The 144,179-nt window shown below is 47.5% G+C and overlaps 1 protein-coding gene across 8 annotated transcripts; it reads left to right on the top strand.

Moving 5' to 3' along the window:
* Positions 1-48,107: 48,107 nt before the first annotated feature.
* On the top strand, positions 48,108-122,246 carry LOC139265974 (ubiquitin carboxyl-terminal hydrolase 47-like). Of its 8 annotated transcripts, XM_070883632.1 has the most exons (24): positions 48,108-48,431; positions 48,607-48,636; positions 53,198-53,300; positions 55,021-55,136; positions 59,472-59,560; positions 60,955-61,086; positions 79,465-79,560; positions 79,962-80,105; positions 81,026-81,067; positions 88,449-88,557; positions 95,424-95,545; positions 97,792-97,906; positions 98,093-98,181; positions 100,487-100,634; positions 100,788-100,894; positions 103,203-103,350; positions 103,501-103,607; positions 110,173-110,320; positions 110,474-110,505; positions 112,482-112,610; positions 114,724-114,746; positions 115,834-115,889; positions 120,652-120,704; positions 122,014-122,246. In XM_070883632.1, the coding sequence occupies exons 1-23, from the start codon at positions 48,299-48,301 to the stop codon at positions 120,663-120,665; spliced, it is 2,232 nt and encodes a 743-aa protein (XP_070739733.1). In that variant the 5' UTR covers positions 48,108-48,298; the 3' UTR covers positions 120,666-120,704; positions 122,014-122,246. The 8 variants fall into 8 exon arrangements, with proteins under 8 accessions (XP_070739733.1, XP_070739737.1, XP_070739734.1 ...); XM_070883636.1 differs by lacking the exon at positions 120,652-120,704 and having other exon boundaries at positions 95,424-95,455; XM_070883633.1 differs by lacking the exon at positions 120,652-120,704 and having other exon boundaries at positions 98,093-98,124.
* Positions 122,247-144,179: the final 21,933 nt, after the last annotated feature.

Below are 144,179 nucleotides of genomic sequence, written 5' to 3'. Positions count from 1 at the left end.
CTAGGACACTTGGACACTGAGACACAGAGACACAGATACACTAGGACACTGGGGCACAGAGACACAGAGACACTAGGACACTTGGACACTGGGACACGGAGACACTAGGACACTGGGACACTGGGACACAGATACACTAGGACACTGGGACACTGGGACACAGAGACACTAGGACACTTGGACACTGAGACACAGAGACACAGATACACTAGGACACTGGGGCACTGAGACACAGAGACACAGAGGCACAGAGACACTAGGACACTTGGACACTGGGTCACAGAGACACAGAAACACAGAGACACAGAGGCACGAGGACACTGGGACACTGGGACACTGGGACACAGAGACACAGAGACACTAGGACACTTGGACACTGAGACACAGAGAAACAGATACAATAGGACACTGGGGCACTGAGACACAGAGACACTAGGACACTTGGACACTGGGACACGGAGACACTAGGACACTGGGACACTGGGACACAGATACACTAGGACACTAGGACACTGAGACACAGAGACACTAGGACACTTGGACACTGAGACACAGAGACACAGATACACTAGGACACTGAGACACAGAGACACAGAGACACTCGGACACTTGGACACTGGGTCACAGAGACACAGAAACACAGAGACACAGAGACACTAGGACACTGGGACACTGGGACACAAAGACACAGAGACACTAGGACACTGGGGCACTGAAACACAGAGACACTAGGACACTTGGACACTGGGACACGGAGACACTAGGACACTGGGACACTGGGACACTGGGGCACTAGGACACTGGGACACTGGGACACAGAGACACTAGGACACTGGGGCACTGAAACACAGAGACACTAGGACACTTGGACACTGGGACACGGAGACACTAGGACACTGGGACACTGGGACACTAGGACACTGGGACACAGAGACACGAGGACACTTGGACACTGAGACACAGAGACACAGAGACACTAGGATACTTGGACACTGAGACACAGAGACACAGGTACACTAGGACACTGGGACACAGAGACACAGAGACACAGAGACACTTGGACACTGAGACACAGAGACACAGAGACACTAGGACACTTGGACACTGGGTCACAGAGACACAGAAACACAGAGACACTAGGACACTGGGACACTGGGACACTGGGACACAGAGACACAGAGATACTAGGACACTAGGACACTAGGACACTGGGGCACTGAAACACAGAGACACAGAGACACAGAGACACGAGGACACTTGGTCACTGGGACACGGAGACACTAGGACACTGGGACACTGGGACACAGATACACTAGGACACTAGGAAACTGGGACACTGAGACACAGAGACACTAGGACACTTGGACACTGAGACACAGAGACACAGAGACACAGATACACTAGGACACTGGGGCACTGAGACACAGAGACACAGAGACACAGAGACACTAGGACACTTGGACACTGGGACACGGAGACACTAGGACACTGGGACACTGGGACACAGATACAATAGGACACTGGGACACTGAGACACAGAGACACTAGGACACTTGGACACTGAGACACAGAGACACAGATACACTAGGACACTGGGGCACTGAGACACAGAGACACAGAGACACAGAGACACTAGGACACTTGGACACTGGGTCACAGAGACACAGAAACACAGAGACACAGAGACACTAGGACACTGGGACACTGGGACACTGGGACACTGGGACACAGAGACACAGAGACACTAGGACACTTGGACACTGAGACACAGAGAAACAGATACACTAGGACACTGGGGCACTGAGACACAGAGACACTGAGACACTAGGACACTTGGACACTGGGACACAGATACACTAGGACACTGGGACACTGAGACACAGAGACACTAGGACACTTGGACACTGGGTCACAGAGACACAGAAACACAGAGACACAGAGACACTAGGACACTGGGACACTGGGACACAAAGACACAGAGACACTAGGACACTGGGGCACTGAAACACAGAGACACAGAGACACTAGGACACTTGGACACTGGGACACGGAGACACTAGGACACTGGGACACTGGGACACTAGGACACTGGGATACTGGGACACTGGGACACAGAGACACTAGGACACTGGGGCACTGAAACACAGAGACACTAGGACACTTGGACACTGGGACACGGAGACACTAGGACACTGGGACACTGGGACACTGAGACACAGAGACACTAGGACACTGGGACACTGGGACACAAAGACACAGAGACACTAGGACACTGGGGCACTGAAACACAGAGACACAGAGACACTAGGACACTTGGACACTGGGACACGGAGACACTAGGACACTGGGACACTGGGACACTGGGACACTGGGACACTAGGACACTGGGATACTGGGACACTGGGACACTGGGACACAGAGACACTAGGACACTGGGGCACTGAAACACAGAGACACTAGGACACTTGGACACTGGGACACGGAGACACTAGGACACTGGGACACTGGGACACTGAGACACAGAGACACTAGGACACTTAGACACTGAGACACAGAGACACAGAGACACTAGGACACAGAGACACAGAGACACTTGGACACTGGGACACTGAGTCACAGATACACTAGGACACTGGGGCACTGAGACACAGAGACACTAGGACACTTGGACACTGGGACACGGAGACACTAGGACACTGGGACACTGGGACACAGATACACTAGGACATTGGGACACTGAGACACAGAGACAATAGGACACTTGGACACTGAGACACAGAGACACAGATACACTAGGACACTGGGGCACTGAGACACAGAGACACAGAGACACTAGGACACTGGGACACGGAGACACTAGGACACTGGGACACAGATACACTAGGACACTAGGACACTGGGACACTGAGACACAGAGACACTAGGACACAGAGACACAGATACACTAGGACACTGGGGCACTGAAACACAGAGACACAGAGACACGAGGACACTTGGACACTGGGACACGGAGACACTAGGACACTGGGACACTGGGACACTGGGACACTAGGACACTGGGACACTGGGACACTGGGACACAGAGACATGAGGACACTGGGGCACTGAAACACAGAGACACTAGGACACTGAGACACAGAGACACTAGGACACTTGGACACTGAGACACAGAGACACAGATACACTAGGACACAGAGACACAGAGACACAGAGACACTTGGACACTGAGACACAGAGACACAGAGACACTAGGACACTTGGACACTGGGTCACAGAGACACAGAAACACAGAGACACAGAGACACTAGGACACTGGGACACTGGGACACTGGGACACAGAGACACAGAGACACTAGGACACTGGGGCACTGAAACACAGAGACACAGAGACACTAGGACGCTGAGACACAGATACACTAGGACACTGGGGCACTGAGACACAGAGACACAGAGACACAGAGACACTAGGACACTTGGACACTGGGACACGGAGACACTAGGACACTGGGACACTGGGACACAGATACACTAGGACACTTGGACACTGAGACACAGAGACACAGATACACTAGGACACTGGGGCACTGAGACACAGAGACACTAGGACACTTGGACACTGGGACACGGAGACACTAGGACACTGGGACACTGGGACACAGATACACTAGGACACTGGGACACTGAGACACAGAGACACTAGGACACTTGGACACTGAGACACAGAGACACAGATACACTAGGACACTGGGGCTCTGAGACACAGAGACACAGAGACACTAGGACACTTGGACACTGAGACACAGAGACACAGATACACTAGGACACAGAGACACAGAGACACAGAGACACAGAGATACTTGGACACTGAGACACAGAGACACAGATACACTAGGACACAGAGACACAGAGACACAGAGACACTTGGACACTGAGACACAGAGACACTAGGACACTTGGACACTGGGTCACAGAGACACAGAAACACAGAGACACAGAGACACTAGGACACTGGGACACTGGGACACTGGGACACAGAGACACAGAGACACTAGGACACTGGGGCACTGAAACACAGAGACACAGAGACACTAGGACACTGAGACACAGATACACTAGGACACTGGGGCACTGAGACACAGAAACACAGAGACACAGAGGCACTAGGACACTGGGACACTGGGACACTGGGACACAGAGACACAGAGACACTAGGACACTTGGACACTGAGACACAGAGAAACAGATACAATAGGACACTGGGGCACTGAGACACAGAGACACAGAGACACTAGGACACTAGGACACTGGGACACGGAGACACTAGGACACTGGGACACTGAGACACAGAGACACTAGGACACTTGGACACTGAGACACAGAGACACAGATACACTAGGACACAGAGACACAGAGACACAGAGACACTTGGACACTGAGACACAGAGACACAGAGACACTAGGACACTTGGACACTGGGTCACAGAGACACAGAAACACAGAGAGACAGAGACACTAGGACACTGGGACACTGGGACACAGAGACACAGAGACACTAGGACACTGGGGCACTGAAACACAGAGACACAGAGACACTAGGACGCTGAGACATAGATACACTAGGACACTGGGGCACTGAGACACAGAGACACAGAGACACAGAGACACTAGGACACTTGGACACTGGGACACGGAGACACTAGGACACTGGGACACTGGGACACAGATACACTAGGACACTTGGACACTGAGACACAGAGACACAGATACACTAGGACACTGGGGCACTGAGACACAGAGACACTAGGACACTTGGACACTGGGACACGGAGACACTAGGACACTGGGACACTGGGACACAGATACACTAGGACACTGGGACACTGAGACACAGAGACACTAGGACACTTGGACACTGAGACACAGAGACACAGATACACTAGGACACTGGGGCTCTGAGACACAGAGACACAGAGACACTAGGACACTTGGACACTGAGACACAGAGACACAGATACACTAGGACACAGAGACACAGAGACACAGAGATACTTGGACACTGAGACACAGAGACACAGATACACTAGGACACAGAGACACAGAGACACAGAGACACTTGGACACTGAGACACAGAGACACTAGGACACTTGGACACTGGGTCACAGAGACACAGAAACACAGAGACACAGAGACACTAGGACACTGGGACACTGGGACACTGGGACACAGAGACACAGAGACACTAGGACACTGGGGCACTGAAACACAGAGACACAGAGACACTAGGACACTGAGACACAGATACACTAGGACACTGGGGCACTGAGACACAGAAACACAGAGACACAGAGGCACTAGGACACTGGGACACTGGGACACTGGGACACAGAGACACAGAGACACTAGGACACTTGGACACTGAGACACAGAGAAACAGATACAATAGGACACTGGGGCACTGAGACACAGAGACACAGAGACACTAGGACACTTGGACACTGGGACACGGAGACACTAGGACACTGGGACACTGGGACACAGATACACTAGGACACTAGGACACTGAGACACAGAGACACTATGACACTTGGACACTGAGACACAGAGACACAGATACACTAGGACACTGAGACACAGAGACACAGAGACACTCGGACACTTGGACACTGGGTCACAGAGACACAGAAACACAGAGACACAGAGACACTAGGACACTGGGACACTGGGACACAAAGACACAGAGACACTAGGACACTGGGGCACTGAAACACAGAGACACTAGGACACTTGGACACTGGGACACGGAGACACTAGGACACTGGGACACTGGGACACTGGGGCACTAGGACACTGGGACACTGGGACACAGAGACACTAGGACACTGGGGCACTGAAACACAGAGACACTAGGACACTTGGACACTGGGACACGGAGACACTAGGACACTGGGACACTGGGACACTGGGACACTAGGACACTGGGACACTGAGACACAGAGACACTAGGACACTTGGACACTGAGACACAGAGACACAGAGACACTAGGACACTTGGACACTGAGACACAGAGACACAGGTACACTAGGACACTGGGACACAGAGACACAGAGACACAGAGACACTTGGACACTGAGACACAGAGACACAGAGACACTAGGACACTTGGACACTGGGTCACAGAGACACAGAAACACAGAGACACTAGGACACTGGGACACTGGGACACTGGGACACAGAGACACAGAGATACTAGGACACTAGGACACTAGGACACTGGGGCACTGAAACACAGAGACACAGAGACACAGAGACACGAGGACACTTGGTCACTGGGACACGGAGACACTAGGACACTGGGACACTGGGACACAGATACACTAGGACACTAGGAAACTGGGACACTGAGACACAGAGACACTAGGACACTTGGACACTGAGACACAGAGACACAGAGACACAGATACACTAGGACACTGGGGCACTGAGACACAGAGACACAGAGACACAGAGACACTAGGACACTTGGACACTGGGACACGGAGACACTAGGACACTGGGACACTGGGACACAGATACAATAGGACACTAGGACACTGGGACACTGAGACACAGAGACACTAGGACACTTGGACACTGAGACACAGAGACACAGATACACTAGGACACTGGGGCACTGAGACACAGAGACACAGAGACACAGAGACACTAGGACACTTGGACACTGGGTCACAGAGACACAGAAACACAGAGACACAGAGACACTAGGACACTGGGACACTGGGACACTGGGACACTGGGACACAGAGACACAGAGACACTAGGACACTTGGACACTGAGACACAGAGAAACAGATACACTAGGACACTGGGGCACTGAGACACAGAGACACTGAGACACTAGGACACTTGGACACTGGGACACAGATACACTAGGACACTGGGACACTGAGACACAGAGACACTAGGACACTTGGACACTGGGTCACAGAGACACAGAAACACAGAGACACAGAGACACTAGGACACTGGGACACTGGGACACAAAGACACAGAGACACTAGGACACTGGGGCACTGAAACACAGAGACACAGAGACACTAGGACACTTGGACACTGGGACACGGAGACACTAGGACACTGGGACACTGGGACACTAGGACACTGGGATACTGGGACACTGGGACACAGAGACACTAGGACACTGGGGCACTGAAACACAGAGACACTAGGACACTTGGACACTGGGACACGGAGACACTAGGACACTGGGACACTGGGACACTGAGACACAGAGACACTAGGACACTGGGACACTGGGACACAAAGACACAGAGACACTAGGACACTGGGGCACTGAAACACAGAGACACAGAGACACTAGGACACTTGGACACTGGGACACGGAGACACTAGGACACTGGGACACTGGGACACTGGGACACTAGGACACTGGGATACTGGGACACTGGGACACAGAGACACTAGGACACTGGGGCACTGAAACACAGAGACACTAGGACACTTGGACACTGGGACACGGAGACACTAGGACACTGGGACACTGGGACACTGAGACACAGAGACACTAGGACACTGGGACACTGGGACACAAAGACACAGAGACACTAGGACACTGGGGCACTGAAACACAGAGACACAGAGACACTAGGACACTTGGACACTGGGACACGGAGACACTAGGACACTGGGACACTGGGACACTGGGACACTAGGACACTGGGATACTGGGACACTGGGACACAGAGACACTAGGACACTGGGGCACTGAAACACAGAGACACTAGGACACTTGGACACTGAGACACAGAGACACAGATACACTAGGACACTGGGGCACTGAGACACAGAGACACAGAGACACAGAGACACTAGGACACTTGGACACTGGGTCACAGAGACACAGAAACACAGAGACACAGAGACACTAGGACACTGGGACACTGGGACACTGGGACACTGGGACACAGAGACACAGAGACACTAGGACACTTGGACACTGAGACACAGAGAAACAGATACACTAGGACACTGGGGCACTGAGACACAGAGACACTGAGACACTAGGACACTTGGACACTGGGACACAGATACACTAGGACACTGGGACACTGAGACACAGAGACACTAGGACACTTGGACACTGGGTCACAGAGACACAGAAACACAGAGACACAGAGACACTAGGACACTGGGACACTGGGACACAAAGACACAGAGACACTAGGACACTGGGGCACTGAAACACAGAGACACAGAGACACTAGGACACTTGGACACTGGGACACGGAGACACTAGGACACTGGGACACTGGGACACTAGGACACTGGGATACTGGGACACTGGGACACAGAGACACTAGGACACTGGGGCACTGAAACACAGAGACACTAGGACACTTGGACACTGGGACACGGAGACACTAGGACACTGGGACACTGGGACACTGAGACACAGAGACACTGAGACACTAGGACACTTGGACACTGGGACACAGATACACTAGGACACTGGGACACTGAGACACAGAGACACTAGGACACTTGGACACTGGGTCACAGAGACACAGAAACACAGAGACACAGAGACACTAGGACACTGGGACACTGGGACACAAAGACACAGAGACACTAGGACACTGGGGCACTGAAACACAGAGACACAGAGACACTAGGACACTTGGACACTGGGACACGGAGACACTAGGACACTGGGACACTGGGACACTAGGACACTGGGATACTGGGACACTGGGACACAGAGACACTAGGACACTGGGGCACTGAAACACAGAGACACTAGGACACTTGGACACTGGGACACGGAGACACTAGGACACTGGGACACTGGGACACTGAGACACAGAGACACTAGGACACTGGGACACTGGGACACAAAGACACAGAGACACTAGGACACTGGGGCACTGAAACACAGAGACACAGAGACACTAGGACACTTGGACACTGGGACACGGAGACACTAGGACACTGGGACACTGGGACACTGGGACACTGGGACACTAGGACACTGGGATACTGGGACACTGGGACACTGGGACACAGAGACACTAGGACACTGGGGCACTGAAACACAGAGACACTAGGACACTTGGACACTGGGACACGGAGACACTAGGACACTGGGACACTGGGACACTGAGACACAGAGACACTAGGACACTTAGACACTGAGACACAGAGACACAGAGACACTAGGACACAGAGACACAGAGACACTTGGACACTGGGACACTGAGACACAGATACACTAGGACACTGGGGCACTGAGACACAGAGACACTAGGACACTTGGACACTGGGACACGGAGACACTAGGACACTGGGACACTGGGACACAGATACACTAGGACATTGGGACACTGAGACACAGAGACAATAGGACACTTGGACACTGAGACACAGAGACACAGATACACTAGGACACTGGGGCACTGAGACACAGAGACACAGAGACACTAGGACACTGGGACACGGAGACACTAGGACACTGGGACACAGAGACACAGAGACACAGAGATACTTGGACACTGAGACACAGAGACACAGATACACTAGGACACAGAGACACAGAGACACAGAGACACTTGGACACTGAGACACAGAGACACTAGGACACTTGGACACTGGGTCACAGAGACACAGAAACACAGAGACACAGAGACACTAGGACACTGGGACACTGGGACACTGGGACACAGAGACACAGAGACACTAGGACACTGGGGCACTGAAACACAGAGACACAGAGACACTAGGACACTGAGACACAGATACACTAGGACACTGGGGCACTGAGACACAGAAACACAGAGACACAGAGGCACTAGGACACTGGGACACTGGGACACTGGGACACAGAGACACAGAGACACTAGGACACTTGGACACTGAGACACAGAGAAACAGATACAATAGGACACTGGGGCACTGAGACACAGAGACACAGAGACACTAGGACACTTGGACACTGGGACACGGAGACACTAGGACACTGGGACACTGGGACACAGATACACTAGGACACTAGGACACTGAGACACAGAGACACTAGGACACTTGGACACTGAGACACAGAGACACAGATACACTAGGACACTGAGACACAGAGACACAGAGACACTCGGACACTTGGACACTGGGTCACAGAGACACAGAAACACAGAGACACAGAGACACTAGGACACTGGGACACTGGGACACAAAGACACAGAGACACTAGGACACTGGGGCACTGAAACACAGAGACACTAGGACACTTGGACACTGGGACACGGAGACACTAGGACACTGGGACACTGGGACACTGGGGCACTAGGACACTGGGACACTGGGACACAGAGACACTAGGACACTGGGGCACTGAAACACAGAGACACTAGGACACTTGGACACTGGGACACGGAGACACTAGGACACTGGGACACTGGGACACTGGGACACTAGGACACTGGGACACTGAGACACAGAGACACTAGGACACTTGGACACTGAGACACAGAGACACAGAGACACTAGGACACTTGGACACTGAGACACAGAGACACAGGTACACTAGGACACTGGGACACAGAGACACAGAGACACAGAGACACTTGGACACTGAGACACAGAGACACAGAGACACTAGGACACTTGGACACTGGGTCACAGAGACACAGAAACACAGAGACACTAGGACACTGGGACACTGGGACACTGGGACACAGAGACACAGAGATACTAGGACACTAGGACACTAGGACACTGGGGCACTGAAACACAGAGACACAGAGACACAGAGACACGAGGACACTTGGTCACTGGGACACGGAGACACTAGGACACTGGGACACTGGGACACAGATACACTAGGACACTAGGAAACTGGGACACTGAGACACAGAGACACTAGGACACTTGGACACTGAGACACAGAGACACAGAGACACAGATACACTAGGACACTGGGGCACTGAGACACAGAGACACAGAGACACAGAGACACTAGGACACTTGGACACTGGGACACGGAGACACTAGGACACTGGGACACTGGGACACAGATACAATAGGACACTGGGACACTGAGACACAGAGACACTAGGACACTTGGACACTGAGACACAGAGACACAGATACACTAGGACACTGGGGCACTGAGACACAGAGACACAGAGACACAGAGACACTAGGACACTTGGACACTGGGTCACAGAGACACAGAAACACAGAGACACAGAGACACTAGGACACTGGGACACTGGGACACTGGGACACTGGGACACAGAGACACAGAGACACTAGGACACTTGGACACTGAGACACAGAGAAACAGATACACTAGGACACTGGGGCACTGAGACACAGAGACACTGAGACACTAGGACACTTGGACACTGGGACACAGATACACTAGGACACTGGGACACTGAGACACAGAGACACTAGGACACTTGGACACTGGGTCACAGAGACACAGAAACACAGAGACACAGAGACACTAGGACACTGGGACACTGGGACACAAAGACACAGAGACACTAGGACACTGGGGCACTGAAACACAGAGACACTAGGACACTTGGACACTGGGACACGGAGACACTAGGACACTGGGACACTGGGACACTGGGGCACTAGGACACTGGGACACTGGGACACAGAGACACTAGGACACTGGGGCACTGAAACACAGAGACACTAGGACACTTGGACACTGGGACACGGAGACACTAGGACACTGGGACACTGGGACACTGGGACACTAGGACACTGGGACACTGAGACACAGAGACACTAGGACACTTGGACACTGAGACACAGAGACACAGAGACACTAGGACACTTGGACACTGAGACACAGAGACACAGGTACACTAGGACACTGGGACACAGAGACACAGAGACACAGAGACACTTGGACACTGAGACACAGAGACACAGAGACACTAGGACACTTGGACACTGGGTCACAGAGACACAGAAACACAGAGACACTAGGACACTGGGACACTGGGACACTGGGACACAGAGACACAGAGATACTAGGACACTAGGACACTAGGACACTGGGGCACTGAAACACAGAGACACAGAGACACAGAGACACGAGGACACTTGGTCACTGGGACACGGAGACACTAGGACACTGGGACACTGGGACACAGATACACTAGGACACTAGGAAACTGGGACACTGAGACACAGAGACACTAGGACACTTGGACACTGAGACACAGAGACACAGAGACACAGATACACTAGGACACTGGGGCACTGAGACACAGAGACACAGAGACACAGAGACACTAGGACACTTGGACACTGGGACACGGAGACACTAGGACACTGGGACACTGGGACACAGATACAATAGGACACTAGGACACTGGGACACTGAGACACAGAGACACTAGGACACTTGGACACTGAGACACAGAGACACAGATACACTAGGACACTGGGGCACTGAGACACAGAGACACAGAGACACAGAGACACTAGGACACTTGGACACTGGGTCACAGAGACACAGAAACACAGAGACACAGAGACACTAGGACACTGGGACACTGGGACACTGGGACACTGGGACACAGAGACACAGAGACACTAGGACACTTGGACACTGAGACACAGAGAAACAGATACACTAGGACACTGGGGCACTGAGACACAGAGACACTGAGACACTAGGACACTTGGACACTGGGACACAGATACACTAGGACACTGGGACACTGAGACACAGAGACACTAGGACACTTGGACACTGGGTCACAGAGACACAGAAACACAGAGACACAGAGACACTAGGACACTGGGACACTGGGACACAAAGACACAGAGACACTAGGACACTGGGGCACTGAAACACAGAGACACAGAGACACTAGGACACTTGGACACTGGGACACGGAGACACTAGGACACTGGGACACTGGGACACTAGGACACTGGGATACTGGGACACTGGGACACAGAGACACTAGGACACTGGGGCACTGAAACACAGAGACACTAGGACACTTGGACACTGGGACACGGAGACACTAGGACACTGGGACACTGGGACACTGAGACACAGAGACACTAGGACACTGGGACACTGGGACACAAAGACACAGAGACACTAGGACACTGGGGCACTGAAACACAGAGACACAGAGACACTAGGACACTTGGACACTGGGACACGGAGACACTAGGACACTGGGACACTGGGACACTGGGACACTAGGACACTGGGATACTGGGACACTGGGACACAGAGACACTAGGACACTGGGGCACTGAAACACAGAGACACTAGGACACTTGGACACTGGGACACGGAGACACTAGGACACTGGGACACTGGGACACTGAGACACAGAGACACTAGGACACTGGGACACTGGGACACAAAGACACAGAGACACTAGGACACTGGGGCACTGAAACACAGAGACACAGAGACACTAGGACACTTGGACACTGGGACACGGAGACACTAGGACACTGGGACACTGGGACACTGGGACACTAGGACACTGGGATACTGGGACACTGGGACACAGAGACACTAGGACACTGGGGCACTGAAACACAGAGACACTAGGACACTTGGACACTGAGACACAGAGACACAGATACACTAGGACACTGGGGCACTGAGACACAGAGACACAGAGACACAGAGACACTAGGACACTTGGACACTGGGTCACAGAGACACAGAAACACAGAGACACAGAGACACTAGGACACTGGGACACTGGGACACTGGGACACTGGGACACAGAGACACAGAGACACTAGGACACTTGGACACTGAGACACAGAGAAACAGATACACTAGGACACTGGGGCACTGAGACACAGAGACACTGAGACACTAGGACACTTGGACACTGGGACACAGATACACTAGGACACTGGGACACTGAGACACAGAGACACTAGGACACTTAGACACTGGGTCACAGAGACACAGAAACACAGAGACACAGAGACACTAGGACACTGGGACACTGGGACACAAAGACACAGAGACACTAGGACACTGGGGCACTGAAACACAGAGACACAGAGACACTAGGACACTTGGACACTGGGACACGGAGACACTAGGACACTGGGACACTGGGACACTAGGACACTGGGATACTGGGACACTGGGACACAGAGACACTAGGACACTGGGGCACTGAAACACAGAGACACTAGGACACTTGGACACTGGGACACGGAGACACTAGGACACTGGGACACTGGGACACTGAGACACAGAGACACTGAGACACTAGGACACTTGGACACTGGGACACAGATACACTAGGACACTGGGACACTGAGACACAGAGACACTAGGACACTTGGACACTGGGTCACAGAGACACAGAAACACAGAGACACAGAGACACTAGGACACTGGGACACTGGGACACAAAGACACAGAGACACTAGGACACTGGGGCACTGAAACACAGAGACACAGAGACACTAGGACACTTGGACACTGGGACACGGAGACACTAGGACACTGGGACACTGGGACACTAGGACACTGGGATACTGGGACACTGGGACACAGAGACACTAGGACACTGGGGCACTGAAACACAGAGACACTAGGACACTTGGACACTGGGACACGGAGACACTAGGACACTGGGACACTGGGACACTGAGACACAGAGACACTAGGACACTGGGACACTGGGACACAAAGACACAGAGACACTAGGACACTGGGGCACTGAAACACAGAGACACAGAGACACTAGGACACTTGGACACTGGGACACGGAGACACTAGGACACTGGGACACTGGGACACTGGGACACTGGGACACTAGGACACTGGGATACTGGGACACTGGGACACTGGGACACAGAGACACTAGGACACTGGGGCACTGAAACACAGAGACACTAGGACACTTGGACACTGGGACACGGAGACACTAGGACACTGGGACACTGGGACACTGAGACACAGAGACACTAGGACACTTAGACACTGAGACACAGAGACACAGAGACACTAGGACACAGAGACACAGAGACACTTGGACACTGGGACACTGAGACACAGATACACTAGGACACTGGGGCACTGAGACACAGAGACACTAGGACACTTGGACACTGGGACACGGAGACACTAGGACACTGGGACACTGGGACACAGATACACTAGGACATTGGGACACTGAGACACAGAGACAATAGGACACTTGGACACTGAGACACAGAGACACAGATACACTAGGACACTGGGGCACTGAGACACAGAGACACAGAGACACTAGGACACTGGGACACGGAGACACTAGGACACTGGGACACAGAGACACAGAGACACAGAGATACTTGGACACTGAGACACAGAGACACAGATACACTAGGACACAGAGACACAGAGACACAGAGACACTTGGACACTGAGACACAGAGACACTAGGACACTTGGACACTGGGTCACAGAGACACAGAAACACAGAGACACAGAGACACTAGGACACTGGGACACTGGGACACTGGGACACAGAGACACAGAGACACTAGGACACTGGGGCACTGAAACACAGAGACACAGAGACACTAGGACACTGAGACACAGATACACTAGGACACTGGGGCACTGAGACACAGAAACACAGAGACACAGAGGCACTAGGACACTGGGACACTGGGACACTGGGACACAGAGACACAGAGACACTAGGACACTTGGACACTGAGACACAGAGAAACAGATACAATAGGACACTGGGGCACTGAGACACAGAGACACAGAGACACTAGGACACTTGGACACTGGGACACGGAGACACTAGGACACTGGGACACTGGGACACAGATACACTAGGACACTAGGACACTGAGACACAGAGACACTAGGACACTTGGACACTGAGACACAGAGACACAGATACACTAGGACACTGAGACACAGAGACACAGAGACACTCGGACACTTGGACACTGGGTCACAGAGACACAGAAACACAGAGACACAGAGACACTAGGACACTGGGACACTGGGACACAAAGACACAGAGACACTAGGACACTGGGGCACTGAAACACAGAGACACTAGGACACTTGGACACTGGGACACGGAGACACTAGGACACTGGGACACTGGGACACTGGGGCACTAGGACACTGGGACACTGGGACACAGAGACACTAGGACACTGGGGCACTGAAACACAGAGACACTAGGACACTTGGACACTGGGACACGGAGACACTAGGACACTGGGACACTGGGACACTGGGACACTAGGACACTGGGACACTGAGACACAGAGACACTAGGACACTTGGACACTGAGACACAGAGACACAGAGACACTAGGACACTTGGACACTGAGACACAGAGACACAGGTACACTAGGACACTGGGACACAGAGACACAGAGACACAGAGACACTTGGACACTGAGACACAGAGACACAGAGACACTAGGACACTTGGACACTGGGTCACAGAGACACAGAAACACAGAGACACTAGGACACTGGGACACTGGGACACTGGGACACAGAGACACAGAGATACTAGGACACTAGGACACTAGGACACTGGGGCACTGAAACACAGAGACACAGAGACACAGAGACACGAGGACACTTGGTCACTGGGACACGGAGACACTAGGACACTGGGACACTGGGACACAGATACACTAGGACACTAGGAAACTGGGACACTGAGACACAGAGACACTAGGACACTTGGACACTGAGACACAGAGACACAGAGACACAGATACACTAGGACACTGGGGCACTGAGACACAGAGACACAGAGACACAGAGACACTAGGACACTTGGACACTGGGACACGGAGACACTAGGACACTGGGACACTGGGACACAGATACAATAGGACACTGGGACACTGAGACACAGAGACACTAGGACACTTGGACACTGAGACACAGAGACACAGATACACTAGGACACTGGGGCACTGAGACACAGAGACACAGAGACACAGAGACACTAGGACACTTGGACACTGGGTCACAGAGACACAGAAACACAGAGACACAGAGACACTAGGACACTGGGACACTGGGACACTGGGACACTGGGACACAGAGACACAGAGACACTAGGACACTTGGACACTGAGACACAGAGAAACAGATACACTAGGACACTGGGGCACTGAGACACAGAGACACTGAGACACTAGGACACTTGGACACTGGGACACAGATACACTAGGACACTGGGACACTGAGACACAGAGACACTAGGACACTTGGACACTGGGTCACAGAGACACAGAAACACAGAGACACAGAGACACTAGGACACTGGGACACTGGGACACAAAGACACAGAGACACTAGGACACTGGGGCACTGAAACACAGAGACACAGAGACACTAGGACACTTGGACACTGGGACACGGAGACACTAGGACACTGGGACACTGGGACACTAGGACACTGGGATACTGGGACACTGGGACACAGAGACACTAGGACACTGGGGCACTGAAACACAGAGACACTAGGACACTTGGACACTGGGACACGGAGACACTAGGACACTGGGACACTGGGACACTGAGACACAGAGACACTAGGACACTGGGACACTGGGACACAAAGACACAGAGACACTAGGACACTGGGGCACTGAAACACAGAGACACAGAGACACTAGGACACTTGGACACTGGGACACGGAGACACTAGGACACTGGGACACTGGGACACTGGGACACTAGGACACTGGGATACTGGGACACTGGGACACAGAGACACTAGGACACTGGGGCACTGAAACACAGAGACACTAGGACACTTGGACACTGGGACACGGAGACACTAGGACACTGGGACACTGGGACACTGAGACACAGAGACACTAGGACACTGGGACACTGGGACACAAAGACACAGAGACACTAGGACACTGGGGCACTGAAACACAGAGACACAGAGACACTAGGACACTTGGACACTGGGACACGGAGACACTAGGACACTGGGACACTGGGACACTGGGACACTAGGACACTGGGATACTGGGACACTGGGACACAGAGACACTAGGACACTGGGGCACTGAAACACAGAGACACTAGGACACTTGGACACTGAGACACAGAGACACAGATACACTAGGACACTGGGGCACTGAGACACAGAGACACAGAGACACAGAGACACTAGGACACTTGGACACTGGGTCACAGAGACACAGAAACACAGAGACACAGAGACACTAGGACACTGGGACACTGGGACACTGGGACACTGGGACACAGAGACACAGAGACACTAGGACACTTGGACACTGAGACACAGAGAAACAGATACACTAGGACACTGGGGCACTGAGACACAGAGACACTGAGACACTAGGACACTTGGACACTGGGACACAGATACACTAGGACACTGGGACACTGAGACACAGAGACACTAGGACACTTGGACACTGGGTCACAGAGACACAGAAACACAGAGACACAGAGACACTAGGACACTGGGACACTGGGACACAAAGACACAGAGACACTAGGACACTGGGGCACTGAAACACAGAGACACAGAGACACTAGGACACTTGGACACTGGGACACGGAGACACTAGGACACTGGGACACTGGGACACTAGGACACTGGGATACTGGGACACTGGGACACAGAGACACTAGGACACTGGGGCACTGAAACACAGAGACACTAGGACACTTGGACACTGGGACACGGAGACACTAGGACACTGGGACACTGGGACACTGAGACACAGAGACACTGAGACACTAGGACACTTGGACACTGGGACACAGATACACTAGGACACTGGGACACTGAGACACAGAGACACTAGGACACTTGGACACTGGGTCACAGAGACACAGAAACACAGAGACACAGAGACACTAGGACACTGGGACACTGGGACACAAAGACACAGAGACACTAGGACACTGGGGCACTGAAACACAGAGACACAGAGACACTAGGACACTTGGACACTGGGACACGGAGACACTAGGACACTGGGACACTGGGACACTAGGACACTGGGATACTGGGACACTGGGACACAGAGACACTAGGACACTGGGGCACTGAAACACAGAGACACTAGGACACTTGGACACTGGGACACGGAGACACTAGGACACTGGGACACTGGGACACTGAGACACAGAGACACTAGGACACTGGGACACTGGGACACAAAGACACAGAGACACTAGGACACTGGGGCACTGAAACACAGAGACACAGAGACACTAGGACACTTGGACACTGGGACACGGAGACACTAGGACACTGGGACACTGGGACACTGGGACACTGGGACACTAGGACACTGGGATACTGGGACACTGGGACACTGGGACACAGAGACACTAGGACACTGGGGCACTGAAACACAGAGACACTAGGACACTTGGACACTGGGACACGGAGACACTAGGACACTGGGACACTGGGACACTGAGACACAGAGACACTAGGACACTTAGACACTGAGACACAGAGACACAGAGACACTAGGACACAGAGACACAGAGACACTTGGACACTGGGACACTGAGACACAGATACACTAGGACACTGGGGCACTGAGACACAGAGACACTAGGACACTTGGACACTGGGACACGGAGACACTAGGACACTGGGACACTGGGACACAGATACACTAGGACATTGGGACACTGAGACACAGAGACAATAGGACACTTGGACACTGAGACACAGAGACACAGATACACTAGGACACTGGGGCACTGAGACACAGAGACACAGAGACACTAGGACACTGGGACACGGAGACACTAGGACACTGGGACACAGATACACTAGGACACTAGGACACTGGGACACTGAGACACAGAGACACTAGGACACAGAGACACAGATACACTAGGACACTGGGGCACTGAAACACAGAGACACAGAGACACGAGGACACTTGGACACTGGGACACGGAGACACTAGGACACTGGGACACTGGGACACTGGGACACTAGGACACTGGGACACTGGGACACTGGGACACAGAGACATGAGGACACTGGGGCACTGAAACACAGAGACACTAGGACACTGAGACACAGAGACACTAGGACACTTGGACACTGAGACACAGAGACACAGAGACACTAGGACACTTGGACACTGGGTCACAGAGACACAGAAACACAGAGACACAGAGACACTAGGACACTGGGACACTGGGACACTGGGACACAGAGACACAGAGACACTAGGACACTGGGGCACTGAAACACAGAGACACAGAGACACTAGGACGCTGAGACACAGATACACTAGGACACTGGGGCACTGAGACACAGAGACACAGAGACACAGAGACACTAGGACACTTGGACACTGGGACACGGAGACACTAGGACACTGGGACACTGGGACACAGATACACTAGGACACTTGGACACTGAGACACAGAGACACAGATACACTAGGACACTGGGGCACTGAGACACAGAGACACTAGGACACTTGGACACTGGGACACGGAGACACTAGGACACTGGGACACTGGGACACAGATACACTAGGACACTGGGACACTGAGACACAGAGACACTAGGACACTTGGACACTGAGACACAGAGACACAGATACACTAGGACACTGGGGCTCTGAGACACAGAGACACAGAGACACTAGGACACTTGGACACTGAGACACAGAGACACAGATACACTAGGACACAGAGACACAGAGACACAGAGATACTTGGACACTGAGACACAGAGACACAGATACACTAGGACACAGAGACACAGAGACACAGAGACACTTGGACACTGAGACACAGAGACACTAGGACACTTGGACACTGGGTCACAGAGACACAGAAACACAGAGACACAGAGACACTAGGACACTGGGACACTGGGACACTGGGACACAGAGACACAGAGACACTAGGACACTGGGGCACTGAAACACAGAGACACAGAGACACTAGGACACTGAGACACAGATACACTAGGACACTGGGGCACTGAGACACAGAAACACAGAGACACAGAGGCACTAGGACACTGGGACACTGGGACACTGGGACACAGAGACACAGAGACACTAGGACACTTGGACACTGAGACACAGAGAAACAGATACAATAGGACACTGGGGCACTGAGACACAGAGACACAGAGACACTAGGACACTTGGACACTGGGACACGGAGACACTAGGACACTGGGACACTGGGACACAGATACACTAGGACACTAGGACACTGAGACACAGAGACACTAGGACACTTGGACACTGAGACACAGAGACACAGATACACTAGGACACTGAGACACAGAGACACAGAGACACTCGGACACTTGGACACTGGGTCACAGAGACACAGAAACACAGAGACACAGAGACACTAGGACACTGGGACACTGGGACACAAAGACACAGAGACACTAGGACACTGGGGCACTGAAACACAGAGACACTAGGACACTTGGACACTGGGACACGGAGACACTAGGACACTGGGACACTGGGACACTGGGGCACTAGGACACTGGGACACTGGGACACAGAGACACTAGGACACTGGGGCACTGAAACACAGAGACACTAGGACACTTGGACACTGGGACACGGAGACACTAGGACACTGGGACACTGGGACACTGGGACACTAGGACACTGGGACACTGAGACACAGAGACACTAGGACACTTGGACACTGAGACACAGAGACACAGAGACACTAGGACACTTGGACACTGAGACACAGAGACACAGGTACACTAGGACACTGGGACACAGAGACACAGAGACACAGAGACACTTGGACACTGAGACACAGAGACACAGAGACACTAGGACACTTGGACACTGGGTCACAGAGACACAGAAACACAGAGACACTAGGACACTGGGACACTGGGACACTGGGACACAGAGACACAGAGATACTAGGACACTAGGACACTAGGACACTGGGGCACTGAAACACAGAGACACAGAGACACAGAGACACGAGGACACTTGGTCACTGGGACACGGAGACACTAGGACACTGGGACACTGGGACACAGATACACTAGGACACTAGGAAACTGGGACACTGAGACACAGAGACACTAGGACACTTGGACACTGAGACACAGAGACACAGAGACACAGATACACTAGGACACTGGGGCACTGAGACACAGAGACACAGAGACACAGAGACACTAGGACACTTGGACACTGGGACACGGAGACACTAGGACACTGGGACACTGGGACACAGATACAATAGGACACTGGGACACTGAGACACAGAGACACTAGGACACTTGGACACTGAGACACAGAGACACAGATACACTAGGACACTGGGGCACTGAGACACAGAGACACAGAGACACAGAGACACTAGGACACTTGGACACTGGGTCACAGAGACACAGAAACACAGAGACACAGAGACACTAGGACACTGGGACACTGGGACACTGGGACACTGGGACACAGAGACACAGAGACACTAGGACACTTGGACACTGAGACACAGAGAAACAGATACACTAGGACACTGGGGCACTGAGACACAGAGACACTGAGACACTAGGACACTTGGACACTGGGACACAGATACACTAGGACACTGGGACACTGAGACACAGAGACACTAGGACACTTGGACACTGGGTCACAGAGACACAGAAACACAGAGACACAGAGACACTAGGACACTGGGACACTGGGACACAAAGACACAGAGACACTAGGACACTGGGGCACTGAAACACAGAGACACAGAGACACTAGGACACTTGGACACTGGGACACGGAGACACTAGGACACTGGGACACTGGGACACTAGGACACTGGGATACTGGGACACTGGGACACAGAGACACTAGGACACTGGGGCACTGAAACACAGAGACACTAGGACACTTGGACACTGGGACACGGAGACACTAGGACACTGGGACACTGGGACACTGAGACACAGAGACACTAGGACACTGGGACACTGGGACACAAAGACACAGAGACACTAGGACACTGGGGCACTGAAACACAGAGACACAGAGACACTAGGACACTTGGACACTGGGACACGGAGACACTAGGACACTGGGACACTGGGACACTGGGACACTAGGACACTGGGATACTGGGACACTGGGACACAGAGACACTAGGACACTGGGGCACTGAAACACAGAGACACTAGGACACTTGGACACTGGGACACGGAGACACTAGGACACTGGGACACTGGGACACTGAGACACAGAGACACTAGGACACTGGGACACTGGGACACAAAGACACAGAGACACTAGGACACTGGGGCACTGAAACACAGAGACACAGAGACACTAGGACACTTGGACACTGGGACACGGAGACACTAGGACACTGGGACACTGGGACACTGGGACACTAGGACACTGGGATACTGGGACACTGGGACACAGAGACACTAGGACACTGGGGCACTGAAACACAGAGACACTACGACACTTGGACACTGGGACACGGAGACACTAGGACACTGGGACACTGGGACACTGAGACACAGAGACACTAGGACACTTAGACACTGAGACACAGAGACACAGAGACACTAGGACACAGAGACACAGAGACACTTGGACACTGGGACACTGAGACACAGATACACTAGGACACTGGGGCACTGAGACACAGAGACACTAGGACACTTGGACACTGGGACACGGAGACACTAGGACACTGGGACACTGGGACACAGATACACTAGGACATTGGGACACTGAGACACAGAGACAATAGGACACTTGGACACTGAGACACAGATACACTAGGACACTGGGGCACTGAGACACAGAGACACAGAGACACTAGGACACTGGGACACGGAGACACTAGGACACTGGGACACAGATACACTAGGACACTAGGACACTGGGACACTGAGACACAGAGACACTAGGACACAGAGACACAGATACACTAGGACACTGGGGCACTGAGACACTGGGACACAAAGACACAGAGACACTAGGACACTGGGGCACTGAAACACAGAGACACAGAGACACGAGGACACTTGGACACTGGGACACGGAGACACTAGGACACTGGGACACTGGGACACTGGGACACTAGGACACTGGGACACTGGGACACTGGGACACAGAGACACGAGGACACTGGGGCACTGAAACACAGAGACACTAGGACACTGAGACACAGAGACACTAGGACACTTGGACACTGAGACACAGAGACACAGATACACTAGGACACAGAGACACAGAGACACAGAGACACTTGGACACTGAGACACAGAGACACAGAGACACTAGGACACTTGGACACTGGGTCACAGAGACACAGAAACACAGAGACACAGAGACACTAGGACACTGGGACACTGGGACACTGGGACACAGAGACACAGAGACACTAGGACACTGGGGCACTGAAACACAGAGACACAGAGACACTAGGACGCTGAGACACAGATACACTAGGACACTGGGGCACTGAGACACAGAGACACAGAGACACAGAGACACTAGGACACTTGGACACTGGGACACGGAGACACTAGGACACTGGGACACTGGGACACAGATACACTAGGACACTTGGACACTGAGACACAGAGACACAGATACACTAGGACACTGGGGCACTGAGACACAGAGACACTAGGACACTTGGACACTGGGACACAGATACACTAGGACACTGGGACACTGAGACACAGAGACACTAGGACACTTGGACACTGGGACACGGAGACACTAGGACACTGGGACACTGGGACACTGAGACACAGAGACACTAGGACACTTGGACACTGAGACACAGAGACACAGAGACACTAGGACACTTGGACACTTGGACACTGAGACACAGAGACACAGATACACTAGGACACAGAGACACAGAGACACAGAGACACTTGGACACTGAGACACAGAGACACAGAGACACTAGGACACTTGGACACTGGGTCACAGAGACACAGAAACACAGAGACACAGAGACACTAGGACACTGGGACACTGGGACACTGGGACACAGAGACACAGAGACACTAGGACACTGGGGCACTGAAACACAGAGACACAGAGACACTAGGACACTGAGACACAGATACACTAGGACACTGGGGCACTGAGACACAGAGACACAGAGACACAGAGACACAGAGACACTAGGACACTTGGACACTGGGACATGGAGACACTAGGACACTGGGACACTGGGACACAGATACACTAGGACACTTGGACACTGAGACACAGAGACACAGAGACACAGATACACTAGGACACTGGGACACTGAGACACAGAGACACAGATACACTAGGACACAGAGACACAGAGACACAGAGATACTTGGACACTGAGACACAGAGACACAGATACACTAGGACACAGAGACACAGAGACACAGAGACACTTGGACACTGAGACACAGAGACACTAGGACACTTGGACACTGGGTCACAGAGACACAGAAACACAGAGACACAGAGACACTAGGACACTGGGACACTGGGACACTGGGACACAGAGACACAGAGACACTAGGACACTGGGGCACTGAAACACAGAGACACAGAGACACTAGGACACTGAGACACAGATACACTAGGACACTGGGGCACTGAGACACAGAAACACAGAGACACAGAGGCACTAGGACACTGGGACACTGGGACACTGGGACACAGAGACACAGAGACACTAGGACACTTGGACACTGAGACACAGAGAAACAGATACAATAGGACACTGGGGCACTGAGACACAGAGACACAGAGACACTAGGACACTTGGACACTGGGACACGGAGACACTAGGACACTGGGACACTGGGACACAGATACACTAGGACACTAGGACACTGAGACACAGAGACACTAGGACACTTGGACACTGAGACACAGAGACACAGATACACTAGGACACTGAGACACAGAGACACAGAGACACTCGGACACTTGGACACTGGGTCACAGAGACACAGAAACACAGAGACACAGAGACACTAGGACACTGGGACACTGGGACACAAAGACACAGAGACACTAGGACACTGGGGCACTGAAACACAGAGACACTAGGACACTTGGACACTGGGACACGGAGACACTAGGACACTGGGACACTGGGACACTGGGGCACTAGGACACTGGGACACTGGGACACAGAGACACTAGGACACTGGGGCACTGAAACACAGAGACACTAGGACACTTGGACACTGGGACACGGAGACACTAGGACACTGGGACACTGGGACACTGGGACACTAGGACACTGGGACACTGAGACACAGAGACACTAGGACACTTGGACACTGAGACACAGAGACACAGAGACACTAGGACACTTGGACACTGAGACACAGAGACACAGGTACACTAGGACACTGGGACACAGAGACACAGAGACACAGAGACACTTGGACACTGAGACACAGAGACACAGAGACACTAGGACACTTGGACACTGGGTCACAGAGACACAGAAACACAGAGACACTAGGACACTGGGACACTGGGACACTGGGACACAGAGACACAGAGATACTAGGACACTAGGACACTAGGACACTGGGGCACTGAAACACAGAGACACAGAGACACAGAGACACGAGGACACTTGGTCACTGGGACACGGAGACACTAGGACACTGGGACACTGGGACACAGATACACTAGGACACTAGGAAACTGGGACACTGAGACACAGAGACACTAGGACACTTGGACACTGAGACACAGAGACACAGAGACACAGATACACTAGGACACTGGGGCACTGAGACACAGAGACACAGAGACACAGAGACACTAGGACACTTGGACACTGGGACACGGAGACACTAGGACACTGGGACACTGGGACACAGATACAATAGGACACTGGGACACTGAGACACAGAGACACTAGGACACTTGGACACTGAGACACAGAGACACAGATACACTAGGACACTGGGGCACTGAGACACAGAGACACAGAGACACAGAGACACTAGGACACTTGGACACTGGGTCACAGTGACACAGAAACACAGAGACACAGAGACACTAGGACACTGGGACACTGGGACACTGGGACACAGAGACACAGAGACACTAGGACACTTGGACACTGAGACACAGAGAAACAGATACACTAGGACACTGGGGCACTGAGACACAGAGACACTGAGACACTAGGACACTTGGACACTGGGACACAGATACACTAGGACACTGGGACACTGAGACACAGAGACACTAGGACACTTGGACACTGGGTCACAGAGACACAGAAACACAGAGACACAGAGACACTAGGACACTGGGACACTGGGACACAAAGACACAGAGACACTAGGACACTGGGGCACTGAAACACAGAGACACAGAGACACTAGGACACTTGGACACTGGGACACGGAGACACTAGGACACTGGGACACTGGGACACTAGGACACTGGGATACTGGGACACTGGGACACAGAGACACTAGGACACTGGGGCACTGAAACACAGAGACACTAGGACACTTGGACACTGGGACACGGAGACACTAGGACACTGGGACACTGGGACACTGAGACACAGAGACACTAGGACACTGGGACACTGGGACACAAAGACACAGAGACACTAGGACACTGGGGCACTGAAACACAGAGACACAGAGACACTAGGACACTTGGACACTGGGACACGGAGACACTAGGACACTGGGACACTGGGACACTGGGACACTAGGACACTGGGATACTGGGACACTGGGACACAGAGACACTAGGACACTGGGGCACTGAAACACAGAGACACTAGGACACTTGGACACTGGGACACGGAGACACTAGGACACTGGGACACTGGGACACTGAGACACAGAGACACTAGGACACTGGGACACTGGGACACAAAGACACAGAGACACTAGGACACTGGGGCACTGAAACACAGAGACACAGAGACACTAGGACACTTGGACACTGGGACACGGAGACACTAGGACACTGGGACACTGGGACACTGGGACACTAGGACACTGGGATACTGGGACACTGGGACACAGAGACACTAGGACACTGGGGCACTGAAACACAGAGACACTACGACACTTGGACACTGGGACACGGAGACACTAGGACACTGGGACACTGGGACACTGAGACACAGAGACACTAGGACACTTAGACACTGAGACACAGAGACACAGAGACACTAGGACACAGAGACACAGAGACACTTGGACACTGGGACACTGAGACACAGATACACTAGGACACTGGGGCACTGAGACACAGAGACACTAGGACACTTGGACACTGGGACACGGAGACACTAGGACACTGGGACACTGGGACACAGATACACTAGGACATTGGGACACTGAGACACAGAGACAATAGGACACTTGGACACTGAGACACAGAGACACAGATACACTAGGACACTGGGGCACTGAGACACAGAGACACAGAGACACTAGGACACTGGGGCACTGAGACACTGGGACACAAAGACACAGAGACACTAGGACACTGGGGCACTGAAACACAGAGACACAGAGACACGAGGACACTTGGACACTGGGACACGGAGACACTAGGACACTGGGACACTGGGACACTGGGACACTAGGACACTGGGACACTGGGACACTGGGACACAGAGACACGAGGACACTGGGGCACTGAAACACAGAGACACTAGGACACTGAGACACAGAGACACTAGGACACTTGGACACTGAGACACAGAGACACAGATACACTAGGACACAGAGACACAGAGACACAGAGACACTTGGACACTGAGACACAGAGACACAGAGACACTAGGACACTTGGACACTGGGTCACAGAGACACAGAAACACAGAGACACAGAGACACTAGGACACTGGGACACTGGGACACTGGGACACAGAGACACAGAGACACTAGGACACTGGGGCACTGAAACACAGAGACACAGAGACACTAGGACGCTGAGACACAGATACACTAGGACACTGGGGCACTGAGACACAGAGACACAGAGACACAGAGACACTAGGACACTTGGACACTGGGACACGGAGACACTAGGACACTGGGACACTGGGACACAGATACACTAGGACACTTGGACACTGAGACACAGAGACACAGATACACTAGGACACTGGGGCACTGAGACACAGAGACACTAGGACACTTGGACACTGGGACACGGAGACACTAGGACACTGGGACACTTGGACACAGATACACTAGGACACTGGGACACTGAGACACAGAGACACTAGGACACTTGGACACTGGGACACGGAGACACTAGGACACTGGGACACTGGGACACTGGGACACTGAGACACAGAGACACTAGGACACTTGGACACTGAGACACAGAGACACAGAGACACTAGGACACTTGGACACTGAGACACAGAGACACAGATACACTAGGACACAGAGACACAGAGACACAGAGACACTTGGACACTGAGACACAGAGACACAGAGACACTAGGACACTTGGACACTGGGTCACAGAGACACAGAAACACAGAGACACAGAGACACTAGGACACTGGGACACTGGGACACTGGGACACAGAGACACAGAGACACTAGGACACTGGGGCACTGAAACACAGAGACACAGAGACACTAGGACACTGAGACACAGATACACTAGGACACTGGGGCACTGAGACACAGAGACACAGAGACACAGAGACACTAGGACACTTGGACACTGGGACATGGAGACACTAGGACACTGGGACACTGGGACACAGATACACTAGGACACTTGGACACTGAGACACAGAGACACAGAGACACAGATACACTAGGACACTGGGACACTGAGACACAGAGACACAGAGACACTAGGACACTTGGACACTGGGACACGGAGACACTAGGACACTGGGACACTGGGACACAGATACACTAGGACACTAGGACACTGGGACACTGAGACACAGAGACACAGAGACACTAGGACACTTGGACACTTGGACACTGGGACACGGAGACACTAGGACACTGGGACACTGGGACACAGATACACTAGGACACTAGGACACTGGGACACTGAGACACAGAGACACAGAGACACAGAGCACAGAGACACTGGGACACTTGGACACTGGGTCACAGAGACACAGAAACACAGAGACACAGAGACACTAGGACACTGGGACACTGGGACACAAAGACACAGAGACAGTAGGACACTGGGGCACTGAAACACAGAGACACAGAGACACTAGGACACTTGGACACTGGGACACGGAGACACTAGGACACTGGGGCACTGGGACACTGGGACACTAGGACACTGGGACACTGGGACTCAGAGACACTAGGACACTGGGGCACTGAAACACAGAGACACTAGGACACTTGGACACTGGGACACGGAGACACTAGGACACTGGGACACTGGGACACTGAGACACAGAGACACTAGGACACTTGGACACTGAGACACAGAGACACAGAGACACTAGGACACTTGGACACTTGGACACTGAGACACAGAGACACAGATACACTAGGACACAGAGACACAGAGACACAGAGACACTTGGACACTGAGACACAGAGACACAGAGACACTAGGACACTTGGACACTGGGTCACAGAGACACAGAAACACAGAGACACAGAGACACTAGGACACTGGGACACTGGGACACTGGGACACAGAGACACAGAGACACTAGGACACTGGGGCACTGAAACACAGAGACACAGAGACACTAGGACACTGAGACACAGATACACTAGGACACTGGGGCACTGAGACACAGAGACACAGAGACACAGAGACACTAGGACACTTGGACACTGGGACACGGAGACACTAGGACACTGGGACACTGGGACACAGAGACACAGATACACTAGGACACTGGGGCACTGAGACACAGAGACACTAGGACACTTGGACACTGGGACACGGAGACACTAGGACACTGGGACACTGGGACACAGATACACTAGGACACTGGGACACTGAGACACAGAGACACTAGGACACTTGGACACTGAGACACAGAGACACAGATACACTAGGACACTGGGGCACTGAGACACAGAGACACAGAGACACTAGGACACTTGGACACTGGGACACGGAGACACTAGGACACTGGGACACTGGGACACTGAGACACAGAGACACTAGGACACAGATACACTAGGACACTGGGGCACTGAGACACAGAGACACAGAGACACAGAGATTGGGCACTGATGCACAGAGACACAGAGACACTTGGACACTTGGACACTGGGTCACAGAGACACAGAGACACAGAGACACTAGGACACTGGGACACTGGGACACAGAGACACTAGGACACTGGGACACAGAGACACTGAGACACTAGGACACTGGGACACAGAGACACTGAGACACTGGGACACAGAGACACAGAGACACTGAGACACACAGACACTAGGACACTGGGGCACTGAGACACAGAGACACAGAGACACTAGGACACTTGGACACTGGGACACTGAGACACAGAGACACAGAGACACTAGGACACTTGGACACTGGGACAGAGAGACACAGAGGCACAGAGACACTAGGACACTGGGACTCTGGGACACTGGGACACAGAGACACTGAGACACTGAGACACTAGGACACTGGGACACAGAGACACTGAGACACTGGGACACAGAGACACAGAGACACTGAGACACACAGACACTAGGACACTGGGGCACTGAGACACAGAGACACAGAGACACTAGGACACTTGGACACTGGGACACTGAGACACAGAGACACAGAGACACTAGGACACTTGGACACTGGGTCACAGAGACACAGAAACACAGAGACACTAGGACACTGGGACACTGGGACACTGGGACACAGAGACACAGAGATACTAGGACACTAGGACACTAGGACACTGGGGCACTGAAACACAGAGACACAGAGACACAGAGACACGAGGACACTTGGTCACTGGGACACGGAGACACTAGGACACTGGGACACTGGGACACAGATACACTAGGACACTAGGAAACTGGGACACTGAGACACAGAGACACTAGGACACTTGGACACTGAGACACAGAGACACAGAGACACAGATACACTAGGACACTGGGGCACTGAGACACAGAGACACAGAGACACAGAGACACTAGGACACTTGGACACTGGGACACGGAGACACTAGGACACTGGGACACTGGGACACAGATACAATAGGACACTGGGACACTGAGACACAGAGACACTAGGACACTTGGACACTGAGACACAGAGACACAGATACACTAGGACACTGGGGCACTGAGACACAGAGACACAGAGACACAGAGACACTAGGACACTTGGACACTGGGTCACAGAGACACAGAAACACAGAGACACAGAGACACTAGGACACTGGGACACTGGGACACTGGGACACAGAGACACAGAGACACTAGGACACTTGGACACTGAGACACAGAGAAACAGATACACTAGGACACTGGGGCACTGAGACACAGAGACACTGAGACACTAGGACACTTGGACACTGGGACACAGATACACTAGGACACTGGGACACTGAGACACAGAGACACTAGGACACTTGGACACTGGGTCACAGAGACACAGAAACACAGAGACACAGAGACACTAGGACACTGGGACACTGGGACACAAAGACACAGAGACACTAGGACACTGGGGCACTGAAACACAGAGACACAGAGACACTAGGACACTTGGACACTGGGACACGGAGACACTAGGACACTGGGACACTGGGACACTAGGACACTGGGATACTGGGACACTGGGACACAGAGACACTAGGACACTGGGGCACTGAAACACAGAGACACTAGGACACTTGGACACTGGGACACGGAGACACTAGGACACTGGGACACTGGGACACTGAGACACAGAGACACTAGGACACTGGGACACTGGGACACAAAGACACAGAGACACTAGGACACTGGGGCACTGAAACACAGAGACACAGAGACACTAGGACACTTGGACACTGGGACACGGAGACACTAGGACACTGGGACACTGGGACACTGGGACACTAGGACACTGGGATACTGGGACACTGGGACACAGAGACACTAGGACACTGGGGCACTGAAACACAGAGACACTACGACACTTGGACACTGGGACACGGAGACACTAGGACACTGGGACACTGGGACACTGAGACACAGAGACACTAGGACACTTAGACACTGAGACACAGAGACACAGAGACACTAGGACACAGAGACACAGAGACACTTGGACACTGGGACACTGAGACACAGATACACTAGGACACTGGGGCACTGAGACACAGAGACACTAGGACACTTGGACACTGGGACACGGAGACACTAGGACACTGGGACACTGGGACACGGAGACACTAGGACACTGGGACACTGGGACACTGGGACACTAGGACACTGGGACACTGGGACACTGGGACACAGAGACACGAGGACACTGGGGCACTGAAACACAGAGACACTAGGACACTGAGACACAGAGACACTAGGACACTTGGACACTGAGACACAGAGACACAGATACACTAGGACACAGAGACACAGAGACACAGAGACACTTGGACACTGAGACACAGAGACACAGAGACACTAGGACACTTGGACACTGGGTCACAGAGACACAGAAACACAGAGACACAGAGACACTAGGACACTGGGACACTGGGACACTGGGACACAGAGACACAGAGACACTAGGACACTGGGGCACTGAAACACAGAGACACAGAGACACTAGGACGCTGAGACACAGATACACTAGGACACTGGGGCACTGAGACACAGAGACACAGAGACACAGAGACACTAGGACACTTGGACACTGGGACACGGAGACACTAGGACACTGGGACACTGGGACACAGATACACTAGGACACTTGGACACTGAGACACAGAGACACAGATACACTAGGACACTGGGGCACTGAGACACAGAGACACTAGGACACTTGGACACTGGGACACAGATACACTAGGACACTGGGACACTGAGACACAGAGACACTAGGACACTTGGACACTGGGACACGGAGACACTAGGACACTGGGACACTGGGACACTGGGACACTGAGACACAGAGACACTAGGACACTTGGACACTGAGACACAGAGACACAGAGACACTAGGACACTTGGACACTTGGACACTGAGACACAGAGACACAGATACACTAGGACACAGAGACACAGAGACACAGAGACACTTGGACACTGAGACACAGAGACACAGAGACACTAGGACACTTGGACACTGGGTCACAGAGACACAGAAACACAGAGACACAGAGACACTAGGACACTGGGACACTGGGACACTGGGACACAGAGACACAGAGACACTAGGACACTGGGGCACTGAAACACAGAGACACAGAGACACTAGGACACTGAGACACAGATACACTAGGACACTGGGGCACTGAGACACAGAGACACAGAGACACAGAGACACAGAGACACTAGGACACTTGGACACTGGGACATGGAGACACTAGGACACTGGGACACTGGGACACAGATACACTAGGACACTTGGACACTGAGACACAGAGACACAGAGACACAGATACACTAGGACACTGGGACACTGAGACACAGAGACACAGATACACTAGGACACAGAGACACAGAGACACAGAGATACTTGGACACTGAGACACAGAGACACAGATACACTAGGACACAGAGACACAGAGACACAGAGACACTTGGACACTGAGACACAGAGACACTAGGACACTTGGACACTGGGTCACAGAGACACAGAAACACAGAGACACAGAGACACTAGGACACTGGGACACTGGGACACTGGGACACAGAGACACAGAGACACTAGGACACTGGGGCACTGAAACACAGAGACACAGAGACACTAGGACACTGAGACACAGATACACTAGGACACTGGGGCACTGAGACACAGAAACACAGAGACACAGAGGCACTAGGACACTGGGACACTGGGACACTGGGACACAGAGACACAGAGACACTAGGACACTTGGACACTGAGACACAGAGAAACAGATACAATAGGACACTGGGGCACTGAGACACAGAGACACAGAGACACTAGGACACTTGGACACTGGGACACGGAGACACTAGGACACTGGGACACTGGGACACAGATACACTAGGACACTAGGACACTGAGACACAGAGACACTAGGACACTTGGACACTGAGACACAGAGACACAGATACACTAGGACACTGAGACACAGAGACACAGAGACACTCGGACACTTGGACACTGGGTCACAGAGACACAGAAACACAGAGACACAGAGACACTAGGACACTGGGACACTGGGACACAAAGACACAGAGACACTAGGACACTGGGGCACTGAAACACAGAGACACTAGGACACTTGGACACTGGGACACGGAGACACTAGGACACTGGGACACTGGGACACTGGGGCACTAGGACACTGGGACACTGGGACACAGAGACACTAGGACACTGGGGCACTGAAACACAGAGACACTAGGACACTTGGACACTGGGACACGGAGACACTAGGACACTGGGACACTGGGACACTGGGACACTAGGACACTGGGACACTGAGACACAGAGACACTAGGACACTTGGACACTGAGACACAGAGACACAGAGACACTAGGACACTTGGACACTGAGACACAGAGACACAGGTACACTAGGACACTGGGACACAGAGACACAGAGACACAGAGACACTTGGACACTGAGACACAGAGACACAGAGACACTAGGACACTTGGACACTGGGTCACAGAGACACAGAAACACAGAGACACTAGGACACTGGGACACTGGGACACTGGGACACAGAGACACAGAGATACTAGGACACTAGGACACTAGGACACTGGGGCACTGAAACACAGAGACACAGAGACACAGAGACACGAGGACACTTGGTCACTGGGACACGGAGACACTAGGACACTGGGACACTGGGACACAGATACACTAGGACACTAGGAAACTGGGACACTGAGACACAGAGACACTAGGACACTTGGACACTGAGACACAGAGACACAGAGACACAGATACACTAGGACACTGGGGCACTGAGACACAGAGACACAGAGACACAGAGACACTAGGACACTTGGACACTGGGACACGGAGACACTAGGACACTGGGACACTGGGACACAGATACAATAGGACACTGGGACACTGAGACACAGAGACACTAGGACACTTGGACACTGAGACACAGAGACACAGATACACTAGGACACTGGGGCACTGAGACACAGAGACACAGAGACACAGAGACACTAGGACACTTGGACACTGGGTCACAGAGACACAGAAACACAGAGACACAGAGACACTAGGACACTGGGACACTGGGACACTGGGACACTGGGACACAGAGACACAGAGACACTAGGACACTTGGACACTGAGACACAGAGAAACAGATACACTAGGACACTGGGGCACTGAGACACAGAGACACTGAGACACTAGGACACTTGGACACTGGGACACAGATACACTAGGACACTGGGACACTGAGACACAGAGACACTAGGACACTTGGACACTGGGTCACAGAGACACAGAAACACAGAGACACAGAGACACTAGGACACTGGGACACTGGGACACAAAGACACAGAGACACTAGGACACTGGGGCACTGAAACACAGAGACACAGAGACACTAGGACACTTGGACACTGGGACACGGAGACACTAGGACACTGGGACACTGGGACACTAGGACACTGGGATACTGGGACACTGGGACACAGAGACACTAGGACACTGGGGCACTGAAACACAGAGACACTAGGACACTTGGACACTGGGACACGGAGACACTAGGACACTGGGACACTGGGACACTGAGACACAGAGACACTAGGACACTGGGACACTGGGACACAAAGACACAGAGACACTAGGACACTGGGGCACTGAAACACAGAGACACAGAGACACTAGGACACTTGGACACTGGGACACGGAGACACTAGGACACTGGGACACTGGGACACTGGGACACTAGGACACTGGGATACTGGGACACTGGGACACAGAGACACTAGGACACTGGGGCACTGAAACACAGAGACACTAGGACACTTGGACACTGGGACACGGAGACACTAGGACACTGGGACACTGGGACACTGAGACACAGAGACACTAGGACACTGGGACACTGGGACACAAAGACACAGAGACACTAGGACACTGGGGCACTGAAACACAGAGACACAGAGACACTAGGACACTTGGACACTGGGACACGGAGACACTAGGACACTGGGACACTGGGACACTGGGACACTAGGACACTGGGATACTGGGACACTGGGACACAGAGACACTAGGACACTGGGGCACTGAAACACAGAGACACTACGACACTTGGACACTGGGACACGGAGACACTAGGACACTGGGACACTGGGACACTGAGACACAGAGACACTAGGACACTTAGACACTGAGACACAGAGACACAGAGACACTAGGACACAGAGACACAGAGACACTTGGACACTGGGACACTGAGACACAGATACACTAGGACACTGGGGCACTGAGACACAGAGACACTAGGACACTTGGACACTGGGACACGGAGACACTAGGACACTGGGACACTGGGACACAGATACACTAGGACATTGGGACACTGAGACACAGAGACAATAGGACACTTGGACACTGAGACACAGAGACACAGATACACTAGGACACTGGGGCACTGAGACACAGAGACACAGAGACACTAGGACACTGGGGCACTGAGACACTGGGACACAAAGACACAGAGACACTAGGACACTGGGGCACTGAAACACAGAGACACAGAGACACGAGGACACTTGGACACTGGGACACGGAGACACTAGGACACTGGGACACTGGGACACTGGGACACTAGGACACTGGGACACTGGGACACTGGGACACAGAGACACGAGGACACTGGGGCACTGAAACACAGAGACACTAGGACACTGAGACACAGAGACACTAGGACACTTGGACACTGAGACACAGAGACACAGATACACTAGGACACAGAGACACAGAGACACAGAGACACTTGGACACTGAGACACAGAGACACAGAGACACTAGGACACTTGGACACTGGGTCACAGAGACACAGAAACACAGAGACACAGAGACACTAGGACACTGGGACACTGGGACACTGGGACACAGAGACACAGAGACACTAGGACACTGGGGCACTGAAACACAGAGACACAGAGACACTAGGACGCTGAGACACAGATACACTAGGACACTGGGGCACTGAGACACAGAGACACAGAGACACAGAGACACTAGGACACTTGGACACTGGGACACGGAGACACTAGGACACTGGGACACTGGGACACAGATACACTAGGACACTTGGACACTGAGACACAGAGACACAGATACACTAGGACACTGGGGCACTGAGACACAGAGACACTAGGACACTTGGACACTGGGACACGGAGACACTAGGACACTGGGACACTTGGACACAGATACACTAGGACACTGGGACACTGAGACACAGAGACACTAGGACACTTGGACACTGGGACACGGAGACACTAGGACACTGGGACACTGGGACACTGGGACACTGAGACACAGAGACACTAGGACACTTGGACACTGAGACACAGAGACACAGAGACACTAGGACACTTGGACACTGAGACACAGAGACACAGATACACTAGGACACAGAGACACAGAGACACAGAGACACTTGGACACTGAGACACAGAGACACAGAGACACTAGGACACTTGGACACTGGGTCACAGAGACACAGAAACACAGAGACACAGAGACACTAGGACACTGGGACACTGGGACACTGGGACACAGAGACACAGAGACACTAGGACACTGGGGCACTGAAACACAGAGACACAGAGACACTAGGACACTGAGACACAGATACACTAGGACACTGGGGCACTGAGACACAGAGACACAGAGACACAGAGACACTAGGACACTTGGACACTGGGACATGGAGACACTAGGACACTGGGACACTGGGACACAGATACACTAGGACACTTGGACACTGAGACACAGAGACACAGAGACACAGATACACTAGGACACTGGGACACTGAGACACAGAGACACAGAGACACTAGGACACTTGGACACTGGGACACGGAGACACTAGGACACTGGGACACTGGGACACAGATACACTAGGACACTAGGACACTGGGACACTGAGACACAGAGACACAGAGACACTAGGACACTTGGACACTTGGACACTGGGACACGGAGACACTAGGACACTGGGACACTGGGACACAGATACACTAGGACACTAGGACACTGGGACACTGAGACACAGAGACACAGAGACACAGAGCACAGAGACACTGGGACACTTGGACACTGGGTCACAGAGACACAGAAACACAGAGACACAGAGACACTAGGACACTGGGACACTGGGACACTGGGACACAAAGACACAGAGACAGTAGGACACTGGGGCACTGAAACACAGAGACACAGAGACACTAGGACACTTGGACACTGGGACACGGAGACACTAGGACACTGGGGCACTGGGACACTGGGACACTAGGACACTGGGACACTGGGACTCAGAGACACTAGGACACTGGGGCACTGAAACACAGAGACACTAGGACACTTGGACACTGGGACACGGAGACACTAGGACACTGGGACACTGGGACACTGGGACACTGAGACACAGAGACACTAGGACACTTGGACACTGAGACACAGAGACACAGAGACACTAGGACACTTGGACACTTGGACACTGAGACACAGAGACACAGATACACTAGGACACAGAGACACAGAGACACAGAGACACTTGGACACTGAGACACAGAGACACAGAGACACTAGGACACTTGGACACTGGGTCACAGAGACACAGAAACACAGAGACACAGAGACACTAGGACACTGGGACACTGGGACACTGGGACACAGAGACACAGAGACACTAGGACACTGGGGCACTGAAACACAGAGACACAGAGACACTAGGACACTGAGACACAGATACACTAGGACACTGGGGCACTGAGACACAGAGACACAGAGACACAGAGACACTAGGACACTTGGACACTGGGACACGGAGACACTAGGACACTGGGACACTGGGACACAGAGACACAGATACACTAGGACACTGGGGCACTGAGATACAGAGACACTAGGACACTTGGACACTGGGACACGGAGACACTAGGACACTGGGACACTGGGACACAGATACACTAGGACACTGGGACACTGAGACACAGAGACACTAGGACACTTGGACACTGAGACACAGAGACACAGATACACTAGGACACTGGGGCACTGAGACACAGAGACACAGAGACACTAGGACACTTGGACACTGGGACACGGAGACACTAGGACACTGGGACACTGGGACACTGAGACACAGAGACACTAGGACACAGATACACTAGGACACTGGGGCACTGAGACACAGAGACACAGAGACACAGAGATTGGGCACTGATGCACAGAGACACAGAGACACTTGGACACTTGGACACTGGGTCACAGAGACACAGAGACACAGAGACACTAGGATACTGGGACACTGGGACACAGAGACACTAGGACACTGGGACACAGAGACACTGAGACACTAGGACACTGGGACACAGAGACACTGAGACACTGGGACACAGAGACACAGAGACACTGAGACACACAGACACTAGGACACTGGGGCACTGAGACACAGAGACACAGAGACACTAGGACACTTGGACACTGGGACACTGAGACACAGAGACACAGAGACACTAGGACACTTGGACACTGGGACAGAGAGACACAGAGGCACAGAGACACTAGGACACTGGGACTCTGGGACACTGGGACACAGAGACACTGAGACACTGAGACACTAGGACACTGGGACACAGAGACACTGAGACACTGGGACACAGAGACACAGAGACACTGAGACACACAGACACTAGGACACTGGGGCACTGAGACACAGAGACACAGAGACACTAGGACACTTGGACACTGGGACACTGAGACACAGAGACACAGAGACACTAGGACACTTGGACACTGGGACAGAGAGACACAGAGGCACAGAGACACTAGGACACTGGGACTCTGGGACACTGGGACACAGAGACACTGAGACACTGAGACACTAGGACACTGGGACACAGAGACACTAGGACACTTTGGCACTGGGACACATTCCTCTCTTTGTCAATTACAGTACCGTAAAGCCAGTTGGGCCCCATGGCGTGATTGAGGATGAATACAGGATCATTGATTTCGATACATCTCCCCGTCGAATTACGGTGATGGTACTTGTTTTGTGACTTGCGCTTGCTCTCAACTATGTCGGTCACGACTGGGTGAAGGAGGGACAACCGAGTTTTGAGTGTCAGTTTCATTAGTAGCTCCGCGGGTGGGACCCCCGTGAGCGAGTGCGGTTGGGATCTATAGGCCAGCAGGAGGCGCGATAGGCGGCATTGTAGGGAGTGTCCTTGAATCCTGAGCATACCTTGCTTTATGATTTGGACCGCACATTCCGCCTGGCCATTGGAGGCCGGCTTGAACGGCGTAATCCTGACGTGGTTGACGCCATTGCCCGACATAAACTCCCGGAATTAGTAGCTTGTGAAACATGGGTCATTATCACTAACCAGGATGTCCGGCAAGCCATGGGTTGCAAAGATCGCACGTAGGCTTTCCACGGTGGTGGATGACGTGCATGAATTCAGAATGATGCACTCGATCCATTTCGAGTACGCATCAACCACAATAAGGAATATCTTTCCCATGAATGGGCCCATGTAGTCAACATGAATGCGTGACCATGGCCTGGTGGGCCAGGGCCACGGGCTGAGCGGGGCCTCCCTGGGGGCATTACCCAGCTGGGCACACGTCGTGCACCTGCGAACACAGTGTTCCAGGTCTGAATCAATTCCAGGCCACCAAACATGTGACCGGGCAATGGCCTTCATCAGCACAATGCCTGGGTGCTCGCTGTGGAGTTCCCTGATGAATGCCTCCCTGCCCTTCTGGGGCATAACTACCCGGCTGCCCCATAGTAGGCAGTCGGTTTGGATGGAGAGCTCATCCATCCGTCTGTGGAACGGTCTGACCTCCTCAGGGCATGCTCCGTGTGCGGGCTCCCAATCCCCAGTCAGGACACATTTCATAATCAGGGATAAGAGGAGATCTCTGTTGGACCAGATTTTGATCTGGCGGGCTGTGATGGGGGAGCCTGCGCTGTCAAAGGCATCGCCAGCCATGATCATCTCACGCTTTGCTCTGCTGCTCCCTCAGTGGTGGCCAGAGGAAGCCTGCTGAGTGCGTCAGCGCAATTTTCATTGCCGGGCTGGTGCCGGATGGAGTAGTCATAAGCAGCCAGCGTGAGAGCCCATCGCTGTATGCGAGCTGATGTGTTGGCATTGACAGCCTTGCTGTCTGACAACAGGGATGTTAATGGCTTGTGGTCTGTCTCTAATTCAAACTTCCTACCGAAGAGGTACTGATGCATTTTTTTTTACACCATAGACGCATGCAAGCGCTTCCTTCTCGACTTTCCGATATCCCCGTTCTGCTTGAGAGAGCGACCTGGAGGCATAAGCCACAGATTATAGTTGACCCTCAGCATTGCCCTGCTGCAACATGCACCCAACCCCATAGGACGATACATCACATGTCAGAACCAATTTTTTACAGGGGTCATACAGGGTCAGCAACTTGTTTGAACAAAGTAGATTTCATGCCAGATCAAAAGCCCGCTCCTGACAGTACCCCGAAAACCAATCGCAACCCTTACGCAGGAACACATGTAGCAGCTCCAACAATGTGCTCAAGTTCGGCAGAAAGTTCCCAAAATAGTTCAACAGTCCCAGGAATGAATGCAACTCCGATGCGTCGCAGAGCCAGGGTGTTCGTCGAATTGCCTCTGTTTTGGACCGAATCCCATCTGCAGCAACCCTCCTGCCCAGAAACTCAACCTCAGGAGCTAAGAACACACATTTAGACTTCTTGAATCGCAGGCCTACCCGGTCCAGTTGGTGTAGCACCTCCCCCAGGTTGTGGAGGTGTTCCTCAGTGTCTCAACCCGTGATGGGGATGTCGTCCTGAAATACGATCATTCCAGGAATGGATTTAAGCAGGCTTTCCATGTTTCATTGAAAGATCGCGGCCGCTGATCGAATGTCAAACGGGCACCTGTTATAAATGAACAGTCCCTGGTGATGGTGGTCAGTTGTTTAAATTCGTCGGCCAGTTCATGGGTCATATAGGCTGAAGTGAGGTCCAACTTGGTGAACAGCTTGCCGCCTGCCAGCATGGTGAAGAGGTCCTCCGCTCTCGGGAGCAGGTATTGATCTTTTAGGGACACCCGATTGATGGTGGCCTTGTACTCGCCACAGATCCTGACAGAGCCATCCGCTTTTAGGACGGGAACGATGGGGCTCGCCCAGTCGCTGAATTCAAAGGCGAGATGATGCCCTCTCTCAATAGCCGGTCCAATTCGCTCTCGATTTTTTTCCCGCATCACATACGGCACCCCTCTGGCTTTGTGGTGCACTGGCCTGGAATCCGGGGTGATGTGCATCACTACTTTAGTGCCTTTGAAAGTCCCAACACCAGTTTGGAATAGTGAATCGAATTGTTGGAGGACTTATGAGCACGAACTTCGCTCCACAGATGACATTACATGAACGTCCCCCCATTTCCATTTCATCTCGGCCAACCAGCTCCTCCCCAACAGTGCGGACCATTGCCCGGGACAATCCAGAGCGGCAGTCGATTCACTAACCCATTGTGTGTGACAGCCAACATTGCACTGCCTAGCACCGGAATGATTTCTTTTGTGTAAGTCCGTAATTGTGTCTCAATACGTGCTAATTTGGGTCTACTGGCTTTAAGTGGCCATAGCTTCTCAAATTGCTGAACACCCATGAGTGACTGGCAGGCCCCAGTGTCCAGCTCCATGCGTACTGGGATACCGTTTAATAAAACCCTCATCATCATTGGTGGCGTTTTGGTGTATGAACTGTGAATATTCGCCGCATGGACCCGCTGAACCTCGCCGTCCATCGATTCGCCCCAAAAATCATCCTGCCTCAAAGAACCCTCTTCTGGTCCATCCACCTCATATATTAGTCTGGTTGCAGGCTTCCTGCACATTTGAGCTAAGTGGCCACTGAGATTGCAGTTCCTACAGACAAACTGTTGAAATCTGCAAGATCTAGCTGAGTGTTTTCCCTCACACCTCCAGGATGAGTTAAAGTTTCCATTGTTGGGGACAGAGGGACTATGGCCAGGCATTCTGCACTGACTGTCCCTTTGACTGTTCTTAAATACCCTATTAGTGGGTGTCAATGGCCCCATTCCGGGCCACATTGTCCACTGTGATGGCGTGAATGTCCGTTCAGCCTGCCATTGTCTCTGTTGAAGTCCTACTCTGGGGTTCATTGCTGCCTGGGGGGTGTTGGACTGCCCCTGCCTGCCTGCGGGGCTCTGAGTCGCATTGATGATGTTGACTCCCTGATCCATCGCCACGTTAGAGGCAGAATTGCGCGTGTATATTATTTTCGTCTCTTCCTCCCACGCCATGAAAGTTTGAGCCATCAGCGCCGCCGCTTCCAAGGTCAGATCCTTGGCCTCAATTAATTTGCGGAAAATTCCCGCATGACTGATGCCCTCGATAAAGAAGTCCCTTAGCATCTCCCCCCTGCAGGCGTCTGTGAACTTACAGAGGCTGGCCAAACGCCGGAGGTTCGCTACGAAATCCGGTATGCTTTGTCCTTCACCACGTTGGTGGGTGTAGAATCTGTTTGCTACTCGCCGGTATGAGGTGCTCCCCGATCAATTTGCTAAGTTCTTCAAAGGTTTTGTCCACGGGCTTTTCGGGTGCTAGTAAGTCCTTCATGAGCGCGTAAGTCTTCAGTCCGCAGCTGGTCAAAAGATGAGCCCTTCGCTTGTCGGCTGCTGCATCCCCCAGCCATTCTTTCGTAACGAAGCTTTGCTGAAGCATCTCGACAAAATCATCGCAGTCTTCCCCGACACAGTACCGTTCCTCTGTGCTACCGGTGGCCATTCTCGTGGGTCGTGAATTCGAATTTCTCTTCGCCAATGTAAAGTCCTTACTCTACAGCATGAAACCACACGAGGCACATTCTGGGTACAAGGTCACTCTGTGACCTTAACTCTTTATTTATAGGATTCGAAAAACGATGACCCTGCGTGGGACCTCCCTTTTATATACCTGGGTGATCAGGTAAGGAGTGTCTCCCACAAGTTCACCCCTAGTGGTCAAGGTGTGCATCTAGGTTGAGTGTATACAGTAATACAGTGGTGTTATATTGTGGTTACATACATGACAAACTAGGCTTATATTCACTGGAGTTTAGAAGAATGAGAGGGGATCTCATAGAAACATATAAAATTATGACAGGACTGGACAGGTTAGATGCAGGGAGAATGTTCTTGATGTTGAGGAAGTTCAGAACCAGGGGTCACAGTCTAAGGATTAGAAGTAAGCAATTTAAGACCGAGATGAGGAGAAACTTCTTCACTCAGACGGTTGTTCACCTGTGAAATTCTCCACCGTAGAGAGTTGTTGATGCCAGTTTGTTGGATATATTCAAGAGGGAGTTGGATATGGCCCTTATGGCTAAAGGAATCCAGGTCTATGGAGAGAAAGCAGGAAAGGGGTACTGAGTTGAATGTTCAGCCATGATCTTATTGAATGGTGGTGCAGGCTCGAATGGCCTACACCTACACCTATTTTCTATGTTTGAAACTGTCTATCTCCGTCTTAAATGTATTCAATGAATCAGCCTAGATGTTTTTGTGCTCAAGTCCCTGGATGGGAATTGAACCCACAACCTTCTGACTCCGAGGCGAGAGTGCTACCCATTGAGCCACAGCTTACACTTAACTACGTTTATTCCCATAAATGAAAGTTTTAAAAACAAACTGATACAAGAAAGCATATTTGTAAATAGGAAGTTCGGAACCTGATATATTTCACTGTAGAAGACTTCAACCTCGATTTTCCTATGCTACAACCTAGATTTTCTAAGCCATGATCTTGTTGAATGGCGGAGCAGGCTCGAGGGGCTAGATGGACTACTTCTGTTCCTAATCCTTATGTTCTTATGTTCTATCCTGCCCACCTCAGGTGGGATTGGTTGGAAATGATGGAAAATTGGGTGTGGAGATCTACTGCTGCCTACCTGCTTTGACCAGCACGTTGCTCCCCTACCCCCTCCCTGCCTGCTGTATCCAAATGCTAGTAGGGAGGCAGGGCCTGCGTTACAGGCTGAGCTCCATTCTGTCCGGCCTTCTACTGCTGTTCCTTCAGGACATCCTGGGGAAAGGTGATGGTAGATTGTAATGGTCCCAAAGTCTCCTGCAGGAGAAGGCCTAATGGAGGCTTCCTGCCTTCTCCCTCCCCGCTCCTCCCAATGGGCCCAGCATTTACAGTTGTCGAGTACCACCGTGGCTTAGGCCTACAAAATCTGCAGCCGTTTTTGTCTTTTATCCAGAGCCTATCTGGTGCAACACTGTCTGATTTCCCTTCCTTGTGATGGCAAGCTCACTCTTAACAGAGGAAATCTGTCCTCTGCATGACTCAGTAACCGAGACCCAGGAAAATGGGTTGGGGTTCTGCCAGGGTCAGAGGGGTGGGTGCTGTTATTTTATATACCTGTAACACATTGTCAATTTGTCCATATATGCACAAGTAGCTTTGTGTGTCCATTTAGTACAGAAATATTACAACAATCAAGTAACATCAGTCCAAAAGCAAGACTTGCATTTATATAGCGCCTCTTACGACCACCGGACATCTCAAAGCACTTCACAATGATGTACATTTGTAGTCACTGTTGTAATGTGTGAAACGCGGTAGCCAATTTGCACACAACAAGCTCCCACAAACAGCAATGTTATAACAGCTGTTTTAATGATGTTGATTGAGGGATATTGGCCAGGACACTGGGAATAACTCCCCTGCTCTTCTTCGTAATAGTGCCATGGGATCTTTTATGTCCACCTGAGAGACCAGACGGGTCCTCGGTTTAACGTCTCATCCGAAAGACGGCACCTCCAACAGTGCAGCACTCCCTCAGCACTGCACTGGAGTGTCAGCCTAGATTTATGTGCTTAAGTCCTTGGAGTAGGACTTAAACCCACAACCTTCTGACTTCAAGGAGAATGTGCTGCCCACTGAGCCATAGCTGACATATATTTTACTGTTTTTTTATGTTAAAGACTTTAAGAAAAACAATGCAGAGGTATCACAGCATGTGTATAACTAGACAGGGCAGTTCCACATAGCTTCTACTGAACAGACTTTAGATGTGCAGTTTTAATTATCACGATGCAGATCAAGACAAATGGCAGAGCGCCCCGCTTATTTCCCCACCAGGAAGAGGTGGGGAAGCAACTTTTCCAGCTCTTCACATCACACTGACAATGGATCATTTCTTTTTGTTTATCCAACTTTAGGTTAACTTCTGTCTTGGGATGGGGGTGGGGGGCGGAAGCAATTAACTGCTAGGTAGCACGGTATTTGAGGAAAAGCAACTTCCTGAAGTCTGAAACAATCAATTGGTTTATTTCTTCCTGTTTTTCAGACACAGCGGTTCTTCCGGGACAGCGCCGTCCCCCAAACCCCCCAACCACCCTCCGGCGCAATTTCCCGGGAGGCGGTAGCGCCCCCATGCCCCGGGCAAAAACGCCCTTTCGAGCCCCCCGGAGACGCTAACTGGGCTATAAAAAGGGGCAATTTCACCCCTTCCCGGAATCTGAGTTGAAAGAAGTATAGAAATAAAAAGACAATTAAAACCCTCCCAAAAGGTAATTTCTCATTACCCCATAAAGTCCGTTTCTGCTAATTCGTATTATTTCCAACTCTGGCACACGTGGGTCTCACTGTCATATTACGGTAAACTCCTCCTTTGTTTCCCTTCTGTATCGTTGCCAAAACAAACTCTCAAGTCACAATGCACTGGGGAAATCGAAACGGAAAGTTGAAGGTTTCGTTTTATTGTAACCGAGAAATAACGAATATTACAAATAAATAAATATCTTTAGTACAAAAAGAGTAATGAGGCACCGTTTCTGTGATGCAAGACGGCGACTGGTCCGTACGTTTTGGAACTAGACTGCTTAACGATGTGGCTGGTCATTAAAGTTAAGCGAGTGGCGAGGCTCTTGTTCCCAGTCGTTTTGTTTGGCCGATGCTACTGGTATGACTTGTTCTACGTGTTCCAGAAGATGTGTGCAATTGTCACCAAGAGAAGTATCGGTAAGGAGTTCAACTGGAGCTTAATCATATGTGTGTTCGTGTAAGCAAATGATTCGTTCCAGCGATTGAAGGTCGTTTGATAAACAACAGTACGGCCGCTTGCGCCTGCTGTGTTTCAGAGCTCTCTTTCGAGTGCATGGACAAATATTACAACTCTTTCGGTAATGTTTTACAGGTGCCGTGAATAGGATGGGCAATAAACCAGGTAAGCCTTCAAAGGCAACAGGTTCAAATGCTGAAATAAAAACAGAAAATGCTGGATACACTTAGCATGTCAGGCAGCGTCTGGAGAGAGAGAACAGAGCTGAAAAGTGATCGACCTGAAACAACAACAACTACTTGCATTTATATAACAGGGCAGAATTTCCGACATCCCGAGCCCGCACGAAGTTTCTACGAACTCGGGAAGGCATCGGAAAAGCCCGTTTTCGGCGCGCAATGCGCATGCGCTGAAAAGTGACTTTTCCGATCTGTCAACAGATTGGGAGCGCGGATGCCTGATCGGGAGCAAGGACATCTGTACGGGCAAGATTGGGCTATTTACCCATATCTTGCCCAGCAAAAATCTTAAGTCTGAAAAAGCAGGCGCATAGCCTACTTTTACAGGCTCAAGTGTTTTAAAACGTACAAAAAGAATTGTAAAATAAAATTATAAACACATAGTTTATTGTTTAAAAACCCTCCCCACTATGGTAAGTTTATTTTTAACCATAATTAAAAAAACTTTTTTTAAAAATCGGGAAAATATTTTCTTTTTATAAGGCATGATAACTTTAATTTCAATTAATTTTAAATATGTGTGGTCTTTTTTTATTTTTTATTATTTTGTGTGATTGCTTTTGTTCCCATTAATAGCACTCAGAACTCAGTTACACGAGTCTCAGTGCTATTAATGGGAACCTGTGAACTACCTACCTGATTGGTTGAGCAGTCACACATGACTGCATCTTCTGCGTTGGGACCCTCTGCACGGGAGCGCGCTTCGCAGCGCGGGAGGAGAAGGTCTCCCCATCGGAAATAAGGGCGCCTCCTAGACCACCAGGTAAATTCATAAAAAATATTCAGCGAGGGGGCAATTGCCCGCGGGAAGACCCCCAGAGGAATTTCTGGGCCATTGTCTTTAACATAGTAAAACGTCTCAAGATGCTTCACAGGAGTATAACACTAAATTTAACACCAAGCCACATAAGGAGATAATGGCCCTGAATTCGTGGTTGGTATGATGGCGTACTGTCAGCGAGCGGTGTGCTAAATCCCAAACTTGCGATTTGTCAAGTTCCAACTCTGCATCGGCTTCGCTGCATGTTTCACCCACCCATTGAAACCAACGTGGTGCTGAAAGGTTGGGCTAATTGCCCACAATTACACTGGGAATTTCTATGGCTGATACAGACAGGCGCAGGAGTCTGTTGCACAGTGTAAAAGGGGGGCAGGGGAGGCTTGAGAAAATTATATTAATCTTGAGCTAGGTTTAAGCTACAGCCCATAAAAAGCATCCTAATCGAGTTTATGGTTTTAAGGACACCTTCAGTAAAAAGTATCACAAGATGTTTCAGTGTTGATTGAATTCTGTTAGTGTTGAAATCTTGATTTGTGTATTAAATACTATTGCAATAATATTAATTTATTAATAAAATAGTATTTCTGGCTGCTAAATTATTTAAAATTAGTTTTTTTTAATAGTCAGCAATTTAAAAGCCGAAGTCTGACATCAAATCATTTATCAAAATGAATGAGAATTGAAGAAAATGCTTATGCAATCTTTTGGAAAGTGCAGTGGGAATAGTAAAAATAAAACAAGGTCAACTGCTTCGATGGACTTTCTGCAAAGCTTAATGCTGTCACCATTGGCGTATTCAATGTTTCCTGATGGGCTAAGAGTCAGGAACTGAAAGGAGCACTGCCCCACATTATCCCAGGTTCACATACACACAACGGTGCGCCCCTGGGATCCATGGTCCAATACAACTCTGCAGCGGCTGAAAGCACGTTTTCGCTTGGGGCTTTACACGAGGTTAGTGCAGATTTTGTTCGGATGTTGGCAGCGTGCTCCTTAGTTACGCTGCTGACTGTAAATTCAGATCACTTGGGCAGAGGTAGGTTTTAGGAGCATCTTAATGAAGGAAAGAGAGGTAGAGAGACAGAGAGGTTTAGGGAGAGAATTACAGAGCTTAGGGCCTTGGCAGATGAAAGCACAGCTGCCATTGGAGGAGCGATTAAAATCGGGGCTGCTCAAAAGGCCAGAATTGGAGGGTCGCAGAGATCTCAGAGGGTTGTAAGGCTGGAGGAGATTATAGAGATAGGGAGGGGCAAGGCCATGGAGGGATTTGAAAATAAGGTTGAGAATTTTAAAGTTGAGACGTTTCTTAACCAGGAGCTAATCTAGGTCAACGAGCACAAGGGTGATGGGTGAATGGGACCTAAGAATATAAGAACATAAGAAATAGGAGCAGGATTAGACCATTTGGCCCATCGAGCCTGCTCCACCATTCAATAAGATCATGGCTGATCGGATCATGGACTCAGTTCCACTTCCCTGCCCACTCCCCATAACTCTTTACTCCCTTATCGCTCAAAATGTCTATCTCCGCCTTAAATATATTCAATGACCCAGCCTCCACAGCTCTCTGGAGCAGAGAATTCCATAGATTTACAACCCTCTGAGAGAAGAAATTCCGACTCATCTCAGTTTTAAATGGGCGGTCCCTTATTCTGAGACTATGTCCCCTAGCTTTAGTTTCCCCTCTGAGTGGAAATATCCTTTCTGCATCCACCCTGTCAAGCCCCGTCATTACCTTATATGTTTTGATAAGATCACCTCTCATTCTTCTGAACTCCAATGAGTATAGGCCCAACCTCTCTTCATTATTCAACCCCCTCATCTCCGGAATCAACCTAGTGAACCTTCTCTGAACTGCCTCCAATGCAAGAATGTCCTTCCTTAAATACAGAGACCAAAACTGGATGCAGTACTCCAGATGTGGCCTCACTAAAACCATGTACAGTTGTAGCAGGACTTCTCTGCTTTTATACTCTATCCCCCATGCAATAAAGGCCAACATTCCATTTGCCTTCCTGATTACTTGCTGTACCTGCATACTAACTTTGTGTTTCATGCACAAGGACCCCCAGGTCCCTCTGTACTACAACACTTTGCAATTTTGCACTTTTTCTCCATTTAAATTGTAATTTGCTTTTCTATTTTTTCTTGATGTGAGTTAGGACACAAGCTGAGTTTTGGATGACCTCAAGTTTATGGAGGGTAGAAAGTGGGAGGCCAGCCAGGTGGGCATTGGAATACTTAAATCTAGAGGTAACAAAGGCATAGATGAGGGTGGAAATAGACGGTCTTAGTGATGGCCCGGATATGTGGTCAGAAGCTCATCTCACGAACAATCTGGTTCAACCTCAGACAGTTGTCAGGGAGAGGGATGGAGCCAGTGGCTAGAGAATGGAGTTTATGGAGGGGACCTTGAAAAGGGAAATAGTAGAACTGTAGAATTGTAAATTCATCCTCCAGTGTACTGTGCATGCTGAAAGTGGACCTCCACCCAAGTTGACATCTTCAGCATACTACCTGGCACAGTCCTCAAAGTCTGCACCAAATCTGGATACTCCACACGAATCATACTTTCAGAAAAATTAAGATCCCCAGACTTTTTAGCCAAAGTGCTCTGTAACCTGCTACTTTGGCCAGCAGTGTATTTCCACTCCAGGGGGTGCTCTATGTGACTCCTGCTGCACTCCCTTCTGGCTCACTCTCTAACTCCCCCCTTGAATTAGTGTTTAGGAGGGATAAAGGAAATTATTGTGTGTGGTACCAGGGACTAAATGTTCTTCACCCAACATATATAGAAGAGGAATACAGTTCACAATTGTTCCTTGATGAGCAGAGTTCACATGTAACTTGCAGTCGGAGGAGGAACACGAAAATTTCATGATATGTTTTGGTGACAGTTAATGTGGGATAAAATAGATTAAGAAGAAGAATTTCTTTGTGAATCTGCAGCTGGCACGTGGCCTCAAAGTCCCCGATCTCTGACCCCTTCTATGGTTTCCCTCCCAGAGTTTGAAATGCTTTTTTCTCATCGGGGCTGGGAAGTCAAAAAAGATTTTGGAGGCACCACCTGCCACAGTTCTCTCGAGTGTTATAGGCTGCCTTGTCTTTTTGAAAATTAATTCAAAAGTGAGAAGTTAACATGCAATGCAGTAAAACCCATGTCATGCATTCAGGCAGTAATGGGGGTGGAGGTAACCAGTGCATGTGATAAGCAGTTATACGCTATTTCTTGTTGTGGAGCATTTCATTTTCAAAATGTATGTTCTTGTTTCTAAATCTCTTCATGACCTGGTTCCAACCATCCTTTAATGCTCTCTTGCTGCCTTGTGTTCCTGCATGTATTCTCTGACACTTCTTTATGCCCCTCACCTTCTCTGTTCTACCATTGGTGGCCATTCATTTAAACAATAGGCTCTTCCCCCTGGAATTCTCTTCATATGTCACCTCGCTTCCTGCTTACCAAAACTTCAAAACCTTCCTCTTCAACTGTGCCTTCAGTTCCCCAGTGCAGAATCTCCATTCCTCGTTCTCTTGTCCATACTCCGTGTCTATTGTAGCCCTTTCCTCCTTAACGGACTCTGATATGCCTCCCTACATGTGAGGAGCACTATATAAATGCAGGTTGTTGCAAAGAAAGACTCTAAGCAGAATGGCTACTGTTTTGCTTCTAATCATAATTTCCTTTTATGTCCATTTTTTATTACAGGCAAAGTTTTTGTTGGATTGATCAATCAAGGAGCCACTTGTTATCTGAACACATTGCTTCAAACATGGTTCATGACCCCAGAAGTTAAATGTCACATTGGCAGGTAAGCATTAGGATTACTTCATACTGCTAGAAGAGTGGTCATTTTTAAATGGAAGTAAGGGTTCTGTAAATGTAAAGGTCCAGATTTAGAAAAATCTAGAACTGAAGACGTTTAGTGAACTTTTATTTGGAAATTGAGAAGCAATTGTATGATGCAGTCAGAGCACAAAAGGCTAGAAATTACTGCAGCAATGTTAAAAGATTTTACACTGAACACCCACATGATCCTGCTTTATAATATTGCCCTGGGATCTTGCACAGATCGTTTGCTCTCCCTGTCGGATAACTGAAGCTTGAAGAGGCGCAGTGCATTTTGGGCACACTATCCCCTTCTAGTACCCAGGCAATGGGAGGGGGGGGGGGGGGGGGGAGGAGGAATATGACTGCGATAAGTCTATAACACAAAACGACCTATTACTTAGTACTGATTGGCTAATTAAACACAGAACGGCTTATATAGGAAATAGAAAAATAAAAACGTTAGGTGGGTGCAGAGTTGTTCTGAAATTAAAGTACATTATGGTTTGGGTAGAGAAACTATACTATGCATCTAATTAGTCTAATTATCCCATTATTGAGCTGTAAAATTGCGGCGGCGGGGTGGAAATTAATGGTCTTCAACATTTACATTGCTCACTTTGAAAAGTGCAAATAATATCCAAAACAAATCGGGCTAAAAATTAGTTATAGCCCGGTTTGAGGCGGTATCAGCCCCATGGCGTTAATTTTAGCGCCGGGCGATGTTTACTGCCTCTAACTGGGATATTTACTATTTGCACCTCAATAGGGGAGTGGAGCGCTAAGTGAAGCGTTCCACGATACTCCTGGGACGCGATGGTGCGGTCATGCTGCAGGGATAATGAAGGTTGGCGCTCAGAAACTAAACTGGCATCCAAGCGCCTAAAGGGGAGGTCAGCTGGACCACCCGAAAAATGAGAGAAAGTTGAAGGGAGCATTGGGAACATCAGCGGCAATATGTCAAGACCTCACAGAATCACAGCAATGTTAAAAGATTTTACACTGAACACCCACCTGATCCTGATTTATAATATCGCCGTGCGAGCTTCCATGGAATGTCTGCTCTCCCTGTCGGTGACGGCACCAGGCGCTACGGCAGGCGAAAGGAGTGAAGTTCGGGTTCGTGGCGCTAACGTGGCATTGCACACTCATGACATCATCAAGTGGGTGGTGATAGAGTGCACAACGCTAACAGATAGCGCTAACGCTAACAGATAGCGCTGCCGCTAAACCACCAATGAAGTTCGCAGCAGGCACTAACAGCGCGGTGCTCGGGCGGTAAACGCTTAGCGGCCTGCTAGCGCCACTCTCGGTATAGCAGCATATCCGTTATCCCCAAGGTTAGCTAGGACTGCGAGCTTACCATATTGTAAGTTGCATGAACAGAACCATTGTACCGTACCATCCCATGGCAAAAAGTGTTGTTGTGCTTTTTTGAATAAATATGTTTGAGGGTGAAAGTCTTTTTTTTAAGTTTGATTTTTAGGATTTCCCATTTTCTACTTGCATGACTTTTTTAACTAAAATTATCACCCCCCCCCCCTTTGTTTATGTGCCCAAGTACTTATTTCTATTCCAAAGGTAATTGTTAATCATTCAGCGACTAAAGAATTTCTCCATTGGGAAATTCAAGATTATTCTGTTCCAAAATTGCAAACATAATTTGTTTTTTTTATATATAAAAATTCCATATTTTTTTCCAGCTTAAAATCAGATATGATTTTTGTACTCGAATTGCAAAGCCTGTACGAAAAATTAGAAAGCAGTGAGGAAATGTTCTTGGGGACAAATGCATTGACCTCAAGCTTGAGCCTGAATGGTAAGCATTGGACAGATTTATCAATTTATCTTCTCTGTATCTATATATCTGCCGATCTATCCATCAATCAGAAAAAATGTTTTTCTAATTCTCAGTATTCTGCTGCCTGATCCATTTGTCACTTTTCTACAATTTAGTTGGTCCATTAAGTGAAGCCAACATTGAAGACTCATTAGGGGAAGCTAACATTATGTTCCTTAAGATATTATTTGTTATGAAAGCCTGAGAATATATTCAAAAATTGCGAAGGCCACGCTGTGAGTCTGTGGTATCTGCCAGAAGGGAGAGCGAGGCAAAGTCAGACTTTATTTCTGCAACGCTATGGGCGTTTAGTCCAATAATAGTTTATCTCGGTGTGTTGTGACTACATCCCTGACTTTATCACAAGTTGTAGAGGTTCTTCTGGAATCCATTTTTTATTTTCATTTCAAGAGAATTGCTACCATTTCCTGAAATTCTGGTGTCAACCAGCACAAAGAAAAGTAATGGTTTTGTAAGAGTGCCCAGTACATTGTCCTTTATAAGAACATAAGAATTAGGAGCAGGAGTAGGCCATTCGGCCTCTTGAGCCTGCTCCACCACTCAATGAGATCAACTCCACTTTCCTGCACTATCCCAATATCCCATGTTCCCTTAATATTCAAAAATCTATCGATCTCTGTCTTGAATATACTCAAAGACTGGGCCTCCAGAGCCCTCTGGGGTAGAGAATTCAAAAGATTCACCATCCTCTGAAGAAGTTTCTCCTCATCTCAGTCCTAAATGGCCAACCCCTTTTTTCTGAGAATGTTACCCCTGGTTGTAGACTCCTCAGCCAGAGGAAACATCCTTCTTGCATCTGCCTTGTCAAGCCCTTTAAGAATTTTGTATGTTTCAATGAGATCACCTCTCATTCTTCTAAACTCGAGAGAATATAGGCCTAGTTTACTCAATCTCTCCTCATAGGACAATCCCCCCATCCCAGGAATCAGTCTGGTGAATCTTCGTTGCACTCCCTTTAGGTAAGGAGACCAAAAAACTGTACACAGGTGCGGTCTTATCAGGGCCCTATATAATTGAACAGCGTGGATGCCCTGACCTGTGGGAGAACACCAGCGGCAGGTCGGGGCCATAAAAGGAGCGGCGTGTAGAGGCCCTGGGAGCAGCATGGAGGCATGCCACCTCAAGGAGCAGCACGAGCTGCAGCGAAGAGTGACGTCATCAAGGTCCAGGTCGGTGATTGGAGCGTGGGCAAATACAGCAGGAGCGGCGAGGTCAGGGTGAAGGAGCGGCGAGAGACTGTGGAGGGATGTGATCGGGGCCCAGGGGTGGCGTGAGTTTGGGGCCAGGGGCCCTGGGGCAGCACGGGCTAGCCCACACTGCGATATGTGTGTGTGCTAGATCCATGCAGCAGAGCAGGTCTCCAGTCGTCTTGGATAATCCTTGCCACTGGACCAAGACCTGGCTCTGTCAAGTCCATGGCTGGTGTGCGACGGCCACCACACATTAAAAAAAATCCACGCACAGGCATCTTCCACACTTCAGGATGTAGTTCAGGACCTGGAATTTTAGGTCCTTCATTGGAACACCTTTGAATTTATCCTTTTTTGACGTGGAAGCAAGCCATCCTCGTTTCGAGGGACCGCCTTTATGATGATGATATAATTGCAGTAAGACGGCTCTACTCTTGTACTCAAATCTTCTAGTAATAAAGGCCAACATACCATTTGCTTTCTTAATTGTTTGCTGTACCTGCATGTTAACTTTCAGTGATTCCTGTACAAGGACTCCCAGGTCCCTTTGAACATTAACACTTCCCAATCTTTTCTATTTTTCCTAACAAAGTGGATAACTTCCCATTTCTCCACATTATATTCCATTTGCCATATTCTTGCTCACTCACTTAGCCTGTCTGTATCCCCTTGACGTCTCTTTGCAGCCTCCTCACAACTTACATTCCCACCTAGCTTTCTATCAGCAAAGTTGGATATATTCCATTTGGTCCCCTCATCCAAATCATTGATATAAATTGTGAATAGCTGGGGCCCAAGCACCGATCCTTGCGGCACCCCACTAGTTACAGCCTGCCAACCCGAAAGTGACCCGTTTATTCCTACTCTCTGTTTTCTGTCCGTTAACCAATCCTCAATCCATGCTAGTATATTATCCCCAATCCCATGAGCCCTAATTTTGTTCAATGACCTCTTGTGTGGCACCTTATCGAATACCTTCTGAAAATCCAAATACACCACATTTACTGCCCTCCCCCCCCCCCCCCCCCCCTTATCTATTCTGCTAGTTACAACCACAAAAACCTCTTAACAGATTTGTCAAACATGATTTCTCTTTCATAAATTTGTGTTGACTCTGCCCAATCCTATTATTCTTTTCTAAGTGCCCTGTTACCACATCCTTAATAATAGATTCTATCATTTTTCCTGCCAATGATGTTACACGGACTGGTCTGTAGTTCCCCGTTTTCTTTCTCCCTCCTTTCTTAAATAACGGGGTTACATTTGCTACCTTCCAATCTGCGGGAACTGTATAGAATCTATGAAATTTTGCGAGATGACGACCAATGCATCCACTATCTCTATCACGACCTCTTTCAAAACCCTAGGATGTAGGCCATCAGGTCCAGGGGATTTATTGGTTTTCAGTCCCATTAATTTCTCCAGTACTATTTTTTTACTAATACAGTATTATTTTCTTTCAGTTCTTCATTCTCGCTAGACCCCTGATAATCCAGTTTTTCCGTGAAGACAGACACAATGTATTTGTTTAATTTCTCTGCCATTTTCTTATTCCCCATTATAATTTCTCCTGTCTCAATCTGTAGGGGGCCCACATTTACTTTCGTTAATATTTTCCTTTTTACATACCTATAGAAACTTTTACAGTCTGCTTTTATGTCTCTCGCTAGTTTACTCTCCGATTCTATTTTCCCATTCTTTATCAATTTCTTGGGGGCCGAAATTGATGGCCTTCCGCCGACTGCTGCCGAGATCCACCGACCTTCCTCTGCGGGTTCCGCTCAGTGCCAGTTTCGATTTGGTCTGGAGCGGGCGGGAGGGGAGAACCGTTGGGAACCGCCCGCTGATGTCAGCGGACAGCCAAGTGGCGCAAGTGACCTCGCCCGCCGAGATGCCAAATTGGTGCGGGCGGGAGTCAGCGCCAGAACATGGAAGGACCGTTGCATTGGAGGCTGGTTCCCAACAGTAGGTATGAAGACCTTCAAAAAAAGGTTATTGAACTTAAAAAAAAACATTTCTTACAGCGACTTACCTGAATGGGGTCCCCTGAAGGTGTCTGGGTTTTTTTGCATTGATTTTTCTTTTCGGCTCTTCGACCCTCCATGGGCCCGACTCCATCCTCGGCGGCACTTGGGCGGCAAGAGCCTTTGCTGACGAGATTGGGAGCTCCCGCCCGCTGCTGCCAAGATTGACGGCGTAAGTTCCTCTTTTGCCGCAGGGTACCCTTTCAAGGACCTTTTTACCGAAACTCTCGCCCAAAGTACCTTCGGGTATCTCGGCGGCCATCGGCAGTCCTTTGGGCGGGCCTGTTCTTCACCAATTTCAGCTCCTAGATCCTCCTTTGCTGAATTATAATATCCTCTCAATCCTCAGGCTTACTGCTCTTTTTGGCAATATTATAAGTCTCATAAGGACGCAGATGAACAAAATGGCAAGCAAATGTCAGGGAATGTCTGAGAGTCTGTTCAGAGACTTTTGAATGCCTCCCCTCCTCTCAAAAAACCCCACAGAAAATAGAATATATTGAGTGCAATTGAAACAGACAAAAAGAGAGGGATTGCAGTATGGAGAGAGCTATATAGTTGAGCCTGTGTGCTATGGTGATGATAGCATTAACTTTTTGGCTTTCATGAGATATTTTTGTCATGCTTAGCATCAAGGACCACTCCTGTAAACAAGCTCTCCATGAGCAAAATTATACACCTCAAAACACACAATATTTAGTACAGTATTGTATCAGTGCTTGAACAGAAAACTTTGCTTTTATATTTTGCTTACTGGATATTACACAAGGCCTAGTCTTCACATTGTAGACAAATAAGCATTCAGTTTAGCTCAGTGGTAGCGCAATCACCTCTGAATCAAGGTTTGTTGGTTCAAGCCCACTGCAGGTCAAGTACATAATCTAGCCGAACACTTCAGTGCAGTACCCTAGAGAGCCTGCCAGGGTTAGCAGTAGAGTTAATGGTTAGGCAGAAGTGCATGTCTGCTACTTTCCGTTGATGCCAGCACGTATCGAAAAATCGAGGCCAAGATTTTTAATGTATTGTGTAGACTTGTGTGTTCACTTAAACATCATTTCTAACAATTTTTCTGTTTTAAGTTTTTAAACAGTGTGATATAGAAGAATGTTTCCGCGATCTGATTAACAAACTGAATGTTGAAGTGGATCAGGGGCATAAGATTCTCAAGGTAAAGTTGATCTATGGTAGAGCTCATAGACATTTCTTTTTAAATTGTGTCTTTCTTCATATAACTGGATCTCTGCTTGTCAACTTCTCAATTTTTCTGTTTTCATTTTTTTTCCATTTCACTACACCAGTCCATGTGTTTCAAACTCTCTTTCTACCTCTTTTTATCTCCCTCATTATGTACGACTTTTCACCTATTTGCTCTTTCTTCAGTATAACACCCGCTTTCTCTGTCTTTACATCTCAAACACAAATAGCATTACTGGTTTATTCAATTATTATTTCATCTTTTTTAAAGCTCAGGGCACTGGATTGAAAAAGGGTAAAGGGCCAGGTTTATCATAGCCATCCAGGACCTGTTGTAACATATATGAGTGAAAGAAACTGGAGATTGGGAGGGAGCAGAAGAGCTCGGGAAGGAGTGGGGACATATAGATGAAATAATAAATCATATATATAGTTAGCATGATTTACTTTGAATAGTTATTTAACGTGCTATATTTGTATTATACGTTATTGTACTGTGTTCATATTATACACTGTAGTAGTTGATTAACTTTTGATCTGTTGTACAGTGTCACAGTTCATGTATTAGTCTGACCTTACGGTGTCACTGCCTCTGCGGTCATCTTGGCTGCCAGGAGTGGCTCCTCCCCTATACTCTCCTCTCCTTGTCTCAAGTCAATTCCCAGAGTCATGGCCACAGCATGGCCTAGGGCATCCATTTTCCTCAGGATGCACATTGCACCCATACACCACTGCCACGGAAACACACTCTCACCTCTTCTGGAAATGCAGGCAGGTCACTCGTTGACCGGGGAAGAGGCTGGTGCCTCTTCTCACTGGACGTATCAGCCTCTTAAGATGTGTTGACCTTCCGTGAAGCCAATGTCACAGGGCTTCCTGACGTAGCAAGTCCGTTCCCCTGACCCTGCCCCTCCACGTCACTGGCCTTTTAAGCGGTGAGCAGAGGCACCACCCTTACAGGAAGTGCCAGCAACGGCTGGGAATTTCCAGCCCTTCTGCCGCATTCCTTGCAAAGTTATGGGAGGGAGTGCACTGGAATGGCCGAGGGAAATTTGTCCCTTTCACCCCACCCGTACCCCCCACTCCAAAATAAATTGTACAGGTTGAACCTCTCTGGTCCGGGACTCTCTGGTCCAGAAACATTCGTGGTTTGGCATTCGTGGCGGAACTGTCACTTTCCTGGGCCTGGTATTAGTCCCCAGATATTTTATCCTCTTTCACCCTTCCCCCCACTCCAAAATACAGTTTAAAAAAAAGGCTCGAAGGTTTGTCAGTGGCATCAGTGAAGCATCTGGATTTTTAAAAATGAGATTAAAAATAACAGTTTTCTTTTCAGTGGCGCAGTGCTCATTGGGCTATATCTTTTAGCTTTATCAGATCACAATGGTTCAATCCGTGAAGTGTTCAGGGTGCACAAATCTTGTTGAGGATGACTGTTTCTTTCTGGATATACCTCTACCCATTCGTTCAGATACCTCTTCAGAAAACTTTGGACATCTGGTAAGTTAAAAATATAAAGCAAGTAAGTTAAAGCCATATTTTGTATTCAGATTATTAAATTATTTTACTGCAATGTGGCAGACGTTTCGGCCGGAATTTTCCGGAGTGGTAGCGGGCGCGCTCGGTGGCGTGTTGAGTGGGAAAGTTATTTTTGACAGCGGGTCGGGAACTCAGGTGCGTCTCATCACGGAGCCGACCCGACCAGCAGCAGCGGGTGACCGAATTGAGATGATTAACAAATAGTTGTCAGACCCTTAACAGGCTTTTTTAAATGCATTTTTTAAATTGAACTGTATGGCCATGGGAACCACGCTGCTCGGGAACCATGTCTGTCAACCTAAGGCGAAGGTTCCGTGGCCATTGCTCCAGCTGATTACTTGACAGTATCAAATGCACAGTAAAAGTTCCCGCCTGACAAATGATCACTTTCCACAGGCACAAGCCTATACCCAGTCCATTTCCAGCACAGATTCTGCAGGCTGCAAGTCTTTCATGCAAAGTCTCAATCCAGTGTCACCTCATTAGAAGAACTGTGTCAGCATTGACAGAATGTTTCTGTCATCTGTACTTCACCTGCCATCTATTCCATTAATATGGGTGCCGTTCATACTGCCTCAGATTCGGACCAAAATGATGCTGATGCTGCACAGCAGAGAGGGCATCAGCACCCGAGCACGTTGCTTTCTGGGAGGCCAGGAATGGCCTCATCATGGCCAAATTTAGTTAACCCATATGGCTGCCACATAATTCACCAGGTTGGCACCATCCCATACTAACACCATAAAGCATCCCTACAATGCCCAAGCCATTCCTTTCACGCTCATCACCATTGCGGGGAGTATTGTTATGTCTCACCATTCACTGCGACTCACTAAGCCACTTCCAAAGGTGCACACAAATCTGTTCAGGACCGGAAAGTGTTGAAAATAAAGATTTTTATGTTTGACACCACAATAACAGAAACTTTACATAAACATTGGATAAAACACCCAAGTGGCTTCCCATGTGTGTCGTTAGTTGGTATGATTGCACTAAGATGAGTGTGAGGGGTGGATAGTGAGATGGGGATGTGATAATGTAGATAGAGGGATGGGTGGAGATGCAAAGTATGTTGGTGTGAATAATTATGTGCAGGAGTATGGTAGGGAAGACAGAGTGATGGGGATGTGATGAGAGGTGCAACAGAACTTTCACATCTCCATTATTATTGCTACAATTACAATGTATTAGTTACAAAGGCTGGAATTTCAATAACCTTAGCGAGTCCGCGGCGGGCGATGATGGTGCGGTTCCCGACCCTGGTGCTGGCTCCAGCACGCTGTCTGAAATTACTTTCTGTTGATTGAGCTTGTTAAGCCCACCCTGCGTGTTTCCTGGCCAATTAGAGGAAACTAGTCTGGTGACATCATTTGATGATGTGACATCATTTGATGATGCGTCATCAGCAGGTTTCCTTAAAGGGACCATGTCCAAATTGATTTTGACAGTTGTGCTGTCAGTGTTCTATAGCATCGGAGTGCTGCAAACACTGACAATGACTGCACAAAGGCATAGGGCTGCATCCAGGATCTCCCATGACTCCTTCCATGTGCTTATGGAGGGAGTCACACCACACAGGGAGGTCCTCTTCCCTGGGCACAAGAGACCTCCCCAGGAGAGCAGCACAGCCTGGTTGCACATTGTACAGGAGGCATAAGCAGGGATGTGGTCAGGAGAACCTGGGTGCAGTGCTGCAAATGTTTCAGTGATCTCAGTCGATCACGTAACGTTTAGTACAAAGCCACACTCAACCTCATCCTGCTGTGCCACTCATCACATCCCCACCACTCTGCCTTCCCTACCCTACACATCGAATCATAGAATGGTTACAGCATGGAAGAAGGCCGTTCAGCCTGTTGAATCTATGTTTCCTCTCTGCAAGAGCACTTCAGCTAGTCCCACCCCAGCCCTGCAAATTATTTTCCTTCAGATATTTATCTAACTCCCATTTAAAAGCCGTGATTGAGTCTGCCTCCACCACCCTTTCAGGCATTCCAGATCCTAACCACTTGCTGCGTAAAATTTTTTTTTCTTATGTCGCTTTTGGTTCTTTTACCAATCACCTTAAATCTGCGTCCTCTGGTTCTCAACCCTTCTGCTAATGAGAACAGTTTCTCTCTCTACTCTGTCCAAACCCGTCATGATTTTGAACATCTCTATCAAATTTCTTCTCCATCTTCTCTACTGTAAGGAGAACAACCCCAGCTTCACCAGTCTATCCACATAGGCACTTTGTCTAAATGCACGTAGCATTTGTAACAAAATAGATGAATTGATGACACAAATTGAGACAAATGCGTATGATCTGATAGCCATTACAGAGACGTGGTTGCAAGGTGACCGGGACTGGGAATTAAATATTCAGGGGTACTTGACAATCCGGAAGGATAGACAGAAAGGAAAAGGAGGTGGGGTATCTCTATATTGATAAAGGACGGAATCACTGCAATAGTAAGAAACGATATTGGCTCAAATGATAAGGGTGTTGAAACAGTTTGGGTGGAGATAAGGAACAATAAGGGGAAAAAGTCACTGGTGGATTTAGTCTACAGGCCCCCTAACCATAGCAACTCTGTTGGTCGGAGCATAAACCAGGAAATAGTGGGGGCTTGTAAAAAGGGAACAGCAATAATCATGGGTAATTTCAACCTCCATATTGATTGGACAAATCAAATTGGTCAGGGTAGCCTTGAGGAGGAGTTCATAGAGTGCATAAGGGACGGGTTCCTTGAGCAATATGTAACAGGACCAGCCAGGGGGCAGGCTATCTTAGATCTGGTCCTGTGTAATGAGAAAGGATTAATAAACAATCTCCTAGCAAAGGATCCCCTCAGAATGAGGATCATAGCATGACTGAATTTCAAATTCAGATGGCGGGTGAGAAAGTTGGATCTCTAACCAGCATACTAAGCTTAAATAAAGGAGACTTTGAAGGTATGAGGGCACAGTTGGCTAAAGTGGACTGGGAAAATAGATTAAAGTGTAGGACGGTTGATGAACAGTGGTGTACATTTAAGGAGATATTTCACAATTCTCAAGAATAATATATTCCAGTAAGGAGGAAAGGGTGCAAGAGAAAAGAAAGTCACCCGTATGAAAGGACGGTATCCAATTAAAAACAAGGGCATACAAAGCGGCCAACACTAGTGGGAGGACAGAAGACTGGGAAGCTTTTAAAAGCCAGCAAAGAACGACTAAAACAATGATTAAGAAAGGGAAGAAAGACTATGAAAGTAAACTAGCACAAAATATAAAAACAGATAGCAAGAGTTTCTATAGCTATATAAAAAGGTAAAGGGTGGCTAAAGTAAATGTTGGTCCCTCAGAGGACGAGACCGGGTAATTAGTAACGGGGAACATGGAGATGGCAGAAACTCTGAACAAATATTTTGTATCAGTCTTTACAGTAGAAGACACTAACAATATTCCGACAGTGGATAGTCTAGGCACTATAGGGGAGGAGGAACTTAACACAATCACATTCACTAAGGAGGTGGTACTCAGTTAGATAATGGGACTAAAGGCGGATAAATCCCCTGAACCTGATGGCTTGCATCCTAGGGTCTTAACAGAAGTAGCAGCAGGGATAGTGGATGTATTGGTTGTAATTTACCAAAATTCCCTGGATTCTGGGGAGGTCTCAGCAGATTGGAAAACTGCAAATGTAACGCCCCTATTTAAAAAAGGAGACAGACAAAAAGCAGGAAACTATAGACCAGTTAGCCGAACATCTGTGGTTGGGAAAATGTTGGAGTCCATTATTAAAGAAGCAGTAGCAGGACATTTGGAAAAGCAAAATTCAGTCAGGCAGAGTCAGCATCGATTTATGAAGGGGAAGTCATGTTTGAAAAATTTTCTGGAATTCTTTGAGGATGTAACGAACAGGGTGGATAAAGGGGAACCAATGGATGTGGTGTATTTGGACTTCCAGAAGGCATTTGACAAGGTGCCACATAAAAGGTAACTGCACAAGATAAAAGTTCACGGGGTTGGGGGTAATATATTAGCATGGATAGAGGATTGGCTAACTAACAGAGAACAGAGAGTCGGGATGAATGGTTCATTCTCTGGTTGGCAACCAGTAACTAGTGGGGTGCCGCAGGTATCACTGCTGGGACCCCAACTATTTACAATCTATATTAACGACTTGGAAGAAGCGACTGAGAATAACGTAGCCAAGTTTGCTGACGATACAAAGATTGGAGGAAAAACAATGTGTGAGGAGGACACAAAAAATCTGCAAAAGGACATCAAATGGCTAAGTGAGTGAGAAAAAATTTGGCAGATGAAGTATAATGTTGGAAAGTGTGAGGCCATGCACTTTGGCAGAAAAAAATCAAAGAGCAAGTTAATATTTAAATGGAGAAAGATTGCAAAGTGCCGCAGTACAGCGGGACCTGGGGGTACTTGTGCACGAAATACAAAAGGATAGTATGCAGATTCAGCAAGTGATCAGGAAGGCCAATGGTATCTTGGCCTTTATTGTAAAGGGGATGGAGTATAAAAGCAGGGAAGTCTTGCTACAGCTATACAAGGTTTTGTTGAGGCCACACCTGGAATACTACGTGCAGTTTTGGTTTCTATATTTAAGAAAGGATATATAGGTTGAGCGTCCAAAATCCGGAGTTCTGGAATCCGGACTCCGGACCAGTTGGTGGCAGGATCATTTGGAATCCGTAAAATGTTCCGGAATCCGGACCCATCGACCTTGCCAACCTCGAGGTCCCGCCGCTGCCTGACCTTCGGGCCTCCTCGTCTCTCGCCTCACTGCTGACCGACTTCGGGCCTCGCCTCACTGCCCCTTGCTCGCTGCTGCCTGACCTCTGGCCTCGACTCACTGCCCCTCGCCATGCCGCCACAGCCCTTACCTCGAGGCCTCCTCGCCGGCCTGCCCGAATACCACCTCCGCGATGGGGCTGTTCTTCGGTGGGCCCCGCCCAAACACCTCGGCAGTGGGCCCCACCTGTACTCTTCCCCAGTGGCGGGGTCTGCTTGAACAACTCCTCGACCACGGGGCCTGCCCGTACACCTCCCCGGTGGCAGTCCCCGCCCGAACCTTTCCCCGGCGGCGGGGCCCGCCCGAACACCACCTCGGCGGCGGGGCCCTGGCCGATTACCTCATCGCCCGGCGAACATCTCCCCCGACGACCTTATCGCCCGGCGAACACCACCCCCCTCTTTCTGATGTTCTGAAATCCGGAAATATGTGAACCTGGGCTCAGATGTTTATGGATTCGTGACGTCAGAAAGACGTCCCAAAATCCGGCAATGTGCAAAATCCGGAACGGCCTGAGTCCCGAGGATTCCGGATTCGGGACGCTGCACCTGTACTTGCTTTAGAGGCAGTTCAGAGAAGGTTCACTAGGTTGATTCCAGGGATGAGGGGGTTGACTTATGAGGAAAGGTTGAGGAGCTTGGGCCTCTATTCATTGGAATTCAGAAGAATGAGAGGTGATCTTATCAAAACGTATAAGATTATGAGGAGGCTTGACAAGGTGGATGCAGAGAGGATGTTTTCACTGATGGGGGAGACTAGAACTAGAGGCCATGATCTTAGAATAAGGGGCTGCCCATTTAAAACAGAGATGAAGAGAAATTTCTTCTCAGAGAGTTGTAAATCTGTGGAGTTCGTTGCCTCAGAGAGCTGTGGAAGCTGGGACATTGAATAAATTTAAGACAGAAATAGACAGTTTCTGAAACGATAAGGGGTTATGGGGAGTGGGCAGGGAAGTGGAGCTGTATCCATGATCAGATCAGCCATGATCTTATTGAATGGCGGAGAAGGCTCCAGGGGCCGTATGATCTACTCCTGCTCCTATTTCTTATGTTATTGTAACTGAAGTCCCTCATCCCTGAAATCATTCTCGTAAATCTTTTCTGCACCCTCGCTAAGGCCTTCACATCCTTCCTAAATTGCTGGTGCCCAGAATTGAACATAATACTCCAGTTGAGGCCGAACCAGTGTTTTATACAGGAGTTTTCATCATTTCCATGCTTTTGTACTCTATACCTCTCCATGAAGCCCAGGATCCTGTATGCTTTCTTAACTGCTTTCTCAATCTGCCCTCCCACCTTCATCGATATGTGCACATATACCCCAAGACCTCAGTTCATGCTCCAAAAAGTATCACTTTGCACTTTTCTGCATTAGATTTCATCTGCCACATGTCCACCCATTCCACCAGCCTGTCTATGTCATCTTGAAGTCTATCACTCTCCTCCTCACTGTTCACTATATTTCCAAGTTTTGTGTCATCTGCAAATTTTGAAATTGTGCCTGTACACCCACTTATAAGTTAATCATATATATCAAGAAAAGCAGCGGTGCTAGTACTGACCCCTGGGGAACACCACAGTACACCTTCCTCCAGTCCAAAAAACAACCTTTCACTGCTAATCTGTTTCCTGTTGTTTAGCCAATTTCGTATCCATGCTGTCACTGTTTCTTTTATTCCATGGGCTTCAACTTTACTGGCAAGCCTATTATATGGCACTTTGTCGAACGCCTTTTGGAAATCCATGTACAGCACATTGCCCTCATCAACCCTCTCTGTTACCTCGTCAAAAAACTCGATCAGGCTGTTTAAACACGATTTTCCTTTAACAAATCCATGCTGGCTTTCCTTAATTAATCCACACTTGTCCAAGCGACAGTTAATTTTGTCCCTGATTATTGTTTTTAAAAGCTGCCTCACTACCGAGGTTAAACTGACTGGTTGCTGGGTTTGTCTTTGCACCCTTTTTGAACAAGGGTGTAACATTTGCAATTCTCCAGTCCTTTGGCACCACCCCCGTTTCTAAGGAGGATTGGAAGATTGTGGCCTGTACCTCCACAATTTCTTCCTTCATTCCCTCAGCGTCGTCGGATGTATCCTATCTGGTGACTTATCTACTTTAAGTACAGCCAGCCTTTCTAGTACCTCTATCAATGTTTTATCCCATCCAGTGTCTGCTCTACCTCCTCCTTCACAATGTCTAGAGCAGCATCTTCTTTCTTTGTGAACACATTTGAAAAGTACTCATTTAGCACCTCAGCCATACCCTCTGCCTCCACGTGTAGTTCTCCTTTTTGGTCCCTAATTGGCCCCATGCCTCCTTTTACTTCTACAGCATCGGAATGGTGCAAACACTGACAATGGCCTCCCCGTTTACTATTTATATGTCTATAGAAGACTTTTGGATTCACTTTTATGCTAGCTGCCATTCTATTCTCATACCCTCTCTTTGTCCCTTTTATTTTTTTTTCACTTCTCCTCTGAACTTTCTATGTTTAACCTGATTCTCCGACGTATTCTTGACCTCATATCTGTCATACACACACTTTTTCTGATTCATCTTGCTCTCTTCTCTTTCATCATCCAGGGAGCTCTGACTTTAGTTGCCCTACCTTTCCCCCTCGTGGGAATGTACCCCGACTGTACCCAAACTATTTCCTCTTTAAAGGCAGCCCATTGTTGCACGACAGTTTTGCCTGCCAATTTATGATTCCAATTTACCCGGGCCAGATCCGTTCTCATCCCACTGAAATTGTCCTTCCTCCAATTAAATATTTTGACTCTATAGATTTCTCCCTGGCCTTTTCCATAGCTAATCTGAACCTTATGATACTATGATCACCGTTCCCTAAATGTCCTCCTACTGACACTTGCTCCACTTGACCTACCTCATTCCCCAGAACCAGAAGCAGCAATGCCTCCTTCCTCGTTACCGATCAACAAAGTTCTTCTGAACACACTTCAGAAATTCTTGCCCCCTCTCTGCCCTTTACACTATTATTAGCCCAGTCTATATTAGAATAGTTGAAGTCCCCCATTATCACTACATAGTTCTTGCATCTCTCTCTCATTTTTCTGCATATGTGCTCCTCCATATTGTTCCCACTAGTTGGTGGTCTATAGAATAGGTAATGTAATGGCACCTCTATTATTTCTTAACTCTAGCCATATAGATTCTATCCTTGACTCTTCCAAGACATCCTCTCTCTCCAGCACTGGAATATTCTCCTTGAACAATACTGCCACACCACCTCCTATCTTTCCCGAACACCTTATATCCAGGAATAATTAGTACCCAATCCTGCCTTTTATGAGCCAGGTCTCCGTTATTGCCATGACATCATATTCCCATGTGGCTATTTGCACCTGCAGCTCACCAACCTTGTTTACTATGCTTCGTGCGTTCGTATACATACATTGTAAACCTATCTTAGACCATCCTGTGTTCTCCCTTTAGTCTGACCCCACAGAATAGCTTATGATTTCTTACTTTATGCTATCCGTCATTCCCAATCCATTGTACCCTTTGTTTCTCTTTTCTAATGCTACATCCTGATGCCCATGCTCCTGCCAAATTAGTTTAAACCTTCTCCAACAGTACTCGCAACCCTCCCCGTGTGGATATTGGTACCGGCTTTGTTGAGGTGGAACCAATCTGGCCTGTACAGGTTCCACTTCCCCCCAGAACTGGACCCAATGCCCCAGGAATCAGAAGCCCTACCTCCTGCACCATCTCCAGCATACAAATTGGCCAGAAATAGCAGCGAACCTGAGGACTGGGAGAAATTTAGAACTCAGCAGAGGAGGACAAAGGGTTTGATTAGGGTAGGGAAAATGGAGTACGAGAAGAAGCTTGCAGGGAACATTAAGGCGGATTGCAAAAGTTTCTATAGGTATGTAAAGAGAAAGAGGTTAGTAAAGACAAACGTAGGTCCCCTGCAGTCAGAATCAGGGGAAGTCATAACGGGGAACAAAGAAATGGCAGACCAATTGAACAAGTACTTTGGTTCAGTATTCACTAAGGAGGACACAAACAACCTTCCGGATATAAAAGTGGTCAGAGGGTCTATTAAAGAGGAGGAACTGAGGGAAATCTTTATTAGTCGGGAAATTGTGTTGGGGAAATTGATGGGATTGAAGGCCGATAAATCCCCAGGGCCTGATGGACTGCATCCCAGAGTACTTAAGGAGGTGGCCTTGGAAATAGCGGATGCATTGACAGTCATTTTCCAACATTCCATTGACTCTGGATCAGTTCCTATCGAGTGGAGGGTAGCCAATGTAACCCCACTTTTTAAAAAAGGAGGGAGAGAGAAAGCAGGGAATTATAGACCGGTCAGCCTGACCTCAGTAGTGGGTAAAATGATGGAATCAATTATTAAGGATGTCATAGCAGCGCATTTGGAAAATGGTGACATGATAGGTCCAAGTCAGCATGGATTTGTAAAAGGGAGATCATGCTTGACAAATCTTCTGGAATTTTTTGAGGATGTTTCCAATAAAGTGGACAAAGGAGTACCAGTTGATGTGGTATATTTGGACTTTCAGAAGGCTTTCGACAAGGTCCCACACAGGAGATTAATGTGCAAAGTTAAAGCACATGGGATTGGGGGTAGTGTGCTGACGTGGATTGAGAACTGGTTGTCAGACAGGAAGCAAAGAGTAGGAGTAAATGGGTACTTTTCGGAATGGCAGGCAGTGACTAGTGGGGTACCGCAGGGTTCTGTGCTGGGGCCCCAGCTGTTTACATTATACATTAATGATTTAGACGAAGGGATTAAATGTAGTATCTCCAAATTTGCGGATGACACTAAGTTGGGTGGCAGTGTGAGCTGCGAGGAGGATGCTATGAGGCTACAGAGTGACTTGGATAGGTTAGGTGAGTGGGCAAATGCGTGGCAGATGAAGTATAATGTGGATAAATGTGAGGTTATCCACTTTGGTGGTAAAAACAGAGAGACAGACTATTATCTGAATGGTGACAGATTAGGAAAAGGGAAGGTGCAACGAGACCTGGGTGTCATGGTACATCAGTCATTGAAGGTTGGCATGCAGGTACAGCAGGCGGTTAAGAAAGCAAATGGCATGTTGGCCTTCATAGCGAGGGGATTTGAGTACAGGGGCAGGGAGGTGTTGCTACAGTTGTACAGGGCCTTGGTGAGGCCACACCTGGAGTATTGTGTACAGTTTTGGTCTCCTAACTTGAGGAAGGACATTCTTGCTGTTGAGGGAGTGCAGCGAAGATTCACCAGACTGATTCCCGGGATGGTGGGACTGACCTATCAAGAAAGACTGAATCAACTGGGCTTGTATTCACTGGAGTTCAGAAGAGTGAGAGGGGACCTCATAGAAACGTTTAAAATTCTGACGGGTTTGGACAGGTTGGATGCAGGAAGAATGTTCCCAATGTTGGGGAAGTCCAGAACCAGGGGTCACAGTCTAAGGATAAGGGGTAAGCCATTTAGGACCGAGATAAGGAGAAACTTCTTCACCCAGAGAGTGGTGAACCTGTGGAATTCTCTACCACAGGAAGTAGTTGAGGCCAATTCACTAAATATATTCAAAAGGGAGTTAGATGAAGTCCTTAGTACTCGGGGGATCAAGGGGTATGGCGTGAAAGCAGGAAGTGGGTACTGAAGTTTCATGTTCAGCCATGAACTCGTTGAATGGCGGTGCAGGCTAGAAGGGCTGAATGGCCTGCTCCTGCACCTATTTTCTATGTTTCTATGTCTTCATCTGCTCTTTCCTCCTAATTCGATACTCGCAAGTTCGTGGCACCGCGAGCAATCTGGAGATTACTACCTTTTTGAGATCCTGCTTTTTAATTTCTTTCCTAGCTCCCTAAAATCTGCCAGCAGGACCTCATACCTCCTTTCTCCTATATCATTGGTACTGATGTGGACTATGACCTCTGACTGTTCACCCTCCTGCCTCAGAATGTTCTGCAGTTGCTCGGTGACACCCTTAACCCTGGCATCCCGGAGTCACGTCTGCGGCCGCAGAAACCCTTGTCTGCTGCCCCTAATTATTAAATCTCCCACCACTATTGCTTTCCCTATCTTCCACTTGCTTGTTCCACCCCCCCCCCACCTCCCCCCGCCTCGGTACAGCTGAGCCACCCGTGATGCGCCCTCACCAGTACTCAGAACAGAATACTGTTGGAGAGCGAGATGTACTCGGGACTCCTGCACTATCTGCCTAGTCCTCCTCTTCTGTCTGGCAGTCACCCATTCCCTCTCTGCCTGCGCACTCTTCAGCTGTGGGGTGACCACCTCCTGAAACATGCTATCCACGTAGCTCTCAGCGTTGTGGATGTACTGCAGTGATGCAAAACCCAGAGCTCTTGCTCTTCCAGCTGACGACACTTCCTGCATATGTGGTTGTCCAGGACACAGGAACTGTGCTGGAGTTCCCACATGGTGTACAGGATGCGCATTCTGCGGGACTGAGCTGCCCTGCCGCACCTTTATTTATTCAACTATTAACTAACTTTACAGCAACTTAAGACTAAGTTGTACCTAACACAAGTTACTAATATAATATATTATTAACAGTTACAACTTTAATGTATTATTAACAGTTACTAATCTCCAAGCTCCTGCTTTATCCCTAACCAGCTATTTACCTCAGCCCCTAACTTGAAAAAAAAAGCTGATGTGACCTTTACCAATCAATCAGTTATAAGAACATAAGAAATAGGAGCAGGAGTAGGCCATATGGTCCCTCGAGCCTGCTTTGCCATTTAATACGATCATGGCTGATCCGATCATGGACTCTGGTCCACTTGCCTGCCTGCTCCCCATAACTCCTTATTCCCTTATCGTTTAAGAAACTGTCTATTTCTGTCTTAAAATTATTCAATGTCCCAACTTCCACAGCTCTCTGAGGCAGCGAATTCCACAGATTTACAACCCTCTAAGAGAAAAAATTTCTCCTCATCTCAGTTTTAAATGGGCGGCCCCTTATTCTAAGATTATCCCCTCGAGTTCTAGTCTCCCCCATCAGTGGAAACATCCTCTCTGCATCCACCTTGTCAAGCCCCTTCATAATTTTATACGTTTCAATAAGATCACCTCTCATTCTTCTGAATTCCAGCGAGTAGAGGCCCAACCTACTTGACCTTTCCTCATAAGTCAACCCCCTCATCCCCAGAATCAACGTAGTGAATCTTCTCTAAACTACCACCAAAGCGAGGATATCCTTTCGTAAATATGGAAACCAAAACTGCACGCAGTATTCCAGGTGTGGCTTCACCAATGCCCTGTATAACTGTAGCAAGACTTCCCTGCTTTTATACTCCATCGCCTTTGCAATAAAGGCCAAGATTCCATTGGCCTTCCTGATCACTTGCTGTACCTGCATACTAACCTTTTTTGTTTCATGCACAAATACCCCCAGGTCCCGCTGTACTGCAGCACTTTGCAATCTTTCTCCATTTAAATAATAACTTGCTCTTTGATTTTTTTCTGCCAAAGTGCATGACCTCACACTTTCCAAAATTATACTCCCATCTGCCAAATTTTTGCCAACTCACATAGCCTGTCTATGTCCTTTCGCAGATTTTTTGTGTCCTCCTCACACATTGCTTTTCCTCCCATCTTTGTATCGTCAGCAAACTTGGCTACGTTACACTCAGTCCCTTCTTCCAAGTCATTATCAGCTGTCCTGTGATGTCACTCCTGGATTTTTTTTCTCTCGCGCTCCGCTTTCCTCCTCGGCTGCTCACACACTCCTGTACATCCTTACTCACACCAACTTACCTTGCATCTCCACCCATCCCTCTCTATCTATATTATCACATCCCCATCTCACTCGCCAGCCCTCACACTCACCGTCATCCTAGTGCAATCATACCAACTAATGACACACAAGGGTAGGCACTTAGGGTTTTATGCAAAGTTTTCTTCATGTGGTGTCAAACATTGAAACTTTATTTTCAACACTTTGCATTCTTGGACAGATTTGTGTACACCTTTGTAAGTGGCATAGTGAGTTGCAGTGAATGGTGAGACATAAGGGTACTCTTCACAATGGTGATGAGTGTGAAAGGACTGGATTGGGCATTGCAGGGATGCTTTATGATGTTGGTATGGGGTGGTGCCAACCTGGTGTATCATGTGTCAGCCAGGGTGTACAGCATCAAGTGAAGTAAATCTGGCCTTGGTGAGGCCACCCCTGACCTCCCGGTAACAACAAAGTGGTCGGATACTGATGCCCTCTGTCCTGCGCAGCATCAGGTGATTGCGGAGAAGGTTGGTGGTGCTGTTGTTGTTGGTGCTGCTGTTGTTGGGGCTGATCGTGGTGGGATTCTGAGGACCAAAGTGAGAGAGTATAAAGGGCATCCATGCTGATGGAATAGGTGGTTGGTGAATAGAGATGACAGAAACGATCTGCCAATGGTTAGAAAGACAATGAGGTGAGACTGGATAGAGACTTGTGTAAGGACTTGCAGCATGGTGAATCTGTTGTGGAAATACATTGAGGAAGAGCTAGTGGCTGAGGGAAGATATCTCAGTAAGGTGGGAGCTTTTACTGTACATTTGAAGATGCCAACTCATCAGTTGATTCAATGGCCACTGAACTCCCGCCTCAGCTTGACAGACATGGTCCACATCCAGTGTGACCCTATGGGCGAGCTGTCAAATGCAAAAGGTGAGCTGATATCATTTGTAAGTGGCTCTAAACAAGCCACTAATGACCTGAATTAGGTCCCCCGCTGTGAACCCGCTGATGCGTGTCAGGCCTGCACAGCGCTGACAGACCCGACATCGGGAAAGGTGTGTGGCGACGGGCATTTTTCCGAAACTTATTGCCGAGTGTTACTTTCCCCATGTGCGTAACACTGGGAAAAAATAAGACTGCCCGCCCACTTTTTTTGGGCGGAATCATCAGAATGGGCGAAATCAATGCCCATAATATCGCCCAGAGTTACTTTCCGCACAGAATTAACACCAAGATTCAATAATACCACCCGCCCATTTTTTTTGTTGTAAAGAGCACATTTTGCAAAACTAACGCCCAGGAGATCGCTCACCATCACTTTCACCACCTCACACACATTAATGCCCACAATATCGCTCGCCCAAAAAACGCCCAGAAAAAGTGAAACTGTTCTGAACTAAAGCCAGTGATGTGGCTGCCATTTTTAAAATCGCAGGTCACTTCATTCAAAAGGCTGCTTCAACTTCGGGAGAATTTGCATTGACTCTGGAGTTCTTCTCAGGTGAAGTGAACATCTCAACAGACATATTTTCAGACTCTGGACTATTGGGGATTTACTCTCGGTGTATTTTAGTGAGGAAATTATTGCTTCTGATCAATTGCTATTATACTTTGATTGCAATGGGGCCAGCCATTTCTCAGCCTGCATCAATTAATACGCAGATGCTGCAGAGTGCAGATGGCTCAATGTGTGTTGCACATCATTATGTCCCCAATTTAAGACATGCAAGAATGAGGAGGAGGGCCAGACCATACACACCCCGCACGTACAGGGAAAAGAGGTTTTACCTCGACGTGACCGACCACACCTGCCTTTGGAGACTGCGCTTCCACAAGGTGGTGATCAATATAATATGTGAGCTCATCAGGCCACATATGCAGCCTGCCATCAGGACATCAGTGTCGGTTGAGGTTAAGGTCACCGCGTCACTGTCTTTCTACGCATCTGGTTCCTTTCGGGCCTCCACAGTTGAGATTTGCCCTCTGTCTCACCATGCCACCCATCGCTGCATTAGACAGGTCACGGAGGACCTGTACGCGAGAAATATGGACTTTATCAGCTTCCCCATGACCACAGAGGCTCAGACTGTCAGGGCTGGAGCATTCTACCACATTGCTAAGTTCCCCAGGGTGCAGGAAGCTATACAGTGCACTCACATCGCCATGTGGCCACCTTCTCAGGACCCGGAGCATTTTCATAACAGAAAAGGATTTCACCCCCTGAAGGTCGAACTAGTTGTCGACCACAACCAGATCATAATGGCAGTGAATACCAAATGTCCGGGCACCTACTATGAGGCTCACATCCTGCGTGAGAGCGCTGTCTCTGACATCTTTAAGAGTCAGCCACAAGGACAATGCTGGAAGCTTGGTGATAACCGATATGGTCTAGCCACCTGGCTGATGACCCCCCTGCATTATACCCACACCGAGGCCGAGAAGCGATACAACCAGAGCCACAGAGACACACGCAATGTGGTCCACAAAAAATAACTCTGCTTAAGCAGCACTTCAGATGTCTGGACCACTCAGGAGAGGAGCTACAATAATTTGTGGTCGTGTGCTCCATGCTGCACAACCTGGCTATCAGGAGGGGCCAAAAATTGCCAGAAGGGACTGATGCTCCACCTCAGGAGAGAGAGAAAGAGGACGACGAGGGGCTGGATGCTGACCTAGGGCCAGACAATCAGGCTGGCTATGCAACCATGCCCACAACCCCCTCCAGACCACAGGAAAGCGCCTGTGGTAGCTACATAGCTGCAAGACTCTTACGTGAGGAGCTGATATCTGAATGACTTGCCTGAAAGAACATTGCTGTGAGTGACAACACTGACACACTGCTGTGTGTGTGCAGCTCAGACATCAATGTTGCCCATCAACTTGGTGCCAGTTAAAGTTTACATTGATTGAAGTTAAGTCTTATTTAACCCTTTCATGTTAAGGAATCACCAGTGTGTAATGGTCCAGCTATCTGAGACAATGCGCAACAAGGTTAAGTTCAATAAAAAAAAATTTATACCAACATTGGTCTGAAATCATAAGTATCACGAGCAAAAGCACACAATCCCCGCTCACACCCCATTGATATCAATCAAATATTCAACATGTCCAGCAACACAGAATACAAATGCAAAGCAGGAGGGTGGTCCCCTTCCCCCATCCATTACAACACATTGCATACACCCAGATGAAGATATAACACAGTCATCATCTGCGGACATGCACCTCACTTTCCTTCCCCCCCCCTACCTCTTCTTCTCCCCGCCTCTACCCCTTCCCCCCCTCCTCTTCTTCTCCCCACCTCTACCCCTTCCCCTTCTCGCTCCACGGCGCCTGGCCAAGGAGCTCCTCAGGTGGTGCCTCATTCGGGGGGGATGAAGGCAGATGCGGTCGTTGCACAGGTACGGGAGTGGGGGTTGCCGAGGGGGCAACATTCTCTGATGCAGAAGCAGGATCTTGGTCCTTCCACTCATTTGTTGTTCACAGTGGTTATGCGGAACTTAGGGGTGGAGTGCTGTGCTGGGGGACCACTGGGAGGCCTGTGCCAGCAGTGTTCCTGGCTATCGCATCCAGGGCCTCCGCCATCCGCGGAATGTATTCAGTCATGGTGGCCAGCTGTCGGGATATGCCTCCCAATGCTTCGATGAGCTGGTCACCAATGTCTACAGTCCTCCTGGACAAAACTGTACCATCTCTCCGCTCTCATGTGGCGCTCATGGACCAGACCTGCTGCGTCCACGAGGCCTCAGCGGGGTCGGTGCCGTCCTGGGGACAAATGGGGTGCCCTGTGGCGAGGTGCTTGGGGCCGGTACCTCCAGAGTAGAGGCGGGAATGACCAGAGGAGCACAAGATGGCCTTGGGGTGGAATGGCTTCTGGAGCGTGGCGATGCAGGTTACTTGAAGTCTGCGCTCTCATCCGTGGAGAACTGACCCAGCGGATTGACGGGTGAGAATCGGAGCTCCTCAGCACCAGATGTACGATCGTCCGGAGAGTCAGGGCCTGCTCCCCCACCTTCTGGCCTCTTTTGTCTTGCCTGGTGCCACGCTGCTGGCTGAGCTGCAAAACACAAGTGAGGTTATTAGAGGAGAAGGGGATGCTAGGATGACCAGGTGAGTCCAGCGCTACACACAGCATATGCACGACAAAAGCACCACCGCTATCAAAATCATGACAGACATCACATTTCATGACCATCAACACATTTGCATTGCAATGATTTTCATTAGGCCAGCATTATTTCTATTTTAGAAATCATCTATCATCTATGATTGTTCGGATATGAGTGGGTTTGACATCTATTACCTTTACATCATGCAGTGGTGTAAACTTTACTCACGTGACATCACTTTAGGGTCTGCAGATGCTTCCATGGCTGTCCGGGTGTGCTCCCCCATGAGGGCTAGCACTCGCTCCTCCATCTCAGTGATGTCGCTGGTGATTGGTGGCCCCCCACCCCCCCCCGTTTGCCTCTGCACGGACCTCATCGTCGTTGGTTCTTCTGTAAAAGGTGACAGGACGACATGGCATGAGATCATTGCATGATATCATTGCTAGGTACTGTCACAGAGACTGATACAACACATAACCGACAGATGTAATCATGATTATTATAATAATTATCATTCTTTACCTAAAGATGTGCAACATTCCCGGTAAAAGTGAAAGACCTCACATCTGCTGCTAATTACTCATGACTATTACAAATCAAATTATATAAATACATAAGTAATTGTAATACTTACTCTTGCGAATCCCACAAGGTCGTTCCGTCATTTGCGGCATTGGTGCCCTCACGCACCTCGTTGGTCGCCGACGAGACCACCTCTGCTATCTCGGCCCATATCTTCTGATAAGCCTTTGGGGTGGGCTTCCCACGCCCTCCCTGTGTCAAATCACCCAAGCATAACTCGATCTTCTGCAGGAGGGAGGCATTTGCCTCATTCGAGAACCTCCTCACGCTTTTGCAGCCTCCAATGTGCTCCTCTCCCAGCTCACTGCTCTCTCCAGCGTCATCTCCACAGCGTGCTGTGATGCCTACTTCTCTCCCTCCATTATAGGCCAAATTCGGGCAAATATGTAGCTGGCAACAGCTAATTTTTGTTTCCCTATTTGCTCTAAAGCTCTAAACTCTCCCTCCTTCTCCCAAAGTAGCCACACCACACCCACACATGCCTCCAGTCCCTCTCAGCTCCCTCTCTCTCTGTCTCCTCTTCTGTGCCTGTCATGATGACCCTTGACCTGAATCGCAGGAAACAAGCATTGCCATGCCGTTGCTAAGGACGGCAACACTTTATGGCAGTAGGTTAGAAAGATTTAGCACTACCGCCCATTTCATATCGCTCACAGTAACGCCCAATTTCAAAAATGGAGACTAGGTGCTTTGAGAATAGGCGAGAATAGGTGATCTGAAAACCCATTTTTACTGCCCACGCCAGAAATAATGCCCATTTTTGGGCGATATGCACAAAAGTGTAAAATCTAGCCCGATATCTTTTGGAAAGTATGTGAAATAATGCCAGATGGAACTTCCACGTATCCTCGTTAGACTAGGATTTTCTCACTGCTATCCTGTTCACAGTGGCATAAATATACCACTAACCTTCAGTATAGAGCCAGCTGATCCTAAACTGATCCGACTACTTAACTCCTCTAACATTTACACCATGGTGGTTTGACAAAGCAACACGAGGAACTCGCGCAACTTCCCATAATGTGTTGTGTGCTGTGAGGTAACAACTCTGACATGTATTGAAACCATTGTAAATAGCTATCTACTAGTGCAAGGCCTTGGATGTGCTGTGGAACATTTTCTGATTTTAACCTGTTACTTTGTTTTTAAAGGAAACAGCTCTTCAAGAGTTTTTGAAGGAGGATACTATGGAAGGTGACCACAAATGTTACTGTGATCACTGTAGGACAAAGACTAAAACAAAAATAGTAAGTTTACTCGTCTGTCACCCTAATAGTTTATAGAATTCCATAAGCCATTGGCCATTAAAGGAAGGAGGGAAGCAGCAGAGGCAGCTGAATGGATGCAAAGTCTGATTTTGTTTCAATGTGAAATCACCTCCTTGAGTCCTTTAGTAATGCTGGATGCCAGCACAGCATCTTTACTGGTAGGACAGTGTAATTACAGCATGACATGTTTACATGAGCAGTTTTCATTATAAATTTGGACATAGGAATTGATAATGTAAAAATTTAACAGGAAGTTCATGTAGTTGTAATATTTTAAATGTATTACATTTATCTCTGCATATCTTCATCCTAATTATGAATGATCTTTCATTAGACTCCTTTTAAAATTTGTTGCACTAACTCAACATTATTTTTTGCAGAGATACTATTTTAAACATTTGCCTCAAATTCTCACATTCCAACTAAAACGATTTGAAGTTGTCGGCAACTGGATGTATAATCAGAAATGTCATGATTGCATTATTATTCCACTGGCTTTGGAGTTTAATAAAAATCAAATAAAGGTAATTGTCATTATTATTAATGCTAATATTTTAATGGGGAGTAGTACTGTCGCGTATCCAATGCTGGAGATTAATTTGGGGTGTGTTCCACAAAATTGCCATTGTCATTATGTACTTTTATACAGGAGTAGCAGCAGCTTGAAAGCATCATCCTGTAATGGCACCTAACAATGGCTGCCAGTAACTGGCTTACAGCCAATTTTCAATGCATTATTTTAACTTTTCCACACCTCTTCACTTAAACCATTAGCTCTCAGCCGGTTGCAGATTTTTTTCCCATGTCTTGCTACTTTATGCGACATTTGGAATTTTAGCTTGTTACACACAATATTCAGTATCATCTCAAGAAGATATAGCTTACAGGCTAATTCGTTTTCACTGGCCTTTTAGTTTAGTTGTTGGCACATGGTACCTTCACCATGACTGGGCTAGTATATATGGCCCTTGTACGAATATTCAAACAATGACCAACAGGTAAAGACCCTCTGGTCCATCCCGCCTGTCCCAGACAATATATACATGCTGCACCCCGTGATCTCCTGCGAGAGGTGAAAAACCAGATGAAGAGCAGACCTGTGCCACCAATGGTTTACGTAGCTTCAAGAAGTCTGGTTTTGTGCCTTATCTATTTTGTTCTGTGCTTAAGGTCTATGGTGCTGGTAAGTATATGGGACTGCCACACCAAGTACTTTAAATAAATATATGTGTTTCACAGCATTTGGCAGCTTAATTGTGAAGTTGACGCAGGTTCATGGTCTAGTCCATTGGGCATGGATTTAGCATTTCATAATTTGCAACATGTTACGTTACAATTGTTCCTTATTATGGATTGCACAAAACCACAGTAATTTCAAAATAACATACCATATATCTGATTTCATTAATTTTATGTTTTACTGTAGTTTTTTCTTTTTGTACAGGACAACTGCAGTGAATGGTGTCTGAAACCAACAATGGACAAGGTAAGAAATCACTGAAAAGGAAAATAAGGCCCCGTGTATAATAAGTGGATGATCCGATGATGAGAAATTGTATAGAATGGGCCTATACTCTCTCGAGTTTAGAAGAATGAGAGGTGATCTCATTAAAACATACAAGATTCTGAAGGGGATTGACAGGGTAGATGCTGAGAGGTTGTTTCCCTTGGCTGAATGTCTCGAACTAGGGGGCACAATCTCCGGATAAGGGATTGGCCATTTAAGACAGAAATGAGAAGGAATTTCTTCACTCAGAAGGTTGTGAATCTTTGGAATTCTCTGCCCCAGAGGGCTGTGGATGCTGAGTCTCTGAATATATTCAAGGCTGAGTTAGATAGATTTTTAAAGTCTAGCGGAATCAAGGGATATGGAAATCGGGCAGGACAGTGGAGCTGAAGTTGATGATCAGCCATGATCTTATTGAATGACGGAGCAGGCTCAAGGGGCCGTATGGCCAACTCCTGCTCCTATTTCTTATGTTCTTATCTGATATAGTCTGTTTTAGACAATCTGCAAAATCTGCTGTTGACCTTTACAGAACATTTTGTAAATTAATATCAAAACTGTGGCTGATAAAATGAAACTTTCCTTACACACACTTTCTTTCTCTGTTGATGCTAATTACATGATGATTATGATCGTAACTCATCATAACATTAATGATATGGACCTAAAAATCCTTGGGCTGCAATCCCGTCAGGTACTTCAATTTTCCTTCCAACGACTGACCTTGCTCGAGTTTGCAGGTCAGCGGGACTGGCAGCACATCATTGGTGACTGCCTGCCCCATGTTGCCAAAAATGCCCATTTAAGAGGGGTGATGTATTGATTTTTAAAAACTCCTTTAACCTAATATTCAGGGATCCATCCCACTTTCGTGCTCTCGACTCCCCTATGGGACTCACTTGTGCCCTTCTGGAAGCTGGTATAACTTATCTGGCTGAGTATACCAACCTCCTGTGTCTCTGCGGGGCCGGAAAAGCAGGAACTCCTAATGTACAGAGTCCCCATCACTGGCACTGTCCCCTCTGTCGAAGAAGCATTGCAAGGGGCGGGTGGAAACTTCAAGCTATTCCACCTGATTCCTGCTGGAGTTGTAGCAGGAGTTTGGTGGAATGCCAAGGGAATTTAGCCCCATGAGATACTAGGTTTCTATTTATGTCATGTATTCTTATTTGGGCATCATTTTTGAGTTATTTCATCAAATGTGAATACTTTAGTGGTCTATTATTGATTAGTTAGCTTCTTAGATATTTAATTAGGGGTGCGTTCGAACTCCACAAGTTTTGTGTTGGTGTCAAGGCCTGAACTGTATCCAAAGAGAAGTGAGACTTCATGTTCCAAGAACTCTCAGTCCACCCTGATTCTGGATTCGGATTTCATTTACATTATAACCACAGTGCTAGTGTGAAGTAAAAGCACTTTGCATCCATGCAACAGTTAGCACATACAGCGATTAAACATACAGAGCAACTGTTATGATCAGATGCACTTAACTCAAAATACAACTTACAATCTATATTAATGACTTGGATGAAGGGACTGACATAGCCAAGTTTGCTGATGCTATAAAGGTGGGAGGAAAAGCAATGTGTGAGGAGAACACAAAAAACCTGCAAAAGGACATGCTAGCTAAGTGAGTGGGCAAAATTTGGCAGATGGAGTATAATGTTGGAAAGTGTGAGGTTATGCACTTTGGCAGAAAAAATCAAAGAGCAAGTTATTATTTAAATAGAGAAACATTGCAAAGTGCTTCAGTACAGTGGGACCTGGGGGTCCTGGTGCATGAAACACAAAAGGTTAGTATGCAGGTACAGCAAGTGATCAGGAAGGCCAATGGAATCTTGGTCTTTATTGCAAAGCGGATACAGTATAAAAGCAGGGAAGTCTTGCTATGGTTATACAAGGTATTGGTACCTGGAATACTGCATGCAGTTTTGGTTTCCATATTTAAGGAAGGAGGCAGTTCAGAGAAGGTTCACTAAGTTGATTCCGTAGATGGGGTTGACTTATGAGGAAGGGCTGAGTAGGTTTGGCCTTTACACATTGGAATTCATAAGGATGAGAGGTGATCTTATCGAAACATATAAGATTATGAGGGGACTTGACAAGGTGGATGCAAAGAGGATGTTTCCACTGATGGGGGAGACTAGAACTAGAGGGCATAATCTTAGAATAAGGGGCCGCCCATTTAAAACTGAGATGAGGAGGAATTTCTTCTCTCAAAGGGTTGTAAATCTATGGAATTCTTTGCCTCAGAGAGCTGTGGAAGCTGGGTAATTGAATAAATTTAGGACAGAGATAGACAGTTTCTTAACTATTAAGGGAATAAGGGGTTATGGGGAGCGGGCAGGGAAGTGGACCCGAGTCCATGATTGGATCAGCCATCATCATATTAAATGGCGGAGCAGGCTCGAGGGGCTGTATGGCCTACTCCTGCTCCTATTTCTTATGTTTTTATCTAACTTGTCTTTGAGACTATGTTAAGAAATTGTTTTTATATTATGGTAAAACAACAGCCAAAGAGTGTGAACAGAATTGTTGGTCATCTATTGGGTGTAGGTTTCTAGGATCATCTTTTGGTTAGAATCTGGAGTGTGAATGTGGAGAGTTTGCAGCAGTAGCTGTGATTTGAAATGTGGAATATATCAAAACACCTTGGAGCAATGGGCACTGGTAAATCTCATTGTGCATAAAGAAAACCTGAAGTGACAGCTGAGAAAGTGGAGTTTCCTACAGGCTGACAGTCAGCTTTCTGAAGACTTGTCAATATATCAGTCACAGGGCTCTCAAATCTACAGTTTTGTTGCCAGGGAAGAGTTTTCTTCACCCCAGAATGCCCCAAAATCTAATTGTGAAACTCTTAAGAGGGAGAAATTGGCTTCCTTTACGACTCCCTTTAGTGCCTCTGGCGGACGATAACTGGGCGCTAACGGCTTTCCGACTGGGCGCAGCGGAAGTACCGACGCCATGAACTTTCCTCGCGGTAAACCTTAACACCTTGATCTCCTGCGCCCCGGAGATTGTGACGTCATCCATTACCGCCCCAAATCTTAAATTTGCATCTGCCCCCAACAACATCGCCAGGTGTCAACAACAGCAGCTGCAGAAGGCATTGGGAGCTCAGCCGGTAGTTAAAGACATTGCTAGCCAAGTAGGGCAAAATTTTATTTTCACCCAACTGTGCTGCTTTTAAAATTTTCCCCTGCTGTTAAAATGCTGGGGGCTGATCGCCATGGATCGCAGTGCTGTAGCCAGCCAGTTAAAGCCATACCTTCAAATGACCTCAGCATTGACCCTTCCCTTTAAGGGAGGGAAGGAGCCTGTGAATCCAGCAGCGCTGCACTGGATATTGTTCAGCGTCTGCCGCTACCGCCCCTCTTGCTCCGTTTAGTGCTCCAAAGGAAGTGGTAGCGCTTGATTTTAAAATTGGGGTACGCCCCTGAAGCTGCACCAGCGCCAGCATCAGGGGACGTGAACCGGGCTGCTGGGGTGCGACTTAAAGGGTAGCTGGCTACCGGCTCCCGTTAAATTGTATGTGAGTTAGCAGAGGTGAGAACATGGTAGCGCCACATCCCGCTGGTAGTGCCCCGGGTTGACCCTTTTTCCACCTCGTGGTGGAAATTGGCCAGAAACCTTCAAGGCTGCCGCGGGCAATGTCAGTGCCAGAATGGTGGGTCGCAAACCAGGCTGACCTCCGATTGTGGGGCGGAAGTTTACGGGGCGGTGCACTGCGCGGGCGCCACCATTTTTGTTCTTCAGCCGACTCATGGGTCGGCCCCGTTGGCTTTGCTGTCTCATGGTCCGGTCTGCCATTGTGCAGCCTGGAACTCCATCTCGGTGCTGGGTTGCGTCCACTGCAACATGCAGCCCTGGTGGCCCAGTGGAGGCCATGAAATGGTCATGCAGATTTCACAGCATCCCTTCCCTTTAATGAAAGGGGAGGGGCATTGAAACGCGTCAGCGCTACGTGGAGAAGTCGCATAGTGTTGCTGAACCCACACGAGTAACGCCCCCGAACCCTCCCCAAAGGGAAGTGAAGCGCGGGACATTGCGCACCACTTCCTGTGAGGGACGGTAACTGCAATTTCGTGGACGGGGCACGACTTGCAATCTTGCCACCCCTCGTAACCCAATTTCACCTCCTTGGAATTCTCTACCCCAAAGGGCTGTGATGCTCAGTCATTGAGTATGTTCAAGGCTGAGATGATTTTTGGACTCGAGGGGGATCAAGGGCTATGGAGATGAGGCGGGAAAGTGGAGTTGAATTTGAACATTAGCTATGATCATATTAATTGGCAGAGCAAGCTTGAGGGTCATATGTCCTACTGCTGTTCGTAATTCTTATGTTCTTACGGCTGGAAATTGCATAGCACTCCATTTTGACATGATAACATTTGCGAGAGTGTAAAAGTATCGCCAGGCGAAAAAGATTGTCAGCTGATGGGAACTTCCGTTTTATTGCTCCAAGACGGTAGTGGAGCGCTAAATCAAGGGCTGTCACTTCCCTTAGAGTGCTAAAGGGAGTGAGAGGGGTGGTGGTGGCAGAGTGCAGCACAATGTTCCATGCAACGCTGCCGTCTGTACAGGCTCCATCCTTCGCTTCCCTGGGTGACTGAGTTTTCCCGCTGTCTCTGTTGGGCCACGGCACCTGCTCTACATAAGAACATAAGAAATAGGAGTAGGAGTAGGCCATTTGACCCCTCGAGCCTGCTCCACCATTTAATAAGATCATGGCTGATCTGATCATGGACTCAGCCCCACTTCCCTGTTCTCTCTCCATCACCCTTTACTCTCTTATCGCTCAAAAATCTGTCTATCTCCGCCTTACATATATTCAATGACCCAGCCTTCACAGCTTTCTTGGGCAGAGAATTCCACAGATTTACAACACTCTGAGAGAAGAAATTCCTCCTCATCTCAGTTTTAAATGGGCGGCCCCTTATTCTGAGACTATGTCCCCTAGTTTTAGCTTCCCCTATTAGTGGAAATATCCTCTCTGCATCCACCTTGATGAGCCCCCTCATTATCTTAAATGTTTCGGTAAGTTCACCGATCGTTCTTCTGAACTCCAATTAGTATAGGCTCAACCTATCTTCATAAGTCAACCCCCTCATTCCAGAATCAACCTTGTTAACCTTGTCTGAACAGCCTCCAATGCAAGTACATCCTTCCAAACTAAGGTTCTCATATTGGACTGTACAGCCACCTAAGAATTCGTGTTAAGAGTGGAAGCAAGTCTTCCTCGATTCCAAGGGACTGCCTATGATGATGATGATCCTTCCTTAAATATGGAGACCAAAACTGTACACAGTACTCTAGGTGTGGCCTCACCAATAACCTGTACAGTTGTAGCAGTACTTCTCTGCTTTTATACTCTACGCCCTTGAAATAAAGGCCAACATTCACTTTGCCTTCCTGATTACTTGCTGTACCTGCATACTAACTTTTTGTTTTTCATGCACAAGGACCTCCAAGTCCCACTATACTGCAGCATTTTGCAAATTTTCTCCATTTTAAATTATAATTTACTTTTTAAAATTTTTTCTGCCAAAGTGGATAACCTCACATTTTTCCACATTATACTCCATCTGCCAAAATTTTGCCCACTCACTTAGCCTGTCTATATCCCTTTGCAGATTTTTTGTGTACTCACAATTTGCTTTCCCACCCATCTTTGCATCATCAGCAAACTTGGCTACATTACACTCGGTCCCTTCATCCAAGTCATTAATATAGATTGTAAATAGTTGAGGCCCCAGCACCGATCCCTGCGGCACCCCATATAATTAATGTTTGTCAACTGGAAAATGACCCATTTATCCCAACTCTCTCTTTTCTGTTAGTTAACCAATCCTCTATCCATGCTAATATATTACCCCCAACCCCGTGAACTTTTTTCTTGTGCACTAATCTTTTATGTGGCACTTTATCGAATGCCTTCTGGAAATCCAAATACACCACATCCACTGGTTTCCCCCTTATCCACCCTGCTCGTTATATCCTCAAAGAATTCCAGCAAATTTGTCAAACATTATTTCCCTTTCATAAAACCATGCTGACTTTGCTTGATTGAATTATGCTTTTCCAAATATCCTGCTACTGCTTCCTTAATAATGGACTTCAGCATTTTCCCAATGACAGATGTTAGGCTAACTGGTCTATAATTTCTTGCTTTCTGTCTGCCTCCTTTTTTTAAATAGGGGCATTACATTTGCGGTTTTCCAATCCACTGGGATCTCCCAGAATCCAGGGGATTTTGGTAGATTACAACCAATGCATCCACTATCTCTGCAGCCACTTATTTTAAGACCCTAGGATGTAAGCCATCAGGTCCAGGGGACTTGTCCGCCTTTAGTCCCATTATTTTACCGAGTACTACTTCTTTAGTGATAGTGATTGTATTAAGTTCCTCCCTCCCTATAGCCCCTTGATTATCCACTATTGGGATGTTTTTAATGTCTTCTACCGTGAAGACCGATACAAAATATTTGTTCAACGACTCTGCCATTTCCCTGTTCCCCATTATTAATTCCCAAGTCTCATCCTCTAGGGGACCAACATTTACTTTAGCCACTCTACGTCCAATTCTGCCCCAAGACTCTAAGAGAAGGCAGGGATGAGCAATCGCAGGTTCGAAATAAAGCAAAAAAAAACCACATTTGCCCGACCTGACCATCACTGCCTTTGAATAGCGCTCACCAAGCGGCCAGCCGAGATGACAACACCTCCTGCAGCTGTCGATGTTGACGCCCGACGATGCTGCAGGGGGTGGGAGCGAATATTGCCTTCGGGGTGAAAACGGGGTGCTGCGTATAATGGTGATGTCGTCATCGCCAATGCAACAGAGGGGGTCGCTAATGGGAGGTGCAAATGACCTGAATTTCTAAGCCTATGCCTCTTAGTTCTAGCTTCTCCAGCCAGGGGAAACAACCTCTCAGCATCTACCCTGTCAATCCCTCTCAGAATCTTATATATTTCAATGAGATCACTTCTCATTTTTCTAAACTCCAGGGAGTACAGGCCCAATATTCTCAATCTCTCCATAAAGGACAATCCTCTCATCCCAGGGACAAATATAGTAAACCTTCATTGCACCGCCTCTAAACCAAGTGTGTCCTTCCTCAGTTAAGGAGTCCAAAATGGTGCATAGTATTCCAGGTGTGGTCTCACCAAAGTGCTGTGCAATTGTAGCAAGACTTATTCTTGTAATCCAACATTCTTGCAATAAAGTTCAGCAGCCATTTACCTTCCTAATTGCTTGCTGTATCTGCATGCTAACTCGCTGTGTAGGAGGACACCTAACTCTCTCTGAAAACCAACATGTAATGGTTTCTCAAATTGAAAAAATATTTTGTTTATCTAGAGTCTTGACAGTGGGCAGGGGAGGTGCCATGGAAGTCAACACCGACTTGAGAGCCTCAGATCGCAGGTGTCGTGTTCAAAAAGACGAATACTGGATGAACATCATACAGGTGGGGACTCTGAGGATCTTCTCTGAGCACCTGAAACTGGTGGCGGGTCTGATGGTGGGGTCGGTACCATCCATTCTCCCTGTATCTGAGATACATTTGAAACGGTGCCAAACTACTTGGAATGAGTGGCAGTTCCATGACCTTCTGCATCCATGCACCCCAACTGAGAGGCCTCCAGAGTGGTTAGTGACTGCCACATGGAGGCATTGACCACTGTCCAACAGGCCTCAAGAGAACCATGCCAACCTGATTCCAAGTACCTCAGCATGCCATCGTTCAAGGTCTGTCATCGCACTGATTAGTAGACAGGCAGATCGAGGACCCAGCACAAGTGGGTGTCCTTATTCTTGAGGTGAACTCAGGGGATCTTTCAGTCAGCGCTCCCGTCAGATACCTGCTCATGTAGCTGGCAGGAGACAGGACCAGGTTGCCCAAGCAACGACAGTAATGACGGAACTTGTAGGACAATTCTGGAACCCACAAGCCCTCAGATAACGTTCCCTTTCTGTCATAAAAGACATGATACCATCGTGCAGCCATGCACTACCGGCTGTGTCATTACTGCAGTTGAATGGGGAGCCTGGTCCTGTCTCCTGCCATAAGTCGGTATCTGAGGGGAGAACTGATTGAAAGGTTCCCATAAGCTTTCTTCAAGAATAAGGATACCATCACGGCATCCCCCACCCTCCGTTTGCACCGAGCTGTAGCTCCAAAATAGATTTAAGAGTGGGTGTGCAGTTTACTGATGGGCTGTGGCTGTGCACTTTCCTGATAAGTCCTCCCAGTGTGTAACTGGAGCACCAAAGTTGAAACTGTCACCTTAATGTGCTACATTGACCTGAAAACAAATAGGCATAACCTTGTGGCAAGTAGCACGCTGGCCTAATACATATTAGAAAGAGTTGCAGAAAATTAGCTTTTAATATGGAGACACTAATTTTTTTCATCTTTTTGAAAAGTTGATATGACTTGTGGAAATCCCTATTTTGGGATATCGTCAAATTCTTAATTTGGGTTTGCTTCCCCTTGTATTTTTCCCTTTTCTCCTAAAGACATGGACTTGTGCTGGAAACCATTACAGTAATTCACACAAGGGGTTATTCATCAAATCTGAGCCTAGATAGTAAACCCTGGTAGTCTGTTGTACCATGGTGGGCATCACATTGTCCAATCCTGATCTTGCCCACACCCAATGTTATATACACTGTCCACACACGTGCGGTTTCAAGTAGCAGTTGTTGAAAACTATCAGGAATAGGAATTTTAGTTGATTTTTGTTTAATTTCCTTAGCCAGCACCCCTCTTGCTGTGTTGACTGAAACCAACCAACAAATATTGAATTGAACCTCAAATGTGAATTGTTAACATTATTGCTCCATCTAAATTACTAAGAAGCAGGATGGTCTGAGACCTCTTGGCTAGTCATTGCAACCTCAATGCTATGTGTTGTGTATCTGTAAAGCATGCACTCCCATCCTCCGCCACGAGGGAGCTCATCCCCTGAAGATCCAAAGGAACCCAGCAGCCCTTGGGAGCACTGCATATAAGCCGGCCCCTAAGGCCTGTTCTTCACTCTGGAGTGTCTTATTAAAGACTGAAGTCACTGTTACTTTAACCTCCCTGTGTGCAGCCTCATCTGTGTTAGGAACGCAATAACTGGCAACGAGAATACGAATCCAATGCAAAGATGCATCAAACTGTGGGCATCCTGGAGAAGTTCTCGGAGGGTGAAGACTGGGAAGCCTATGTCAAATGGCTAGACCAGTACTTTGTAGTCAATGAGCTGGACGGAGAAGAAAGCGCTGCAAAAAGGAGAGCGGTCCTCCTCACAGTCTGCGGGGCACCGACCTACAGCCTCATGAAGAATCTTATGGCTGCGGTGAAACCCACAGATAAGTCGTATGAGGACCTGTGTACACTGGTTCGAGAGCATCTTAACCTGAGGAAGAGTGTGCTGTTGGCGAGGTATCGGTTCTACACGTGTCAGCGATCTGAAGGTCAGGAAGTGGTGAGCTCCGTCGCCGAGTTAAGGCGACTTGCAGGACAATGTGAATTTGATGGCTACCTGGAGCAAATGTTCCGAGACTTTTTTGTACTGGGCATTGGCCACGAGACCATCCTACGAAAACTTTTGACTGTAGAGACACCGATCCTCAGTAAGGCCATTGCGATAGCACAGGCGTTTATGTCCACCAGTGATATCACCAAACAAATCTCTCAGCACACAAGTTCTAGCAATGTTCATAAATTAACTGGAACTGTGTTTTGCGAGCAGAAATGTACAGGGCAGAACCTACGAGTCTGCAACTGCCAGCAGGCCTCAGGTGACCCAGATGACTCAGAGTCCCCAACAAAGGATGAATGCAAGGCAATTCACACCTTGTTGGTGTTGTGGAGGCTTCCATTCAGCCTATTCATGCCGCTTCCAAGGGTATGTTTGCAAGAGCTGTGGAACAATGGGGCACCTCCAACGAGCTTGCAAATGAGCTGCAAGCTCTGCAAAACCTGCTAACCACCACGTGGCAGAGGAAGATGGTGGATCAAAGCAATGTTGAGCCTCAGAGAGAGGAGGCAGATGCTGAAGTACACGGGGTGCACACATTTTGATGAAATGTCCACCTATAATGCTAAACTTAAAATTGAATGGCTTACTCATTGCCATGGAACTGGACTCTGGCGCTAGCCAATCCATCATGAGTAAAAAGATGTTTGAGAGACTGTGGTGCAACAAGGCATTCAGACCAGCCCTGAGCCCCACCACATGAAACTGAGAACGTACACCAAAGAGCTTATCACTGTCCTGGGCAACGCCATGGTCAAGGTCACCTACGAGGGCACGGTGCACGAACTGCCACTCTGGATTGTCCTGGGCGATGGCCCCATACTGCTTGGAAGGAGCTGGCTGGGCAAAATACACTGGAACTGAGATGACATCCGAGCGCTATCACATGTTGATGATGCCTCATGTACCCAGGTTCTTAACAAATTTCCTTCCCTTTTTGAGCCAGGCATTGGAAACTTTTCCACTTGGTCCCAGAGGCACGACCCATTCACCACAAGGCGCGAGCGGTACCTCACATGATGAGGGAGAGAGTGGAAATCGAGCTGGACAGGCTGCAACGCGAGGGCATCATCTCCTCAGTGGAATTCAGCGAGTGGGCCAGCCCGATTGTTCCAGTACTCAAACGTGATAACACGGTCAGGATTTGCGGCGATTATAAAGTAACTATTAATCGTTTCTCGCTACAGGACCAATACCCGCTACCTAAGGCAGACGACCTATTTGCGACGCTGGCAGGAGGCGAGACGTTCACCAAGCTCGACCTGACTTCGGTCTACATGACGCAGGAGCTGGAGGAGTCTTCAAAGGGTCTCATCTGCATCAACACGCACAAGGGACTGTTTATCTACAACAGATGCCCGTTTGGAATTTGGTCGGCTGAATCGATCTTCCAAAGAAACATGGAGAGCCTACTCAAGTCGGTACCACACATGGTGGTCTTTCAGGCCGACATATTGGTCACGGGTCGGGACACCGCCGAGCACCTACAAAACCTGGAGCAACTGAATCGCGTAAGGCTGCGGCTGAAGAGGTTGAAATGCGTCGTCATGGCAACAGAAGTGGAGTTTTTGGGGAGAAAGATCGCGGCGGACAGCATTCGGCCCACAGACGCCAAGACAGAGGCTATCAGGAACGCGCTCAGGCCACAGAACGTCACGGAGCTGCGGTTGTTCCTGGGACTCCTCAACTATTTTGGTAACTTCCTACCGGTGTTAAGCACCTTTTTAGAGCCCCTACATGTGTTATTGCGCAAAGGTGAGAACTGCGTATGGGAAAAAAAAACAAGTAATTGCTTTTGAGAAAGCCAGAAACATTTTATGCTCCAACAAGCTGCTTGTATTGTATAACCCGTGTAAAATACTTGTGCTAGCATGAGACGTATCGTCGTACGGAGTCAGGTGTGTATTGCAACAAGCTAACGTTACGGGGAAGTCGCCTTTGCTTCCAGGAGCTTGTCTAAGGCCAAGAGGGCCTACAGCATGATTTGAGAAAGAGGCATTAGCGTGTGTGTTTGGGGTAAAGAAAATGCATCAGTACCTGTTTGGCCTCAAATTTGAGCTGGAAACCGATCACAAGCCCCTCATATCCCTGTTCGCTGAAAACAAGGGGATAAATACTAATGCCTCAGCCCACATACGAAGATGGGCACTCGCGCTATCAACGTATAACTGTACCATCCGCCACAGACCAGGCACCGAGAACTGTGCGGATGCTCTCAGTCGGCTACCATTGCCCAGCACTGGGGTGGAAATGGCGCAGCCTACAAACTTGTTGATGGTGACGCAGCCCGCAGACTTGTTGATGGTCATGGAAGCGTTTGAAAATGATAAATCACCTGTCACGGCCCGCCAGGTTAGGACTTGGACCAGCCAAGATCCTCTGCTGTCCCTAGTAAAAAAACTGTGGGCTGCATGGGAGCTGGGCCAGCATCCCCGTTGAAATGCAAGAGCCAATCAAGCTGTTCCAGCGGCGAAAGGATGAGCTGTCCATTCAGGCAGACTGCCTGTTGTGGGGTAACCGCGTAGTGCTACCAAAAAAAGGGCAGGGAGACGATCATCTCGGATCTCCACAGCACACACCCGGGTATAGTAACGATGAAAGCGATAGCCAGATCGCACATGTGGTGGCCCGGTATCGACTCTGACTTAGAGTCTTGTGTACGACAATGCAGTGTATGTGCTCAGTTGAGCAACGCGCCCAGAGAGGCACCACTAAGTTTGTGGTACTGGCCCTCCAGACAATGGTCGAGGATCCATGTCGACTATGCGGGCCCGTTTCTCGGTAAAATGTTCCTGGTGGTGGTGGATGCTTTTTCAAAATAGATTGAATGTGAAATAATGTCGGGAAGCACCGCCACCGCCACCATTGAAAGCCTGAGGGCCATGTTTGCCACCCACGGCCTGCCTGACATATTGGTCAGTGACAACGGGCCATGTTTCACCAGTGCCGAATTTAAAGAATTCGTGACCCGCAATTGGATCAAACATGTCACCTCGGCCCCGTCTCAACCAGCCTCCAATTGGTAGGCAGAGCGGGCAGTACAAACAATCAAACAGAGCCTTAAACGAGTCACAGAAGGCTCAATCCAAACCCGCCTGTCCCGAGTACTGCTCAGCTATCGCACGAGACCCCACTCGCTCACAGGGGTGCCCCCGGCTGAGCTACTCATGAAAAGGACACTTAAAACCAGATCTCACTGGTTCCCTCCAACCTGCATGATCAGGTAGAGAGCAGGCGGCAGCAACAAAATGTAAACGATGGTTGGGCCACTGTGTCACGGGAAATTGATCTGAATGACCCTGTGTATGTGCTAAACTATGGACATGGTCCCAAGTGGATCGCGGGCACGGTGATAGCTAACGAAGGGAGTAGGGTGTTTGTAGTCAAACAAGACAATGGACAAATTAGCAGAAAGCACCTGGACCAAACGAGGCTGCGGTTCACAGACTGCCCTGAACAACCCACAGCAGGCACCACCTTTTTCGAGCCCACAACACACACCCAAAGGATCAACGACACCACGCAGGACCATGAAATCGAACCCATCACGCCCAACAGCCCAGCAAGGCCAGGCTCACCCAGCAGCCCTGCAGGGCAACAACACGCCAGCCCAGCGAGGGCACAGCCAACACACCAGAACAGACATTTGTACTGCGGCGATCCACCAGGGAAAGAAAGGCTCCCGACCGCCTCACCTTGTAAATAGTTTTCACTTTGACTTTCCAGGGGGCAGTGATATGTATCTGTAAAGCATACACTCCCATGATCTGCCGCCAGGGAGCTCATGTCCTGAAGTCCCAAGGGACCTCAGCATCTCTTGGGAGCACTGTACATAAGCCTGCCCCTAAGGCCTGTTCCTCACTCTGGAGTGTCTTATTGAAGACTGAGGTCACTGTTACTTTAACCTCCCTGTGTGCAGCCTCATCTGTGTTAGGAACACAATACTATGCATCCCAGGCACTTTGACATCTGAGTGTTAGATTTTGTGTCTGCCCTTGGCTCAGTTCGCAACAGAAGAACATAAGAAACAGGAGCAGGATTAGACCATTCAGCCCTTCGCGCCTGCTCCGCCATTTAATAAGACCATGGCTGACCTTCTGCCTCAACTCATGTTGAGTTGGAAAATGAACCGCCAATGGCCACTGATTGGAAAAATTGAGGGTGAAATTCAAATTATGGCCATGCAATCTGCAACTTGTAAAATGGGCATTCGGCCTCCAAATATCACGTTGCAATCTGTGTCGTTTGATCTAGACCACAAGTGCGCCAAACACCATATTGGTTCAAGTGACTTTTAGTTGTTCACGATGCCTGCCTGAAACTGCCATTAGGGTGCTAATGCCAGTTGTAGGACCTCAAATAGGAAATTTAGTACAAGTAGGCAGATATTTTGCTGGAAAAAAGAGACCACTGTTAGGGGTCAGGGCAGGTGATCTGCTCAACATAAACTCGATCTAATTGAAAAACAACGAATGTCCTGCGATCTTTCATCCTCCATTACAGGAGTATGATGCTGACAATAATCACCAGTCACAAAGTATAGGCAGAGGACAGCCTTCAATTCAAGCATTGGTATTGCACAAGGAAGTTCCTGGGGAGGCAGACAGAACTGTTGAAGATGATGCAGTGAGAAAGCCTGTGGCAGCTGAAGGTTTGTTGGACTCATCAGGAGCATTCTATTAGCATGGACTGTGGACCAGAGCACCTATTGAAAGAAACCTGACTGGCATCATGCAAATGCAGCTGTGAGACTTCCAGTTAAAAGCCCACATTTTTAATATGTTTCTTTTATTTTCCCCTTTAGATCAGTCACAGCAAGATTCCACAGAGGAAACGGTAAAGGAAGTAAATCTGCCTACTTGTCCTTGTACTGAAAGTGGGCTGGTTCCCTTATACCTCTGTCCTAACAACCCCGAATTATTGATGGTATATTTCCCCCTTTCTCCCTCACTCACCGGTTTAAAGAAATCCACACAGGCTGGTGGGGAGTCGCCGAGTGTGGGGGGCCGATGGGGTGAGAGGATGTGGGGGCGGGCAACGGTGTAGAATCCATATTGTTACGATTATGGTTTGTCATTGTGTAAGCCGCCGAACAAGAGGATGCAGGGAGGAGTAAGAGGTGTTAGTGGAGTCTGACAGTGGGCAAGGGAGGAGTCACAGAAGTCAACCCCTACTTGGGAACCTCAGATCCCCAGTGCCCTGCTCTAAAAACATGGATACTGGATGGACATCATATTTATGTGATTATGCGGTTGCCATTAAAGAGGAGAACCTACTGCCGTGACCATCATCTTATTTTTTATGTCGGCCGACTGCCAGGTCTGGCTGACAATTATGCCCCGGGTTCGGCTGGGCTGTCATCAGGTAGCCTGACGCCCACTTTTGGGTGCCCGGCCGCTGGCCTGGCCGAAACCCTCCCTAATGGCCCAGTGGTCTGAACTTAAAGAATCGCAGCGGCTCTCCCCTTGCTGATGCAACAGCGTGATGACGTCATCAGCACTACGCTAATAAGTGACATCGGCGGACACCCCGCCCATCCCCCACTTCTGCCCCTCTACTTACCAAACTTCCGCTCACCGCCGCACTTTCCCCACCGCCCCCCCCCCCTCCCCCTCCATAACCGACTTCCGGACCACTCGCGGGGGCGGGGGGGGGGGGGGGCGGGCGGGCGAGCGAAATCCATAGAGCGGAATTTCGCGCGAGGCCATTAATCTACCACTGCGGTACAAAGAATTGAAACACGGTAGATGCAACCCGTTTTCTGCGGGGGGAATTTCAGCCCCATTATGTCGGAAGGAAATCCCTATTTTGGAATAACTTCAAATTCTTATCTTGGTGGGCAATACATTGTCCAATTGTGATCTTGCCCACATCCGATGTTATCATACACTTTCCACACACGTGTGGTTTCCAGTAGCAGTCGTTGAAAGCAACAGAACAGGAACATTGGTTCATTTTTATTTACTTTCCTTACCAATGCCCCTATTGCTGTTTTGACTGGGATTAACTAACAAGCTGTGGATTGAACCCGTGGAAAGTCAATTTTAGTGATTGCATTGGAGTGGGAACAGGAGATTTACAAGGATGTTGCCATGACTGGAGAATTTTAGCTAGGAGGGGAGATTGGATAGGCTGGGGTTGTTTTCTTTGGAACAGAGGAGGCTGAGGGGAGACCTAATTGAGATGTATTCAATTATGAGTGGCCTAAATAGAGTGGATGGGAAGGACTTATTTCCCTTAGCAGAGGGGTCAATAACCAGTGGGCATAGATTTAAAGTAATTGGTAGGAGGTTTACAGTGGAATTGAGGAGAATGTTTTTCACCCAGAGGGTGGTGGGGTCTGGAACTCCCTGCTTGGAAGGGTGGTAGAGGCAGAAACCCTCATAGCATTTAAAAAGTACTTGGATATTTACTTGAAGTGCCGTAACCTACAAGAACAGGAAAGTGGGATTAGGCTGGTTAGCTCATGTCGGCCAGCATGGACACGATGGGACAAATCACTTCCTTCTCTGCTGTAAATTGGTATGATTCTATGAACATTATTGCTCCATCTAAATTACTAAGCAGCAGGGTTACAAAGCTGAGCCCTCTTGGCTATACATTGCAACCTCAATGCTAGGCATCACAGGCACTTTGACATCTGAGTGTCAGATTTGGTGTCAGCCTTGGCTCAGCTCATAGCAAAAGAACATAAGAAATAGGAGCAGGAGCAGGCTATTCGGCCCTTTGAGCCTGCTCCACCATTCAATAAGGCCATGCTGACTTTCTGCCTCAACTCATGTTGAGTTGGAAAAGGAGCCACCAATGGCCACTGATTGGAAACATTGAGGGTGAAATTCAAATTATGGCCATGCAATCTGCACTTTGTAAAATGGGCATTTGGCCTCCAAATATCACGTTGCAATCTGTGTCACTTGATCCGGACCAGAAGTGTGCCAAACACATATTTGTTCAAGTGACTTTTAGTTGTCCACGATGCCTGCCTGAAACTGCCATTAGGGTGCTTATGCCAGTTGTGGGACCTCAAATAGAAAATTTAGAAAAATAGACACATATTTTGCTGGAAAAAAGAGACCCACTGTTTGTGGTCAGGGCAGGTGATCTCCTCAGCAAAAACTCTTATCCAATTGCCAAACAGCTAATGTCCTGCGACATTTCATCCTCCATTACAGGAATATAATGACCACAATAATCACCAGTCACAAAATATAGACAGAGGACAGCCTTCAATTCAAGCATTGGAATTGCAGGAGGAAGTTCCTGGGGAGGCAGACAGAACTGTTGGAGGTAATGTAGTGAGAAGGCCTGTGGCAGCTCAAGGTTTGTTGGACTCATCAGGAGCATTCTATTAGTATTGACTGTGCTCCAGAGCACTTATTGCAAGAAACCTGACTGGCATCATGCAAATGCGGCTGTGAGACTTCCAGTTAATAGCCCACATTTCTAATATGTTTATTTTATTTTCCCCTTTAGATCAGTCACAGCAAGATTCCACAGAGGAAACGGTAAAGGAAGAAATTGAAAGCAGGCCGGTTCCCTTCTACAACCCCGAATTGGACGTGGTGTATTTCCTCCTTTCTCCCTCACTCACCAGTATACACCAAAATCCACACAGGCTGGTGGGGAGTGACCGGGTGTCGGGGGGGGGGGGGGGCAGTGTGGTGGAAGGATGAGGGGGCGGGCGACGGTGTAGAATCCACATTGTTACAATTATGGTTTGTCATTGTGTGAGCTGCAGAACAAGAGGGTGCAGGGAGGAGTACTAGCTGTCAGTGGAGTCTGACAGTGGGCAAGGGAGGAGTCACAGAAGTCAACCCCTACTTGGGAGCCTCAGATCCCCAGTGCCCTGCTCAAAAACACAGATACTGGATGGACGCCATATTTATGTGGGGGCTCTCTGAATCATCTCAGAGGAACTGAAACAGGTGGCAGGTCTTATGGTGGGGTCGGTACCATCCATTCTCCCTGTATTTGAGATACATTTGAAATAGTGCCAAATTATTTGGAATGAGTGACAGTTCCATGAACTTCTGCATTCATGCACCCCAACTGAGAGGCCTCCAGAGTGGTTAGTGACTGCCACATGGAGGCATTGACCACTGTTCAACAGGCCTCAAGAGAACCATGCCAACCTGTTTCCAAGTACCTCAGCATGCCATCTTTCAAGGTCTGTCATCGCACTGATCTCACAGGCAGATTGAGGACCCAGCACAAGTGGTGAGCTACGAGTCACCCTTATGATGCTGTCCTTATTCTTGAGGTGAGCTCACGGGAATCTTTCAATCAGCGTTCCCCTCAGATACCTGCTCATGTAGCTGGCAGGAGATAGGACCAGGTTGCCCAAGCAACAGCAGTAATGACGCAACTTGTAGGGCAATCCTGGAACTACAAGCCCTCAGATAACGTTCCGTTTGTGTCATAAAAGACATGATACCATCGTGCAGCCAAGCACCACAGGCTGTGTCATTATTGCAGTTGCATGGGGAACCTGGTCCTGTCTCCTGCCATGAGTCGTTATCTGAGGGGAGAACTGACTGAAAGGTTCCCATGAGCTTTCTTCAAGAGTCAGGATGTAGCTCCGAAATAGAATTAAGAAGTCTGGCTGTGCACTTTCCTGCTAAGTCCGACCAGTGTGTAACCGGAGCACCAAAGTTGAAACTGTGACCTCAATGTGCTACATTGACCTGAACACAAATATGCATAACCTTGTGGCAAGTAGCACGCTGGCCTAATACATATTAGAAAGAGTTGCAGGAAATTAGCTTTTAATGTGGGGACACTAATTTTTTTCAATTATTTTTAAAAAGTTGATATGACTTGTGGAAATCCCTATTTTGGGATAAAGTCAAATTCTTAGTTTGGGTTTGCTTCCCCTCGTATTTTTCCCTTTTCTCCTAAAGACATGGACTCGTGCTGGAAACCATTACAGTAATTCACACAAGGGGTTATTCTTCAAGTCGGAGCCTAGATAGTAAACCCTTGTAGTCTCTTGCACCATGGTGAGCATCACATTGTCCAATCCTGATCTTGCCCACACCCGATGTTATATACACTGTCCACACACGTGCAGTTTCAAGTAGCAGTTGTTGAAAGCTATCAGGAATAGGAATTTTGGGTGATTTTTGTTTACTTTCCTTATTCAACATCCCTATTGCTGTCTTGACTGAAACCAACCAACAAACATTGGATTGAACCTCAAATGTCAATTGTTAACATTATTGCTCCATCTAAATTACTAAGCAGCAGGATGGTCTGAGACCTCTTGGCTCGTCATTGCAACCTCAATGCTATGCATCCCAGGCACTTTGACATCTGAGTGTTAGATTTGGTGTCAGCCTTGGCTCAGTTAAGCATTGACTGTGGCTAGTTTGCAACAGAAGAACATAAGAAACAGGAGCAGGATTAGACCATTCGGCCCTTCACGCCTGCTCCGCCATTCAATAAGACCATGGCTGACCTTCTGCCTCAACTCATGTTGAGTTGGAAAAGGAGCAATCAATGGCCACTGATTGGAAGAATTGAGGGTGAAATTCAAATTATGGCCATGCAATGTGCATCTTGTAAAATGGGCATTCGGCCTCCAAATATTATGTTGCAATCCGTGCCGCTTAATCTGGACCAGAAGTGCAGCAAAGACCACATTGGTTCAGGTGACTTTTAGTTGTCCACAATGCCTGCCTGAAACTGCTGTTAGGATGCTTATGTCAGTTGTAGGACCTCAAATGGGAAATTTAGTACAAGTAGACAGATATTTTGCTGGAAAAAAGAGACCCAATGTTAGGGGCCAGAGCAGGTGATCTCCTCAACAGAAACTCTATCCAATTGTCAAACAACTAATGTCCTGCTATCTTTCATCCTCCATTACAGGAGTATAATGCCCACAGAAATCATCAGTCACAAAATATAGGCAGAGGACAGCCTTCGATTCAAGTATTGGCATTGCAGGAGGAAGATCCTGGGGAGGCAGACAGAACTGTTGGAGATGATGCAGTGATAAGGCCTGTGGCAGCTCAAGGTTTGTTGGACTCATCAGGAGCATTCTATTAGCATGGACTGTGCACCAGAGCACCTATTGCAAGAAACCTGATTGGCATCATGCAAATGCGGCTGTGAGACTTCCAGTTAATAGCCCACATTTCTAATATGTTTCTTTTATTTTCCCCTTTAGATCAGTCACAGCAAGATTCCACAGAGGAAACGGTAAAGGAAGAAGAAGAAATTGAAAGAGGACCGGTTCCCTTCTACTTCTGCCCTAACAACCCCGAATTATTCATGGTGTATTTCCCCCTTTCTCGCTTACTCACTGGTCCTCACCGAAATCCACACAGGCTGGTGGGGAGTCACCGGGTGTGGGGGGATGGTCGGGTGGGAGGATGGGGGGTGGGCAACGGTGTAGAATCCATATGGTTCCGATGATGGTTTATCATTGTGTGAGCCGCAGAACAAGAGGGTGCATGGAGGAGTACTAGCTGTCAGTGGAATCTGACAGTGGGCAGGGGAGGAGTCACAGAAGTCAACCCCTATTTGAAGCCTCAGATCCCCAGTGCCCTGCTCAAAAACACAGTTACTGGATGGACATCATATTTATGTGGGAGCTCTGTGGGTCATCTCAGAGGACCTGAAACAGGTGGCAGGTCTTATGGTGGGTCGTTATCATCCATTCTCCCTGTATCTGAGTTACATTTGAAATAATGCCAAATTATTTGGAATGAGTGACAGTTCCATGAACTTTTGCATTCATGCACCCCAACTGAGAGGCCTCCAGAGTGGTTAGTGACTGCCACATGGAGGCATTGACCACTGTCCAACAAGCCTCAAGAGAACCATGCCAACCTGATTCCAAGTACCTCAGCATGCCATCTTTCAACGTCTGTCATCGCACTGATTGGTAGACAGGCAGATCGAGGACCCAGTACAAGTGGTGAGCTACGAGTCACCCTTATGATGCTGTCCTTATTCTTGAAGTGAGCGCACGGGAATCTTTCAGTCAGCGTTCCCCTCAGATACCTGCTCATGTAGCTGGCAGGAGACAGGACCAGGTTGCCCAAGCAACGGCAGTAATGTTGCAACTTGTAGGGCAATCCTGGAACTCTCAAGGCCTCCAATAACGTTCCGTTTGTGTCATAAAAGACATGATACCATCGTGCAGCCATGCACCACAGGCTGTGTCATTACTGCAGTTGCATGGGGAACCTGGTCCTGTCTCCTGCCATGAGTCGGTATCTGAAGGGAGAACTGACTGAAAGGTTCCCATGAGCTTTCTTCAAGAGCAAGGATACCTTCGCGGCAACCCCCACCCTTCATTTGCACCGAGCTGTAGCTCCGAAATAGATTTAAGAAGAGAGGATGTGCAGTTTACTGATGGGCTGTGGCTGTGCACTTTCCTGCTAAGTCCTCCCAGTGTGTAACCGGAACACCAAAGTTGAAACTGGGACCTAAACGTGCTACATTGACCTGAACACAAATATGCATAACCTTGCTTCAAGTAGCACGCTGGTCTAATACATATTAGAAAGAGTTGCAGAAAATTAGCTTTTAATATGGAGACTCTAATTTTTAAAATCTTTTTTAAAAGCTGATATGACTTGTGGAAATCCCTATTTTGGGATCATATCAAATTCTTAGTTTGGGTTTGCTTCCTCTTGTATTTTTCCCTTTTCTCCTAAAGGCATGGACTCGTGCTGGAAACCATTACAGTAATTCACACAAGGGGTTATTCTTCAAATCAGAGCCTGGCTAATGAACCCTGGTAAACTGTTGCACCATGGTGGGCATCACATTCTGATCTTGCCCACACCCGATCTTGTCATACAGTGTCCACACACATGCGATTTCAAGTAGCAGTTGTTGAAAGCTATCGGGAATAGGAATTTTGGTTGATTTTTGTTTACTTTCCTTAGCCAACACCCATATTTGCTGTCTTGACTGAAACCAACCAACAAACATTGGATTGAACCTCAAATGTCAATTGTTAAAATTATTGCTCCATCTAAATTACTAAGCAGCAGGATGGTCTGAGACCTCTTGTCTAGTCATTGCAACCTCAATGCTATGCATCCCAGGCACTTTGACATCTGAGTGTTAGATTTGGTGTCAGCCTTGGCTCAGTTAAGCATCGGCCGTGGCTCAGTTCGCAACAGAAGAACATAAGAAACAGGAGCAGAAATAAAACCATGGCTGACCTTCTGCCTCAACTCATGTTGAGTTGGAAAAGGAGCCACCAATGGCCACTGATTGGAAAAATTGAGGTTGAAATTCAAATTATGGCCATGCAATGTGCACCTTGTAAAATGGACATTCGACCTCCAAATATCACAATGTAATCTGTGTCGCTTGATCTGGACCGGCAAAGACCATATTGGTTCAGGTGACTTTTAGTTGTCCACGATGCCTGCCTGAAACTGCTGTTAGGATGCTTATGCCAGTTGTAGGACCTGAAATGGGAAATTTAGTACAGTAGGCAGAAATTTTGCTGGAAAAAAGAGACCCACTGTTAGTGGTCAGGGCAGGCGACCTCCTTAACAGAAACTCTATCCAATTGTCAAACAACTAATGTCCTGCGATCTTTCATCCTCCATTACAGGAATATAATGCCCTCAATAATCACCAGTCACAAAATATAGGCAGAGGACACCCTTCAATTCAAGCATTGGTATTGCAGGAGGAAGTTCCTGGAGAGGCAGACAGAACTGTTAGAGATGATGCAGTGATCAGGCCTGTGGCAGCTCAAGGTTTGTTGGACTCATCAGAATTCTATTAGATTGGACTGTGCACTAGAGCACCTATTGCAAGAAACCAGACTGGCATCATGCAAATGCAGCTGTGAGACTTCCAGTTAAAAGCCCACAATTCTAATATGTTTCTTTTATTTTCCTGTTTAGATCAGTCACAGCAAGATTCCACAGAGGAAACGGTAAAGGAAGAAGAAGAAATTGAAAGCGGGCTGGTTCCCTTCTACTTCTGTCTTAACAACCCCGAATGGTTCATGGTGTATTTCCCCCTTTCTCCCTCACTCACCGATCCTCACTGAAATCTACACAGGCTGGTGGGGAGTCACCGGGCGTGGGGGTCGGTGGGGTGGGAGGATGGGGACGGTGTAGAATCCATATTGTTCCGATGATGGTTTGTCATTGTGTGAGCCGCAGAACAAGAGAGTGCAGGGAGGAGTCCCAGGTGTCAGTGGAGTCTGACAGTGGGCAGGGGAGGAATCACAAAAGTCAACCCCTACTTGGGAGCCTCAGATCCCCAGTGCCTTGCTCTAAAAACACGGTTACTGGATGGACGTCATATTTATGTGGGGACTTGTGGATCATCTCAGAGGACCTGAAACAGGTGGCACGTCTTATGGTGGGGTCAGTATGATCCATTCTCCCTGTACCTGAGATACATTTGAAATAGTGCCAAATTATTTGGAGAGATTGGCAGTTCCATGAACTTCTGCATCCATGCATCCCAACTGAGAGGCCTCCAGAGTGGTTAGTGACTGCCACATGGAGACATTGACCACTGTCCAACAGGCCTCAAGAGAACCATGCCAACCTGTTTCCAAGTACTTCAGCATGCCATCTTTCAACATCTGTCATCGCACTGATTAGTAGACAGGCAGATCGAGGACCCAGTACACGTGAGGTACGTGTCACCCTCCTGATGCTGTCCTTATTCTTGAGGTGAGCTCACGGGAATCTTTCAGTCAGCGCTCCCCTCAGATACCTGCTCATGTAGCTGGCAGGAGACAGGACCAGGTTGCCCAAGCAACGGCAGTAATGATGCAACTTGTAGGACAATTCTGGAACTCACAAGCCCTCAGATAACATTCCGTTTGTGTTATAATAGATATGATACCATCGTGCAGCCAAGCAACATAAGCTGCGTTATTACTGCAGTTGCATACGAAACCTGGTCCTGTCTCCTGCCAGGAGTCGGTATCTGAGGGGAGAACTGACTGAAAAGTTCCCATGAGCTTTTTTCAAGAGTAAGGTTACCATCACGGCATCCCCCACCCTCCATTTGCACCAAGCTGCAGCGCCAAGATAGATTTAAGAACAGTGAGTGGGGAGTTCCATGATAGGCTGTGGGTGAGCAATTTCCTGATGGGCTGTGGGTGAGCAGTTTCCTGAGCGGCTGTTCATCGTTTGTGCTTTCTGTTCAAGAGATGGTTGGAAGTCTAGTTGCAATAGATACATGGTTCCTCTGTTGCTTCTTTATTGAACTGTCACCTCCGTTAGAAAGGCATCTTTTGATGCAATCTTGAAGGAGCACCATGGACTGTAAACACCAGTGGAAGGGAGCCTCATATATGGCCTTCTCCTTTGCTGAAGTCTGATCCAGTGTGCCTGTCTCATTTTCTCTTCACCCTACTTGTGTTCTGCCTCAATCATAATGACACAGTTGGGACAGGCCATCGGGAATCCCACGGTGAGTTAAATGAAAAGAGAGGAATAATTAGTTTTCCATGCCTAAAACTGCAAGAGGCCTTTCTTTAAAAAAAAAAGCAATCAAATTGCTCCAGACAAAGTTTGGGCATAGTTTGTGGACAGTCAGAGTCTGTGAAATCAATTATTTTCTGGTTTGACAAGTCTTGCAGGAAACTCATTCCCCTTTTATACAGGCTTGAGTTAAGTCAGCTGTAATACTGGTTTGAATGAGAGAATTTCCCATGGATCAGATTAAGCCCTCATTATCTCACTATTTGCATACAGCAGCTCCTTTGAGTGGCGCAAAGCTTCCTGCTGCACCCACTTCCACTGGAATTCATGGTGTGATTTGGTCTATCTGAGTCCTACCCCCAATGCTCTTTTCACACTGCCAGAAATTCACAATTTTTTGCTCCATAAAACTTTGGAATTCGGACATTACAGATATAAAACCAATCGACTCTGAGTCCCAAAGTTCTGGGATCCCGCCTCAAAGTGCAGAATTGCAGTGGAGCAGGACTCCCAGCCAACAATGGGCAATGATGTTGAACCTGTCCCAATTTATAGGGACAAGATCAGTTCTACAGTTGAAGTGGATGGTCCAAGCTTGTAGATGTGCAGCAGAGCTGCCTGCCCAATTGTGCCAGTGGTAATTGGAGAGGCACACTGGCTATCTGATAGGAGCAGAAAAAGTCCTGGGACTGAAGACATAAGATCAGTTATTTCTTATAAATGCTTCTGAGGGAGTTAATCAATATCTTTTAAAATTAATCGATCCTCTCTCAGGTTGGATTGAGGGATAGAATGTGCACAATATTTGTACATACATGAACAGTAAAAACTGGATCTAAAGAAGTTTTTCCATTTCCGTCCTTCTAGTGCACATCAAGAGCACATTGTGATCATTTTGGGGCCCTTTCCTTAAGGCCTGTTACCATCTCAAATCGGCGGTCATGCTGCGGAGTGGAGTGGCCGGTGATTTTTTGTGGATGGCCGCTGATAGCCCAATCGCCCTTCCGAGGTTTTCCAGCGGTGACCTGTTGCCCACCCCCCCCCCCCCGCCCCTTTACCACTCTGCTGCTGCCGATCCGGCTTAAGTGCGTCATCACCATGCGCACCGCCGATCTATCCCCCCCAATCGCAACATTCCGCTGTGAAAATCTTCGGCCCACTTGGCCGTGCCAAAACACGCTTTTTCCAGATGTTCCAGTGAGGCCGTGGTCTTCTGCAATAGCGGTGCAGCTTCCCTTAAAGGGGAAGATCTACACCCACTGCCGCCATGTTTTTTTTTGGTTGACTGCCATGTTGGCCCAATAATTATGCCCCCGGATGCATCCGGACCATCAACAGGCAGCCTGGCAACCCCTCCTGGGTGCCAGATTGCTAGCCCAGCCGAGTGCATCGAAGTTTTGAAATCACGAAGGCTCTCCCCTTTAAGTGAAGGGGAGAGTGTGGTGATGCAGTGCGTGATGACGTCATCTTGGCGGCCATTCCACACCACACCCAACTTCCATCCCTCAGGTATAGCCACCGCCGCGTATCCGCCCCTCTCGTGTAGCCACCACCCCCATTAAGAGCGACTTCTGGATCTGAATTTAAAAAAATAACAAAGAGCGGAATTTCACTCAAGAGGCGACCTCAACCACAGCTGCGGTAAAAACCATTGAAACTGGGTGCATGCGCCCTGTTTTAGGCGGGGGAAAATTTCTACCCCTTTGACTTTGAGCGACAGTGTAAAACTGCGTGATATTGGATCATCCCTCCACCACCTGCTAAACACCTCTCCTCATTATAGTTTCCATTGACCTCATTGGAAATGAAAATCAGGAGAGGGATTTACCGAGTGGCCAGGCCATTAATAAGTCTTTTACACTATTGCCAGCAGTTAATATTACCCGCCCATGTCTACAAATTATCCATGCCCTCAATATGTGATTTGCTATCCATTACAGTAAATGGCTATGGGTGCACAGTTTCCTGATGGGCTGTGGGTGTGGAATTTCCTGGTAAATCCTCCCTGTGTGTGACCAGAGCACCAAAGTGGAAACTTTGAAGATGAAGTATAATGTGGATAAATGTGAGGTTATCCACTTTGGTGGTAAAAACAGAGAGACAGACTATTATCTGAATGGTGACAGATTAGGAAAAGGGCAGGTGCAAAGAGACCTGGGTGTCATGGTTACATCAGTCATTGAAGGTTGGCATGCAGGTACAGCAGACGGTTAAGAAAGCAAATGGCATGTTGGCCTTCATAGCGAGGGGATTTGAGTACAAGGGCAGGGAGGTGTTGCTACAATTGTACAGGGCCTTGGTGAGGCCACACCTGGAGTATTGTGTACAGTTTTGGTCTCCTAACCTGAGGAAGGACATTCTTGCTATTGAGGGAGTGCAGCGAAAGTTCACCAGACTGATTCCCGGGATGGCGGGACTGACCTATCAAGAAAGACTGGATCAACTGGGCTTGTATTCACTGGAGTTCAGAAGAATGAGAGGGGACCTCATAGAAACGTTTAAAATTCTGACGGGGTTAGACAGGTTAGATGCAGGAAGAATGTTCCCAATGTTGAGGAAGTCCAGAACCAGGGGACACAGTCTAAGGATAAGGGGGAAGCCATTTAGGACCGAGATGAGGAGGAATTTCTTCACCCAGAGAGTGGTGAACCTGTGGAATTCTCTACCACAGAAAGTTGTTGAGGCCAATTCACTAAATATATTCAAAAAGGAGTTAGATGAAGTCCTTACTACTAGGGGAATCAAGGGGTATGGTGAGAAAGCAGGAATGGGGTACTGAAGTTGCATGTTCAGCCATGAACTCATTGAATGGCGGTGCAGGCTAGAAGGGCCGAATGGCCTACTCCTGCACCTATTTTCTATGTTTCTATGTCACATTTAATGTGCTAACACAAATATGTGTAACCTTGCTATAATTGGCCCGTTGACCTAATAAATACTAGAAAGCGCTTCAGAAAATGACTTTTAATATAGAAACACTATTTTTAAAGATAATTCTTTTTAAAAGTTGTTGGGGCCAAAATTGCCCCTTTCCTTAAAGCCTGTTGCCGCCAGAAATCGGATGCAATGATGCAAAGTGGAATGGCTGCCAATGTTTCCCAGCGGTGACCCGCTCCTCCCACCACAACTCTGCTGTTGCCGATCCGTCCTAAGTCCGTCACCGCCGATGTGTCCCCCTGAATGCAAATTCCGCCTTGAAAATCTTCCTCCCGCTGCTTGGTGCCACCAACAGCATTTTCTGTCGGTGCACTGTGCTTGGAGTGCTTGCAAAATGGCGGTGCGGCTGCCATTAAAGAGGAGAACCTACTGCCGTGACCACCATCTTATTTTTTAGGTCTGGCTGACAATTATGCCCTGGGTTCGGCCGGGCTGTCATCAGGTAGCTTGACACCCCCTCTTGGGTGCCCGGCCGCTGGCCTGGCCGAAACCCTTCCTGGTGGCCCAGTGGTCTGAACATAAAGTATCGCAGCTGCTCTCCCCTTGCTGACGTGCCAGCGTGATGACATCATCAGCACTACGCTAATAAGTGACAGCGGCGGACACTCCGCCCATCCCCCACTTCTGCCCCTCTACGTACCAAACTTCCGCTCGCCGCCGGACTTTCCCCACCGCCGCTCCGGGGGGGGGGGGGAATCCCAAGAGCGGAATTTCGAGCGAGGCCATTAATCTACCACTGCGGTACAAAGAATTGAAACACGGTAGGTGCAACCCGTTTTTGGCGGGGGGCAATTTCAGCCCCATTATGTCGGAAGGAAATCCCTATTTTGGGATAACTTCAAATTCTTATCTTGGTGGGCATCACATTGTCCAATTGTGATCTTGCCCACATCCAATGTTGTCATACACTTTCCACACACGTGTGGTTTCCAGTAGCAGTCGTTGAAAGCAACAGAACAGGAACATTGGTTCATTTTTATTTACTTTCCTTACCAATGCCCCTATTGCTGTTTTGACTGTATTAACTAACAAGCTGTGGATTGAACCAGTGGAAAGTCAATTTTAGTGATTGCATTGGAGTGGGAACAGGAGATTTACAAGGATGTTGCCATGACTGGAGAATTTTAGCTATGAGGGGAGATTGGATAGGCTGGGGTTGTTTTCTTTGGAACAGAGGAGGCTGAGGGGAGACCTAATTGAGATGCATACAATTATCAGTGGCCTAAATAGAGTGGATGGGAAGGACTTATTTCCCTTAGCAGAGGGGTCAATAACCAGTGGGCATAGATTTAAAGTAATTGGTAGGAGGTTTACAGTGGATTTGAGGAGAATGTTTTTCACCCAGAGGGTGGTGGGTCTGGAACTCACTGCCTGGAAGGGTGGTAGCGGCAGAAACATTTAAAAAGTACTTGTAGGTTACAGCACTTCAAGTAAATATCCAAGACTACTGACCAAGAATAGGAAAGTGGGATTAGACTGGTTAGCTCATGTCGGCCAGCATGGACACGATGGGCCGAATCACTTCCTTCTCTGCTGTAAATTGCAATGATTCGATGAACATTACTGCTCCATCTAAATTACTAAGCAGCAGGGTTACTAAGTTGAGACCTCTTGGCTATACATTGCAACCTCAATGCTAGGCATCACAGGCACTTTGACATCTGAGTGTCAGATTTGGTGTCAGCCTTGGCTCAGTTTACAGCAGAAGAACGTAAGAAATAGGAGCAGGAGCAGACCATTCGGCCCTTCGAGCCTGCTCCACTATTCAATAAGGCCATGGCTGACCTTCTACTGCAACTCCTTGTTGAGTTGGAAAAGAAGCCACCAGTGGCCACAGATTAAAGAATTGAGGGTGAAATTCAAATTATGGCCATTCAATCTGCATCTGCAAAATAGGCATTCGGCCTCCAAATATCGCGTTGCAATCTGTGTCCCTTGATCTGGACCAGAAGTGCGCCAAACGTCATATTGGCTCAGGTGACTCAGTTGTCCACGGTGCCTGCCTGAAACTGCCTTTAGGGTGCATATGCCAGTTGTAGGACCTCAAGTTGGAAAATTAGGTACAAGTAGGCAGATATTTTGCTGGGAAAAAGAGACCCGCTGTTTGAGTTCAGGGCAGATTTCCTCAACAGAAAATTTATGCCATTGTCAAACAAGTAATATCCTGCTGTTCTTCATCCTCCATTACAGGAGAATAATGCCCACAATAATCACCAGTCACGGGCTATAGGCAGAGGACACCCTCTCATTCAAAACTTGGCAATACAGGAGGAAGGTCCTGGGAAGGCAGACAGAACTGTTGGAGATGATGCAATGAGAAAGCCTGTGGCAGCTCAAGGTTTGTTGGACTCATCAGGAGCATTCTATTAGCATGGACTGTGGATCAGAGCACCTATTGCAAGAAACCTGACTGGCATCATGCAAATGCAGCTGTGAGACTTCCAGTTAAAAGCCCACATTTCTAACATATTTGTTTTATTTTCCCCTTTAGATCAGTCACAGCAAGATTCCACAGAGGAAACGGTAAAGAAAGAAGAAGAAATTGAAAGCGGGCCGGTTCCCTTCCACCTCTGTCTAAGCCCCTAATTATTCATGGTGTTTTTAACCCTTTCGCCCTCACTCACCAGTCCAAGGAAATCACACAGGCTGGTGGGGAGTCGCCGGGTGTTGGGGGGGCGGGGGGCGGTGGGGTGGGAGAATGGGGGGCGGGAGACGGTGTAGAATCCATATGGTTCCGATGATGGTTTGTCATTGTGTGAGCTGCAGTACAAGAGGGTGCAGGGAGGAGTCCCAGGTGTCAATGGAGTCTGACAGTGGGCAGGGAAGGAGTCACAGAAGTCAACCCCTACTTGGAGCCTCAGATCCCCAGTGCCCTGCTCTAAAAACACGAATAGTGGATGAGTATCATACCTACGTGTGGGATCTAAGGATCATCTCAGAGGACCTGAACACATGGCAGATATTATGGTGAGGCCAGTATCATCCATTCTGCCAGTATCTGAGTTACATTTGAAATAGTGCCAAATTATTTGGAATGAGTGACAGTTCCATGAACTTTTGCATTCATGCACCCCAACTGAGAGGCCTCCAGAGTGGTTAGTGACTGCCACATGGAGGCATTGACCACTGTCCAACAAGCCTCAAGAGAACCATGCCAACCTCACTGTGCCATCTTTCAAGGTCTGTCATCGCACTGATCATTAGACAGGCAGATCGAGAACCCAGCACAAGTGGTGAGGTACAAGGCACTCTCATGATGCTGTCCTTACTCTTGAAGTGAGCTCACGGGAATCTTTCAGTCAGCTCTCCCCTCAGATACCGGCTCGTGTAGCTGGCATGAGACAGGACCAGGTTGCCCATGCAATGGCAGTAATGACGCAGCCTGTGGAACAATCCTGGAACTCACTAGCCTTCAGATAAGTTTCCATTTATGTCCCAAAAGGCTTATGATACCATCGTGCAGCCAAGCACCCCTGGCACTCCCCACCCTCCGTTTGCACCTAGCTTCAGCTCCAGGATATATTTAAGAACAGTACAAAGAGGCACCAGGGAGAAATATGGTTCATAAAGGAACTATTAATGTTGACATTTAAAAAGTATTAACTTATTATAAATATTAACATATAGAGTAAAAAACTTAGATATGAAGTGAAGTGTTGGGATAAGTTAGGATCTCTAGGAGAGTTGGGTTAATTTAGGGCCACATTTATTCCTCAACCAACACCAGATAATCTGGTCAGTTATATCGTTGTTGTTTGTTCGAGCTTGCTGCGTCTGCCTGCGTTTCCCTACTTTACAACAACAACTTGCATTTATATAGTGCCTTTAAAGTATTAAAATCACTTAAGGCACATCACAGGAGTGTTATCAAACAAAATTAGACAACAGTTATTATACTTCAAAATATCTTGTAAAGCGCTTTGGACATCCTGAGTTCGATTGTTCTTTCTGAAACCTGGCACCTCTGACTGAGAGTCTGAACACAGTTGAGAGTTTTGCTGATTTTAAAACCATAAAAAATGTGTTATTTCAATTTTAAGAAAGTAACTTTGAAGATAAGACAATTGCATTGCTTTGTACTTGGATAAAATATAATCGAAAAATGGCAAATACTGAAATGATAACAGAAAATGCTGGAAAAACACATCATGTCAGTCAGCATCTGTTAAGAGAAAAGATATATTTCGGTTGTGTTCATAAGAAAACTGGAGTATCTGTCTAAAGTGACTCTCCCATCTCTCGCAACTCTGGGCCCTCCACCTAACCGATGTTGGCAGCCCCTGCATTGTGGGGAGGGGATCCTTTGCATGATTAGAATGAGCTGCCAATGTCTTGTCCTCTCAATGACATTAAAACATACCTCCGTTTGTCATAGTACTAGTAGAGGGTACAAATACAGGCACACAATCAGTCAATGCAAAGATAAGTTTTATATAAGAACATTTTTGTTACAAGAAGAAAGACATCACGGCTTGCTGTTTCATTTCTCTTATTTTTAGGAGAGAAAATATGAGCTGTTTGCAATATGGCACCACAGTGAAGAATATGGGAGTGGTCACTATTATGCTGAAATCAAATCAGTCGATGATGGTAATTGGTACTGCTTTAACGACAAAATTGTTGAGAAGGTAACTGCAATCAGTAGAATAAAAATGTCTCCAAAGCACTAATGGGTAGGAATTTTTTCACTTCCATGAAAGGGAGGAGTGGAATCAGAGAACCCATCACCTCATGCTGTTGTGGTGTATTCACTCGGGAAATGTCTGTCTTCATAGTTCGGGATAACGTGTTCTAGAACATAAGGAAGAAAGTTCTGTCAAAAATGGAGCTAGAGTATCAGCTGAATAAAAGGAGCTGATTGATGGCATAAGGTGATTAATTATAGTTGAATAGTAGGGCTAATTTTAACTACTGCTGGCTTGTTCTTGCTGCTGTGCACCAACCCATCTCCAGATCCAACTGCCACCTAATCCAACTGTTATTGCCAACTCTAACATTACACAACTCTGCGTGTAGCCCTAACTTAATCCATTCTGTGAGCACCCCAAACCTACCCCAACTCTGCTCACAGCCCCACCTGAACCCATCTCTAGTAGCTCCACCTTAACCCAACTCTGCTCACACCCCCAACTTAGTGAGCACGCCAAACCTAGCCCAACACAGCTGGTAGCCCCATTTTAACCCAACTCTCCAAGTAGCCGGAACTTAACCCAACTCCTGCTCACAGCCTTAGTTTAACCCAACTCCTTCTGACATCTCACACACTCAAGTGAATACACTTACATTTGTCATTTCAGCCATTCATAATATGGGAAGGATGGACTTGCATGGGCAATGGAAGTGTTATTTTTTTTTAAATATGAACAAAAGAAGCCAAATATGCACTGAAATCGATGAACTTATGGTTGACTCCTTAGCTATAAGTTCCTTCATTTCAATGCATTAGTATTTTATTTATGTCTGTCTTTTTATAATGTTGTGATCATCAAGATGAAGGTGTTTATGCACCCATTGCAGTATCAAGCACTGCCAGCTCAAGTATAGCACAACCAGATGCAGAGTAAAGCAATTTCTTCACTGCCTCCATAACACGTCTCAACCCCATCCTCAGTAAAGCAACCTGTATTGCATCAGCAGTATGACATTTATTTCAATAGCCCATGCTTGCTATTCTGTGGCCTATGTGACTGAGATTGCCAATTAGATCCAAATTAGGGACTGTTTTGTACTGTAGCCCTGTCTCGCTATTAATTAGATTAAGCCTATCAAAACTTATTTCACATAGGACCCTTGCATGCAGCAGACAGAGGAGATCTTTCATCTCACTGATATGGGCTGGATTTGAACTTTTGTTTTACATAGGATTACATAGGATATACGGCACAGAAACAGGCCCTTCGGTCCAACCAGTTTTATGCTCCACTCAAGCCTCCTCCCATCTTTCCTCATGTAAAACTATCAGCATAACCCTCAATTCCCTTCTCTCTCATATGCTTGTCTAGCCTCCTTTAAATGCATCTATACAATTCGCTTCAACCACTCTCTCTTTGGGTAAAGAAATTTCTTCTGAATTCTCTATTGGATTTCTTGGTGACTATCTTATATTGGTGGCCTCTAGTTATGTTCTTCCCCACAAATGGAAACATTAAATTCACTCTCCAGTGGAAACATTCTCTTTTTATCCACTCTATCAAAACCTTTCGTAATTTTAAAGACCTCGGTTAGATCACCCCTCAGTTTTCTTTGTTCAAGAAAGAGACCCAGCCTGCTCATCCTTTCATGATATGTATACCCTCGCATTTCTGGTATCATCCTTGTAAAACCTCCTCTGCACCCACTCTAGTGCCTCTATTTCAGAGGTGAAAGGCCAGTGTCTAATTCACTATGGTGCTTCCACCCCCATGCCAGTATTTTAAAGATAAGAATAACATTTTAACTTAATCGGTTTGATATTTATTCATCTCCATATCCAGAGTGAGTAACGTGTTTGTGTTAAGTACTTTAGGTTGAGCTGTGAGCTGCCTAAAGGAGTGATCGTGGGTTGGGGCTTTCAGCAGAGTTGGGTCAATAAAGGAGATCTCCTATATCCTCCTAAATGTACTATTGATTATTTTTCAATAATAAGTATTACTGTAATTGTGTTTTTGCATTGACTTCTTGAACTCCTGTCATATAACTTTGTTTTTGTCCCCCTTTTGCATGGCTTCTGTGAATATCCATTGATCATGATGTTCCTTTAAGAAGAAAAAACAAGTCTCTCTGAGGTAAAGATCAAATGCATTCAATACTTGATCTCATTGCAAGCATAATTTTGAATCATCAAAAGTATTGCTACAAGTGACTTTTGAAAAATAGTTGAAATACATTACCAAAATAATATAGGCCTGGAGGCGAAAAAGTAAACGTTCACTCTCATTATTCTACAACGCTGACAGCAACTTCTGCCTTCCACACTTGCGCGTTTAATGCGGAAATCCAGAAGATGCTGTCAGTGATTTCTTGCTGCTCCACAGGGTGTACTGTTGAAGTCCCTGCAGATGGCAATCTTTAGAAATTACTGAACTGATGAGAACTTTCCCTTTTATGCTGTAATATTTATACTGTTAAAAATCACTGAAAAAGTTAAGCCTTGTTGAATGGGGTGTAACTGGGTTTTTAATGGATATAAGACATAACTATTGCTGAACAACATCTCTGGCCCTGTAGAACTAATCTTATACTTGTGGACTGTCAAATGTTTCCATTATGATAAAAATTCCATTGGCTTTTAATATATTAAAAATATAAGTTTGTTTCTGATATTTCAGCTTCTACCTTAATCCATGTGTAAGTCCCAATCTTTATTTTGCTCTCTATAGAATTTATAAAGAGTGAAGGATAATCAGTGCAATTTACTTCCTGGTTTGCTGTCTGTGAGAATGCTTCAATGTGATTGGCTGCTTAGCCTGTTTGATGACATCACTGTTGATGGATTCTGGGGATCCCCTCGATTTGGTGCCAGGATCAAATCAACATCAGGAAAGTTGAAATCAATACCACAGAGATCACTAGATCCTTGGGGCAGCTTTCTTCAAGGTCAGCGGTGAGCACCGTCACTTCGCTGCTGACTGCAAAATCCAGGCCATAGTCTTGTTCATTAGATATATTGGGCAGGCATTGATCATGATGTGATTAGGTGTTTTGTGGAGGAGCAATTTAAAAATGTTTAAATCAACTTGGGCAAATTAGGTAGCAGGACCAAGGAATGCGAAATTGCAGAATTTTATTTGGATAATGTAAAATCATATATATTGGTACAAGACGTGAGACACATTTCTGTGCTTTTTAAGTAAATTGTTTAATATTTTGCAGTTCCAAAACAGCCTACCTGATTATGTACAGAAAGATAGATAAGAACAACACAGCAGGTATGGTGATTTATAGAATTCAACTTCGTAATTGTTTTATCTCAGCAAATTATTAATTTACAAAATGCTACCATGTACCGTACTTAAGAGCTAAAGGTGATATTAGTATGTATTTTGTAACATCAGAGCTTGCTTTGCTTCCCCATTCTCATTTTGAAGAACCATAACTTCTTCTACGAGTTCTCTACCACAGAATGAACCCGACACTGCATGTCTTTCCCAATCAACATGCCATTCAGATGAATTATTCCCAGTTCTCTGTTATTACTATTGGAGATGTAAAATAATTTGTCACCAGCTCCATTTTATATAATTATGCCCTTTTCCATTATATTGCTGCCTCAATCTTGCAGTGCTTATAATAAAATTGACCACTTAGTAAGCTCATAAATCAAATCATGTGGCAAATGGAAATAATGCTTGATATACTAAGATTTCAAGAAGTAACTCTAAACTGTGATGCAAGATAGAGTTCATTAAATAAATCTTAGATAACGTGACTTGTATTTTTAAACACTTTGTGGGCGATTTCCCCCAGACAACTTAAGCCCGAAAGAGCCTCTGAGGTGGCCAGATTGAGGTCATAAGCTGCAGCGCCAGTTGTAGCCCACATTTAGTGCAAGACGCCATCTTGGTAAAGGACTTGAAGTGCACACAACAACAACAACAACTTATATTTATATAGCGCCTTTAACATAGTGAAACATCCCACGGCGCTTCAAATAATTTAACACCAAGCCGCATAAGAGGAAATTAGGGAAGGTGCTTGGTCAAAGAGATAGGCTTTAAGGGGTGTCTTGAAGGAGGAAAGAGAAATAGAGAGGTGGAGAGGTTTCGGCAGGGAATCCCAGAGATTAGGGCTTAGGCAACAGAATACATGGCCACCAATGGTTGAGCGATTGCAATCAGGGTTGCTCAACAGGGCAGAATTAGAGGAGCGCAGACATCTCGTGGGGGGTGGGGGGTAATTGTGCGGTTGGAGGAGATTACAGAGATATGGAGGGGACAAGGTCATGGAGGGATTTGAAAACATGGATGATAATTTTGAAATCGAGCATTGCTTTACCGGGAGCACAGGGGTGATGGGTGATCAGGACATGGTGTGAGTTAGGACACGGGAAGCTAAGTTTTTAATCAACTCTAGTTTACGTAGGGTAGAATGTGGGAGGTCAGCCAGGAGTACATTGGAATATTCAAGTCTAGAGGTAACAAAGGCATGGATGAGGGCTTCATTAGCGGATGAGCTGAGACGGGGCAGAGACGGGCGATGTTATGGAGGTGGAAATAGGTGGTCTTAGTTATGCTGCTGATATGTGGTTGAAAGTTCATTTCAGGGTCAAATATGACACCAAGGTTGTGAACAATGTGGTTGAGTCTCAGGCAGAAGTTGGGGAGATGGATAGAGTCATTGTCTAGGGAACGGAGTTTGTGGCGGGAACCAAAAACAATGGCTTTGGTCTTCCCAATATTCCATTGGAGAAAATTTCTGCTCATCACAAGAAGTCTGATCATTTAGAGTCCGTGGAGGGAGACAGAAAGCAGGAAAGTATAGACCAATTAGCCTAACATCTGTCATTGGGAAAATGCTGGAGTCCATCATTAAGGAAGTAGTAGCAGGACATTTAGAAAATCATAATGCAGTCAAGCAGAGTCAGCATGGTTTTATGAAAGGGAAATCATGTTTGACAAATTTGTTGGGGTGCTTTGAGAATGTAATGAGCAGAGTGGATAAAGGAGAACCAGTTGATGTCATATATTTGGATTTCCAGAAAGCATTCAATAAGGTGCCACACAAAAGATTACTGCACAAGGTAAGAACTCATGGGGGTAATATATTAGCGAGGATAGAGGATTGGCTGACTAACAGAAAACAGAGAGTCAGGATAAATGGGTCATTTTCAGGTTGGCAAACTGTAACTAGTGGAGTGCCACAGGGATCAGTGCTGTGGCCTCAACCATTTACAATTTATATTAATGACTTGGATGAAGGGACCGAGTAAAACGTAGCCAAATTTCCTGATGATACAAAGATGGGTGGGAAAGCAAGTTGTGAGGAGGATGCAAAGAATCTACAAAGGGATATGGATAGGCTCAGTGAGTGGGCAAAAATTTGGCAGATGGACTATAATGTGGGAAAATGTGAGGTTATCCATTTTGGTAGGAGAAATAAAAAAGCAAATTATTAATTAAATGGGGAGCGATTACAAAATGCTGTAGTACAGAGGGATCTGGGGGTTCTTGTACATGAAACGCAAAAAGTTAGCATGCAGGTGCAGCAAGTAATCTGGCAAACGTCATGCTGGCCTTTATTACAAGGGGAATGGAGTATAAAAGTAGGGAAGTCCTGCTCCAACTGTACAGAGCATTGGTAAGATCATACCTAGAGTACAGCATACAGTTTTAGTCTCCTTATTTAAGGAAGGATATACAGTGTACTTGCATTGGAGGCTGTTGAGAGAAGGTTCACGAGGTTGATTCCTTAGATGAAGGGTGTTGTCATATGAAGAAAGGTTGAGCAGGTTAGGTCTATACTCCTTGGAGTTTAGAAGAAAGAGAGGTGATCTTATCAAAAAATATAAGATTCTGAGGGGGCTTGACAGGGTAGATACAGGGAGGATGTTTCCCCTAATGGAATAATCTAGACTAGGGGGCATAGTTTCAGAATAAGGGTCGTCCATTGAAACTAAAAATAGGAAGACTTTCTTCTTTCAAAGAGTCGTAAATCTTTGAAATTCTCTGTCCCAGTGAGCTGTGGAGACTGGGTCTTTGAATATATTTAAGGTGGCGATAGACACATTTTTGTATGATAAGGGAGTCAAGGGTTATGGGAAGCATGCGGGGAAGTGGAGTTGAGGCCAGGACTAGATCAACCATGATCTTATTGAATGGGGGAGCAGGCTCAAGGGGCCAAATGGCCTACTCCTGCTCCTATTTCTTATGTTCTTATGAGAGAAGTGGTAGTGAGGTAGAGCTAGGGGTCATCAGCGTACTTGTGGAAACTGACGCTGTGTTTTCGGATGATGTCGTCAAGGGCCAACGTGTCGATGAGAAAGAGGAGGGGGTCAAGGATAGATCCTTGGGTGACACCAGAGGTAACAATGCGGGAGCGGGAAGAGAAGCCATCGCAGGTGATTTTCTGGCTACAGTTAGATAGATAAGAATGGAACCTGGCGAGTGCAGTCCCACCCAGCTGGATGACAGTGGAGAGGCGTTGGAGAAGGATAGAGTGGTCAACTGTGTCAAAAGTTACAGACAAGTCAAGAAGGACGAGGAGAAATAGTTTGCCTTTGTCACAGTCATTTGTGACTTTGATGAGAGCCGTTTCGGTACAGTGGCAGGTGCTGAAACTGGATTGGAGGGATTCTATCATGGAATTGCGGGAAAGATGGTCACAGATTTGGGAGGTGACAACACGTTCAAGGACTTTGGAGAGGAAAGGGAGGTTGGAGATGGGGCGGTAGTTTGCAAAGACGGAGGAGAATGGCTGCTCGGAGGATTAATAAGGACCTGATTGACAATTCAATTATGCTCATTAAAGAGGCGACACACTAGTTTGGTGGCTAGCGCCCTCTCCTAACAGCAGCCAGCTGATTAGGAGTAAACTTATCATTGCTGAGGATTTTGAGGACGACTTAATGGTATATCACCTTTTACTGTTCACTTTCTGCTGGAGGATTGAAGACGACTCCTGAAACACTTTGGAAGACTTTGTGTGACACTTGGTAAAGAAAGCAACAAGTGGACGTGGGTGAATGCAGACTACATATATAGTTCCAGGAAAATTGCATCTAATTATCATTTGAGTGCTAAACGTGCATTTGTCAGTTTCGGCACCTGCAGCCACATTTAAATCATGATGATCATCAGTTAGCCCGAAAATAATGTGCTAAATGCATACTTTCAAACCGGCGTTTCTCATTAGCACAGCACATATTTAGCGCTTGTTTTTACCCTTTGGCCAAAATAATCCCCTATATGTTTGCCAGCTATAATTCCACTGTATAGAAAAAGGTTCTAGGTAGATCAGAACATAAGAATTAGGAGCAGGACTAGGCCATACAGCCCCTCAAGCCTGCTCCACCATTCAATAAGATCTTGGCTGATCTTCGACCTCAACTCCATTTTCCTGCCCAATCCCCATATCCCTTGATTCGCCAAAAATCTATAACTCATCTTCTCTTCCCGCCCTCACATTGTTACCTCTGGTGTCCCCCAAGGATCTATCCTTGACCCCCTCCTATTTCTCATCGACATGTTGCCCCTTGGCGACATCATCCGAAAACACAGCGTCAGTTTCCACATATACGCTGATGACAGCCTTGAATATACTCAATGACTGAGCATCTAAATGCCTTTGGGGTAAAGAATGCCAAAGCTTCACAACCCTCTGAGTGAAGAAATTCCTCCTTACCTCAGTCTTAAATGGCTGGTCCCTTATCCTGAGACTATACCCCCTGGTTCTAGACCATCTAGCCAGGGGAAACAACAGCATCAGCAATCCCCCTCAGAATCTTACATATTTTAATGAAATCACTTATCCTACTTCCAAACTCCAGAGCGTATAGGCCCAATCTACTCAGTCTCTCCTCATAGGACAATCCTCTCATCCCAGGGATCAATCTATTGTGAATAATTGAGAGAAACAAGACAAAATTATTTTCTCTGACTTTATTTTTTAAAGTGTTGCACTGATCTAGGTTTGTAAAACATGGCATGCTTGTCGCCCAGAAAGTGCTAATTGTTGGAATGTTTTATTTTCCAGAATTCCTCCACTAAAAAAAATCTGTGCAGGCAGAAGTAAACTCTCATCGCAAGGTATCTCAGAACACAAACCACCTTACAGAGAAATGAGAGAATTAGCCTCATAAAATGATCAACGTTCATTGCTTATGCAGTATCAATGTTTTTAATAGCTAAAAAATCATTAAGACTCAAAAATTGATCAGGATTTAAAAAAATTGAATATATACAATCAAAAGTGATCATGGACTAAAAAGAATTCATTCTCTATAAACTATTTATTTTCTTCTCTAACCAGCAACATATCATCATAGGCGGTCCCTCGAAACGAGGATGACTTGCTTCCACGCCAAAAAAGAATGAGTTCACAGGTGTTTCAATCAAGGACCCGAACTACATCCTCAAGGATGGAAGATGCCTGTGCGTGGATTTTTTTTAAGTGGGGTGGCCGTTGCACACCAGCCACCACACGGGCTTGACAGAGCTAGGTCTTGGTCCAGGAGCAAGGATTAACCAAGACGACTGGAAACCAGCTCTGCTGCACGGACCTAGTGCACACACATATCGCAGTGTGGCAACATAGTAATACTGTAACAGCTGGTTCTATTTCCATTGCTGCCTGTCACATGATCACAGTTGTTACTGTTGCCAAGTGCTGACTTGGTTTTTCTGTTGAGAGTTTGTAACAGGAAAGCAATATGTTTATATAAATTCATCACTTTCCTGAAATAGAAGCTTTGAGAATTCAATCCCCAGTTTCTATCAAACAATTTGAGAAAAGCAAAGAAACTCAAAGTTAGGTTTAAAATTATTTTGGTGGGGCAGGTGGAGCACTGTTCCTCGAGACCCCACAGAAATAATCTGTGCCGCTGTTGCCCTGTGATTGTGCCTCCTCTACGCACCCCCCCACCACACCTCACCACAGGATTTATCTTGCTGCAGGCTGGGCTGTCTCTGGGCCGGCTGATATTGTGCCACCTTAATCTGACCTGCGCTGCATTGGGACACTCGTTTGGGTCGGGCAGCTTGCGGTTAAACTTAAATGAGGCCCGGGACTCCAAAAGGCTCTGGTCCCTTCACTGCTGAAATGGCTGGGCAGTCAGGGCACTCCACCAGTTGGCCACCCAAAAGCTGAATCTACCACACCGTGCAGGGGAATTTGTGTAACGTATAACGTCCGGCTGATCCAATACCGTCCATTTTACGCCCATCCAATAATAATAACAGACGTTTCAGATTTTGGTCTGCAGTTTCCCTCTGATGCAGAAGTTGAGCATATCAGAGTGTGAGCCAGCTCACATGATTCTCAAAATGTTTGACCTGTAAACTGAATTTAAATGAAAGATTTACTTAGGAATGTTCTTTGTTGCCTTTATCCCTATAGGTCCTCCCTCATACAGATGATTTCCAGAAGCATTTCATGGGCAGACACTAAAACTCCTGAAATGAGCTCTTTGAAGCACAGAACTGATATTCTTTACAGTCAGCCCCAAGATGCTGGAAGCAGCCAACATCTGCAGGAACAAAACTGCACAGTTGAATGTCCATTTTTTGGAACCCATGTGTGATAGCACCCCCAGGCTTGGAGTGGGAATAAAATGTTGTGGTTGCGCTGTGCACGGTGTCTGTTGTATGTCAGTTTAAGGTAAGGTACAGTCGCACCCACATGTAAAAGTGTTAATGTAACATATCTGCTGATAACAGCTCAGTTTAAGTGCTTTAATAATAGCCATTCAAATGTTCTGCAGAAGTACAACCTTAATGTATTACAAATGTCTATGGGACACTGATAGCAAGGTCTTGCAGTTCTAGGACTACTTTCAAAATGAACATATTAATCATATTTGAAACATATAAGCTTCTGAGGGGGATTGACAGCATACATGCTGAGAGATTGTTTCCCCTGGCTGGAGGGTCTAGAACTCGGGGGAATAGTCTCAGGATAAGGGGCCAGCCTTTTAAGACTGAGATGAGGAGAAATGTCTTTACTTGGAAGGTTGTGAATCTTTGGAATTCTCTACCACAAAGGGCTGTGTTGCTGAATCGTTGAGTATATTCAAAGCTGAGATAGATAGTGTTAGTGTTTTATCAGAAGAATCACTCAACACTCAGAGTCGGTTCCAACGCCAATGCAGCCTTTATTAACGCCAGCGGGGAGGAAGCCTCAGGACTGGATCCAGGCACTTCACTCTGCAGAACAAAGGGTTTCATGGATCTTTATATGTTTTACAACAGTTTACTACAGTTACATACTATCCAATCATACAGATTATGAATTCAATTAGACCAATAGATAGAGTTAGTTTCTAAACATAAAGTGGCTCATGTGTTGCTAAGAGATGTGTTGCTAAGGAGTGTGTTGCTAGGAACGACTCATGTATCCTGAAACCTGGTCCAGGCCCCCCTTATCTTACTGTCCTTGGGTGCTGTCTTTGGGTAGCCTCCTTATCTTAATCCTGTTAGAGTTGTATTATTCTTACATTCACCAGAACATTCTCCTTCGGAGGCCTGGCTGATTAGAGACATCTGCAGAATTTGCTTGTTATTCCTGTGTGTGGGAAACAACAATTATCAGTTTCCAGGAATGCGGTCCATTTCAGCTAACAGAAATCCCTTGAGGCTTCACAGGTAGCCATTTTATGGTATTAGTTACATTTAGTTCTAACCTTATACTACAGGTGTAGTTCTAACCTTATGCTACAGGTGTAGTTCTAACCTTATGCTACAGGTGCCGTTGCCCTAGGTTTTGATATATTCAGCAGGTGCCTAATGCCTACAACAATTCCCTCCTTTCGGTAAAGGGGCTAGTCCTAGTCCCCCTTTAACCGACCGCCCTACACTTGTTAGTTTTTGTGCACGGCCCGGTACTCCCTGCCTCAACGTGCTGGCCAGTCACGCGGTTTCAGGAGTCCCGGTTGCTTAGATCAAATTGACAAAGGTCAAATCCTCCTTCCCCTACAAGATAGACTTGTTTAGTATTTGGGGACCGGTCATGGGTCCCTTTTCGTTGTTCATGGTGCCTGCATGCCTGGCAGGCCATTATGCCCCATGTTATTGCTAAGATCACTTGTATCCCGACCAGTACGTGTGAAATTATTCGAATCCAAGGATGGATGTTCACATTTATTCCCCAGTCCCAGACCTTTCTCCACCAACTCTGACTTTGTAAGTCTGTATCGATATCTTCTTCCAGTACTTTGATTTTAGTTTGCAGTTGGTGGTAGAGCTTTACGGATTGACCCACTCTGAGCCTCAACTCTCGTAATACTTCGGTTAGATGTGGGATAGGGACCAGATCTGGCTCGTCATAATCCTGCAAATGATCATGGAGCTGATCGGTTACCTCAATAACTTCGGACTTCCGGCACCTAACTTGGGTGATATGCGCTTGCCCGATCGTGACAGGTCGTAGTGGCGTAAAGCAAAAGTTTGGCTGTGGTATAGGGCACTGCAGATCATTATACTGGTATGAACGCTCAGTAGTAGAGATGCAGTATCTTCCTTTCCCTCCGTAGCCTGCCCTCGCAAAGTGCATGTGTGCGGGCACTATTTCTAGTACACACCCGTCTGTTCGGTTAAACCCGCACTCGCCTAGCTCACCTCGGCCTACCGGGTGAGGGCATACTGTGATCTCCCCCCTTTGCTTGCATTCTGTTAGGGAAATCCCGGTAAGTATGTCGTTTCGGCGAACGGCGGAGGTGGTGGTCAGATAGTAACGTATGGAGACATTTTCCCGTATTACTCCGATATCCTCTAGTTGGTACAGGGGAAACGGTCCTGAATCCGGCGTGGCTATGGGGATCATCAGGACTATCCCTATCCCAGTATTCCTTCCCATCTGGCAGTCTGGAATTGCTGGGTATACTCGAGTCAGTCCCTTCAGAGTACAATTATCCAGTGTCCCCCTCTGGTTAGCCAACTGAGCTAAATGTGAACTGTCTATCCAATCGGGTACTTCCCCGCGTTGGATCTGGTCGAGATTGTGGCGGATCTGCCCCACCATCCACAGTCCATAAGCGTGACAGAGTTGCCCCTGTCTTTGCTTTCCTGTATCTTTTTCTCTATCAATGAGGTGGTTGATAGTTTCGGCGTGAGCCTCCAGGACTGAGATGCCATCCAACTGGATTTCGGCACCCTCCTTTCCTAGGTTGGCTTGGTCTTCCTGTTTTTGCTCCACCCTCTCTAATAACCCCTTCATCCCCCTCTAAGCTGTTCCACCCTCTCATTTAACCCTTGTATATCTATCGAGTTTACTATGGAGGTCCCTGTATTGAAACCGGTAGCAACATCATTAACTATTCCCCTCTTTATCCTGGGGGCTGACCCCTGTCCTCGGAATCTACTGGCACCCATTGCATCGGCAGCCTGCTGCATTATAACTTTACTTAATACATTGTACATTTTCCTTGACTGTTCCGTACAGTATTCCGGCATCTGGATGCCTGAAATATTGATCAGGACAGGCACAATTTCATGTTTAACATTATCATACAATAATTCCCCTTCGTTGTACATTACAATCCCATTTTCTGGTCCCTTAGTAGTTATGGGACAAGGCAGTTCCTCGGGCAATGTAGTGGTTCTTATGGGGCGTGGTGTCTGAGGGGGTGAGAAGCATACATACAATGATATTGCAGCCGCCCCCACCTCCTCGTAGTACCCACACAGCCTCACTCCCTTTTTGCAGATGACTGATTGCTGGGACTGTCCCGGAGGCGCGTAAATTATGCCGAAAATACATTCATCGGGCCCTTTGACATCCCTCTGTTTAATGCAGCTGTTCCTTATTCCCGTGGAGCACTGTACACATACCCGGTTCTTATTATGATTTACTTGTAACCATGCATTAAAATAAGTCCTGTCCTTGCTCCAGTCCTTGGCTGCTGGGATGCACACTCCATCCGTTAAGTTAAACAAGACTCCATAGTTCATGTAGTTGTTTATTTCCTGAGTGCGCTGCAATCCGTTGGTATCATCCAGTGTTTGTGTGGGTGTTGAGGTTCCCAGTATCATGAGTCCCCAGAGTCGAAGTCACCACTGCGGTCCCATCTTGGTAAGTGTTTTATCTGAAAATTTTAAACAGATAGCCTGGTCGTCACCAGGTGTTAGGTTCTGGTCTACTTGTGTCGCTGTCACTCTGTGGAATCGAAGGTAAGGATTAGGTTAACCATATTCTTTATAGTCGTATCATCTTTATCACTTCATGTCCCTGTCTGGGCTGCCGTCGGTTTTGCATTTGAGCCTGCTGTGCTCGAGCCTGCACTATGACCCATCTAAATATTAGCCAAACTCCAATCAACACCATTATTCCTCCAAACATCGCTGTCTGCTTTACCGTTAGGTTGGGTTTGTGGACCACACCTACCCACCGTGGGGTACATTGGCTCTATTGCCATAGGTGATGGTGCTATGGCTGCGCACTGCACTATCCGTCTAGTCCCGTTTTTTAAAACATCTCTTCCAGCCTGTTTATCTTAGCTTTTAACTCTTGACCAGCTAGTTTCGTTTTATTTTTATTCTGAATATCCCACCATTTCCTCTGTCTGTCAGGTGAGTCTTCTTTATTTTATTAAGAAATCCAAATTAATAATGTCCAGTATAAAACAGCTGTCAATGGAAAGGGTTAATTCCTTTACAGGTTTGTAAGAAAGCCTGATGTCATTACGTGACTTCACGTAATCATCCGAAAAAATTTTTTTTTTAATTGATTTAAAACGAGACCACACATTTTTAATAGCAATTTTGTTTACTGAAATTCAATTTTGTTTTTTTTTAAATTTCTCTCTCAGCACAAAATCTAAACTTCTGTGCCAGTTCCATTTTTTATAAGAATTTAAGAATTCAGCAAGATTCTCCAATTCCCAGTTTTTTTTTTTGTGCTGAGTTCGCATAGCTTAGATCTTTTCTCCTCGTTATCTTCAAAACCCTCCTGCTTGTTTAGACTGTTCGGGACTTTTCTTGATAAACACTGTCCATTTTGGAAATCTTTTCAAACTGCATTGAAACTTTTTCATAATTTAAAATTCGAATCCATGTAGAGTGTTTTTTACCTCTTCCAATTTTTTTCTTCTAATTAAACCAATATCTTTTCACAGCAAACATCAACTAGTATTTAGTAAGTTATGTCTTTTTCCATCACAAACATATTTGTTAATTTAAAATCATTTGTTTACTTTCAAAGTGGCGTCCTTATCTTTTTCTTTTCTCCATAACTGGAATGGAGTCAGCTTTGAGGGTTTGAGGGCTGCTTTTCGTTATCTCAAAATGCTCCAGTTTCAAAGTCGTTAAAATGTCTCTTCTAAACTGCTAAAGCTTGCTGTTTTTAACATTTTTCAAAAGTTCCTTTTACACCTTCGCAGATAGCTCGCCACTCGCCCAGGAGTTTGACCTGATCAGATTTAATTTAATTATTTTTTTTTGAATCCACCTCAGTATTTTCTGTGCCTTCTCTGAATATCTCAAAATCCCAATTCAAACTTTGTAATTTCAATCTTTATTTAAAACCTTTTTTTTTGAACTAGAAGCTTTCTTAAAAGGCATTCTTTATCTCATTCCGAGACTAAATTTATGTCTTTCAACCCAATGTAATCAATCATTGCATGTTTTCTTTCGACAAGTAAATGAGCGTATCAAATAAATTCTTTTTTTTTAACCACCGGGACCATATATTTTTTATCTTTTGCTCAACAAACCTATCCTTTGTACATTTCCTAGCTCCGTAACTTATCATCCGAATAAATCCACACCTGCGTTTCTAACTTAAAATGTCTTAAAACTTCCCACATACAGGACAACACTACAAAGGGTTAGCTAAAATAAACAGACACTTGCATTCCTCTTCCAACCAGGCTTTCAGAAACATGACAACATAAAAATTCATTCCGCAGTCACAAAATCACACAGGGACTCTCACTCAATGACCAGACATTTACAACAGTCTATCTTCTTTCCTATTAATTGTTTTGGATCCATGACCTTTCAGGGAATTCGTAGTTTTATCGAAATAATTCCTCACATAACTTTTGTAGTGGACTACCGGTATTGGTTTTTCCGTTCCTTCACCCACCATTCCCGTTGGGCTGCTGGCAGGTCCTGAGGATCCCACCCTGCTCTAATCATTTTCTCGATTAGTTTATTTTGCTTTTCCGCCAGATGGCGGGTAAGGGACCCTTCTGATTCCCACTTGAGTTTATCTGCTTTATCTGGCCATTCCTGGGTCGGATTAGAACCGTTAGGAATCTACTCTCAGAGGTTTGCCTTTTACCTCGCACAACTTGTAGTAGACCGTCTCTGGGCTGCTGTCAGGTCACAAGTCCGCTGTTACACAAACTTATACAATTCTTAAAACGGGTTTAAGCAATTCCCGCAGTGCTCTACGTATCCTTAACGACTACCTACCACCGCTCTGCCCGTTGGTCCGACCCTGTTCACAGGTTTGGATTCCGTTAGCCGCTGTACACTGCTTGGTTCTCCCCCGGGGTATATTTCAAATCACACTACTGGGTCCGGAAGATGTCTCTCGGTATCACGATCCCACGGTCTAAATGTGTTCCCTACGCCTACTTGGTTCCTGGCCGTCACGTGGGACAAAAGTCCTCTTAATTCAGGCTAGGCGTTTAAGATATTAGACCATCTCCTCGTGTCGATCAACCGGCTTCCACCTTCCGCACCCTTTATAATCATTTTTTATACTCACCTGGGTTTTTCCCAAGGGCGTCCAGCGACACCGGGAAATCCTGCCGACTACGCCACTGTTAGTGTTAGTGTTTTATCAGAAGAATCACTCAACACTCAGAGTCGGTTCCAACGCCAATGCGGCCTTTATTAACGGCAGCGGGGAGGAAGCCTCAGGACTGGATCCAGGCACTTCACTCTGCAGAACAAAGGGTTTCATGGATCTTTATATGTTTTACAACAGTTTACTACAGTTACATACTATCCAATCATACAGATTATGAATTCAATTAGACCAATAGATAGAGGTAGTTTCTAAACATAAAGTGGCTCATGTGTTGCTAAGAGATGTGTTGCTAAGGAGTGTGTTGCTAGGAACGACTCATGTATCCTGAAACCTGGTCCAGGCCCCCCTTATCTTACTGTCCTTGGGTGCTGTCTTTGGGTAGCCTCCTTATCTTAATCCTGTTACAGAGTCGTATTGTTCTTACATTCACCAGAACATTCTCCTTCGGAGGCCTGGCTGATTAGAGACATCTGCAGAATTTGCTTGTTATTCCTGTGTGTGGGAAACAACAATTATCAGTTTCCAGGAATGCGGTCCATTTCAGCTAACAGAAATCCCTTGAGGCTTCACGGGTAGCCATTTTATGGTATTAGAGTTACATTTAGTTCTAACCTTATACTACAGGTGTATTTCTAACCTTATGCTACAGGTGTAGTTCTAACCTTATGCTACAGGTGCCCTAGGTTTTGATATATTCAGCAGGTGCCTAATATCTACAACAGATAGATATTTGGGCTCCAGAGGACTCAAGGGATACGGGGGTAGTGCAGGAAAGTGGAGTTGAGGGCGAAGATCAGCCATGATCTTATTGAATGGCAGAACAGGCTCAAAGGGCCGTATAGCCTACTCCTGCTCCGAATTATTATGTTCTTATATGAAATGTCCTTATTTAATAAAAAAACAAGTAACTGGTGAAGTTTAGCTCCAATATTCTCATGATTCCATAATCATATATCATACGAACATAAGAAATAGGAGTAGGCCATTCGGCCCCTCGAGCCTGCTCCGCCATTCAATGGGATCATGGCTGATCTTCCAATTTCCTGCACTATCCCCGTATCCCTTGATTCCTCTAATATACCAAAATCTTATCGATTTCTGTCTTGAATATCCTCAACGACTGAGCCTCAATAGCCCTCTTGGGTAGAGAATTCCAAAGATTCACAACGCTCTGGGTGAGTATATCACTTATACACCTTCCACGTGGTGATTCATGCTGCTCTCCAGAAACTTTTTCTTTAACGTCCTTTTTGATAAATTATTAGAACAACCTTTGTAGCACAACCAGTGACGAGAAACAACCGCAAAATACATTTATAGTAATGCCAATTATGTGACGTTGATTCATACAATAGCTCCTCAGTTTGTGTGTTGTTTGTCCAGTCTGAATTTTTAGTAAAGCTGGAATTTCAGTGCAAAAAGAGGATCAAAAGTGAAGCCCAACTAACAATAAAGAATTTCAGTGCAATTTAGTGTTGCAATTGAATCATTGCTGTATGCAAAAAATTAACTCACAGATTATATTTTTTTAAGCTTTTACATTATTTCTGCTTTGTTTCAAGATAGAATGGGACTGATGAATCTCTTGTTAGCAATTTCTATAAATAAGATTGGAAGTGTTTTAGCCAAGTTCGGACCGGGAGAAGTGACTCCATATGAGCCAGGAAGCTGAGAATGACACATAAGGTGAACCACTGGATACGACGGGGTCTAAATTGCCCTGCGCCCCAATTGTGGGCGCTAACTTTCCGGGGCCGGGACTTTTAGTGCCCGGCGTGGAAGTCCTATCCCCGCCCCTGCCCCCGCCCCGCCCCCCCCAGAATTGCCATTACCGCTCCTGAAAGAAAAGGGAGTGCAATCTCCTGCACACCACTTCCTTTGGGGGCAGTAACTGAGGCGCTCTTGGGGCGGGGAGTGCCAACGTACTTGAATGCCCCTCCCCTTCGCTTAAAGGAGAGTGCTGCTGCGCCCTCTGATGGCCTCCACTGGGCCACCAGGGCAGCGTGCGACCGGGCCAGCAGCCTGGCACGCACGATGGAGTGCCGGGCTGCATGATGGCGGCCTGGACCCCGCTAGGGCTGCCATCGGCGAGCTGACCTGAGAGTCGGCTGCCAAAAGAAGATGGCGGCCCAGGGCGCTTGCGCGCTCCCCTTTAAGCACTGCTCCGAGAGTGGAAGTCGGCAAGCTTCGTGACCTGCGAAGCTGGCTTTGACATCTGCTGGCGCCAACCTCGGTAATTTCCCCCATGGAGCATTAAGGGGTTGATATGGGGCGGTGAGGGGTCGCTGCAATGTCATCGCCGGTTGTGCGGCAGCCTGCCTGCAAACTCCGGGGCAATTTCTCAGGAGGCGTAGCGCTCCCCCCACCGGGCAATAATGGGGCTATAAAAATGTTCTTAAATTGAGTCTTTTTTACTTGTTCTCTCCATGTGTACAATGTATATTAAGCTTTGGAATCTGCTTCTGAAGGCCTTTCATTTATTCTGTTTATTGTTAATAAATTGCGTTGAACCCACTCATTTGATGTGCACCCATATTCTTACACTACATAACCAGATGAATATTTCATTTGGAACTAACCGCTGCACCAAATGCGATGCAGCCCAGCAGTCACCAATAGATTAGGTCCCATTACAATTAAGCTGCTCTTACACTTCCCACCTTCACCTTAATACAAAGCCCTCTCCAGTGCGCATTGACCTGAAAGTGGCAGTTTAACTCACGAGTCAGATTCTGATCTGATTCCCGAAAGCCAGGTGGGGTATGACACTCCCCTGCCGCGCCCCCCGCCCCCCCCCTTAAGTAATGTAAAGCTGTCTTACAATACTTTGGTTTGGCATTTGAGGATTTAAGCAGGGATGTAAAAAATACTTAGGCATTCCAAAACTGGATCTCCTGGCCAAATTCTAACGTTATATTTAAAAATTTTATCTTTTTTAATATCAAGAGAAACTGAACACTACTTTCCCCCAAGATTTAAAAAAAACTGGGTGAGTATCTCTAACAAGCTCCCCAGTAGATGCAGTGCTGTAGCACTGTGCTCTGTGCTCTGAAATCGACCCAATTTATATGGTATGCTGGGATGCACAGCACTGGGGATAACAGCAGATATACGTGCATAGTTCTTTATAGGTCATGACGTTCGGCCCGAAAATTCAAAGGGTTATAATAAATGTACGGGTGTACCTACTGGGAACCTCCATCGCTGATCCCAGCTGAGTATGCAGGGTCAGGCAGAGGTTCCCCAACTCAAAGCTTTCGATAAGGTCCCACATGGAAGACTGGTCACAAAAATAAAAGCCCATGGGGTCCAGGACAAAGTGGTAAGTTAGATGCAAAATTGGCTCAGAGGCAGGAAGCAAACAGTAATGGTTGATGAGTGTTTTTGTGACTGGAAGGCTGTTTCCAGTGGAGTGCCACAATCCTGCTTTTTGTGGTATATATCAATTATTTTGACTTGAATGTAGCGGGTATGATTAAGAAGTTTGCAGATGATACTAAAATCGGCTGTGTGGTTGATAATGAAGAAGAAAGCTGTAGACTGCAGGAAGATATCAATGAACTGGTCAGGTGGGCAGAACAATGGCAAATGGAATTCAATCTGGAGAAGTGTGAGATAATGCATTAGGGGGGGGCTAACAAGGCAAGGGAATAAACATTAAATCGCAGGACACTGAAGTGTAGAGGAACCCTGAATGTAGCAGGCTGGATAGACAAGGTGGTTAAGAAGGCATACGGAATACTTGCCTTTATTAGCCGATGCATCGAATACAAGAGCAGGGAGGTTATGCTTGAACTGTATAAAACACTAAGTTAGGCCACATGTAGAGCACTGCATGCAGTTCTGGTCACCACATTTCAGGAAAGATGTGATTGCACTCGAGAGGGTACAGAGGAGATTTACAAGGATGTTGCCTGGACTGGAGAATTTAGCTATGATGAAAGATTGGCTAGGCTGGATTTGTTTTCTTTGCAACAGAGGGGGCTGAGGGTAGACCTTATTGAGATGTATAAAATTATGAGGGGCCTAGATAGAGTGGATAGGAAGGTCTTATTTCCCTTAGCAGAGGGTATATAGATTTTAAGTAATTGGTAGGGGATTTGAGGGGAAATTTCTTCACCCAGAGGGTAGTGGGGGTGTGGAACTCACTGCCTGAAAGGGTGGTAGAGGCAGAAACCCTCAACACATTTAAAAAATACTTGGATGTGCACTTGAAGTGCCGTAACCTACAGGACTATGGACCAAGAGCTGGAAAGTGGGATCAGACTGGATAACTTTTTGTCGGCAGGCGCGGACATGATGGGCCGAAATGTCCTCCTTCCGTGCTATAAATTTTTATGATTCTATGATTCAAAGGCACATCTCAAGCACCCACCAGAAGGGTGCAGGAAATACGATACTGGAAAGCTAATCACAGGCCTGATAAATTAAGTTATAAGCTAAAAGTCACTCTTTAAAACTATTCCTAGATATAAATTGGTTTCAAGTTTGCATCTTGCTTAACCGTTCTGTGATGTTAATAACTTACATTTATACAGTGCATTTCAGATAATAAAACCTCCCAAGACCTTTTACAATAGAAATGAAAGCAGGAAGTAGGGGAGAAGCTGAGCACATGTGGCTTAAGAGTAGGCCTTTGAAGGATAGAGACGAAGTAGGGCGAAGAGATACTGGGAGAGAATTCAAAATGCAGGGATGTGGTGACTGATAGATTTTGGCACTGAAGTTGAATGGGAGGGATGGCGAGCAGGAACGTACAATAAACCAGAAACAGAGGATTAAAATGTGCATGTTGGAATATGGGGTTGGGAAAGATCACAGAGGTGAGGTGCTGCAAAGCCCTGGAGAAATTTGAGAATTAAGATGTACTGCAGCACATCCTAAATCTATGCTCACAAGTGATGATGATGGTTTGTCCTTCATTGTCAGAAATGACAGCCTATGATTCATCTCCCATACACAGGACATTGAATGTCAGATTGATCTGAGGGCTGATACTTGCTTGATTTCATTTGAGCTGCCTTTGCTCGAACTAGTTGGATATGACTTGCTTCAAGCTTTGTTGTGCATTGTGAATCACCTTTTGCCACTTTTGCCTGTCACAAGCATCATGTATCAGTTGAGATGCCACTTTTTTTCAGATTGATTTTAGGCAGAGCTCATCCAAAACACTGCTGCCTGTATCCTAACTCACACCAAGTCCTGTTCACTAATAGCCTCTGTCCTTGCTGCCCTACATTGGCTTCTGCTTGAGCAAAGCCTCGATTTTAAAATACTCACCTTGTTTTCATTGCCTTGCCCCTTCCTATCTCTGTAATCTCCTCCAGCCCTACAACCCTCCAAGCTATTTGCCGCCTTCCAATTCTGGCCACTTGCACATCCCTGACTTTAATCACTCCACCATTGGTGACCGTGCCTTCAGCTGCTGAGGCTCTGGAATTCCCTCCCTAAACCTCTCCGCCTCTCTATCTCTCTTTCCTCTTTTAAGATGCTCCTTAAAACTTACCTCTTTGACTAAGCTTTTGGTTATCTGCCGTAATATCACCTTATGTGATTCGGTGTAAAGTTTTGTTTGATAACGCTCCTGTGAAGCACCTTGGGATGTTTTACTACATTAAAGCACTATATATATGCAACTTATCATTATATCTTTTGAACTGACCACCACAAAAGCTTTTACCAAGCTTCAGCTTATCTTGGGTATCGAGTATCAGGCATTGGACAAGGTGACCAGCCCACCTTAACTGCATCTTTACTATCATTGCTTCTATGTCTGGCATATTTGCTCTTCTGACATCAGTCCTTGAGCCAAAATTGAATTTTCATGTTCTTCCTGAGGCAGTCTAGGTGGAAATGACTGGGTTTGCTGATGTGGTGACTGTAAATACAACAGCTATAGCACACATACAGTAAGAAAAAGAAAGTCTTACATTTATTTATCACCGTTCACCACCTCAAGATGTCTCAAAGTGCTTTACAGCAAATTAAGTACTTTTGAACTGTAGTCACTGATGTAGGAAATGCAGCAGCCAATTTACACACAGCAAGCTCCCACAAACAGCAATGTGATAATGAGCAGATAATCTGCTTTAGTGATGCTGGTTGAGAGATAAGTATTGGCCAGGACACCCATGAAAACTCACCTGCTCTTCGAATAATGCCTTAGGATCTTTTTGACCATTTTAGAGGGCAGGCGGGCCTCGGTTTTACGTCCTATGTCACAACTATCACTTTGTAGACCTTGGGCGGGAAATTGGGCTGCTTTGTGGCTGCCGTTAGCACCCGAGGGAAGAGGTTGAGGCTATGATCGAGGAAAGGGACTCTGACTATGATCGGGGGGAGGAACTCTGGCTATGATCGAGGGGAGGGACTCTGACTATGATCGGGGGGAGGAACTCTGGCTATGATCGAGGGGAGTGACTCTGACTATAATCTGGGGGAGGAACTCTGGCTATGATCGAGGGGAAGCACTCTGGCTATGATCAAGGGGGGGGGCTCTGGCTATGATCGAGGGGAGGGGCTATGGCTATGATCGTGGGGAGGGGCTCGGGCTATGATCGGGGGAGGAGCTATGGCTATGATCGGGGGAGGGGCTCTGGCTATGATCGTGGGGAGGGGCTCAGGCTGATCAGGGGGAGGGGCTCAGGATATGATCAGGGAGGGGCTCTGGCTATGATTGGGGGAGGGACTCAGGCTATGATCGGAGGAGGTGCAAATAAGTTTGCGACCAGACGCGGCGAGATCAGCACCTTGTGCTAAATTCAGCAGGGGTTTGTGGTGATGGTAACACATAGCACCGCTCTCTGCTGAGCCCGATGATGCTGACATCATCACCATGCGCAGCACCCTGCTAGCATCCCAGAACAAAAATTGGCCCTCGCCCCCAGGTTTAGTGCCTGGCGCTGACAGCGACAGCTTCAACAGTCGGGTTTCAGTCGAATGTCGGCTGGAGGAGCGCTATTTAAATGCACCAACATCCGGTGAAGTTTTAGTCAGCCAATAATGTTTCCTTCTTAGTTTCAAATAGGCAGTCAGGCGTTTCGAACAATTTGAGAAATTTGCAATTGAAGGAGTGTTCTGGCTCTTAAAGATTCATGACTTTCATTGAAGGCAGTTTTTAAACTCCAGCATTTATATTGGGGGAGAAATTCTGGCCTCCCGGGTCCGTACTGAGTGTGTACGGACCCGGGAAGGCATCGCAAAAGCCGGTTTTCAGCGCACAATGCGCATGCGCTGAAAACCAGCTTTACCGATCTGTCAAGCTGGAGCTTGATAGATCTTCCATATCTCAGGAGCGAGGACATTTGCAAGGGCAAGATTGCGGGATTTACCCATATCTTGCCCAGCAAATGTCCTCAAAACTTTTGTGCCTGATAAAAGCAGGCATATAGCCTACTTTAACAGACATAAGTGTTTTAAAATACACAAAAACATTTTAAAATAAAATGATAAAAGCACATTTTATTGTTAACAACCCTCCCCACTAAGATAAGTTTATTTTAAACCATAATTAAAACATTTTTTTTGTAAATTGGAGAAGCATTTTTTTTATAATACATAAATAACTTTAATTTAAATTAATAAAAATATGTGGTGTATTTTTCTATTTTTTATTACTGGTTTTGTGTGTTTTGGGAGCTGCTTCTCATTCATAATAATGGGAACTCCAACTTACGGAGTTCCCATTATTATGAATGAGAACATACTTTACCTGATTGCTGCCCAGAGCCATGTGACTGCAGCTTCAGCCCTGCGCACGTCCTGATGTGCACGCGCTACGACGCGCAGTCAGTGGAGACCTCGTGTGGGAGCAGCAGCTGGGCGACAGTAATCTAGGCTAGCTGGATGACAGCCAGCGACAAGTGCAATGGCGGAGTGGCAGTGATGGAATCAGGAACAACATCATCCTGAGGACCGCAGGTTCCTGCTCTACTGACCCACTGCCAGTCCCCCAGGGCAGCTCCTCAGTATCCCTACCTATCTGCTGGAGCACAGATTGGTGGTCTGCTACAACACCGTGAGATCCCTGGTAGACTGTGATGGACAGCGATGATGGCAGCAGTCAGAGCTCGCGTGGCATCCAGCTGAGACTGCATGAGAGCTGTCTGACCTTCGCTGCCAGCAATCATTCTCTGCATTACAGCACTAAGACGTTGCGCTGCTTCTGCCTGTGCTGCAATGGAAGCTGCCACAGCACCCATGACATGATTCATGAGGTCTGGGTCCCCATGGTCTCTCTGGGAGTCCACCATTTTCTGCAGATTGGAATTGATGGGCTCCATGTCGTGTGCAGAGCTCTGTGCAATGCTGGAGGCAAACTCCTCCATATTGCTTACCATTGCTGAGAGGCTCTCGGGCACCCTTGCCATTGCACCTATCATCTCGGAGTGTATGACCATCACCCTTGTTGTAAACGCCTCCTAATCGAGGTCCTCATTGGAATCCTGTGCAGCAGAACTTGCGCATGAACTCTCCCTCCGGGAGCTGGCTGCCGAGGTACCCTTTCCTCTTGGCCTTGCTGTACCTGGTAGGCCCTGGTGCATCACCCAGTGCAGACCCTGCTACTACGCTTGCCTTCAATGAAAGCGTAGTGCCAGTCTGAGATGGTGCCTGCAGGTGAGAGATGCAGTGGCGTGGTGCTTGCACCTCCTTTTTTCCTTCATCACTCTCATTGGGGTGCTCAGGTACGGGCTGCTCATCTGCTGGCTGATTATCTGAAAGCATAAAGGCACAAGACTCCGCTTTAAGGTGAGGGCACTGGGGAAGGAATGGAGCAGGGAATACAGACAGTATCAGGAGCTGGAAAGTGATAAAGCCTTCTGGTGTGAGGGGAAGTGGGATGAGAAAAGGAGATGGGGTGAAGATACTGTTGTTGTCCCCAATGGGATTGATGTGATCGATGGCCACAGCGCCCACCACCTACTGTCCAATGAGCTGCAGCACTCGCTCCTCGAGGTCTGAGAGCAATTGGAGCTGAGGTTCACCTCCGCCTGTCCTCTGTTCTCCCTCCTACTGTGTGCCATCTTGGCCTGCAAAATAAAGGGATGTGTGTGAGTCAGAATCCAGCTATGTGTCTGGAAGATATGCCTGCCATCGTTGAATAGCTGTGAATGTAGCAAAGCAAATATGAAGATATGAGTTTGAGTAGTTGCAGATGTTTGGGGGGTGAGTGGTGGGGGTGTGGAGCTTTGCATAGTGTGCACAGACAGAGGTTCAGATGTTGGTGCGTAGGACCTGTTGAAGCATATACTCTCCTTGATCACCCGACTGGGGTCATTGAACTTTTTACGGCACTGTGTCAGGCTGTGTTCCATGACACTACTGGCCGAGACCTCCTGTGCCACTTCCCTCCACATTGCTCTGAAGACCTGGGGCAATGGCATCCTTCCACTTGCTAGGAGCAGCGCTTTCCTCCTTTGTAATGGAGGCATGTGAAAAAGGAACGGCAGAAATCATGGGGGATTTTAATCTACATGTCGATTGGTCAAATCAAATCGCACGGGGTAGCCTGGAGGAGAAATTCATAGAATGCATACGGGATTGTTTCTTAGAACAGTATGTTACAGAACTTACAAGGGAGCAAGCTATCTTAGATCTGGTCCTGTGTAATGAGACAGGAATAATAAACGATCTCCAAGTAAAAGATCCTCTCAGAATGAGTGATCACAGTATGGTTGAATTTGTAATATAGATTGAGGGTGAGGAAATAGTGTTTCAAATGAGCGTACTATGCTTAAACAAAGGGGACTACAGTGGGATGAGGGCAGAGTTGGCTAAAGTAGACTGGAAACACAGACTAAACGGTGGCACAATTGAGGAACAGTGGAGGACTTTTAAGGAGCTCTTTCATAGTGCTCAACAAAAATATATTCCAGTGAAAAAGAAGGGCGGTAAGAGAAGGGATAACCAGCCGTGGATAACCAAGGAAATAAAGGAGAGTATCAAATTAAAAACCAATGCGTATAAGGTGGCCAAGGTTAGTGGAAAACTAGAAGATTGGGAAAATTTTAAACAACAGCAAAGAATGACTAAGAAAGCAATAAAGAAAGGAAAGATAGATTACGAAAGTAAACTTGCGCAAAACATAAAAACAGATAATAAAAGCTTTTACCGATATATAAAACGGAAAAAAGTGACCAAAGTAAATGTTGGTCCCTTAGAAGATGAGAAGGGGGATTTAATAATGGGAAATATGGAAATGGTTGAGACCTTAAACAATTATTTTGCTTCGGTCTTCACAGTGGAAGACACAAAAACCATGCCAAAAATTGCATGTCACGGGAATGTGGGAAGGGAGGACCTTGAGATAATCACTATCACTCGGGGGGTAGTGCTGGATAGGCTAATGGGACTCAAGGTAGACAAGTCCCCTGGTCCGGATGAAATGCATCTCAGGATATTAAAAGAGATGGCGGAAGTTATAGCAGATGCATTCGGTATAATCTACTAAAATTCTCTGGACTCTGGGGAGGTACCAGCGGATTGGAAAGCAGCTAATGTAACGCCTCTGTTTAAAAAAGGGGGCAGACGAAAGGCAGATAACTATAGGCCGGTTAGTTTAACATCTGTAGTGGGGAAAATGCTTGAAGCTATCATTAAGGAAGAAATAGCGGGACATCTAGATAGGTATAGTGCAATCAAGCAGACGCAACATGGATTTATGAAGGGGAAATCATGTTTAACTAATTTACTGGAATTCTTTGAGGATATAACGAGCATAGTTGATAGAGGTGTACCGATGGATGTGATGTATTTAGATTTCCAAAAGACGTTCGATAAGGTGCCACACAAAAGGTTACTGCACAAAAGAAGATAAAGGTACGCGGAGTCAGAGGAAATGTATTAGCATGGATATAGAATTGGCTGGCTAACAGAAAGCAGAGAGTCGGGATAAATGGGTCCTTTTCGGGTTGGAAATCGTTGGTTAGTGGTGTGCCACAAGGATCGGTGCTGGGACCACAACTATTTACAATATACATAGATGACCTGGACGAGGGGACGGAGTGTAGTGTAACAAAATTTGCAGAAGACACAAAGATTAGTAGGAAAGCGTTTTATGTAGAGGACACAGAGAGGCTGCAAAGAGATTTAGATAGGTTAAGTGAATGGGCTAAGGTTTGACAGATGGAATACAATGTCGGAAAATGTGAGGTCATCCACCTTGGAAAAAAAAACAGTAAAAGGGAATATTATTTGAATGGGGAGAAATTACAACATGCTGCAGTGCAGAGGGACCTGGGGGTCCTTGTGCATGAAACTCTTTTGGAGTCCTTGTGCATGAATCCCAAAAAGTTAGTTTGCAGGTGCAGCAGGTAATCAGGAAGGCGAATGGAATGTTGGCCTTCATTGCGAGAGGGATGGAGTACAAAAGCAGGGAGGTCCTGCTGCAATGTATAGGGTATTGGTGAGGCCGCACCTGGAGTACTGCGTGCAGTTTTGGTCACCTTACTTGAGGAAGGATATACTAGCTTTGAAGGGGGTACAGAGACGATTCACTAGGCTGATTCCGGAGATGAGAGGGTTACCTTATGCTGATAGATTGAGTAGACTGGGTCTTTACTCCTTGGAGTTCAGAAGGATGAAACATTTAAAATAATGAAAGGGATAGACAAGATAGAGGCAGAGAGGTTGTTTCCACTGGTCGGGGAGACTAGAACTAGGGGGCACAGTCTCAAAATACAGGGGAGCCAATTTAAAACCAAGTTGAGAAGGAATTTCTTCTCCCAGAGGATTGTGAATCTGTGGAATTCTCTGCCCAAAGAAGCAGTTGAGGCTAGCTCATTGAATGTATTCAAATCACAGATCGATAGATTTTTAACCAATAAGGGAATTAAGGGTTACGGGGAGCGGGCGGGTAAGTGGAGCTGAGTCCACGGCCAGATCAGCTATGATCTTGTTGAATGGCGGAGCAGGCTCGAGGGGCTAGATGGCCTACTCCTGTTCCTAATTCTTATGTTCTTATGTTCCACTGCTGCCACCAATGCCTTCAATGCAGCATCATTGAACCAACGCGTTCTCTCCCTTCGATCAGGATTGGGAGCAGCCATAGCCATGAGGTCTTCCAGTTGCTCTCAGGTCGACTTTAGTTCCAGGAATGATGAAAATGAGCAGCTGCACATTGAGACAACCTTTCCTTTAAGAACTGGAATGAGCCAGTGTGAAGGATTGGAGGATGATTGCTGAATGTAAGTCACCTGAAATTCGGTAGTGCTCTGGTGGTAGTACTCCTGTCGTGCCCCACTGGGGTCATTAGCACTCAATTTACCGCCTCTTCCTTCCTGGGGCGCTAAAACCGAATTTAGAAGCAGTTCAGAATCCTTTGCACCTGGCGCTAAATTTTCAAAATGTAAAAAGTTAATGCCCCATTTAATTTCACCCCCTTCAAGTTTAGTTGCCAGTTTAATGCCCCTTTATCCAATAATTCGCAAGAAGCCTTCCAAAAGCACCGCTGACTTTACTGCAATAATACCAATAATAAATGTAATTCGGAAATTGAAAGTAAGTTCGATATCAGAACTTAAAAATACCACTCACAGTAAAACAAAACCATTTCCCAGCACTGAAGTTGTTATGTCATGATGTGTGTATCGTCCCAGTACCTTAAATGTAATGTAAGTACTATGCCACACCACAGAGGGTGCTGCAGTGGGAAACCCTGGTAGCACCTGTAATAAGGACTATATAAGGCTGACCACCACACCTGGGAGGCACTCTGGAGCTGAACAATAAAGGACGAAGGTCACAGCAGTTAGACTTACACCAGACCGTGTGGAGTCAGTGATTTGTGTGCTACATACACCACAGAAGTGAAACTCAATCTTGCCTCGAGAGACATTCACTAGACTTGTAGCTGGGCTGAGCAGCAGCAGCATTAGGGACCGGGACAGAGTAGTGAAGGTGACGATGTATCAAGTGTTCGTACATGGGATCGAAGGAAAAACAATCCCGGTCCACATCGCCAACTCGGAATCCGAGTTTAATGCAGCGACTGGGCTACAAATGAAGAGGAAACTGTTGGCGAATCTATCGGCGAACGCGGGTATTGTATCAGCGCACTCAGATGTTGCAATGCTTTCATTCCATTTATGAAATGAAATTGCGATTTTGCTCTTTCAACAGTTAGAGAAGAAAGGATGCGGGCGCTGTTTGCTAACCGGCAGCTGGCGTATACCGATAAACTAGCAGATAACGGGATTCAAAACAAATCGACCATTCTGATCGTGCTCCGGGGAGGGAGCAGCTGACAGGGAACAGCGAGGGCTCCAGAGCAGAGACAAGTTACACACACAATACAACGATTGATTGACACAGTTCGTTTCTGAAACATTATTAACATTGATGTCAGTGAGAGCTCTGGTACTATCTGCCTAATTGTTACAATACATGGAAATTAAAATTCAGTTGGCACTGTTAGTCTTTTTTGCAATGTGTATATATTTTTGAATAGGATTTCTTTGAAGAGGATACATTTTGTTAAGAACTGTTTCTCCCCCTGAATCTCTCCATTACTGTGTTGATGGCAGTACACATTGGGGCTGAAATTGCCCCTTCCCTTAGGGCCTCTTAACACCGGAAATCGGCAGCTATGCTGTGGAATGCAATTGCCGCCGATTTTTCGTGTAATGGCCACCATTTTGAAAATTCCGCTCCTGCGGTATCCCGGCGGTGACCCGCCTCCCCCTCCCCCACCACCACCACCGCTCGGATGCTGCCGATCCGTCCTAAGTGCATCATAAGAGCGTGCACCGCCGATGCTCCTCCCCGATCGCGAAATTCCATGGAAAAATCTTGCTCCCGCTGCGCGGTGCCAAAAGCAACTTTTTCTGCCGGTTCAGTGAGGTTGTAGTCCTTCTAAAATGGCGATGCGACCATTAAAGGGAAGGACCTACTGCTGCTGCCACCATAGGTTTTTTTTGTCGGCTGACTGCCCTGTCGGCCCGATAGTTATGTCCCCGGATTTGGCCAGGCTACCAACAGGCAGCCTGGCATCCCCTCTTGGGTGCCAGGCTGCTGGCCCAGCCTAAACACTCCTGGTGGCACAGTGGACCTAACTTAAAGAATCGCGCAGGCTCTCCCCTTTAAATGAAGGGGAGATGATGCATGATGATGCGGCACCGTGATGACATCATCGGCACTAAGCTGATGACTGACAGCGGCGGCCACTACACCCGTCCCCAACTTCCGCCCCTCTGGACTGCGAACCTCTGCTTACCGCCGCTCATCTGCCCCCATTATGACCGACTTCTGATCCACCGCAAAAAAGCCAAAGAGCAGATATCACTCAATGGCCACCGTATCAACCACGCCAGTAAAAACAAGAGAAACAGGGTAGGCACGCCCCATTTCCGGCAGTGAACAACAGGGCCGAATTAAGGGTCTGATGGGCCTGGGGCAAACTGATCCAAATGGGCAGATAGTTAAGTTTGTTCATGTTCATTACATTACGTATATGATTCTGATTCTGAGTATGAAAATATAGGCCAGAATATTCAACAATGAAAGCATATATTCTGTATCACGTAGGTATATATTCTGGTTCTGGTAATGTTGCAATACTAGATTCCTATACATAAATGCAAATTTCTCTCAATAACATGAAATAAAACAGGCGAGTACATATTAAGTCTGTATATAGGTACATTAGTGTATATAGGTACAGTTGGACCTCTCTGGTCCAGCACTCTTGGGACCTGACCGATGCCAAACCAAAGAATTTCCCAAATCACAGGAGGTCAACTGGTGACAACGCTGCTGTCAACGACCCGAGCATGTTCTGTGCATGCGCGGGGTGAGAAGTGGCACAACTTCGGCGGGGAGATAAGTGGCGGGGAGGGAAAAGAGAGAGCTGAGTCACTAGGCCCCGAGCCTCCAATCAGGCCTTGAGCCTCCTGCTGAGCCGTGGTAGCGGGCAGAGAGCGATGGCAGCGGTGCCGACGGGCGGCAGGGGGAGAGAAAGAGAGTCTGGGTCCAGGCCCAGCTTCAGTGCTTCAGTCAGCCACCTGCCCTTGCCTTTCCTTGCCTGGCCTGCTTACCTCAATCAACAACGTGGGACGCCACCCACGCCAGAACTGCTGCTGGACCAGGGATGTTTCCGTACTAAAGAGTCATGAACTGGAGAGGTACAACCTGTATAAACAAGTGAATCTATTTTCCTCGTCTTGTTTTTCCTCTCATTGTCTATTCTATTCAGCCTATTTGGGAGGCTTTATATTTTTTTCCTATATTTATTTGGTGGGCCAATGTTCTTTGGTGGGCCTGGGGCTACAGCCCAATCCGCCCCATAGTTAATCCGCCCCGGGTGGACAATTTTGACCCTATTAAGTGAAAATGTGGTGTTCCACACTCAGGACTTGTTCAAGTCTCACTACAGCACATAATATAGGACGACACCTGTGCCCTACTGAGAGTGCTGGATTTTTTGGAGGCTCTATTTTGTATGCGATGTTAATCTGAAGCTGCATCTGACTATTCTGGTGGATGTAAATGAGCCTATGGAACTAATCAAAGAAGAGCAAGGGAGTTCTTTTCATAATCCTGGCCAGTATTTATCCCTCAACCAATGCCACACAAAGCAGATTAACAGGTCATTTATCTCACTACTGTTTGTGGGATCACGCTGCACGCAAATTGGCTGCTGCATTTGCCTACATAATAATTGTGGCTACATTCCAAAATAATTAATTGACTGTAATATTAATTGATAGAGTGTGTAGCTTATTGGAAATGTGTGACTGCATTGTCTGTGATTTTCCAACCTTTAATGTCAATGGAAGGCAAATCACAGATAGTAACCCTGTGATTTTCTCATA

Source organism: Pristiophorus japonicus, chromosome 6, assembly GCF_044704955.1.
Source record: "Pristiophorus japonicus isolate sPriJap1 chromosome 6, sPriJap1.hap1, whole genome shotgun sequence".
NCBI lineage: Eukaryota > Metazoa > Chordata > Chondrichthyes > Pristiophoridae > Pristiophorus > Pristiophorus japonicus.
This window is presented reverse-complemented; position numbering and strand designations above follow the sequence as displayed.

Coding starts and splice junctions, on each gene's coding strand:
- LOC139265974 (XM_070883629.1), top strand. CDS start 48,299: ATGTGGCTGGTCATTAAAGTTAAGCGAGTGGCGAGGCTCTTGTTCCCA. Junction 81,068..88,448: donor TGAAACCAACAATGGACAAG/GTAAGAAATCAC, acceptor TTGTTTATCTAG/AGTCTTGACAGTGGGCAGGG. Junction 88,558..95,423: donor ACTGGATGAACATCATACAG/GTGGGGACTCTG, acceptor TTTCCCCTTTAG/ATCAGTCACAGCAAGATTCC.